We start from the raw sequence: 144,179 nt of genomic DNA on the forward strand, positions 1-144,179 counted from the left end.
AGATAGTGAGGTCCATAAGGGTTACTTCACTAGAATTCTATGTGAGGTCCATAAGGGTTACTTCACTAAAATTCAATGTGACAGATAGTGAGGTCCATAAGGGTTACTTCACTAGAATTCTATGTGAGGTCCATAAGGGTTACTACACTATAATTCAATGTGACAGATAGTGAGGTCCATAAGGATTACTACACTATAATGCAATGTGAGGTCCATAAGGGTTACTACACTAGAATTCTATGTGAGGTCCATAAGGGTTACTACACTAGAATTCAATGTGACAGATAGTGAGGTCCATAAGGGTTACTACACTAGAATGCAATGTGACAGATAGTGAGGTCCATAAGGGTTACTTCACTAGAATTCAATGTGACAGATAGTGAGGTCCATAAGGGTTACTTCACTAGAATTCAATGTGAGGTCCATAAGGGTTACTACACTAGAATTCAATGTGACAGATAGTGAGGTCCATAAGGGTTACTACACTAGAATTCAATGTGAGGTCCATAAGGGTTACTTCACTAGAATTCAATGTGACAGATAGTGAGGTCCATAAGGGTTACTTCACTAGAATTCAATGTGAGGTCCATAAGGGTTACTACACTAGAATTCTATGTGAGGTCCATAAGGGTTACTACACTAGAATTCAATGTGACAGATAGTGAGGTCCATAAGGGTTACTACACTAGAATGCAATGTGACAGATAGTGAGGTCCATAAGGGTTACTACACTAGAATTCAATGTGAGGTCCATAAGGGTTACTTCACTAGAATTCAATGTGACAGATAGTGAGGTCCATAAGGATTACTACACTAGAAATCATTGTGAGGTCCATAAGGGTTACTACACTAGAATTCTATGTGAGGTCCATAAGGGTTACTACACTAGAATTCAATGTGACAGATAGTGAGGTCCATAAGGATTACTACACTAGAATTCAATGTGAGGTCCATAAGGGTTACTTCACTAGAATTCAATGTGAGGTCCATAAGGGTTACTTCACTAGAATTCAATGTGAGGTCCATCAGGGTTACTTCACAAGAATTCAATGTGAGGTCCATAAGGGTTACTTCACTAGAATTCAATGTGACAGATAGTGCGGTCCATAAGGGTTACTTCACTAGAATTCTATGTGAGGTCCATAAGGGTTACTACACTATAATTCAATGTGACAGATAGTGAGGTCCATAAGGATTACTACACTATAATGCAATGTGAGGTCCATATGGGTTACTACACTAGAATTCTATGTGAGGTCCATAAGGGTTACTACACTAGAATTCAATGTGACAGATAGTGAGGTCCATAAGGGTTACTACACTAGAATGCAATGTGACAGATAGTGAGGTCCATAAGGGTTACTACACTAGAATTCAATGTGAGGTCCATAAGGGTTACTTCACTAGAATTCAATGTGACAGATAGTGAGGTCCATAAGGGTTACTTCACTAGAATTCAATGTGAGGTCCATAAGGGTTACTACACTAGAATTCAATGTGACAGATAGTGAGGTCCATAAGGGTTACTACACTAGAATTCAATGTGAGGTCCATAAGGGTTACTTCACTAGAATTCAATGTGACAGATAGTGAGGTCCATAAGGGTTACTTCACTAGAATTCAATGTGAGGTCCATAAGGGTTACTACACTAGAATTCTATGTGAGGTCCATAAGGGTTACTACACTAGAATTCAATGTGACAGATAGTGAGGTCCATAAGGGTTACTACACTAGAATGCAATGTGACAGATAGTGAGGTCCATAAGGGTTACTACACTAGAATTCAATGTGAGGTCCATAAGGGTTACTTCACTAGAATTCAATGTGACAGATAGTGAGGTCCATAAGGGTTACTACACTAGAATGCAATGTGACAGATAGTGAGGTCCATAAGGGTTACTACACTAGAATTCAATGTGAGGTCCATAAGGGTTACTTCACTAGAATTCAATGTGACAGATAGTGAGGTCCATAAGGGTTACTTCACTAGAATTCAATGTGAGGTCCATAAGGGTTACTACACTAGAATTCAATGTGACAGATAGTGAGGTCCATAAGGGTTACTACACTAGAATTCAATGTGAGGTCCATAAGGGTTACTTCACTAGAATTCAATGTGACAGATAATGAGGTCCATAAGGGTTACTTCACTAGAATGCAATGTGACAGATAGTGAGGTCCATAAGGGTTACTACACTAGAATTCAATGTGAGGTCCATAAGGGTTACTTCACTAGAATTCAATGTGACAGATAGTGAGGTCCATAAGGATTACTACACTAGAAATCATTGTGAGGTCCATAAGGGTTACTACACTAGAATTCTATGTGAGGTCCATAAGGGTTACTACACTAGAATTCAATGTGACAGATAGTGAGGTCCATAAGGATTACTACACTAGAATTCAATGTGAGGTCCATAAGGGTTACTTCACTAGAATTCAATGTGAGGTCCATAAGGGTTACTTCACTAGAATTCAATGTGAGGTCCATCAGGGTTACTTCACAAGAATTCAATGTGAGGTCCATAAGGGTTACTTCACTAGAATTCAATGTGACAGATAGTGCGGTCCATAAGGGTTACTTCACTAAAATTCAATGTGAAAGATAGTGAGGTCCATAAGGGTTACTTCACTAGAATTCTATGTGAGGTCCATAAGGGTTACTACACTGTAATTCAATGTGACAGATAGTGAGGTCCATAAGGATTACTACACTATAATGCAATGTGAGGTCCATATGGGTTACTACACTAGAATTCTATGTGAGGTCCATAAGGGTTACTACACTAGAATTCAATGTGACAGATAGTGAGGTCCATAAGGGTTACTACACTAGAATGCAATGTGACAGATAGTGAGGTCCATAAGGGTTACTACACTAGAATTCAATGTGAGGTCCATAAGGGTTACTTCACTAGAATTCAATGTGACAGATAGTGAGGTCCATAAGGGTTACTTCACTAGAATTCAATGTGAGGTCCATAAGGGTTACTACACTAGAATTCAATGTGACAGATAGTGAGGTCCATAAGGGTTACTACACTAGAATTCAATGTGAGGTCCATAAGGGTTACTTCACTAGAATTCAATGTGACAGATAGTGAGGTCCATAAGGGTTACTTCACTAGAATTCAATGTGAGGTCCATAAGGGTTACTACACTAGAATTCTATGTGAGGTCCATAAGGGTTACTACACTAGAATTCAATGTGACAGATAGTGAGGTCCATAAGGGTTACTACACTAGAATGCAATGTGACAGATAGTGAGGTCCATAAGGGTTACTACACTAGAATTCAATGTGAGGTCCATAAGGGTTACTTCACTAGAATTCAATGTGACAGATAGTGAGGTCCATAAGGGTTACTTCACTAGAATTCAATGTGAGGTCCATAAGGGTTACTACACTAGAATTCTATGTGAGGTCCATAAGGGTTACTACACTAGAATTCAATGTGACAGATAGTGAGGTCCATAAGGGTTACTACACTAGAATGCAATGTGACAGATAGTGAGGTCCATAAGGGTTACTACACTAGAATTCAATGTGAGGTCCATAAGGGTTACTTCACTAGAATTCAATGTGACAGATAGTGAGGTCCATAAGGGTTACTTCACTAGAATTCAATGTGAGGTCCATCAGGGTTACTTCACAAGAATTCAATGTGAGGTCCATAAGGGTTACTTCACTAGAATTCAATGTGACAGATAGTGCGGTCCATAAGGGTTACTTCACTAAAATTCAATGTGAAAGATAGTGAGGTCCATAAGGGTTACTTCACTAGAATTCTATGTGAGGTCCATAAGGGTTACTACACTGTAATTCAATGTGACAGATAGTGAGGTCCATAAGGATTACTACACTATAATGCAATGTGAGGTCCATATGGGTTACTACACTAGAATTCTATGTGAGGTCCATAAGGGTTACTACACTAGAATTCAATGTGACAGATAGTGAGGTCCATAAGGGTTACTACACTAGAATGCAATGTGACAGATAGTGAGGTCCATAAGGATTACTACACTATAATGCAATGTGAGGTCCATATGGGTTACTACACTAGAATTCTATGTGAGGTCCATAAGGGTTACTACACTAGAATGCAATGTGACAGATAGTGAGGTCCATAAGGGTTACTACACTAGAATTCAATGTGAGGTCCATAAGGGTTACTTCACTAGAATTCAATGTGACAGATAGTGAGGTCCATAAGGATTACTACACTAGAAATCATTGTGAGGTCCATAAGGGTTACTACACTAGAATTCTATGTGAGGTCCATAAGGGTTACTACACTAGAATTCAATGTGACAGATAGTGAGGTCCATAAGGATTACTACACTAGAATTCAATGTGAGGTCCATAAGGGTTACTTCACTAGAATTCAATGTGAGGTCCATAAGGGTTACTTCACTAGAATTCAATGTGAGGTCCATCAGGGTTACTTCACAAGAATTCAATGTGAGGTCCATAAGGGTTACTTCACTAGAATTCAATGTGACAGATAGTGCGGTCCATAAGGGTTACTTCACTAGAATTCTATGTGAGGTCCATAAGGGTTACTACACTATAATTCAATGTGACAGATAGTGAGGTCCATAAGGATTACTACACTATAATGCAATGTGAGGTCCATATGGGTTACTACACTAGAATTCTATGTGAGGTCCATAAGGGTTACTACACTAGAATTCAATGTGACAGATAGTGAGGTCCATAAGGGTTACTACACTAGAATGCAATGTGACAGATAGTGAGGTCCATAAGGGTTACTACACTAGAATTCAATGTGAGGTCCATAAGGGTTACTTCACTAGAATTCAATGTGACAGATAGTGAGGTCCATAAGGGTTACTTCACTAGAATTCAATGTGAGGTCCATAAGGGTTACTACACTAGAATTCAATGTGACAGATAGTGAGGTCCATAAGGGTTACTACACTAGAATTCAATGTGAGGTCCATAAGGGTTACTTCACTAGAATTCAATGTGACAGATAGTGAGGTCCATAAGGGTTACTTCACTAGAATTCAATGTGAGGTCCATAAGGGTTACTACACTAGAATTCTATGTGAGGTCCATAAGGGTTACTACACTAGAATTCAATGTGACAGATAGTGAGGTCCATAAGGGTTACTACACTAGAATGCAATGTGACAGATAGTGAGGTCCATAAGGGTTACTACACTAGAATTCAATGTGAGGTCCATAAGGGTTACTTCACTAGAATTCAATGTGACAGATAGTGAGGTCCATAAGGGTTACTACACTAGAATGCAATGTGACAGATAGTGAGGTCCATAAGGGTTACTACACTAGAATTCAATGTGAGGTCCATAAGGGTTACTTCACTAGAATTCAATGTGACAGATAGTGAGGTCCATAAGGGTTACTTCACTAGAATTCAATGTGAGGTCCATAAGGGTTACTACACTAGAATTCAATGTGACAGATAGTGAGGTCCATAAGGGTTACTACACTAGAATTCAATGTGAGGTCCATAAGGGTTACTTCACTAGAATTCAATGTGACAGATAATGAGGTCCATAAGGGTTACTTCACTAGAATGCAATGTGACAGATAGTGAGGTCCATAAGGGTTACTACACTAGAATTCAATGTGAGGTCCATAAGGGTTACTTCACTAGAATTCAATGTGACAGATAGTGAGGTCCATAAGGATTACTACACTAGAAATCATTGTGAGGTCCATAAGGGTTACTACACTAGAATTCTATGTGAGGTCCATAAGGGTTACTACACTAGAATTCAATGTGACAGATAGTGAGGTCCATAAGGATTACTACACTAGAATTCAATGTGAGGTCCATAAGGGTTACTTCACTAGAATTCAATGTGAGGTCCATAAGGGTTACTTCACTAGAATTCAATGTGAGGTCCATCAGGGTTACTTCACAAGAATTCAATGTGAGGTCCATAAGGGTTACTTCACTAGAATTCAATGTGACAGATAGTGCGGTCCATAAGGGTTACTTCACTAAAATTCAATGTGAAAGATAGTGAGGTCCATAAGGGTTACTTCACTAGAATTCTATGTGAGGTCCATAAGGGTTACTACACTGTAATTCAATGTGACAGATAGTGAGGTCCATAAGGATTACTACACTATAATGCAATGTGAGGTCCATATGGGTTACTACACTAGAATTCTATGTGAGGTCCATAAGGGTTACTACACTAGAATTCAATGTGACAGATAGTGAGGTCCATAAGGGTTACTACACTAGAATGCAATGTGACAGATAGTGAGGTCCATAAGGGTTACTACACTAGAATTCAATGTGAGGTCCATAAGGGTTACTTCACTAGAATTCAATGTGACAGATAGTGAGGTCCATAAGGGTTACTTCACTAGAATTCAATGTGAGGTCCATAAGGGTTACTACACTAGAATTCAATGTGACAGATAGTGAGGTCCATAAGGGTTACTACACTAGAATTCAATGTGAGGTCCATAAGGGTTACTTCACTAGAATTCAATGTGACAGATAGTGAGGTCCATAAGGGTTACTTCACTAGAATTCAATGTGAGGTCCATAAGGGTTACTACACTAGAATTCTATGTGAGGTCCATAAGGGTTACTACACTAGAATTCAATGTGACAGATAGTGAGGTCCATAAGGGTTACTACACTAGAATGCAATGTGACAGATAGTGAGGTCCATAAGGGTTACTACACTAGAATTCAATGTGAGGTCCATAAGGGTTACTTCACTAGAATTCAATGTGACAGATAGTGAGGTCCATAAGGGTTACTTCACTAGAATTCAATGTGAGGTCCATAAGGGTTACTACACTAGAATTCTATGTGAGGTCCATAAGGGTTACTACACTAGAATTCAATGTGACAGATAGTGAGGTCCATAAGGGTTACTACACTAGAATGCAATGTGACAGATAGTGAGGTCCATAAGGGTTACTACACTAGAATTCAATGTGAGGTCCATAAGGGTTACTTCACTAGAATTCAATGTGACAGATAGTGAGGTCCATAAGGGTTACTTCACTAGAATTCAATGTGAGGTCCATCAGGGTTACTTCACAAGAATTCAATGTGAGGTCCATAAGGGTTACTTCACTAGAATTCAATGTGACAGATAGTGCGGTCCATAAGGGTTACTTCACTAAAATTCAATGTGAAAGATAGTGAGGTCCATAAGGGTTACTTCACTAGAATTCTATGTGAGGTCCATAAGGGTTACTACACTGTAATTCAATGTGACAGATAGTGAGGTCCATAAGGATTACTACACTATAATGCAATGTGAGGTCCATATGGGTTACTACACTAGAATTCTATGTGAGGTCCATAAGGGTTACTACACTAGAATTCAATGTGACAGATAGTGAGGTCCATAAGGGTTACTACACTAGAATGCAATGTGACAGATAGTGAGGTCCATAAGGGTTACTACACTAGAATTCAATGTGAGGTCCATAAGGGTTACTTCACTAGAATTCAATGTGACAGATAGTGAGGTCCATAAGGGTTACTTCACTAGAATTCAATGTGAGGTCCATAAGGGTTACTACACTAGAATTCAATGTGACAGATAGTGAGGTCCATAAGGGTTACTACACTAGAATTCAATGTGAGGTCCATAAGGGTTACTTCACTAGAATTCAATGTGACAGATAGTGAGGTCCATAAGGGTTACTTCACTAGAATTCAATGTGAGGTCCATAAGGGTTACTACACTAGAATTCTATGTGAGGTCCATAAGGGTTACTACACTAGAATTCAATGTGACAGATAGTGAGGTCCATAAGGGTTACTACACTAGAATGCAATGTGACAGATAGTGAGGTCCATAAGGGTTACTACACTAGAATTCAATGTGAGGTCCATAAGGGTTACTTCACTAGAATTCAATGTGACAGATAGTGAGGTCCATAAGGGTTACTTCACTAGAATTCAATGTGAGGTCCATAAGGGTTACTACACTAGAATTCTATGTGAGGTCCATAAGGGTTACTACACTAGAATTCAATGTGACAGATAGTGAGGTCCATAAGGGTTACTACACTAGAATGCAATGTGACAGATAGTGAGGTCCATAAGGGTTACTACACTAGAATTCAATGTGAGGTCCATAAGGGTTACTTCACTAGAATTCAATGTGACAGATAGTGAGGTCCATAAGGGTTACTTCACTAGAATTCAATGTGAGGTCCATAAGGGTTACTACACTATAATTCAATGTGACAGATAGTGAGGTCCATAAGGGTTACTACACTAGAATTCAATGTGAGGTCCATAAGGGTTACTTCACTAGAATTCAATGTGACAGATAATGAGGTCCATAAGGGTTACTTCACTAGAATTCAATGTGAGGTCCATAAGGGTTACTTCACTAGAATTCAATGTGAGGTCCATAAGGGTTACTACACTAGAATTCAATGTGACAGATAGTGAGGTCCATAAGGGTTACTTCAGTAGAATGCAATGTGAGGTCCATAAGGGTTACTTCACTAGAATTCAATGTGACAGATAGTGTGGTCCATAAGGGTTACTTCACTAGAATTCAATGTGACAGATAGTGAGGTCCATAAGGGTTACTACACTAGAATTCAATGTGAGGTCCATAAGGGTTACTTCACTAGAATTCAATGTGACAGATAGTGAGGTCCATAAGGGTTACATTTACATTTACATTTAAGTCATTTAGCAGACGCTCTTATCCAGGTTACTACACTAGAATGCAATGTGAGGTCCATAAGGGTTACTACACTAGAATTCAATGTGAGGTCCATAAGGGTTACTTCACTAGAATTCAATGTGCCAGATAGTGAGGTCCATAAGGGTTACTACACTATACTTCTATGTGAGGTCCATAAGGGTTACTACACTATAATTCTATGTGAGGTCCATAAGGGTTACTTCACTAGAATTCTATGTGAGGTCCATAAGGGTTACTTCACTAGAATTAAATGTGACAGATAGTGAGGTCCATAAGGATTACTACACTATAATTCAATGTGAGGTCCATAAGAGTTACTACACTAGAATTCTATGTGAGGTCCATAAGGGTTACTACACTAGGATTAAATGTGACAGATAGTGAGGTCCATAAGGATTACTACACTAGAATTCAATGTGAGGTCCAGAAGGGTTACTTCACTAGAATTCAATGTGACAGATAGTGAGGTCCATAAGGGTTACTTCACTAGAATTCAATGTGAGGTCCATAAGGGTTACTACACTAGAATTCTATGTGAGGTCCATAAGGGTTACTACACTAGAATTCAATGTGACAGATAGTGAGGTCCATAAGGGTTACTACACTAGAATGCAATGTGACAGATAGTGAGGTCCATAAGGGTTACTACACTAGAATTCAATGTGAGGTCCATAAGGGTTACTTCACTAGAATTCAATGTGACAGATAGTGAGGTCCATAAGGGTTACTTCACTAGAATTCAATGTGAGGTCCATCAGGGTTACTTCACAAGAATTCAATGTGAGGTCCATAAGGGTTACTTCACTAGAATTCAATGTGACAGATAGTGCGGTCCATAAGGGTTACTTCACTAAAATTCAATGTGAAAGATAGTGAGGTCCATAAGGGTTACTTCACTAGAATTCTATGTGAGGTCCATAAGGGTTACTACACTGTAATTCAATGTGACAGATAGTGAGGTCCATAAGGATTACTACACTATAATGCAATGTGAGGTCCATATGGGTTACTACACTAGAATTCTATGTGAGGTCCATAAGGGTTACTACACTAGAATTCAATGTGACAGATAGTGAGGTCCATAAGGGTTACTACACTAGAATGCAATGTGACAGATAGTGAGGTCCATAAGGGTTACTACACTAGAATTCAATGTGAGGTCCATAAGGGTTACTTCACTAGAATTCAATGTGACAGATAGTGAGGTCCATAAGGGTTACTTCACTAGAATTCAATGTGAGGTCCATAAGGGTTACAACACTAGAATTCAATGTGACAGATAGTGAGGTCCATAAGGGTTACTACACTAGAATTCAATGTGAGGTCCATAAGGGTTACTTCACTAGAATTCAATGTGACAGATAGTGAGGTCCATAAGGGTTACTTCACTAGAATTCAATGTGAGGTCCATAAGGGTTACTACACTAGAATTCTATGTGAGGTCCATAAGGGTTACTACACTAGAATTCAATGTGACAGATAGTGAGGTCCATAAGGGTTACTACACTAGAATGCAATGTGACAGATAGTGAGGTCCATAAGGGTTACTACACTAGAATTCAATGTGAGGTCCATAAGGGTTACTTCACTAGAATTCAATGTGACAGATAGTGAGGTCCATAAGGGTTACTTCACTAGAATTCAATGTGAGGTCCATAAGGGTTACTACACTAGAATTCTATGTGAGGTCCATAAGGGTTACTACACTAGAATTCAATGTGACAGATAGTACGGTCCATAAGGGTTACTACACTAGAATGCAATGTGACAGATAGTGAGGTCCATAAGGGTTACTACACTAGAATTCAATGTGAGGTCCATAAGGGTTACTTCACTAGAATTCAATGTGACAGATAGTGAGGTCCATAAGGGTTACTTCACTAGAATTCAATGTGAGGTCCATAAGGGTTACTACACTAGAATTCAATGTGACAGATAGTGAGGTCCATAAGGGTTACTACACTAGAATTCAATGTGAGGTCCATAAGGGTTACTTCACTAGAATTCAATGTGACAGATAATGAGGTCCATAAGGGTTACTTCACTAGAATTCAATGTGAGGTCCATAAGGGTTACTTCACTAGAATTCAATGTGAGGTCCATAAGGGTTACTACACTAGAATTCAATGTGACAGATAGTGAGGTCCATAAGGGTTACTTCAGTAGAATGCAATGTGAGGTCCATAAGGGTTACTTCACTAGAATTCAATGTGACAGATAGTGTGGTCCATAAGGGTTACTTCACTAGAATTCAATGTGACAGATAGTGAGGTCCATAAGGGTTACTACACTAGAATTCAATGTGAGGTCCATAAGGGTTACTTCACTAGAATTCAATGTGACAGATAGTGAGGTCCATAAGGGTTACATTTACATTTACATTTAAGTCATTTAGCAGACGCTCTTATCCAGGTTACTACACTAGAATGCAATGTGAGGTCCATAAGGGTTACTACACTAGAATTCAATGTGAGGTCCATAAGGGTTACTTCACTAGAATTCAATGTGCCAGATAGTGAGGTCCATAAGGGTTACTACACTATACTTCTATGTGAGGTCCATAAGGGTTACTACACTATAATTCTATGTGAGGTCCATAAGGGTTACTTCACTAGAATTCTATGTGAGGTCCATAAGGGTTACTTCACTAGAATTAAATGTGACAGATAGTGAGGTCCATAAGGATTACTACACTATAATTCAATGTGAGGTCCATAAGAGTTACTACACTAGAATTCTATGTGAGGTCCATAAGGGTTACTACACTAGGATTAAATGTGACAGATAGTGAGGTCCATAAGGATTACTACACTAGAATTCAATGTGAGGTCCAGAAGGGTTACTTCACTAGAATTCAATGTGACAGATAGTGAGGTCCATAAGAGTTACTACACTAGAATGCAATGTGACAGATAGTGAGGTCCATAAGTGTTACTACACTAGAATTCAATGTGAGGTCCATAAGGGTTACTTCACTAGAATTCAATGTGACAGATAGTGAGGTCCATAAGGGTTACTTCACTAGAATTCAATGTGACAGATAGTGGGGTCCATAAAGGTTACTACACTAGATTGCAATGTGACAGATAGTGAGGTCCATAAGGGTTACTACACTAGAATTCAATGTGACAGATAGTGAGGTCCATAAGGGTTACTGCACTAGAATGCAATGTGAGGTCCATAAGGGTTACTACACTAGAATTCAATGTGAGGTCCATAAGGGTTACTTCACTAGAATTCAATGTGCCAGATAGTGAGGTCCATAAGGGTTACTACACTAGAATTCAATGTGACAGATAGTGAGGTCCATAAGGATTACTACACTAGAATTCAATGTGAGGTCCATAAGGGTTACTACACTAGAATTCAATGTGAGGTCCATAAGGGTTACTACACTAGAATTCAATGTGAGATCCATAAGGGTTACTTCACTAGAATTCAATGTGACAGATAGTGAGATCCATAAGGGTTACTTCACTAGAATTCAATGTGACAGATAGTGAGGTCCATAAGGGTTACTTCACTAGAATTCAATGTGACAGATAGTGGGGTCCATAAGGGTTACTACACTAGAATGCAATGTGACAGATAGTGAGGTCCATAGGGTTACTACACAAGAATTCAATGTGACAGATAGTGAGGTCCATAAGGGTTACTTCACTAGAATTCAATGTGACAGATAGTGGGGTCCATAAGGGTTACTACACTAGAATGCAATGTGACAGATAGTGAGGTCCATAGGGTTACTACACAAGAATTCAATGTGACAGATAGTGAGGTCCATAAGGGTTACTGCACTAGAATGCAATGTGAGGTCCATAAGGCTTACTACACTAGAATTCAATGTGAGGTCCATAAGGGTTACTTCACTAAAATTCAATGTGCCAGATAGTGAGGTCCATAAGGGTTACTACACTAGAATTCAATGTGACAGATAGTGAGGTCCATAAGGATTACTACACTAGAATTAAATGTGAGGTCCACAAGGGTTACTACACTAGAATTCAATGTGAGGTCCATAAGGGTTACTACACTAGAATTCAATGTGAGGTCCATAAGGGTTACTACACTAGAATTCAATGTGTCAGATAGTGAGGTCCATAAGGGTTACTTCAGTAGAATTCAATGTGAGGTCCATAAGGGTTACTTCACTAGAATTCAATGTGACAGATAGTGAGGTCCATAAGGGTTACTTCACTAGAATTCAATGTGACAGATAGTGGGGTCCATAAAGGTTACTACACTAGAATGCAATGTGACAGATAGTGAGGTCCATAAGGGTTACTACACTAGAATTCAATGTGACAGATAGTGAGGTCCATAAGGGTTACTGCACTAGAATGCAATGTGAGGTCCATAAGGGTTACTACACTAGAATTCAATGTGAGGTCCATAAGGGTTACTTCACTAGAATTCAATGTGCCAGATAGTGAGGTCCATAAGGGTTACTACACTAGAATTCAATGTGACAGATAGTGAGGTCCATAAGGATTACTACACTAGAATTCAATGTGAGGTCCATAAGGGTTACTACACTAGAATTCAATGTGAAGTCCATAAGGGTTACTACACTAGAATTCAATGTGAGGTCCATAAGGGTTACTTCACTAGAATTCAATGTGACAGATAGTGAGGTCCATAAGGGTTACTTCACTAGAATTCAATGTGACAGATAGTGAGGTCCATAAGGGTTACTTCACTAGAATTCAATGTGACAGATAGTGGGGTCCATAAGGGTTACTACACTAGAATGCAATGTGACAGATAGTGAGGTCAATAGGGTTACTACACTAGAATTCAATGTGACAGATAGTGAGGTCCATAAGGGTTACTGCACTAGAATGCAATGTGAGGTCCATAAGGGTTACTTCACTAGAATTCAATGTGACAGATAGTGAGGTCCATAAGGGTTACTTCACTAGAATTCAATGTGACAGATAGTGAGGTCCATAAGGGTTACTTCACTAGAATTCAATGTGACAGATAGTGGGGTCCATAAGGGTTACTACACTAGAATGCAATGTGACAGATAGTGAGGTCAATAGGGTTACTACACTAGAATTCAATGTGACAGATAGTGAGGTCCATAAGGGTTACTGCACTAGAATGCAATGTGAGGTCCATAAGGGTTACTACACTAGAATTCAATGTGAGGTCCATAAGGGTTACTTCACTAGAATTCAATGTGCCAGATAGTGAGGTCCATAAGGGTTACTACACTAGAATTCAATGTGACAGATAGTGAGGTCCATAAGGATTACTACACTAGAATTCAATGTGAGGTCCATAAGGGTTACTACACTAGAATTCAATGTGAGGTCCATAAGGGTTACTACACTAGAATTCAATGTGAGGTCCATACGGGTTACTTCACTAGAATTCAATGTGACAGATAGTGAGGTCCATAAGAGTTACTACACTAGAATGCAATGTGACAGATAGTGATGTCCATAAGGGTTACTACACTAGAATTCAATGTGAGGTCCATAAGGGTTACTTCACTAGAATTCAATGTGACAGATAGTGAGGTCCATAAGGGTTACTTCACTAGAATTCAATGTGACAGATAGTGGGGTCCATAAGGGTTACTACACTAGAATTCAATGTGACAGATAGTGAGGTCCATAAGGGTTACTGCACTAGAATGCAATGTGAGGTCCATAAGGGTTACTACACTAGAATTAAATGTGAGGTCCATAAGGGTTACTTCACTAGAATTCAATGTGCCAGATAGTGAGGTCCATAAGGGTTACTACACTAGAATTCAATGTGACAGATAGTGAGGTCCATAAGGATTACTACACTAGAATTCAATGTGAGGTCCATAAGGGTTACTACACTAGAATTCAATGTGAGGTCCATAAGGGTTACTACACTAGAATACAATGTGAGGTCCATAAGGGTTACTACACTAGAATTCAATGTGACAGATAGTGAGGTCCATAAGGGTTACTTCAGTAGAATGCAATGTGAGGTCCATAAGGGTTACTTCACTAGAATTCAATGTGACAGATAGTGTGGTCCATAAGGGTTACTTCACTAGAATTCAATGTGACAGATAGTGAGGTCCATAAGGGTTACTTCACTAGAATTCAATGTGAGGTCCATAAGGGTTACTTCACTAGAATTCAATGTGACAGATAGTGAGGTCCATAAGGGTTACTTCACTAGAATTCAACGTGAGGTCCATAAGGGTTACTTTGCTAGAATTCAATGTGACAGATAGTGAGGTCCATAAGGGTTACTACACTAGAATGCAATGTGAGGTCCATAAGGGTTACTTCACTAGAATTCAATGTGACAGATAGTGAGGTCCATAAGGGTTACTTCACTAGAATTCAATGTGACAGATAGTGGGGTCCATAAAGGTTACTACACTAGAATGCAATGTGACAGATAGTGAGGTCCATAAGGGTTACTACACTAGAATTCAATGTGACAGATAGTGAGGTCCATAAGGGTTACTGCACTAGAATGCAATGTGAGGTCCATAAGGGTTACTACACTAGAATTCAATGTGAGGTCCATAAGGGTTACTTCACTAGAATTCAATGTGCCAGATAGTGAGGTCCATAAGGGTTACTACACTAGAATTCAATGTGACAGATAGTGAGGTCCATAAGGATTACTACACTAGAATTCAATGTGAGGTCCATAAGGGTTACTACACTAGAATTCAATGTGAAGTCCATAAGGGTTACTACACTAGAATTCAATGTGAGGTCCATAAGGGTTACTTCACTAGAATTCAATGTGACAGATAGTGAGGTCCATAAGGGTTACTTCACTAGAATTCAATGTGACAGATAGTGAGGTCCATAAGGGTTACTTCACTAGAATTCAATGTGAGGTCCATAAGGGTTACTACACTAGAATTCTATGTGAGGTCCATAAGGGTTACTTCACTAGAATTCTATGTGAGGTCCATAAGGGTTACTACACTAGAATTCAATGTGACAGATAGTGAGGTCCATAAGGATTACTACACTAGAAATCATTGTGAGGTCCATAAGGGTTACTACACTAGAATTCTATGTGAGGTCCATAAGGGTTACTACACTAGAATTCAATGTGACAGATAGTGAGGTCCATAAGGATTACTACACTAGAATTCAATGTGAGGTCCATAAGGGTTACTTCACTAGAATTCAATGTGAGGTCCATAAGGGTTACTTCACTAGAATTCAATGTGAGGTCCATCAGGGTTACTTCACAAGAATTCAATGTGAGGTCCATAAGGGTTACTTCACTAGAATTCAATGTGACAGATAGTGCGGTCCATAAGGGTTACTTCACTAAAATTCAATGTGACAGATAGTGAGGTCCATAAGGGTTACTTCACTAGAATTCTATGTGAGGTCCATAAGGGTTACTACACTATAATTCAATGTGACAGATAGTGAGGTCCATAAGGATTACTACACTATAATGCAATGTGAGGTCCATAAGGGTTACTACACTAGAATTCTATGTGAGGTCCATAAGGGTTACTACACTAGAATTCAATGTGACAGATAGTGAGGTCCATAAGGGTTACTACACTAGAATGCAATGTGACAGATAGTGAGGTCCATAAGGGTTACTACACTAGAATTCAATGTGAGGTCCATAAGGGTTACTTCACTAGAATTCAATGTGACAGATAGTGAGGTCCATAAGGGTTACTTCACTAGAATTCAATGTGAGGTCCATAAGGGTTACTACACTAGAATTCAATGTGACAGATAGTGAGGTCCATAAGGGTTACTACACTAGAATTCAATGTGAGGTCCATAAGGGTTACTTCACTAGAATTCAATGTGACAGATAGTGAGGTCCATAAGGGTAACTTCACTAGAATTCAATGTGAGGTCCATAAGGGTTACTACACTAGAATTCAATGTGAGGTCCATAAGGGTTACTTCACTAGAATTCAATGTGCCAGATAGTGAGGTCCATAAGGGTTACTACACTAGAATTCAATGTGACAGATAGTGAGGTCCATAAGGATTACTACACTAGAATTCAATGTGAGGTCCATAAGGGTTACTACACTAGAATTCAATGTGAGGTCCATAAGGGTTACTACACTAGAATTCAATGTGAGGTCCATAAGGGTTACTTCACTAGAATTCAATGTGACAGATAGTGAGGTCCATAAGGGTTACTTCACTAGAATTCAATGTGACAGATAGTGAGGTCCATAAGGGTTACTTCACTAGAATTCAATGTGACAGATAGTGGGGTCCATAAGGGTTACTACACTAGAATGCAATGTGACAGATAGTGAGGTCCATAGGGTTACTACACTAGAATTCAATGTGACAGATAGTGAGGTCCATAAGGGTTACTGCACTAGAATGCAATGTGAGGTCCATAAGGGTTACTACACTAGAATTCAATGTGAGGTCCATAAGGGTTACTTCACTAGAATTCAATGTGCCAGATAGTGAGGTCCATAAGGGTTACTACACTAGAATTCAATGTGACAGATAGTGAGGTCCATAAGGATTACTACACTAGAATTAAATGTGAGGTCCATAAGGGTTACTACACTAGAATTCAATGTGAGGTCCATAAGGGTTACTACACTAGAATTCAATGTGAGGTCCATAAGGGTTACTACACTAGAATTCAATGTGTCAGATAGTGAGGTCCATAAGGGTTACTTCAGTAGAATTCAATGTGAGGTCCATAAGGGTTACTTCACTAGAATTCAATGTGACAGATAGTGAGGTCCATAAGGGTTACTTCACTAGAATTCAATGTGACAGATAGTGGGGTCCATAAAGGTTACTACACTAGAATGCAATGTGACAGATAGTGAGGTCCATAAGGGTTACTACACTAGAATTCAATGTGACAGATAGTGAGGTCCATAAGGGTTACTGCACTAGAATGCAATGTGAGGTCCATAAGGGTTACTACACTAGAATTCAATGTGAGGTCCATAAGGGTTACTTCACTAGAATTCAATGTGCCAGATAGTGAGGTCCATAAGGGTTACTACACTAGAATTCAATGTGACAGATAGTGAGGTCCATAAGGATTACTACACTAGAATTCAATGTGAGGTCCATAAGGGTTACTACACTAGAATTCAATGTGAAGTCCATAAGGGTTACTACACTAGAATTCAATGTGAGGTCCATAAGGGTTACTTCACTAGAATTCAATGTGACAGATAGTGAGGTCCATAAGGGTTACTTCACTAGAATTCAATGTGACAGATAGTGAGGTCCATAAGGGTTACTTCACTAGAATTCAATGTGACAGATAGTGGGGTCCATAAGGGTTACTACACTAGAATGCAATGTGACAGATAGTGAGGTCAATAGGGTTACTACACTAGAATTCAATGTGACAGATAGTGAGGTCCATAAGGGTTACTGCACTAGAATGCAATGTGAGGTCCATAAGGGTTACTACACTAGAATTCAATGTGAGGTCCATAAGGGTTACTTCACTAGAATTCAATGTGCCAGATAGTGAGGTCCATAAGGGTTACTACACTAGAATTCAATGTGACAGATAGTGAGGTCCATAAGGATTACTACACTAGAATTCAATGTGAGGTCCATAAGGGTTACTACACTAGAATTCAATGTGAGGTCCATAAGGGTTACTACACTAGAATTCAATGTGAGGTCCATACGGGTTACTTCACTAGAATTCAATGTGACAGATAGTGAGGTCCATAAGAGTTACTACACTAGAATGCAATGTGACAGATAGTGATGTCCATAAGGGTTACTACACTATAATTCAATGTGAGGTCCATAAGGGTTACTTCACTAGAATTCAATGTGACAGATAGTGAGGTCCATAAGGGTTACTTCACTAGAATTCAATGTGACAGATAGTGGGGTCCATAAGGGTTACTACACTAGAATTCAATGTGACAGATAGTGAGGTCCATAAGGGTTACTGCACTAGAATGCAATGTGAGGTCCATAAGGGTTACTACACTAGAATTAAATGTGAGGTCCATAAGGGTTACTTCACTAGAATTCAATGTGCCAGATAGTGAGGTCCATAAGGGTTACTACACTAGAATTCAATGTGACAGATAGTGAGGTCCATAAGGATTACTACACTAGAATTCAATGTGAGGTCCATAAGGGTTACTACACTAGAATTCAATGTGAGGTCCATAAGGGTTACTACACTAGAATACAATGTGAGGTCCATAAGGGTTACTACACTAGAATTCAATGTGACAGATAGTGAGGTCCATAAGGGTTACTTCAGTAGAATGCAATGTGAGGTCCATAAGGGTTACTTCACTAGAATTCAATGTGACAGATAGTGTGGTCCATAAGGGTTACTTCACTAGAATTCAATGTGACAGATAGTGAGGTCCATAAGGGTTACTTCACTAGAATTCAATGTGAGGTCCATAAGGGTTACTTCACTAGAATTCAATGTGACAGATAGTGAGGTCCATAAGGGTTACTTCACTAGAATTCAACGTGAGGTCCATAAGGGTTACTTTGCTAGAATTCAATGTGACAGATAGTGAGGTCCATAAGGGTTACTACACTAGAATGCAATGTGACAGATAGTGAGGTCCATAAGGGTTACTTCACTAGAATTCAATGTGACAGATAGTGAGGTCCATAAGGGTTACTACACTAGAATGCAATGTGACAGATAGTGAGGTCCATAAGGGTTACTTCACTAGAATTCAATGTGACAGATAGTGAGGTCCATAAGGGTTACTACACTAGAATGCAATGTGAGGTCCATAAGGGTTACTACACTAGAATTCAATGTGAGGTCCATAAGGGTTACTTCACTAGAATTCAATGTGCCAGATAGTGAGGTCCATAAGGGTTACTACACTAGAATTCAATGTGACAGATAGTGAGTTCCATAAGGATTACTACAATAGAATTCAATGTGAGGTCCATAAGGGTTACTACACTAGAATTCAATGTGAGGTCCATAAGGGTTACTACACTAGAATTCAATGTGAGGTCCATACGGGTTACTTCACTAGAATTCAATGTGACAGATAGTGAGGTCCATAAGGGTTACTTCACTAGAATTCAATGTGACAGATAGTGAGGTCCATAAGGGTTACTTCACTAGAATTCAATGTGAGGTCCATAAGGGTTACTACACTAGAATTCTATGTGAGGTCCATAAGGGTTACTTCACTAGAATTCTATGTGAGGTCCATAAGGGTTACTACACTAGAATTCAATGTGACAGATAGTGAGGTCCATAAGGATTACTACACTAGAAATCATTGTGAGGTCCATAAGGGTTACTACACTAGAATTCTATGTGAGGTCCATAAGGGTTACTACACTAGAATTCAATGTGACAGATAGTGAGGTCCATAAGGATTACTACACTAGAATTCAATGTGAGGTCCATAAGGGTTACTTCACTAGAATTCAATGTGAGGTCCATAAGGGTTACTTCACTAGAATTCAATGTGAGGTCCATCAGGGTTACTTCACAAGAATTCAATGTGAGGTCCATAAGGGTTACTTCACTAGAATTCAATGTGACAGATAGTGCGGTCCATAAGGGTTACTTCACTAAAATTCAATGTGACAGATAGTGAGGTCCATAAGAGTTACTTCACTAGAATTCTATGTGAGGTCCATAAGGGTTACTACACTATAATTCAATGTGACAGATAGTGAGGTCCATAAGGATTACTACACTATAATGCAATGTGAGGTCCATAAGGGTTACTACACTAGAATTCTATGTGAGGTCCATAAGGGTTACTACACTAGAATTCAATGTGACAGATAGTGAGGTCAATAAGGGTTACTACACTAGAATGCAATGTGACAGATAGTGAGGTCCATAAGGGTTACTACACTAGAATTCAATGTGAGGTCCATAAGGGTTACTTCACTAGAATTCAATGTGACAGATAGTGAGGTCCATAAGGGTTACTTCACTAGAATTCAATGTGAGGTCCATAAGGGTTACTACACTAGAATTCAATGTGACAGATAGTGAGGTCCATAAGGGTTACTACACTAGAATTAAATGTGAGGTCCATAAGGGTTACTTCACTAGAATTCAATGTGACAGATAGTGAGGTCCATAAGGGTTACTTCACTAGAATTCAATGTGAGGTCCATAAGGGTTACTACACTAGAATTCTATGTGAGGTCCATAAGGGTTACTACACTAGAATTCAATGTGACAGATAGTGAGGTCCATAAGGGTTACTACACTAGAATGCAATGTGACAGATAGTGAGGTCCATAAGGGTTACTACACTAGAATTCAATGTGAGGTCCATAAGGGTTACTTCACTAGAATTCAATGTGACAGATAGTGAGGTCCATAAGGGTTACTACACTAGAATTCAATGTGAGGTCCATAAGGGTTACTTCACTAGAATTCAATGTGACAGATAATGAGGTCCATAAGGGTTACTTCACTAGAATTCAATGTGAGGTCCATAAGGGTTACTACACTAGAATTCAATGTGAGGTCCATAAGGGTTACTACACTAGAATTCAATGTGACAGATAGTGAGGTCCATAAGGGTTACTTCAGTAGAATGCAATGTGAGGTCCATAAGGGTTACTTCACTAGAATTCAATGTGACAGATAGTGTGGTCCATAAGGGTTACTTCACTAGAATTCAATGTGACAGATAGTGAGGTCCATAAGGGTTACTACACTAGAATTCAATGTGAGGTCCATAAGGGTTACTTCACTAGAATTCAATGTGACAGATAGTGAGGTCCATAAGGGTTACATTTACATTTACATTTAAGTCATTTAGCAGACGCTCTTATCCAGGTTACTACACTAGAATGCAATGTGAGGTCCATAAGGGTTACTACACTAGAATTCAATGTGAGGTCCATAAGGGTTACTTCACTAGAATTCAATGTGCCAGATAGTGAGGTCCATAAGGGTTACTACACTATACTTCTATGTGAGGTCCATAAGGGTTCCCACACTATAATTCTATGTGAGGTCCATAAGGGTTACTTCACTAGAATTCTATGTGAGGTCCATAAGGGTTACTTCACTAGAATTAAATGTGACAGATAGTGAGGTCCATAAGGATTACTACACTATAATTCAATGTGAGGTCCATAAGAGTTACTACACTAGAATTCTATGTGAGGTCCATAAGGGTTACTACACTAGGATTAAATGTGACAGATAGTGAGGTCCATAAGGATTACTACACTAGAATTCAATGTGAGGTCCATAAGGGTTACTTCACTAGAATTCAATGTGACAGATAGTGAGGTCCATAAGGCTTACTTCACTAGAATTCAATGTGACAGATAGTGAGGTCCATAAGGGTTACTTCACTAGAATTCAATGTGACAGATAGTGAGGTCCATAAGGGTTACTTCACTAGAATTCAATGTGACAGATAGTGAGGTCCAATAAGGGTCACTACACTAGAATTCTATGTGAGGTCCATAAGGGTTACTTCACTAGAATTCAATGTGAGGTCCATAAGGGTTACTTCACTAGAATTCAATGTGAGGTCCATAAGGGTTACTTCACAAGAATTCAATGTGAGGTCCATAAGGGTTACTTCACTAGAATTAAATGTGACAGATAGTGAGGTCCATAAGGGTTACTTCACTAAAATTCAATGTGACAGATAGTGAGGTCCAATAAGGGTTACTACACTATAATTCTATGTGAGGTCCATAAGGGTTACTACACTATAATTCTATGTGAGGACCATAAGGGTTACTTCACTAGAATTCTATGTGAGGTCCATAAGGGTTACTTCACTAGAATTAAATGTGACAGATAGTGAGGTCCATAAGGATTACTACACTATAATTCAATGTGAGGTCCATAAGAGTTACTACACTAGAATTCTATGTGAGGTCCATAAGGATTACTACACTAGAATTAAATGTGACAGATAGTGAGGTCCATAAGGATTACTACACTAGAATTCAATGTGAGGTCCATAAGGGTTACTTCACTAGAATTCAATATGACAGATAGTGAGGTCCATAAGGGTTACTTCACTAGAATTCAATGTGACAGATAGTGAGGTCCATAAGGGTTACTTCACTAGAATTCAATGTGAGGTCCATAAGGGTTACTTCACTAGAATTCAATGTGAGGTCCATAATGGTTACTTCACTAGAATTCTTAAACATACTATGAAGAGTCAGTGACTGTACCTCAGACCTGCAGCTCAATTTCTTTCTTTCTTTCTCTCTCTCACACACACACACACACACACACACACACACACACACACACACACACACACACACACACACACACACACACACACACACACACACACACTACTGTACTCACATACTGGAGAGGTTTGGGTCACTCTATTTTCATGAATACATAATCTGGATCTAAGTGTTGAACATCCCAAAATATTTTCAGAAAATTAAGCTCAAGCACCAAGGAGATAAGATAGCATGTGTTACATAAATTGCATAGTTTATTTACAAAAAAATATAATTTACAAAAATCAAAAATATGACATACCAGGTATCAAGCCGAAATGGACTTTAATCAATATTACAAACTTAGAGAATCATATTTATGCTCATATATATTATGTTAACTAATTGCAACGAAAAATGGAATTTGGAATTGGCCTAATCAAAACCAAATTAAATCTGTGTGACATGATACCCTTTGGATTTATCATTTTAGAATGTCAGTGTACTAGCTAGTACACAGTGCAGGTTTTAATCATGACCAGAGGGACCGCCTTAGTGCCAAATTATCCTAAGTAGATTTAAAAACAGCATAATTCTGCAGTTCTGGTCAGAACTGGCAAAATGTTTCACAACCTCATCCATGTTGAGGGAGCGTGCCGTCCTTGAATCAACACTGAGAATTCAGAGCTGACTTAACCTGTCATCAACCATTTTCATCTAAAGGTGTGTTTCAATCAGTTTTAAAGTTAAGAAGCTTCTCACTGCTGACTGGTGTAGCAACAGAAATCTTACAATGTTGAAATAGCTCATGGAAGACCTCTTTATAAGGTTCTATAAACACAACAAAGTCAAGGAGAGGAGACGGTCTGTCCCTTCCACTTTTCCATCTGCTGTCAAGAAGCCGCTTGGTTTGATGAACCTCATGTTTGAGCTCCTCTAAATCTGACTCAAAGGTCTGAGCAAAGGCAAACAGAGGCTAATCATTCAAGAATGTTGTACTCTCTGGGTTGAGAGACTGGACCCCTTGTATTATCTTGCAATTATTCTTTGAAAAACGCCTCTGCAGCTCAGCTGTGAGACTGTCAAGCACCTGATAAAAGACAGCTCTTTGGAAGCTCTCACCATCACTTTGGTCACTATCTTTCTGTCCTACATTGCTCATCGTCAATGAGTCATGAAATCTTAAACTTGCTTTAGGCTGTCTTGTACACACTGTTTGTATACTTATTTTGCAGTGCTCTGCAATCTCTTCAACCTCTTCCCATAGTTCTCCATAGTAACCCTTACTTCTGTAGTCCTGTAATGTGTCTGTAGGACACCTACTAGATCCACAGCCCTTGCTAGGTCAAGAGAGCTTGATTGGCGCATGTCAGAAAGACATTTGGCATCACCAAGCACTTTACAAAAGGTAACCAAAAGCCCTATGAAATGTAAATCTGTCTGAGAAAGAAGGCCCCTTGCCTCCACTGATCTATCACCACTATTTTCAAGTGTGATATCCTGTAGCACTCTCAGAACTACTGGAAGCCTGTCCCTCAGATCACGGCATGCCATTTAGCTGCATGCTCACCTTACATCCGTAAGTCTCCGTAGTTCCCTGGGCTGCTGCTGTGGATTCAGCTCTTTCTGAACTGCAAGCCACTTGAGATGAACGTACGAGCCAGATACAAAGTTATAAAGCTTCTGCAGGACAGCAAAAACGTTAACTGCCTCAGGCACTGATTTTACAGCATCGACAAGAACCAAATTCAAACAATGTGCATTACAGTGCACATAAAATGCAAATCTTGCACTGTTTTTAAATCCGTGCAGACACAACAGAATGCTTTCCGCTCATGACGGATGCACCGTCACTGCCTTGCTCCACAAGATTATTTCTGTAGTCCAGACCACGTTTTTCATGGCAATCAATTATAATTTTTCTGAGACCTGCTGCATCTAGAATTTCAGCCGACTGTGGGCTCGTTGTAATAGTACCTCATAACTAAAGACATTTGTTCTTTTTCTTTAAATCTTTGGTTTCATCTGCAATTACGCTGAAAAACTTCACTTTCTTTTATTTATCTTATTATTCCACTCTGTACCATCTCAGCTAAGCCCTCGAGAACTTCGTTCTGGATTTGGTGGCTTGTGTACTTAGCGTTGCCACATGCATTCATTCTTTTCTCTATGAGAGGGTCAGGCTTTGCTATTTTTTTTCTAAGCTTGTCGAAAGAAATACCCCTTGTTGTGAGAGTCAATAGACTCTCGATGACCTCTCTGACCTCTATATTTTGAGTGGCAGTTTAATAGGAGCACATGAGCAATTGTTCTAATGTAAGTACAGTTTTCCTCACCTTTCTTTTTCCGGGCCTCATTTATGAAATCTAACATTGATGAGTTGCTGTCAATAGCCTTTTTATACTGATTCCAAGCATACATAGTATTGATATGATGCTCTGCCTTCGAATGGAGCATAAACCCAGAATCTATAATAATATATTATATATATTTTATATTTCAGGCTAGAATCTATTTCTCTCCACTTCCTGTCTGGCAGATGTGCCCAAAGTAAACTGCCTGTTACTCAGGCCCAGAAGCCAGGATATGCATATAATTGGTACCATTGGATAGAAAACACTTTGCAGTTTGTAGAAATGTTAACATCATCATGGGACTATAACACAATTGATATGGCAGGAGAAAATCCAAAGAAAAACCAACTGGAAAATATATTTTTTGAGAGCACATGCTCTTACAATGGAAAGCTATGGGGCATGTGCAATTCCAGCTCCCAGATTGCAATTCCTATGGCTTTCACTAGATGTCACCAGTCTTTGGTCAAGGTTTCAGGCTTGTTTCTTCCGAAATGAGGAAGAATTTTGAGTTTTGGTACTGGGAGTCAGAGTTGGAAGTCAGTCTGTGCGCACTCGACGAAGAGGACACGTACCTGCTAATTTTACTTTCCTATTGAACATATTTCTTTCCGTATGAAATATCATAGTTGAATTACATTTTAGGATTAAATATATCCGTAATGTCTTTCTTGTTTTAACAAAGTTTAGCGGTAGCTTTTTGGATTCCTTTGTCTGCATGTTGAACGAGTGGATTACTGAAATTGATGGCACCAACTAAACAGACTTTTTGGGATATAAAGAAGGATTTTTTCTAACAAAACTGACATGCATGATGTAGCTGGGACCCTTTGGATGACAAATCAGAGGAAGATTTTCAAAAAGTAAGTGAATATTTAATCGCTGTTTGTGATTTTATGAAGCCTGTGCTGGTTGAAAAATATTTTGATGTGGGGAGCCGTCCTCAAACAATCGCATGGCATGTTTTCGCTGTCAAGCCTATTGTAAATTGGACAATGCTGTTAGATTAACAAGACTTGAAGCTTTTAACCGATATAAGACACTTGCATGTACCTAAATGTTTAATATCCATAATTGTATTTATTTATTTGAATTGCGCTCTCTAACTAGCTATGTATGCAAACTTTTTCAAAATAACACTTTTTCTGAGACTTTTAAAAACTTTCCAAAACAAAAAACTGAGCTCTCCCTCGTTCTGCGTTCAACATGGCTTTATGGTGTAAAACTGAATGTGTTACCCAAAGATAGATTTAACAAGTCATTTTGCATTCGTTTGCACCTCCCTATTGCAGATAACAAGCTTCCATTCCCCTTCTCAGAAGGGGGCTTATGGCTGATTTAAGATGAAATCGTCAACCCTGTTACTTTGTCACCTTTTATAGTGTTTAAAAAAAATGTATTTAACCTCTGGAGATGGGATTTTTTTTTTTGTGAAGTACTCTTTATGACACAATGTTAAAATTAAGTGTAATAAAACAATTTTTTGTCAGAATTACACTACCCAAAAGGCACCTACTTATTTATTGTAGCTAGTGAAATGCATCATGATGTGGTAAGATCTGATGCTGGTACATCATTACTGTACTAGAACTAGGCCCTTTAATTAAAGGCACAATCTGTAGTTTCAACAGCCTGACCCTGCTGCTATACTTGGTAAGGCTAACAGTCCAAACAGCAGACCAAGCATACTGGGATTTCTGTGGGCAGCTTTGGCCCTGTTGTCTAAAGGTGAAGAACACTTCACAGAAAATGGAAGATTTCAAGTCAGGCATAGTGTTTTTTTTTCATCCCCTTCAACAATCAATCAATCAATCAATCACTCAATGAATTAATCACATTTATTTATAAAGCCCTTTTTAGCAGAGTGCTTTACAGAAACCCAGTCTAAAACCTCAAACAGCATGCAATGTAGATGGTGGCAGGAAGAAAGGCAGGAACCTAGGGAGAAACCTAGAGAGGAACCAGGCTCTGTGGGGTGGCCAGTCTTCTTCTGGCTGTGCTGGGTAGAGAGGAACCAGGCTCTGAGGGGTGGCCAGTCCTCTTCTGGCTGTGCTGGGTAGAGAGGAACCAGGCTCTGAGGGGTGGCCAGTCCTCTTCTGGCTGTACTGGGTAGAGAGGAACCAGGCTCTGTGGGGTGGCCAGTTCTCTTCTGGCTGTGCCGGGTGGAGAGGAACCAGGCTCTGTGGGGTGGCCAGTCCTCTTCTGGCTGTACTGGGTAGAGAGGAACCAGGCTCTGAGGGGTGGCCAGTCCTCTTCTGGCTGTGCCGGGTGGAGATTATAAGACTAAATGGCCATTAAGGCCAGATTGTTCTTCAAGAAGTTCAAACGTTCATAGATGACCAGCAGGGGTCAAATAATAATCACAGTGGCTGTAGAGGGTGCGACAGGTCAGTACCTCAGGAGTAAATGTCAGCTGGTTTTTCATAGTCGAGCATTCATATGTCGAGACAGCAGGTGCGGTAGAGAGAGAGTCGAAAACAGCAGATCCAGGAAAAGTTAACACGTTCGGTGAGGGTCAGGGTTCCATAGCCGCAGGCAGAACATCCTCGGATGGGGCCACAGTGTCTCCTGACCCCTCCTGTCTCAGCCTCCAGTATTTATGCTGCATTAGTTTATGTGTCGGGGGGCTAGGGTCAGTTTGTTATATCTGGAGTACTTCTCCTGTCCTATTCGGTGTCCTGTGTGAATCTAAGTGTGCGTTCTCTAATTCTCTCCTTCTTTCTCTCTCTCGGAGGACCTGAGCCCTAGGACCATGCCCCAGGACTACCTGACATGATGACTCCTTGCTGTCCCCAGTCCACCTGGCCATGCTGCTGCTCCAGTTTCAACTGGCCTGGGCCCTAGGACCATGTCCCAGGACTACCTGACATGATGACTCCTTGCTGTCCCCAGTCCACCTGGCCATGCTGCTGCTCCAGTTTCAACTGTTCTGCCTTACTATTATTCAACCATGCTGGTCATTTATGAACATTTGAACATCTTGGCCACGTTCTGTTATAATCTCCACCCGGCACAGCCAGAAGAGGACTGGCCACCCCACATATGCTCTCTCTAATTCTCTCTTTCTTTCTCTCTCTCGGAGGACCTGAGCCCTAGGACCGTGCCCCAGGACTACCTGACATGATGACTCCTTGCTGTCCCCAGTCCACCTGACTGTGCTGCTGCTCCAGTTTCAACTGTTCTGCCTTATTATTATTCGACCATGCTGGTCATTTATGAACATTTGAACATCTTGGTCATGTTCTGTTATAATCTCTACCCGGCACAGCCAGAAGAGGACTGGCCACCCCACATAGCCTGGTTCCTCTCTAGGTTTCTTCCTAGGTTTTGGCCTTTCTAGGGAGTTTTTCCTAGCCACCGTGCTTTTACACCTGCATTGTTTGCTGTTTGGGGTTTTAGGCTGGGTTTCTGTACAGCACTTTGAGATATCAGCTGATGTACGAAGGGCTATATAAATAAATTTGATTTGATTTGATTTGAAACTGGAGCAGCAACACGACCAGGTGGACTGGGAACAGCCAGGAGTCATCAGGCCAGGTAGTCCTGAGGCATGATCCTAGGGCTCAGGTCCTCCAGGGGGAGGGAGAGAGAATTGGAGGGAGCATACTTAAATTCACACAGGACATAAGATAAGACGGGAGAATTACACCAGATAGGCCCGGCACATAGACTATTGCAGCATAAATACTGAAGGCTGAGACAGGGGAGGGGTTGGGGGACACTGCTGCCCCGTCTGACAATACAATACCCCCGGACAGGGCCAAACCAGGGTAGATATAACCCCACCCACGTTTCCAAAGCACAGCCCCCACACCTCTAGAGGGATATCAATAGACCAACAACATACTATCCTGAAACAAGGTATAGCCCACGAAGATCTCCTCCACCACAAGAGTCCAAAGAGGGCTCTTACACAACACAACTAAGAGTCACAATGACACGCAACCAAAACCCAGAAGTAATACCATTAAAACATTGTCCATCTGTTTGAGAATTGAATAGAGAACAACAAATCTGTTTTGTTGAGTGTATCGTGATTGAATTTTATCACCAAGACCAATCCAATTGTTCCAAACTACTGCTGCTGCGTGGATAGCCTTGTAATGTCAATTTCTCTGTTTTGTCTACGAGACAAAACAGTGGAACTTGGCAGATAGAGCATTGTACTGAAATGACTAAACCATGGTGGTTTTAGTGTAGACTCCATGTATTACTTAACTAATGCAGGAGTTATTCAAAAACTGACTTTACAGCCATGAACTCACTGAACTTTTATTCACATTCATGAAGTCAAATATCATACCCACCTCACACCATTACAAATAAAAAGTGAGGTTAGCATGACTTCGGGGTTATTTTTATTTATTTTACTAGGCAAGTCAGTTAAGAACAAATTCTTATTTTCAATGACAGCCTAGGAACAGTGGGTTAACTGCCTGTTCAGGGGCAGAATGACAGATTTGTACCTTGTCAGCTCGGGGGTTTGAACTTGCAACCTTCCGGTTACTAGTCCAACGCTCTAACCACTAGGTTACGCTGCCGCCTCTACACTCTAACCACTAGGCTACGCTGCCGCCTCTACACTCTAACCACTAGGCTACCCTTTGACCCTCTGTAACTTTCTCATTCATCATAATTCACGGCTCATTCAGGGTTACCCATAATCATGGTAGCATCCAGATTAACGTAGAAGTGTTTAGAAACACAGATTCTTAACACAGAAGCGACTCCAAAATAAGACCATACATTGTTAACCATTCATTTCTATTGAGAACAAAATCATCAGAAACCCAACTCAAAACTAACTGCAAATGCATCCAATAATTGTGTATGGTCACTACCTTGATGTTGTCATTGCGTGCTAGGAATATGGGACAAATTACTAAAGAATATTTTGGAGTGTCAATTTTGACTCTTGTTTTTTTTTTTATAAAACAATATTGCCCTTTAAACAAAATCTCTTTCTCTGAGCAATTGGATTCGTATAAAATAATATCACTTCACCATTTTTTTATCATACAATATAGTATTTGAATCATTTAGTGGTGATCTTTATCAAGGGTGTGAATAAATTCAGACCCTAATGTTCTCCACCATATAATAGAGTGTATAATAATGTGTAATAGGGTAGAACATGTGTTTCTATTCCACAATGCAAAGTTAACAGTAGCTTTCAGACACAAGTTGTGGTTGATAGACAGCTTTCCCATGACCAACTGTAGACCTACCGTCCTGTAAGGTTATGAGAAATATAGTCAGGCTTACTACAGTTGTCTGTGGTCAGATACACCAGGAAGTAAAGCCAGACACTCCACGTTGTGCTCCTGTAGCTAGGCTTTGTATTAGGACCTGTGTGGACCAAACAATTGACTAACCCAGATTGTATGAATGTCAATTCCCTATTCACGCCCACATCAAATATATATATTTTTAAAGGCATTCATTAGAGGCATAACGGAGTATTGTGAAAGCTGACTAGTTACTTCTACTGCAATATTGCATAAAGAATCATTCAAATCCAGTATAGAGTATTTTTCCCTCTATGTTCAGCCAGAAGCCCAGCTCTCTTTGGGCATCTGAGGCGACAGGCAGATTATCCCTGTTAACTACAGTACAGCATGTGTGTTGTTCAGCCCTAGATACCTTTACACGTCATTAACGTCAACACCGCCAGGATGGAAAAGTCAGGAAGGAAAGGGATCTCCTAATTCCATTGCCTCATATCTCCCTGCCCTGTGGGCCCACAACACCAACAACCCTACCTGGGTTATAATAGACATGTGGGTGCTTATATTTGTCCTATTGTGTAATGTGTACTGTGTATTTGTGTGTTTGTACTGTACACACTAAATATAAACGGTTTTATATAGTGTCAAATGAGGGTTGTTTCGCTTGGTAGTATAGCAGAACCATATTTGGTGCTATACGGAACCTTTTTATATAATATTCCTTTTATATATATTCTATATAATACAAAAAAAAAGGTTTGGCTATTTTTAAAAGCCTTTTAACATTTACATTTTGGCCATTTAGTAGATTCTCTTTTCCAGAACGACTTACAGTCGGTGTTCCAATTCATCCCAGAGATGTTCGGTGGGGTTGAGGTGAGGGCTCTGTGCAGGCCAGTCAAGTTCTTCCACACCATTCTCGAACAAACCATTTCCGTACGCACCTCACTTTGTGCACGGTGGCAGTGTCATGTTAAAAAAGGAAAGGGCCTTCCCCAAACTATTGCCATAAAGTTGGAAGCACAGAATCGTCTAGAATATGTTGTAGAATATGTTGTAGCGTTAGAATTTCCCTTCTCTGGAACTAAGGAGCTTAGCACAAACCATGAAAAACAGCCCAGACCAGTATTCCTTCTCTACCAAACTTTACAGTTGGCACTATGCATTTGGACAGAGCTGTGTACAAACCAAGCCCCTCCCATATGCTAATGAGCTACCGTCCCTACATTGGAAGTATTACCCTGAGTGAGATGAAATAACCTTTTTTTGAACTGAAAAGAACCATTAAAGGACTCTAAGGTTTTTTTTGGTTAGTATGATTCCACATACAACCATCATCCTTCTTCATTTTTGTGTGCATGTCAAACAAACCTTTTTTACGACACCATTAGAGGGATAGGTTAGTCAACAGATTCTCAAATCTGAAAACCTGCCTATTTAAATTTTTTCTTGCTTCTGACAATTAATGAGGATTTCTGGAGAAACTATTGAGAGGGAAGCAAAAGAGACATTTGAGTCTGATGTGTCATGTCTCTGAGACTGGAAACATGGGCTTCATGGTCAATTCATAGAGAAACAGAGAGAGTGGGCACATGAGGGAGAGTGGGATTCCTCTACTCTTTATGTGGTCAAGTCATGGCGAATACAGGTTGAAAAGCTCTAATTTTGAACCATTGTCAGGAGGGTTGTTCAACTATTTAACAAATATGTTTGGACTCGTTTCACGTCCAGACGGAGAAAGAGGCGGTTGAGTTTCCACCCTTGTTTAATGGACTCTCCTGATTCCCAGGAGAGGTAGTCTAGAACTAGAGATCAGGATCAGTATAGATGGGGAAATATAATCATCAATACAACCCAAAGTAGTCGCTGAACAGCTTGGAAACAATGTATTGCAGAAAGGCTAAATGCTGGGCACGATGAACAGAAGGAGAGAGACACAACAACCTGCTCTGAGCCATGGAGGTTGTTAAGGTTACCAGTATGATAATGCACACAAACAGGCCTACCCAGACAAACACAGGGACACACCTAAGGGGAGGTGTTTATATTTACTTTGTACAGCTACAGGTGGGCCGATTTCATTCTAGTAGGCACGGCTGTTGTTGCACCTGTACCAGTCTCTGCTCTGGTTCTTCCCTACACCACAGGAAGCAGCCTCACACAGAGGCCCGACTCCAGACTACTTTTATAACAGGTATGAAACAACAACGCTCTTTTTCTCTCTTTTTCTCTCTTTGCTTTAAAATACAACTGTTTATTATTTAACTCTTGGGCCTACAATGTCCTCGCCCCGTGGAAATTGTACTAACACAATAAAAAAATCGGTCTTCTCATGAAAACGTCTGTAGCGTCCGAACGATTTGGCGAAGTATTATTGAACGATGAGAAATCTCATGAACACGATGGCGTTCTCCGTTCTGCTCTAGGATGTTCACAAGACTCGTCTGAAGGTTCCCGGGTACCAGTTGAACAAACAAAAAAATGGAAGTATATATGGATAGTTCAGCACCTAAAATAAGGTGATAAATACTTGTCATATATTTTTTATGCAGTGTAAATCGTTTTCCTGGTCTCTAAGATATAGAATAGGCACTTCAGAACAAACTTCCCTTTGAAAATGTTTTGGAGTCTATCTGTTCCATGTAGTGAATCTAGTATTCAATGCATGGTATTGGTAGTGAATCTAGTATTCAATGCATGGTATTGGTAGTGAATCTAGTATTCAATTCTAATAGCAGTAATACCAAATTCAATGTTTCATACCCAAAAAAATGAATATATATTTTTTTGATACTTGAAGGGGTCTTAAAATTCTAACTCAAATAGCTAAATAATCCTTGCTATGACCCTCCTAATACAAGTCCATATTGTATGTTAGTTTAGAACCCCCCCTCCCCAGCTTAGACAGGGCGTAGACTCTAGAGGTTTAAAGGAGAGCCATGCAATTACTAAATACAACTTATTACACGGAAAATGCCTTAGTAGTCGAATGGCAACTCAAGCCAAAGTATTGTGAGTTGCATAATGAAAACCTAACGTTGTGGTCTTGCACAGGGGATATTTAAAGCATTCAGCTTTACTTACGTCAAATCAACATCTATTCCACTTTGGTTCAACATAATTGAATTGAAATGACTTGGAAACAACGTTGATTCAGCAAGTGTCTTCCCATCGAGAGTCAAGCCTTTCCACTGAGATGATGCACAGAATGCTGACAGAGCAGAAAGGACACTGTTTCATCAATATTGATCTTTCAAGCATGGCTCAAGCAAAGACAAGAGTTTCTGGTTATAAAACAGTCAAGCATGCCTTCCTCAAGTGATAAAGGCCAGGATTAAATCTGATCAGTGGTAGATTTGCGTTATAAGGGCTTGACATTTAAAGGTCCTTTTCAATTCTTCTAACATCACTTCTTTCCACTGAGAAAACTAAAAATACACTGAAAGTGTAAATTCTATACATTTTGTTGGTTTAACAACAGCTTGTCTTACTTCTATTTGTGCTTTAATACTTAACTAAGAAACTAAACCTAGAAGCAGTTTAGTGCTGTTGTCAAGGTTTTGTTTTTAGATTTAAAGTGTTGAGACACAACAACTAAGTAAGGATAGAGTTTAAACTGACAACTACGATCTGATGACAACGACAAGACTGATCTAAGGTTTTTAATTACAGACCTACGTGACTGTTTTTACAACATCAAAAAGGAGTTGTTGACAAGAGTGATAGGTTGTTGATCAAAGGTCTGATCTGAATCTTCCATATATGTGAACTTTAAGTTGTATTAAAGGTTAAAGACGCCCTCCAGAAGTTGTTTCACTGTTGAAAACCGATATCCTAAGTATAAATACAGTGAAGTACTAAAGGGTAAAAACAAAATTGTTTTGAGCAAAATATTGTTTTTTTAGACAACTGCAAACAAAGAGTAGGTCATTCATGGAGTTGGTCTGATTGGAATCTGTGATGTCATCCTAGTTTGTTTGTGGTCCGAGAGCATCACGAAGTGAAGAGGGCGTCAGTCGATGACACCTAGACGCTGACAGTGCAGAAAAAGACACTGTTTAAAAAAAAAATTATGTTGTCTATTGATCTTTCAAAAGATGGCACAAGCTATGAATAATACAGTTTTCACATAAACGATAGCAAAGTGACATTTTTCGAGAGGTTCTCGAAGAGATATCAATTCTCGAGAGGCAATACTGTTGTGTAAACTTGCAAAATTATCACAACTTGAAGCATTACCTCGGGAGGTCGCGCACGACACTCGCCCAACAGTTGCAACCCCCCCCCCCCCCCCCCGAGCAAGAAATGAAAACACAATTGTCTCGTTGAACTCCAAGCCGAACTACGTAAGTCAACATTTTTGAGATAGTAGATCACACAAATAGAACATGTTTTTTTTCATTTGTAACATTGTGTGGTGATTTTAGAGGTTGCACCACGGGCCCCAGAGTGTTGTGGGGGAAATTGTTTTCCAGGTTGCCCAGAGATTTTTCTGATCTGGTAGGCTTACCTAACCGGGTATAATTCTTGGTAAGACATAGTGTTAAAAGCAGCTATAAAACATGGTTTTACTATATGTGGGCTATGATGGGACCAGGGGAAGAACTCTTGGCCCTATTGAGAATGAGAACCTAAAAATCCCGTCAAAAAAATCACGGGGTGAATTAGTCTAAACTACGATACTTTGTCTCTCTTTTCAACACTTCTGTGTCAATATTCTTTATTAATACAAATCAAAAGGGGCAAATCCTGGGGCAAAACACCAGCTTGCCACACATTTCCCGGTGGCAACGTGGATAGATGGAAATCGCCACACAATGCTACAAATGAAGAAATATAGCCTACAGTATATGTATGATCTACAACAGGGCTACCCGACCCTCTTCCTGGAGATCTACTGTCCTGTAGCTTTTCAGTCCAACCATCTTCCTGGAGATCTACGGTCCTGTTGGGTTTCAGTCCAACCCTCTTCCTGGAGATCTACTGTCCTGTTGGTTTTCAGTCCAACCCTCTTCCTGGAGATCTACGGTCCTGTTGGTTTTCAGTCCAACCCTCTTCCTGGAGATCTACGGTCCTGTTGGTTTTCAGTCCAACCCTCTTCCTGGAGATCTACGGTCCTGTAGGTCATCAGTCCAACCCTCTTCCTGGAGATCTACCGTCCTGTTGGTTTTCAGTCCAACCCTCTTCCTGGAGATCTACGGTCCTGTTGGTTTTCAGTCCAACCCTCTTCCTGGAGATCTACGGTCCTGTTGGTTTTCAGTCCAACCCTCTTCCTGGAGATCTACAGTCCTGTAGGTTTTCAGTCCAACCCTCTTCCTGGAGATCTACTGTCCTGAAATAGTAAATTTCCAGGAAGAGGGTTGGACTGAAAACCCACAGGACAGTAGATCTCCAGGAAGAGTGTTGTTTAGCCCTGATATAAGGTATATACATTTTATTTTTGGAATGGTGGGAATGTGCTTCCACATAAAACAGCTCAACACGTTGAATTATACCCACGTTTTCAGTTGCAATTTGCTTTAACTACATGATTTGCATGATATTGATCAAAAATAAGCATTTTTTCTTGTAATGTTGTAAGGTAAGCCTACTGTACGGAGCTAGGAGTTTAAGAATTTCACTTTACCCTGAAATTACATCTGCATGTGACTAATAAACTCATCTAATATAATCTGCATATTCCTATTAGCGGGTGAATCATTCATCTTTGATAGGCTAACGTTACTTGATGAAGATATGTTAGCTTTAGCTAGCAGTAACACGGTGTAACACTTTTGTCTGGAACCTAGAATGTATTGAGTGTACAGATGAGAAAATAAACCCTTTAATTGTCTGCTTGTGAATTGTTGCGTAATATAGTAGATCTATAAAGAGTTGCTTGCTTATTGTTAGCTTGTAGCTAGCTTGTTGAATAGTTTGCAATTCCTCCTGGTTGGTGGGTACTGTGACATTTACAGTACTTTTCAGCTGCAAAGCAAGAACGTCAACCAAACCTTCTCTCGGCTTGTGACGTTCCCGTTACTAATGTGAATTGAAAAGTGTATGCACATATTATACAAATTGAAATTGAATCTCGACAGATCTATTCAATGAGAATAAGTGTTTCTGGGTAGAAACTCATTAAAGGTCATCACGATTGCTTTCCTGACGTAATCAAGACATTCAATCCAGTTGTATTAGAGGTTTTGACATTTAAAGAACATTTTCCATAGAGCCGATATATGCAGCTTTAACCGTGAATGTTTTCTTCATGAACACGGACAAATTGCCTTTAAAATGTGCATAGCTGACAAAGCATTGGATTGAATCCCAGCCATATCGATCTCATACTATTAATAAATCCTCAATATTTATTGTAAAAAAATATATATTCTGTTTAATTAACTCTTTACTGCCTAACCATACATGCAAATGGTTTAGTAAGAGTTGTATTTCACATACATACATTATCATCTAGTTAGAATTCACTTCACTTTGTTGCCTTGTTCACAATCAATTGCAGTAAAGCACTACTCAGTAAGGGTCAAATAACCCGATTCAACAAGTCCCTCTACAATAACTGCAATGTTGTTACACAATCTAAACCATTAACCTAACAATAGAATGGTTTAGAATACTTTAGAAAGCTTTAGAATGTTTTAAACTGCTTTACAATGCTTTAGAATGTTTTAAAATGCTTTAGAATGTTTTAGAATGCTTTAGAATTTTTTAAAATGCTTCAGAATGCTTTAGAATGCTTTAGAATGTTTTAGAATGTTTTAAAATGCTTTAGAATGCTTTAGAATGCTTTAGAATGTTTTAGAATGTTTTAAAATGCTTTAGAATGCTTTAAAATGCTTCAGAATGCTTTAGAATGCTTTAGAATATTTTAGAATGTTTTAAAATGCTTTAGAATGCTTTAGAATGTTTGTCCACAGAGGAACTGAAGGTTAAAAGGGGTGACAGAAGGGCCCAGGGCAGTACAGGGGGCTGGACCCACCCGCGTGAACAACGCCGGTTCTATGCCAGTGAATACTGAGTGGGGTGGCAGAATGTTATCTGCTGTTTGTGAACATGTCATAGAGTTGTAAACGAGGGGCCCTGAGCGGTACAACAAATACACCCTGTTTGGTTGGACAAAATACTTTCTCTCCTTTCATCCCTCTAGTCCAGTTGTCTCTGAATAGGTGACACGGAGCTGTGTGGAACAGGAGCTCAACTATCCTGGAACCCAGATCTTGCCATTGGTGTGACAATGACCTTAGGAGTTCGGCAAGAAAGCACAAACAGATCCGAGACCAGGCTAGAGCTTTATGCTATGATTCTCTGTCCTGCTCGCTCCTTATCCGTGTGTTAGAGGGAAGTATACTGTAGGGCATGGCCTGCTTTGCTATGGTTGTGTGCACTTTATTCACGTGTTGAGTCTGACGTGTTGTTTTGTACACTGAAGGTGTAAGCTCCAGCAACAGGCCAGAGGCTACAGTATATTGCAGGTGAACTGTGCTGCCATTGGATGCAAAGGTTTTCAGCACAAACATACAATATGGAAGGGCACCAGCTTCACGGAATGTTACTGCATGCAAGCAAACGGTGTGTGTCCGTGTGTGTGTGTCCGTGTGTGTGTGTGTCCGTGTGTGTGTGTCCGTGTGTGTGTGTCCGTGTGTGTGTGTCCGTGTGTGTGTGTGTGTCCGTGTGTGTGTGTCCGTGTGTGCCCGTGTGTGCCCGTGTGTGCGTGCGTTTGTGTCCGTGTGTTGTGTGTGTGTCTCCGTGTGTGTGTGTGTCCGTGTGTGTGTATGCGTGGGTGTATGCGTGTGTGTATGTGTATGTATGCGTGTGTGTCCGTGAGTGTGAGTGCGCGTGCGTGGATGCGTGAGTGTCTCCCTCCCTAGACAGGTGACCTACAGTAACTAGATGTGCCTGTGTTTACAAGGACATCTGGGTTGCTTCAGCTGTAAATGCATTATCGTAAATGGACAATTATTCAAATAAATGAATGCCTGATTTGATCTAATTTGTAAAACTGCCGTCTTACCAACCCTACTGTGTGTGGTGTCTGACAGCAAAAGCATCTAATTAACATGAAAAGCCAAATGAAAAACGAATTAACACTATTTGAGATACATATCAGACATTCTATACGGTACCCTGTTCTTCCTCTGTGGAAATACCCTGTTATAACTGCATAGAGAACGATGAAAGCTGAATAGAACTCAAAGAGAATGTGTGAATCGTAATCTGACCAAAGTGTAACTTGATTAAAGTAAACTGAAATGAAGACTTTTTACTGTAGGCTACCCATATTTGATTGCTTGTGTTTTTCCACCAGCGTGCTGCAAGACTCATGCCTAGACTCCTAGCTGGTGTTTTTCCACCAGCGTGCTGCAAGACTCATGCCTAGACTTCTAGCTTGTGTTTTTACACCAGCGTGCTGCAAGACTCATGCCTAAACTCCTAGCTGGTGTTTTTCCACCAGCGTGCTGCAAGACTCATGCCTAGACTCCTAGCTGGTGTTTTTCCACCAGCGTGCTGCAAGACTCATGCCTAGACTTCTAGCTTGTGTTTTTCCACCAGCGTGCTGCAAGACTCATGCCTAGACTCCTAGCTTGTGTTTTTCCACCAGCGTGCTGCAAGACTCATGCCTAGACTCCTAGCTGGTGTTTTTACACCAGCGTGCTGCAAGACTAATGCCTAGACTCCTAGCTTTTGTTTTTACACCAGTGTGCTGCAAGACTCATGCCTAGACTTCTAGCTTGTGTTTTTACACCAGTGTGCTGCAAGACTCATGCCTAGACTTCTAGCTTGTGTTTTTACACCAGAGTGCTGCAAGACTCATGCCTAGACTCCTAGCTTGTGTTTTTACACCAGAGTGCTGCAAGACTCATGCCTAGACTCCTAGCTTGTATTATTACACCAGTGTGCTGCAAGACCCATGCCTAGACTCATAGCTTGTGTTTTTACACCAGAGTGCTGCAAGACTCATGCCTAGACTCCTAGCTTGTGTTTTTCCACCAGCGTGCTGCAAGACTCATGCCTAGACTCCTAGCTTGTGTTTTTCCACCAGCGTGCTGCAAGACTCATGCCTAGACTCCTTGCTTGTGTTTTTACACCAGTGTGCTGCAAGACTCATGCCTAGACTCCTAGCTTGTGTTTTTCCACCAGTGTGCTGCAAGACTCATGCCTAGACTTCTAGCTTGTGTTTTTCCACCAGTGTGCTGCAAGACTCATGCCTAGTCTTCTAGCTTGTGTTTTTCCACCAGTGTGCTGCAAGACTCATGCCTAGACTTCTAGCTTGTGTTTTTCCACCAGTGTGCTGCAAGACTCATGCCTAGACTCCTAGCTTGTGTTTTTCCACCAGTGTGCTGCAAGACTCATGCCTAGACTTCTAGCTTGTGTTTTTACACCAGTGTGCTGCAAGACTCATGCCTAGACTCCTAGCTTGTGTTTTTCCACCAGCGTGCTGCAAGACTCATGCCTAGACTCCTAGCTTGTGTTTTTCCAAATACAGCTGTTTTTATAGATTTCGATTAATACAATTTTTTACTTGGTCATCGAAATCTGAGTAAAAACACACAAAAAAAGCACACAACTATTAACATTTGGAGGGAACATAACACTCAGATCCTTGATGCTGTTATGAGATAAACATCCACATGAGACAAGATAGAATTATCCTTATTAAACACATTAAACATGAAAGGGTTTAAGGCTGGCACCTGTAGAAAACATTACCAGAGAGTCAGCCTGTTAACATATTTGAAGGGGGCCATTGTGAGTTTCTTGACAAACTTTCCTTGTTGGAGAAACACTGACCATATTGTCCTGGGGAGGCGAAAGTCTTAATTAAGTTTGACTGAGGCTGAATTCCAAATAAAACCCTTTAACTATATACTGCTGTACCCATAGGGCTCTGGTCTAAAGTAGTGCACTATATAGGAAATAGGGTGCCATATGGGATGTATAAAGGGGTCATGTGATATACTTAGGACTGGTCACCACGTATTGTCGCTAGGGGCTAAGAGCCTCTGGTTTTGGTGCACTGTGTCTACACTACACACCAGTGGTCTGAAGCATTAAGAGCCTTATCGTCATAAAGTAGGTCTTAAATCAAGACGTCAGTTGTGTTCATTAACACAATTAGTATTGTGTGGTTTATTTTCAGTTTGAACATCTTAAAACATGCTTCCTTTTAGGCTAAATTAGCAATAATACAATAATACATACTGTGTTAGTGCTGTAATCCTGAGTTTTATGACCAGTGAAATGTCATTAGAGTGAGGGTTATTCTACTGTATAACATAGACAGATTAATAGTAGGAGGATTTACTTCCACGTGAAAGCAGTTGTGGCAATGTGGAGATGATTCACAGACATACAGTAGGGCTTTCCATTCAATAATATATATATATATATATATATATATATATATATATATATATTTTTTACAATACAAAACGTCCACTTACAAACGACACCATACGGACGAACACAAACATCCACAACGTCAGCCCTGCCCAGACCATCACATTCAACAATATATTATTCTCTGAATAACAACACAAACATCCACAACGTCAGCCCTGCCCAGACCATCACATTCAACAATATATTATTCTCTGAATAACAACACAAACATCCACAACGTCAGCCCTGCCCAGACCATCACATTCAACAATATATTATTCTCTGAATAACAACACAAACATCCACAACGTCAGCCCTGCCCAGACCATCACATTCAACAATATATTATTCTCTGAATAACAACACAAACATCCACAACGTCAGCCCTGTCCAGACCATCACATTCAAGAATATATTATTCTCTGAATAACAACATTATAGAGGTAAAAAGCATAATGTTTTGTTTCCTGTTTTCATTTAAAGATATATTTGCATTTTTGGAGAAGGAGGGGGTTATGGGAACTTAGTAGAACCTTTTTTTTCCTGTGATCTCATACACTGAGTTCTATATTCTGGCAACGCGGGGCAACAACTTTAGCCAACAGGAAGCAGAGTTTGAGACCAGAGAGTCTCGTGAACTCAGTCAGATAACGTCAAACCACACTTGTTTTGGACAGAAGATAGGAGAGGTTTGATTATACTCAGACGGAGAAAAGGAAGATGCTTTCAGGGGTGTGTGTGTGTGTGTGTGTGTGTGTGTGTGTGTGTGTGTGTGTGTGTGTGTGTGTGTGTGTGTGTGTGTGTGTGTGTGTGTGTGTGTGTGTGTGTGTGTGTGTGTGTGTGTGTGTGTGTGAGTGAGTGAGTGTGTGTGTGTGAGTAGGGAGGATGTTCTCTGTGGTTTGGCTGTGATGGATCCTTTCTTTGCCCGTGATCACACGATGAGAGTGTTCCAGTTTCCACATAGATTTTTCCCCTCAGTCTAACCTAGACCAATTCAGTCCTGTGGTACTTCCTCTACTGGCACAACCTTTTCCCCCAACACTTTGGACTCACTCCACCAGATGAAAGTCACTTAAACGGTGGGCCATGCACTGCATTTGCATTCAAAAACCTCATCCATCATGCATTTAGTGTTGCCGGTTTAAGATGAGTACAGAATAATTTGACCAAATTCACTGCAAAGTCAAATTGCTATTGAATTAGTACTCTGAAAATAGCACTATTGAAAACACCTGACTTAAAACATAGCAATCAAATATACAAACAGTCAGTGTGTCACAGAGTGTAAACCACAGTTGTTAATGTGGGTGTTGTATAGTCTTACATGTTTCTCCTTAGATGACCTTGGTAAGACAGAAAATACGAGTTACAGGGCATTAGAAACAAACTGCAGTAGGGAGAAGCCCTATGAGTAGCAGGGCATTAGAAACAAACTGCAGTAGGGAGAAGCCCTATGAGTAGCGGGGCATTAGAAACAAACTGCAGTAGGGAGAAGCCCTATGAGTAGCAGGGCATTAGAAACAAACTGCAGTAGGGAGAAGCCCTATGAGTAGCGGGGCATTAGAAACAAACTGCAGTAGGGAGAAGCCCTATGAGTATCGGGGCATTAGAAACAAACTGCAGTAGGGAGAAGCCCTATGAATAGCGGGGCATTAGAAACAAACTGCAGTAGGGAGAAGCCCTATGAGTAGCAGGGCATTAGAAACAAACTGCAGTAGGGAGAAGCCCTATGAGTAGCGGGGCATTAGAAACAAACTGCAGTAGGGAGAAGCCCTATGAGTATCGGGGCATTAGAAACAAACTGCAGTAGGGAGAAGCCCTATGAATAGCGGGGCATTAGAAACAAACTGCAGTAGGGAGAAGCCCTATTAGTAGCAGGGCATTAGAAACAAACTGCAGTAGGGAGAAGCCCTATGAGTAGCAGGGCATTAGAAGCAAACTACAGTAGAGAGAAGCCCTATGAGTAGCAGGGCATTAGAAACAAACTGCAGTAGGGAGAAGCCCTATGAGTAGCAGGGCATTAGAAACAAACTGCAGTAGGGAGAAGCCCTATGAGTAGCAGGGCATTAGAAACAAACTGTAGTAGGGAAAAAAATACAACTCTGCAAACTCAGGCCACATGATCCTTCAAAGTAGCTGAGAACACCATAGAATATGGATGGGGCCAATAGGGTCTGTTGCCATGGGTTTTTACATCTCTAGGCAACTGCCTCATTATGATAAACTGTATTGATACAGTCCATGGAGCCAGGGGAGAAACAAATGGGAATCGTAGATAGTAAACATTCCCAGGTTGACATCTTAAATTGCATATTGAGAGCAGGTCAAAGTGCACCATGCAGCAAACTAAATGGTATAGAAGACTACATATGGAGGAAAGACAAAAGAACTCTCACGTTTATAAAATGATGTACAACCCCATTGTGGAAAAAAGTATTCAATAAAATGCCTTCTCTCTCTCTCATCTCAAAGTTTTTACTGTCAAAAAAATAAGGTCCTTAGCTTTCTTTTCTCAATCTAGTTAAGATGTTGCATCTGGGTGAGGACATTCAAGACAGGAGCGGTTGGAGATTGGCTGTGTCCCAAATGGAATAGGGTGCCAATCTGTTTGATACATGGCAGACATTGTTGCTAATTACTTCCTCGGCCCGACAATAACCGTAGTAAAAGCTGGTGGAAAACGGGCAAGCTAGTTGTGGCTAGGTGAACCACATTGAAGAGCCTTTTTGGATAAGTTTTAAAAAGATATGGCCGATAAAGTGTCAGTCAAGCTGTACATCATATCCTAATGCATGTTTAAAAACATTGGTCAACGTAAATCAAACTGTAAAAAAAAAATTGGTTAAGTAAAAGAGGTATTACTTTCCACTGTGTGTACGTACACATGCAGGATTTTCCATTTCCTAGTTATTCAGTCCAGCTGAAAAGCACTTCTTCCAAATGGGGGAAACAGACAAAGCAAGGTCAGGGAAAACATGAAAAATAAGCAGTGCCTTCAAAGTGCAATTAATATATAAGTGTCAATTCTTATTGAAACTTTCGTACGTTATTCCTTATCATAAGAGAGTGTGGAAAAATGTGATGTGTGTGTGTGTGTGTGTTTGTTGTGTCTGTGTTGTGTTGTGTTGTGTATTTTTAGCTGTCTGTCTGTGCATGTTGTCTCTCCCTCAAGACACCGTTTTTGGTAATAAACAGAGAGAGACCAAATATCATCTCAACTCAACTGTTCCCTGTCTAAATACAGTTCAATACCAGTGAACCTCAGAGAGAAGTCTCCCAACTCACCATCATGTGGTTTCCAATCGCCGAAACATTCCATCATTATGATGGAACGGCACAACCTCTCCCTATAAGCATTCTCCTCCCTAACACACAAACACCCAACCCAAATCCACTCACTCAAAATTCCAATGACCCACCAATAAACAATGTGGTTGTATCTGGAGGAGTGTGTTGCTGCAAAACTGTTGTCCTTCAAATGCCACAAAAGTCAACTAAATATATGTATTCTGAATGATGGTGAATATGTTTGATTTCAGTGTTCTGGTACATCATTCTCAATTCGGAATCTCGGAATCCAGAACCAAATCACGTGTCGTCCCACCTGATCAAAAGACTACAATTCATAACAGTGACATGTTCTGTGTTATACAGCAGATAACAAAAAAAAACAATAAACATTATTTCCCTGTGTCTCTCTTCTTCCCCAGTTCTTACAGGATGAACAATGACTACACAGAGATTAGTCCCTCTGATCCCTCTGTCGACGCCTACACCACTCCCCTGATCGCCGTGAAGGCCGAGATCGGCTACCAGCACAAGAAGCGTCGTTACGTCCGCAAAGATGGCAACTTCAATGTCCTGTTCCGCCATGTTCCTGAGGAGTGGCTCATGTACGTCACCGACATCTTCACTACGCTGGTGGAGATAAGGTGGAGAGTTATGTTCCTCATCTTCACCCTCTCTTACACCCTCTCCTGGCTCTTCTTCGGCATCCTCTACTGGTTGATCGCCCTGGCTAACGGCGACATCAAGGACCCTACTAATGCCCCTTGTATGTACGAGGTGAGGGACTTCACCGCGGCTTTCCTATTCTCACTGGAGACCCAGACCACAATCGGTTATGGTTTTAGAGGGATGTCAGAGAACTGCATGGTGGCGATCATCGTCGTCACCGTGCAGGATGTCATCAGCTGTTTTATTGATACATTCGTCATCGGTATCGCTGTGGCAGAGATGGCATCGACACGGAAACTGAAGCAAACAGTAGGCTTCAGCAACTGCGCTGTCATCAACTTGCGAAATGGGCGTTTGTGCCTGTCATGGAGAATTGGAGACTTCCGCCAACACCACATGGTAGAGGGGATGGCTCGTGCTCAAATCTTCCGCCCCACCATGCACGCCACTGGAAGGGTGGACATCAACTACAAGGACCTGGAAATCAAACAGAGTGATATCCTTTTAGCCATACCAACCACCATCTTCCACATTATTGAGCCCGGTACTCCACTCTACCGCATGAGCTTGGAGGATCTTCGGAAAGACGACTTTGAGCTGGTGGTGTCCTTCACCTACACAGATGACTCGACGGGCATCCTGCACCAGACTCGCACCTCCTATACACCCGACGAGATTCACTGGGGACATCTGTTCCAAGATATGCTGAATGTAAACCTGAAATACTACAAGGTAGACTACTCAATGTTCCACCACACTGCTAAGGTCCTGATTCCGGAGGTCAGCGCAGAAGAGTACGATCAAATTAAGCTTCGGCGTTCCCCGCGCCACTCCCCGCGCCACTCCCCGCGCCACACTCCGTGCCACTCCCCACGCCACTCCCCGTGCCCCAAGCGCCCAAGCATTAATTGCAATCCCCCGATGGTGACTGTGGAACTGGTAAATGGCACCACAGAAGCTGAGGTACATGCAGCCATGGCTGCTACTATCGCAGCAGTTTGCGAGGACCAAGGACATTTGTGTCTTCCAAGGAACCCCATTCTGACGTAGATGTTCTGCTGACATGGCAATACCAACACAATTTCATTGTAACTGGCCAATGGTCACTCAGAAACATGGCCATTGCAGTCTGCCTTTACTATTGTCCAGGCTCTGTACGCTGAAGTTACTTTTAAATACTGAAAAGACAAAGTTGATTGTTTTCACGGAATCTAAGATGAAACCTCAGATTCTTACACGTACAGTCAATGTGCAGGACAAACAAATAGAAAGACTAGCAACTAAGAGGTATTTTGGTTTCTCGATAGATGAATGTCTCACCTTTAAACCCCACATTGTACGTCTTGTACTTGGAATTCTTGATAGATGAGTGTCTCACCTTTAAGCATCGTAAGTCTTGTGAAAAAGTATTTTCTTATTAAGTCATGTTTTGTGAAAAAGTATTTTCGTATTAAGTCATGTTTTTCATTAGAAGCGAGAAAGATGCTTGTTCCCACTACTTTCTTACCTGTAATTGATTCTGTTGATATCCTGTACATGTATGCCCCTGTGATTTCATTGCGTATGCTGGACTGGGTACCACGGAGCACTGAAGTTTGTTACTAACTCCAAAGCCCTCACTCATCACTGTACTCTCTATATGAGAGTGGGCTGGTCTTCCTTAGCTCTTCGGAGATGAAGTCATTGGTACGTTTTTATTTATATGGCCGTATTGAGACGGCTCCCATTTTACTTGTGTAACTACATTGTCCAGCAGACAAATGAAAACTATCGCCTGCGCTCACATGACTGAGTTTTGTTGATTGTGCCAAAGGCCCCGTACAGAGATAGGTGAAAACACTTTCCAGTTCTCTGCTCCTTCCGCTTGGAACAAGCTTCGAAAGGCCCTAAAATCACAGGAACTCATCCCTTAAAATTAGTTTAAAGCTAGGTTAAATTCTAGAATGGAATATGAGTTTAAAGCTCGGTTAAATTCTAGAATGGAATATGAATTTAAAGATCGGTTAAATTCTAGAATGGAATATAAGTTTAAAGCTCGGTTAAATTCTAGAATGGAATATAAGTTTAAAGCTCGGTTAAATTCTAGAATGGAATATAAGTTTAAAGCTCGGTTAAATTCTAGAATGGAATATGAGTTTAAAGCTTGGTTAAATTCTAGAATGGAATATGAGTTTAAAGCTCGGTTAAATTCTAGAATGGAATATGAGTTTAAAGCTCGGTTAAATTCTAGAATGGAATATTAGTTTAAAGCTTGGTTAAATTCTAGAATGGAATATGAGTTTAAAGCTTGGTTAAATTCTAGAATGGAATATGAGTTTAAAGCTTTAAACGCTAGGATGTAAAATGAAGTAGGGGGCTGTCAATGTTTTGACTGCTAGTTTAACCACACTTTCCCAAAACATCTTGCTGTTCAATGTGTAAATAGATTTTTTTTAACTGTAGTGCTTTGTGTTTTATGTTGTAAATGTGTCTGCAACTTTGTGTGCTGTATAACTTAGTTCTAAAGTTGTATCTGTACCCATTGGATGCAGTGATCACAATATAGTGGCTTTGTCCAGGAAATCCAATGTTCCAACAGCTGGGCCTAAAATAGTATATAAGAGATCATACAAAACATGTTGCTGTGACTTATGTGGATGATGTAAAACAATATTTGTTGGTCTGATGTGATTTATAAGAAACATCCAGATGCTGCACTTGATGCATTCATGAAATTGCTTCTTCCAATTTTTTGATAAACATGAACCTGTAAAGAAACTGACAGAACTGTTATGACTCCATGGATTGATGAGGAACTGAAAAACTGTATGGTTGAGAGAGATGGGGGCAAAAGAAGTGGCTGCACATCTGACTGGCTACACATCTGACAGGCTACACATCTGACTGGCTACACATCTGACTGGCTACACATCTGAATGGCTACACATCTGACTGGCTACACATCTGACTGGCTACACATCTGACTGGCTACACATCTGTCTGGGTACACATCTGACTGGCTACACATCTGACTGGCTACACATCTGGCTGGCTACACATCTGACTGGCTACACATCTGACTGGCTACACATCTGACTGGCTACACATCTGGCTGGCTGAGTTACTGAAAATTGAGAAATGATGTGACTAAACTCAACAAAAAGAAGAAGAAACTGTATTATGAAGCCAAGATCAATGATATAAAGACTGATGGAAATGAACTGATGGGCAGAAAGACAGATGATTTGTACTCCAACAGTGGGCCATCTTACTCACGCATAAAGAAACATGTCATGAAAGGAAAGCAATGCAAGTTTGAATTTTGTAAAGTTAGTGTGGGAGAGGTGGAAAAATGATTGTTATTGATCAATGATTTACCAACGTCCTGGCATTGACAACTTAGACGGAAAGCTACTGAGAATTGTAGGTGACTCTATAGCCACTCCTATCTGTCATGTATTTCATCTGAGCCAAGAGGAAAGTCTTTGTCCTCAGGCCTGGAGGGAAGCCAAAGTCATTCCGCTACTGAAGAGTGGTAAAAGCGACCTTTACTGGCGCTGCCAGCTCTTAGCAAACTGTTGGAAAAAAATTGTGTTTGACCAAGTACAATGCTATTTCTTTGTAAACAAATTAACAAGATACTTTCAGGATGCTTATAGAGAGGGGCACTCGACATGCACTGCACTGACACAAATTACCAATGATTGGTTGAAACAAATTGATAATAAGAAGATTAGATTTCAGTGCAGCCTTTGATATTACTCACTATAACTTGTTGTTGAGAAAACGTATGTGCTCTGGCTTTTCAACCTCTGCCTTATCGTGGGTTCAAAGCTTTCTATCTAATAGAACTCAGAGAGTTTCCTTTAATGGAAGCTTCTCTAACGTCAAACATTCAAAGTGTGTTGTACTGCAGGGCAGCTCTCTAGGCCCTCTACTCTTTTCTATTTTTGTCAGTGACCTGCCACTGGCATTAAAATAAGCATATGTGTCCATGTATGCTGATGATTCAACCATATACACATCAGCAACCATAGCTAATTAAGTCACTAAAACCCTTAACGAAGAGTTGCAGTCTGTTTTGGAATGGGTGGCCAGTAATAAACTGGTCCTGAACATCTCTTAAACTAAGAGCATTTTATTTGGTACAAATCGTTCCATAAGTTCTAGACCTCAGCTGAATCTGGTAATGAATAGTGTGGCTGTTGAAGAAGTGGAGGAGACTAAATTACTTGGCGTTACCTTAGATTGTAAAATAAAACATATAGACATATAGATTCAATGGTTGAGGAGATGGGGAGAGGTCTGTCCATAATAAAAATATGCTCTGCTTTTTTGACACCACATTCCAAAAAGCAAGTCCTGCAGGTTCTAGTTTTGTCTTATCTTGATTATTGTCCAGTTATGTGGTGGAGGGCTGCCGCTGACCCAGAACAGAGTGGCACATCTGTCTCTTTATTGTAATCAGAGGGATAATATAAATACTATACATGCCCATCTCTCTTGGCTAAGAGTTGAGGAGAGACTGACTGCATAATTTCTTCCTTTTATAACAAACATTAATGTGTTCAAAATGTATTTCTATAGTCAACTTACACAGCTCTGACACACACACTTACTCCACCAGACATGTCACCAGGGGTCTTTTCACAGTCCCCAAATCCAAGAAAGCGCACAGTATTATATAAAGCCTTAATTGCACGAGACTCCCTTCCATCTCATATTGATCAAATAAACAGCAAAAAAACAGATAAAGCGATACCTCACGGCACAACGCCTCTCCCCGATTGGATCTTCATAGTTTGTGTGTCTGTATTGATATGTAGGCTACGTGCACCGTTTTCAAATTGATGTAGTTCTGTTCTAGAGCTGTTCTTGTCTATTATTGTTCTGTAATTATGTCATGTTTCATGTTCTGTGTTGGACCCCCTAACTTACCAATCTAAAAACAACTTTTTTTAAAATTTTACTAGGCAAGTCAGTTAAGAACAAATTCTTATTTTCAATGACGGCCTAGGAACAGTGGGTTAACTGCCTGTTCAGGGGCAGAACGACAGATTTGTACCTTGTCAGCTCGGGGATTTGACCTTGCAACCTTTCGGTTACTAGTCCAACGCTCTAACCACTAGGCTACCCTGCCGCCACTAAATCAATGGGGGGGGCCCATTGAGATGGTTAGACTAATTTACCAATCTAAAAACAACAAAATCAATGGGGGCCCATTGAGATGGTTAGACTAACTTACCAATCTAAAAACAACAAAATCAATGGGGGCCCATTGAGATGGTTAGACTAATTTACCAATCTAAAAACAACAAAATCAATGGGGGCCCATTGAGATGGTTAGACTAATTTACCAATCTAAAAACAACAAAATCAATGGGGGCCCATTGAGATGGTTAGACTAATTTACCAATCTAAAAACAAATTTGCTGACATGGGCTAATTGAGTGACTGACAATCTGCTAATGCACAACCCCACAATAAATATTTTACAATATTGACATTTATCTGAGGGCCTACAAAAGGTGGGCTGTGGGCCGCCAGTAGCCCATCCCTGCTCAGGCACATTTACAGACTGATTTATAGCCAACTTTATCAAATGCTCCTATATCATGACTATCAATGATGTCAAGAAGAGTGTATTACTTCCGTTTGGCATGTCTCTGATTGTAATGACATGACAACTATGTCTGAGCTTCTATACAATTTCAAAACTCTAGAATGCTATTTGGAGAACAGTGAAAACAAGTCAAAATGACCCCAGACATTATCACCTTGGCTGCTGTAGCTTCATTCACCTCAGTCCATCTACAAACACATAGCCTATTAGCTATTAGCCGCTACACATGAACTCATATTAACTTTAAAACTATAATAAAAAAAATTGTAAGCAAATATGTTTGTTTTACATAACTGATTTTGTTGTTGCGGTTTTACAGCTAATTTCCTGCCATTCTACACGTTTTTCCATCTTCATATGATATCTGAGTGAGTAACTAACAAATTCAATGGGGGCCCCCTGGAGGTCAGGGCCCCTGGACATGTGTCCTGTGTGCCTGGTCGGTAATTCGGCCATGATTACTACAAGTTTAGATAGCTGCCTAGACTAACTAGACTAATTTACCGTTCCACCAGGATGCTGGCCCATGTTGACTCCAATGTTCCCCACAGTTGTGTCAAGTTGACTGAATGTCCTTTGGGTGGTAGACCCTTCTTGATACACACGGGAAACTGTTGAGCGTGAAAAACCCAGCAGGTTTGCAGTTCATGACTCAAACCGGTGCACCTGGCACCTGCTACCATACCCCGTTCGAAGGCATTTCAATATTTTGTCTCGTCCATTCACCCTCTGAATGGGACACATACACAATCCATGTCTCAGTAGTCTCAAGGTTTAAACATCCTTCTTTAACATGTCTCTCCTCCTTCACCTACAACGATTGAAGTGGATATAATAAGTGACATCATTATGGTATCATAGCTTTCACCTGGATTCACCTGGTCAGTCTGTCATGGAAAGAACAGGTGTTCCTAATGTTTCGTCAACTCAGTGTAAATTATTTTGGACCATTTTGTCTATGGTAAAATGCAAATGTATTGAGTAGGAAAAAGTGGCACGTATTTGGATATACAGTTGAAGTCGGAAGTTTACATACACCTTCGCCAAATACAATTAAACTCAGTTTTTCACAATTCCTGACATTTAATCCTAGTAAAAATTCCCTGTTTTAGGTCAGTTAGGATCACCACTTTATTTTAAGAATGTAACATGTCAGAATAATAGTGGAGAGAATGATTTATTTCAGCTTCTATTTCTTTCCTCACATGCCCAGTGGGTCAGAAGTTTACATACACTCAATTATTATTTGGTAGCATTGCCTTAAAATTGTTTAACTTGGGTCAGGCGTTTCGGTAGCCTTCAACAAGCTTCCCACAATAAGTTGGGTGAATTTTGGCCCATTCCTCCTGACAGAGCTGGTGTAACTGAGTCAGGTTTGCTCACACACACTTTTTCAGTTCTGCCCACAAATTTTATATAGGGTTGAGGTCAGGGCTCTGTGATGGCCACTCAAATACAGTTGAAGTTGGAAGTTTACATACACTTAGGTTGGAGTCATTAAAACTAGTTTTTCATCCAATCCACAAATTTCTTGTTAACAAACTATACTTTTGGCAAGTCGGTTAGGATATCTACTTTGTGCATGACACAAGTAATTGTTCCAACAATTGTTTACAGACAGATTATTTCACTTATAATTCACTGTTTTAATGACTCCAACCTGAGTGTATGTCAACTTCCGACTTCAACTGAATATACATGTGTGTGTGTGTGTGTGTGTGTGTGTGTGTGTGTGTGTGTGTGTGTGTGTGTGTGTGTGTGCGCGTCAGACAATGCTGATATATCATGACTATCAATGATGTCAAGAAGTTTGTATTTCTTCCGTTTGTCTGTCATGTCTCTTGATGTAATGATATGACAACTGTGTTCTGAGTTTTGGGCAACCCTTCCCCCTGTGTTTGTTCTATGCTGGCTGAAGACCCACAGTAGCTAGCTAGGTACTAGCTAACACCAGACACAGATGATACCCTTTCCCCTGTGTTTGTTCTATGCTGGCTGAAGACCTACAGTAGCTAGCCAGGTACTAGCTAACACCAGACACAGATGATACCCTTCCCCCTGTGTTTGTTCTATGCTGGCTGAAGACCTACAGTAGCTAGCCAGGTACTAGCTAACACCAGACACAGATGATACCCTTCCCCCTGTGTTTGTTCTATGCTGGCTGAAGACCTACAGTAGCTAGCCAGGTACTAGCTAACACCAGACACAGATGATACCCTTCCCCTGTGTTTGTTCTATGCTGGCTGAAGACCTACAGTAGCTAGCCAGGTACTAGCTAACACCAGACACAGATGATACCCTTCCCCCTGTGTTTGTTCTATGCTGGCTGAAGACCTACAGTAGCTAGCCAGGTACTAGCTAACACCAGACACAGATGATACCCTTCCCCCTGTGTTTGTTCTATGCTGGCTGAAGACCTACAGTAGCTAGCCAGGTACTAGCTAACACCGGACACAGATGATACCCTTCCCCCTGTGTTTGTTCTATGCTGGCTGAAGACCTACAGTAGCTAGCCAGGTACTAGCTAACACCGGACACAGATGATACCCTTCCCCCTGTGTTTGTTCTATGCTGGTTGAAGACCTACAGTAGCTAGCCAGGTACTAGCTAACACCGGACACAGATGATACCCTTCCCCCTGTGTTTGTTCTATGCTGGCTGAAGACCTACAGTAGCTAGCCAGGTACTAGCTAACACCAGACACAGATGATACCCTTCCCCCTGTGTTTGTTCTATGCTGGCTGAAGACCTACAGTAGCTAGCCAGGTACTAGCTAACACCAGACACAGATGATACCCTTCCCCCTGTGTTTGTTCTATGCTGGCTGAAGACCTACAGTAGCTAGCCAGGTACTAGCTAACACCAGACACAGATGATACCCTTCCCCCTGTGTTTGTTCTATGCTGGTTGAAGACCTACAGTAGCTAGCCAGGTACTAGCTAACACCAGACACAGATGATACCCTTCCCCCTGTGTTTGTTCTATGCTGGCTGAAGACCTACAGTAGCTAGCCAGGTACTAGCTAACACCAGACACAGATGATACCCTTCCCCCTGTGTTTGTTCTATGCTGGCTGAAGACCTACAGTAGCTAGCCAGGTACTAGCTAACACCAGACACAGATGATACCCTTCCCCCTGTGTTTGTTCTATGCTGGCTGAAGACCTACAGTAGCTAGCCAGGTACTAGCTAACACCAGACACAGATGATACCCTTCCCCTGTGTTTGTTCTATGCTGGCTGAAGACCTACAGTAGCTAGCCAGGTACTAGCTAACACCAGACACAGATGATACCCTTCCCCCTGTGTTTGTTCTATGCTGGTTGAAGACCTACAGTAGCTAGCCAGGTACTAGCTAACACCAGACACAGATGATACCCTTCCCCCTGTGTTTGTTCTATGCTGGCTGAAGACCTACAGTAGCTAGCCAGGTACTAGCTAACACCAGACACAGATGATACCCTTCCCCCTGTGTTTGTTCTATGCTGGCTGAAGACCTACAGTAGCTAGCCAGGTACTAGCTAACACCAGACACAGATGATACCCTTCCCCCTGTGTTTGCTCTATGCTGGCTGAAGACCTACAGTAGCTAGCCAGGTACTAGCTAACACCAGACACAGATGAAAGTGGAAACCTATAAGTATCTTTGCCTTAGATGAATAGTGGAGCCCTCTAATTGTGTTTGTTGACATGCTGCAGTCCCATTTTGGCACCGGTAGACTAGTTAACTAGCTCTGTAAACAATGCCGCTCTGCAAACATGCTTTCTGTCATGTTGATAACAAGGCTGTAGTTATTTAAATTAGGTAAGAGAATAAGATTTACTCCCATTGGTGCATTAAAAGGAGAGGCTTTTTGTGATGTCACAAAATGCTGGTGTTAATCGTGTCTCCTGAATCTAAGTGGTTGATATAAGGGGAGGGGACCAGTGACTTTATGATTACACCTTATCAATGTTGAAGCAACCGTCATTTTTCACACTTTAGTCATACTACTTTGATCTGGTTTCATCCAAATATTATCAAATTTCATGGAAAACTTGATTTTGACTGTACGGGATTTTTTTTTTTAAAACATGCTGCATGTTGTAGCATACATTGATCAATTAAACATCCCTATTCCCTACTTTTATCATTTGTACTAGATGTAGATATACCGCTGATAGTGGTGGTGGTGTTTTGTTGTTGGCAGTTTCATCATTGACAAATCAATCATCAAGGCACAGTTTTTTTTATCAAGCTGAATTTCGCCTATCGGCTAGGATAAAATGCATAGAAATGGAACGAATAGAACAGACATCCCTATTCAAGACATTGATTCGTTCACTCCATTCATTATATTTCTATGCATTTAATTCTAACCGATAGACGAAATATTTTCAAAAACTGGGCTCAGATTCTTGAATATGCATTATGTAGTGACATTCGTGAGTCATGTTACGTTGTTACTTTCCACATTTTGTTACGTTACAGCCTTATTCTAAAATGGGTTAAATGAAAAAAAATGTCCTCATCTATCTACAGACAATACCCAATAATTACAAAGCAAAATCGGGTTTTTAGGCGTTTTTTAAAAAGTACTTACATTTTTTTTTTTTTTTTTTACAGAAATACTTTATTTACGTAAGAATTCAGACCCTTTTGCTATGAGACTCGAAATTGAGCTCAGGTGCATCCTGTTTCCATCGATCATCCTTGAGATGTTGTTACTTAATATGTTACTAGGAACATCAGCATTAAACCAGTCTGTTACTCAGTCTTTAGTTGCAGTAGGTAACCTGTAATTGGCTGTGTAAACTTATATTTAGGGACACATTGTGATCATTGTGGTGTACACGCCTGTTGGTCTGGCGTTCGTCTTCAGACTGGATACACGCCGCAGTCCAATACCTGGCATTTACACCAGCTCCGTGTCATTGGTGGCAGAACAGCACTATGGCATCTGGTGTGTCTGGTCTATGTCTGTAAGAACAAAGGCACTGAATGACAAGAGAACTTTGACGGACAGAAAGCTGAGCACACTGACTCTGCACATGCCTTTCAGTTGCTTTCATTTTACAGGGATGTTTAATGCAATAATCAGTATAATGTTTTCTTCAGTGCAGAATAATCTCTATCAAAAAAACTATAATGTTGTCCAAGACATAAAACATGTACTTGATACGATTGTTGTTGTCTCACCTAGCTATCTTAAGATTCATGCACTCACTGTAAGTGGCTCTAGACATGTTGCTCACTCATACTTCCTCCCCACAGCATCAGAGGAGAGCTCATGTGGGAGCCAACCATGTTCCAATGTCAGTCTCGTGCTCTCCACCTTGTGGCCCGGAGTGGCATAACCGTCTGTCTGACTCCTGTAGTTGTAAACTGACCGTCTGTCTGACTCCTGTAGTTGTAAACTGACAGTCTGTCTGACTCCTGTAGTTGTTAACTGACAGTCTGTCTGACTCCTGTAGTTGTTAACTGACAGTCTGTCTGACTCCTGTAGTTGTTAACTGACAGTCTGTCTGACTCCTGTAGTTGTTAACTGACAGTCTGTCTGACTCCTGTAGTTGTTAACTGACTGTCTGTCTGACTCCTGTAGTTGTTAACTGACTGTCTGTCTGACTCCTGTAGTTGTTAACTGACAGTCTGTCTGACTCCTGTAGTTGTTAACTGACCGTCTGTCTGACTCCTGTAGTTGTTAACTGACAGTCTGTCTGACTCCTGTAGTTGTTAACTGACAGTCTGTCTGACTCCTGTAGTTGTTAACTGACAGTCTGTCTGACTCCTGTAGTTATTAACTGACAGTCTGTCTGACTCCTGTAGTTGTTAACTGACAGTCTGTCTGACTCCTGTAGTTGTTAACTGACAGTCTGTCTGACTCCTGTAGTTGTTAACTGACAGTCTGTCTGACTCCTGTAGTTGTTAACTGACAGTCTGTCTGACTCCTGTAGTTGTTAACTGACAGTCTGTCTGACTCCTGTAGTTGTAAACTGACTGTCTGTCTGACTCCTGTAGTTGTTAACTGACCGTCTGACTCCTGTAGTTGTTAACTGACCGTCTGTCTGACTCCTGTAGTTGTTAACTGACCGTCTGTCTGACTCCTGTAGTTGTTAACTGACCGTCTGTCTGACTCCTGTAGTTGTTAACTGACCGTCTGTCTGACTCCTGTAGTTGTTAACTGACAGTCTGTCTGACTCCTGTAGTTGTTAACTGACAGTCTGTCTGACTCCTGTAGTTGTTAACTGACAGTCTGTCTGACTCCTGTAGTTATTAACTGACAGTCTGTCTGACTCCTGTAGTTGTTAACTGACAGTCTGTCTGACTCCTGTAGTTGTTAACTGACAGTCTGTCTGACTCCTGTAGTTGTTAACTGACAGTCTGTCTGACTCCTGTAGTTGTTAACTGACAGTCTGTCTGACTCCTGTAGTTGTTAACTGACAGTCTGTCTGACTCCTGTAGTTGTAAACTGACTGTCTGTCTGACTCCTGTAGTTGTTAACTGACCGTCTGACTCCTGTAGTTGTTAACTGACCGTCTGTCTGACTCCTGTAGTTGTTAACTGACCGTCTGTCTGACTCCTGTAGTTGTTAACTGACCGTCTGTCTGACTCCTGTAGTTGTTAACTGACCGTCTGTCTGACTCCTGTAGTTGTTAACTGACTGTCTGTCTGACTCCTGTAGTTGTAAACTGACCGTCTGTCTGACTCCTGTAGTTGTTAACTGGGCATGAAAAGCAAACATACAACTCAGAACTCACGTTCAGACAGTTAAATATAGGACCTGCTATTATTAGAGCGTAGGCCAGCATCGCTGTGGAACCCTTTCGACACCTTGTAGAGTCAATGCCCTGAAGAAATTGAGGCTGTTCTGAGGTCAAAAAATTAGGAAGATGTTCCTAATGTTTTGTACAGTCAGTGTATATTTTATTGAGAGCACACATGTAGGGCCAGGGGCACACTGTCCGTCCGTCCGTCCGTCAGTCAGTCAGTCAGTCAGTCAGTCAGTCAGTCAGTCAGTCAGTCAGTCAGTCAGTCAGTCAGTCAGTCAGTCAGTCAGTCAGTCAGTCAGTCAGTCAGTCAGTCAGTCAGTCAGTCAGTCAGTCAGTCAGTCAGTCAGTCAGTCAGTCAGTCAGTCAGTCAGTCAGTCAGTCAGTCAGTCAGTCAGTCAGTCAGTCAGTCAGTCAGTCAGTCAGTCAGTCAGTCAGTCAGTCAGTCAGTCAGTCAGTCAGTCAGTCAGTCAGTCAGTCAGTCAGTCAGTCAGTCAGTCAGTCAGTCAGTCAGTCAGTCAGTCAGTCAGTCAGTCAGTCAGTCAGTCAGTCAGTCAGTCAGTCAGTCAGTCAGTCAGTCAGTCAGTCAGTCAGTCAGTCAGTCAGTCAGTCAGTCAGTCAGTCAGTCCGTCCGTCCGTCCGTCCGTCCGTCCGTCCGTCTGTTTTACCTCCACTGTGCGTCAGCAGCAGCTGAGCTGTCTTTTCTGCTAAGCCTAGCATCACTGGGAGCAGAAGACCCAGATCCAAGCTGCCTGTGCTGAGCCCAGCAACGTTCTAGTTGTGAACGAATACAAATAAATATTAGACAAAGAAGAAAATCACTGAATACATGTCAATACTTATATTAACTTATAACAGCCTAACTGCTTAATAATGCAAATGTATGTCTGTAATGTGTCCCCCCCCCCCCTGCCCACTTAGCTAAGTGTTTATTAGGCTATATATACAATCAAAACATTAAGCAACTGGAAGACTCTCTCTCTCTCTCTCCATCTCTATGTTTTCTTCTTTTGAATTCGATTTTAAACCTCCTTCTGTGTTTATCATAGAACGATGGGAGTAGTTTCTGTCGATGCGGATAGATTTCCATCGCTGTGCTTCGTTTGACAGTATCCATATGCGTGTCCTTCTGCCAAGAAGTGACTGGCACTCCGATGAGCAAATGACATTTTAGGCGGGACTTTCCGTCCTCCAATGGCATGTTATATGTAATGTAATCCGACACCAGCGTTCACTACATTTCATCCACTCAGAACCTTGCCTTTCTGGCTGAAGAGATTGAGATTCAGAAGCGAACAAACACTGATAAAGAAATGTAAATACACAGACTTTTAACAGGATTATTTAGCAATTATTATGCATGAATTCAGTGCTATACATAATCATGTCTAATGTGATGCTAATCCATTTTCAAGCAACTCAGTTAAGAACAAATTCTTATTTAAAATGACGGCCTACACCGGCCAAACCCAGACAACACTGGGTTAATCGTGTGCCATCCTATGGGACTCCCAATGACAGCCAGATGTGAACACAGCCTGGATTTGAACCAGGGACTGCAGTGACACCTCTTACACTGAGATGCAGTACCTTCTCTTACACTGAGATGCAGTGCCTTCTCTTACACTGAGATGCAGTGCCTTCTCTTACACTGAGATGCAGTGCCTTCTCTTACACTGAGATGCAGTGCCTTCTCTTACACTGAGATGCAGTGCCTTCTCTTACACTGAGATGCAGTGCCTTCTCTTACACTGAGATGCAGTGCCTTCTCTTACACTGAGATGCAGTGCCTTCTCTTACACTCAGATGCAGTGCCTTCTCTTACACTCAGATGCAGTGCCTTCTCTTACACTGAGATGCAGTGCCTTCTCTTACACTCAGATGCAGTGCCTTCTCTTACACTCAGATGCAGTGCCTTAGACAGCTGCGCCGCTCTGTAGCCCATAAATGTTAGTGTCTATCATATGTGTTCCCAGAAGCCCCCATTCCCTAATTAAGTGTAAATTCACCTACTATTTCACACGCTATACAGCCAAAATATGAACAGGCAGCATTAGGCAGAAATTGGAGACATTGCCCTGTGAAGGGTGCTGTCTTTCTGATGGAACGTTAAACGGGTGACCTGACTCTCTGTGGTCACTAAAGATACCATGGCACTTATTGTAAGAGTAAGGGTGTTAACCCCGGTGTCCCCGATAAACTCCCAATCTGGCCCTCATACCATCGTGGCCATTTAATCATTCCCAGCTTCCAATTGGCTCATTCATCCCCCTCCTCTCCCCTGTAACTATTCCCCAGGTCGTTGCTGTAAATGAGAACGTGTTCTCAGCCAACTTACCTGGTAAAATAGAGGGATAAATAAATCAAATGAAGTAAAAATGGGCTATACCTGTGTCAATGTGTGTCTTTCTCTGTTTTTCTGTCTGTGCATTGTTTTGTCACAACATTTGGACCAGCAAGAGACAGAACCGTTAGAAAAATAAGTTGTTAATTTCAAATGTCGGACTTAAGAGCCTTTTTTTGATGTTGGTCTCTCTAACCTTTTCTGGGAGTTTTTTTTTACGATCAATGATCTTTGCTGACTGATGACAGAGAGTCAGAGTGGGTCTCTGCTGATGCACGTTCGACTTTGAATGTGAATTCATGACCAGCTCAGCCAATCAGAAAACCAGGCCGGCTCATCTTGGTAGGGGAGCTGGCCATTGGCCACTGATCACGTAAATGCTCATTATATTTTATTATGACAAAAGAGAAATTGCGCAAAAATCATTAAAAAAATCTTAACAGGCCCAAAAGCCATCGCCCGTATCCCTAAAAAAAGTGTTTTATATATTTTTTTGTTGTACAATTTGAACAGCCAACCCAACTAAAAGATGGTCCAGACCCTTTGGCATTTGCCAGAATTGACAGATGGCCAGTCCGTCCCTTGTGTTGGATAATATTTTCAGGTGAGATGGAGTGGTGCATCATTTTGGGGACTTTTGAAGCCATTTCAATCATTTTTAACAACTCTTTACTCTGGGACAGTAACGGTAGCCTGTTGCCTGAACAGTGAAGCAAATTTAGGAGTTTTATCAAATCTAATAAAAATGTATTTGTCACATGCGCTGAATACAACAAATGTGGACTTTACCGTGAAAAACGTACTTACGAGCCCCTTTCTAACAATGCTGAGTTAAAACGTACTTACGAGCCCCTTTCTAACAATGCTGAGTTAAAACGTACTTACGAGCCCCTTTCTAACAATGCTGAGTTAAAACGTACTTACGAGCCCCTTTCTAACAATGCTGAGTTAAAACGTACTTACGAGCCCCTTTCTAACAATGCTGAGTTAAAACGTACTTACGAGCCCCTTTCTAACAATGCTGAGTTAAAACGTACTTACGAGCCCCTTTCTAACAATGCTGAGTTAAAACGTACTTACGAGCCCCTTTCTAACAATGCTGAGTTAAAACGTAGGGAACATTTACAAATAAGAATAGAAAAAAGTAAAACAATAGGTAACATTAGCGAGGCTGTATACAAGGAGTACAGGTATCGAGTTAATGTGCAAGGGTACGAGGTAGTGTGCAAGGGTACGAAGTAATATGCAATGGTGGAAAAAGTACCCAATTGTCAATGCTTGAGTAAAAGTAAAGATACCGTCATAGAAAATGACTCAAATAAAAGTGAAAGTCACCCAGAAAAATACTACTTGAGAAAAAGATAAATAAAGAGAAAAATACTATAAAACATTTTTTTTAATTCAGACAGGGGCACACCACAACACCACGACACCACGACACCACCACACCACCACAACAACACCACCACAACACCACAACACCACCACGACACCACAACACCACCACAACAACACCACCACGACACCACAACACCACCACAACACCACCACGACAACACCACCACAACAACAACCCCACAACACCACAACACCACCACAACATCACAACACCACCACGACACCACGACACCACAATACCACCACGACACCACCACACCACCACGACACCACGACACCACGACACCACCACGACACCACGACACCACCACGACACCACTCTTACAAATGAAGCATTTGTGTTTAGTGAGTCCTCCAGATCAGAGGCAGTACAGATGACCAGGGATGGTCTCTTGATAAGTGAGTGTTTAGTGAGTCCTCCAGATCAGAGGCAGTACAGATGACCAGGGATGGTCTCTTGATAAGTGAGTGAATTGGAACACTTTCCTGTCCTGCTAAGCATTGAAAATGTAACGAGTACTTTTGGGTGTCAGGAAAAATGAATGCAGTAAAAAGTACATTATTTTATTTAGGAATGTAAGGATGTAAAAGCAGTCAAAAATATACAGTTGAAGTTGGAATTTTACATACACCTGAGCCAAATACATTTAATCTCAGTTTTTCACGACGCCTGACATTTAATCCTGATAAAAATGATCTGTCTTAGGTCAGTTAGGATCACCACTTTATTCTAAGAATGTGAAATGTCTGAATAATAGTAGAGAGGATGATTTATTTCAGCTTTTATTGCTTTCACCACATTCCCAGTGGGTCAGAAGTTTACATACACTCAATTATTATTTGGTAGCATTGCCTTTAAGTTGCTTAACTTGGGTCAAAAGTTTTGGGTAGCCTTCCACAAGTTTCCCACAATAAGTTGGGTGAATTTTGGCCCTTTCCTCCTGACAGAGCTGGTGTAACTGAGTCAGGTTTATAGGCCTCCTTGCTCACACACGCTTTTTCAGTTCTGTCCACTAATTTTCTATAGGATTGAGGTCAGGGCTTTGTGATGGCCACTCCAATACCTGGACTTCGTTGTCCTTAAGCCATGTTGACACAACTTTGGAAGTATGCTTGGGGTCCTTAACCATTTGGAAGACCCATTTGCGACCAAGCTTTAACTTCCTGACTGATGTCTTGAGATGTTGCTTCAATATATGCACGTATTTTCCCACCTCATTATGCCATCTATTTTGTGAAGTGCACCAGTCCCTCCTGCAGCAAAGCACCCCCACAACATGATGCTGCCACCCACGTGCTTCACGATTGGGGTGGTGTTCTTCGGCTTGCAAGACTCCCCCTTTTTCCTCCAAATATAACGATGGTCATTATGGCCAAACAATTCTATTTTTGTTTCATCAGACCAGAGGACATTTCTCCAAAAAGTACGATCTTTGTCCCCATGTGTAGTTGCAAACCGTAGTCTGGTAAATTCATTTCAGTTTTGGAGCAGTGGCTTCTTTCTTGCTGAGCGCCCTTTCAGGTTATGTCAATATAGGACTTGTTTTACTGTGGATATAGATACTTTTGTACCTGTTTCCTCCAGCATCTTCACAAGGTCCTTTGCTGTTGTTCTGGGATTGATTTGGACATTTCGCACCAAAGTACGTTCATCTCTAGGAGCGGTATGGCGGCTGCGTGGTCCCATGGTGTTTATACTTACGTACTATTGTTTGTACAGATGAATGTGGTACCTTCAGGTATTTGGAAATTGCTCCCAAGGATGAACCAGAATCTAATTTTGTTCCTGAGGTCTTGGCTGATTTCTTTTGAATTTCCCATGATGTCAAGCAAAGAGGAACTGAGTTTGAAGGTAGGCCTTGAAATACATCTACAGGTACACCTCCAATTGACTCAAATTTAGTCAATTACCCTATCAGAAGCTTCTAAAGCGTGACATCATTTTTCTGGAATTTTCAAAGATTTTAAAAGGCACAGTCAACTTAGTGTATGTAAACTTCTGACCCACTTCACTTTTTTGATACAGTGAATTATAAGTGAAATAATCTGTCTGTAAACAATTGTTGGAACAATTACTTGTGTCATGCACAAAGTAGATGTCCTAACAGACTTGCCAAAAGTATAGTTTGTTAACAATACATTTGTGGAGTGGTTGAAAAACAAGTTTTAATGACTCCAACCTAAGTGTATGTAAACTTCCGACTTCAACTGTAAATTGTAAAGTAAAGCTTAAGTAGTACAAAAAAAACTTAAGACGTTATTTAAAGTTTTTACGGGACGGTTGAGCTAACGTAGGCTAATGCGATTGGCATGAGGTTGTAGTAAGTAACAAGAAAGTAACAAGAAAGTTTCCCAGGACATGGACATCTGATATTGGCAGAAAGCTTAAATTCTTGTTAATCTAACTGCCCTGTCCAATTTAGAGTAGCTATTACAGTGAAAGAATACCATGCTATTGTTTGAGGAGAGTGCACAATTTTGAACATAAACGTTATTTATATACAAATTAGACACATTTGGGCCGTCTTGATACAAAATTTTTAACAGAAATCCAATGTTTCATTGGATTAGTCTAAAACTTTGCACATACACTTCCTCCATCTAGTGGGCAAAATGTATATTGCACCTGGGCTGGAATAATAAATGATGGCCTTTCTCTTGAATTTCAAAGATGGTGGTACAAAAGAACTGTTGTTTTTGTCTTTGTATTATGTCTTACCAGATCTATTGTGTTAAATTATCCTACATTCCTTTCACATTTCCACAAACTTCAAAGTGTTTTCTTTCAAATGGTACCAAGAATATACATATCCTTGCTTCAGGGCCTGAGCTAGACCCAGTTAGTTTTGAGTTTGTAATTTTAGGCAAAACATTTTTTTTTAAAGAGGCAGATCCTTAAGAGGTTTTTAAGAACTTTACACCACTGGTAATATGTACATGTAGGTAGGGATGAAAGTAACCAGCAATCATGATAGATAATAAACAGAGTAGCAGCAGCATATGTGAAGAGTGTGTGTGTGTGTGTGAGTTTAGACTGTTTAGCAGGGGTAGAAGCTGTTCAGCAGCCTTTTGGCAGTCTATGGCTTGGGTGGTTGCGGTCTTTGACAATTTTTAGGGCCTTCTTCTGACACCCACTGGTTTCGAGGTCCTGGATGGCAGAGAGCTTGGCCCCAGCGATGTACTGGGCTGTCCTCACCACCGTCTGTAGCGCCTTGCTGTTGAATGCCAAGCAGTTGTCATACCAAGTGGTGATGCAGCCAATTAAGATGCTCTCAACGGTGCAGCTGTGGAATATTTTGAGGATCTCAGTGCCCATGCCAAATTTTTTCAGCCTCCTGATGGAGAGGTGTTGTCGTGCCTTCTTCACGACTGTGTTGGTGTGTGTGGTCCGTGTTAATTCCTTAGGGATGTGAAAGCTCTACTCTCTCCACATCAGTGGATGGACTCTCAGACCCTCCGTTTCCTGTAGTCCACAGTCAGCTCCTTTGTCTTGCTGACGTTGAGGGAGAGGTTGTTGTCCTTGCACCATACTGCCAGGTCAATGACCTTCTCCCTACAGCCTATCTCATCATCGTTGGTGATCAGGTCTACCACCGTCGTATCATCAGCAAACTTGATGGTGTTGGAGTTGTGCAAGGCTGTGCAGTCGTGGGTGAAGAGGGAGTACAGGAAGGGACTGAGCATGCACCCCTGAGGGGGCTCCCGTGTTGAGGTTCAGCATTGTGGATGTGTTGTTACCTACACTCACCAGCTGGGGGCAGCCCGTCAGGATGTCCAGAATCCAGTTTCAGAGAGACGTGTTCAGTCCCAAGGTCCTGAGCTTATTGTTGAACTTGAAGAGCACTAAGGTGTTGAACACTGAGCTGTAGTCAATGAACAGCATTCTCACATACACTGTAAAAAATGTTCTGTAATTTTTTAAGTAAATTACTGGCAGCACAGTAGCCAGTAGGTTACTGTAAATTTACAGCAAATTATGGGCACCCCAGAAGCCAGTAAATTACTGTACATTTAGAGGACCTTTACTTTAACACAAATGTACAGCATATTACTGGAATACCCGACTGCAGCAAAATGTTGCATTTCTAGAATTTACAGTGGATTACCGGAAGCACAGTGGTTATAAGGCCTCCCGAGTGGCGTAACAGTCTAATACACTGCATCTCAGTGCAAGAGGCATCACATCTCAGTGCAAGACGCATCACATCTCAGTGCAAGAGGCATCACATCTCAGTGCAAGAGGCATCACATCTCAGTGCAAGAGGCATCACATCTCAGTGCAAGAGGCATCACATCTCAGTGCAAGACGCATCACATCTCAGTGCAAGACGCATCACATCTCAGTGCAAGAGGCATCACATCTCAGTGCAAGACGCATCACATCTCAGTGCAAGACGCATCACATCTCAGTGCAAGAGGCATCACATCTCAGTGCAAGAGGCATCACATCTCAGTGCAAGAGGCATCACATCTCAGTGCAAGAGGCATCACATCTCAGTGCAAGACGCATCACATCTCAGTGCAAGACGCATCACATCTCAGTGCAAGAGGCATCACATCTCAGTGCAAGACGCATCACATCTCAGTGCAAGAGGCATCGCATCTCAGTGCAAGAGGCATCGCATCTCAGTGCAAGAGGCATCGCATCTCAGTGCAAGAGGCATCGCATCTCAGTGCAAGAGGCATCGCATCTCAGTGCAAGAGGCATCGCATCTCAGTGCAAGAGGCATCACATCTCAGTGCAAGAGGCATCACATCTCAGTGCAAGAGGCATCACATTTCAGTGCAAGAGGAATCACATCTCAGTGCAAGAGGCATCACATCTCAGTGCAAGAGGCATCACATCTCAGTGCAAGAGGCATCACATCTCAGTGCAAGAGGCATCACATCTCAGTGCAAGAGGCATCACATCTCAGTGCAAGAGGCATCACATCTCAGTGCAAGAGGCATCGCATCACATCTCAGTGCAAGAGGCATCACATCTCAGTGCAAGAGGCATCACATCTCAGTGCAAGAGGCATCACATCTCAGTGCAAGACGCATCACATCTCAGTGCAAGAGGCATCACCTCTCAGTGCAAGAGGCATCACCTCTCAGTGCAAGACGCATCACATCTCAGTGCAAGACGCATCACATCTCATTGCAAGAGGCATCACATCTCAGTGCAAGAGGCATCACATCTCAGTGCAAGAGGCATCACATCTCAGTGCAAGAGGCATCACATCTCAGTGCAAGAGGCATCACATCTCAGTGCAAGTCGCATCACATCTCAGTGCAAGTCGCATCACATCTCATTGCAAGAGGCATCACATCTCAGTGCAAGAGGCATCACATCTCAGTGCAAGACGCATCACATCTCAGTGCAAGACGCATCACATCTCAGTGCAAGACGCATCACATCTCAGTGCAAGACGCATCACATCTCAGTGCAAGAGGAATCACATCTCAGTGCAAGAGGAATCACATCTCAGTGCAAGAGGCATCACATCTCAGTGCAAGAGGCATCACATCTCAGTGCAAGAGGCATCACATCTCAGTGCAAGAGGCATCACTACAACCCCTGGTTTGAATCCAGGTTGTATTACATCTGGCTGTGATTGGGAGTCCCATAGGGTGGGACACAATTGGCGAAGCATCGTCTGGATTTGGCCGGGGAAGGCCGTCATTGTAAAATAGGAATTTGTTCTTACTGACTTGCCTAGTTAAATAATAAAATATGATTTAGAGTGCAGCTAGCTAGTGCCAACAACAGGCAGTATTTCTGTGTTATATTTAAGTATTTCAAAATGTTCAATACCTACTTAGTAATTTTGTATTTCACTGTTCCGATATACAATTAATGTAGCCTATTTTGTCACAGTTTAATTAGAATAAATGTATTTTATATTTTCTAATACAAATATATACTTGCAAGTAGCCCGCTTAACTACAAAATTCTCAGTAACGGTAAAATAATATTTTGACTTGCTATGACTGTGGTATATTCTTGTTTACGTTGGCGTCACTGACTGTACTGTATGTCGCTTTGGAGTAAGTGTCTGCTAAATTACCAAAATGTAAATGTAAAAAATGAACACTTACAAAGCACACTGTTTGGTATGATCCTAATTATCTCTGTCCCCAAAACAACACCAAATGTGATCAAAATACAAACGGTTTGAGGGTGGAGCTCATTAGAATAATACCCAGCAGTGTGCTTTGCAAATTTACATTTTTACACTTTGGTCATTTACCAGACGCTCTTGTCCAGAGTGACTTAGAGTCATTCATCTACAGTAAGGTTGATAAAAACCACAGTCAAAGCAAGTCAAATGTTTCTGTAACCACGTCTGGAAATGTTTACATTGTTTTTCAACATATCTTGTAACAAGATATTAGTAGAATATATCAATGCATATATCTATAATTTACAGTAACTTGTCACCAGTTACTGGAAAATGCAGAGCAATTTATTTTTATTTATCCGTTATTTTACCAGGTAAGTTGACTGAGAATTTGCAGCAACGACCTGGGGAATAGTTACAGGGGAGAGGAGGGGGATGAACGAGCCAATCGTAAACTGGGGATTATTAGGTGACCGTGATGGTTTGAGGGCCAGATCGGGAATTTAACCAGGACACCGGGGTTAACACCCCTACTCTTACGATATGTGCCATGGATCTTTAATGAGCTCAGAGAGTCAGGACACCCGTTTTAACGTCCCATCCGAAAGACTGCACCCTTCACAGGGCAGTGTCCCCAATCACTGACCTGGGGAATTGGGATATTCTTTAGACCAGAGGAAAGAGTGCCTCCTACTGGCCCTCCAACACCACTTCCAGCAGCATCTGGTCTCCCATCCAGGAACTGACCAGGACCAACCCTGCTTCGCTTCAGAAGCAAGCCAGCAGTGGTATGCAATGACCTGGTACAATCAGGCTACATTTCTTACTACTGTAAGAAAGTAAAAGCTACTGTGATAATGTATTTTTTTTTATAGTATTTCACTGTAATTACATGGGATTTACCGCAAGCAGGTTAGCTGCAAGGTATTTGCATAGTACAGCATCTTCATGAATATTCAGTATTTTATATCACCATTTAGAGGCCTAAACAAAGGCTTCCAAGCTGACTGTGATTACAAGACAAAATGACATGGCTTAATATTCAACCATTAAAGGTTTAATTAAGACCCACTGTCACTCTGCGCTATCACCGATATATATATATATATATTCAACTGTTGAAGTATTACCATCTTGAGATCTTGTGTGGAGCCCCAGATTGAGGGAGATTATCAGTGGTCTTGTATGTCTTCCATTTCCTAATAATTGCTCCCACAGTTGATTTCACAGTCTCATCAACGTGTGCAAGTGTAGCTACTTACAAGGGACGCCTCATTATGTGTTAAATGAGCCAGCATCCACAAAAGGTTACGGCACTGTAGGGATGGAACTGAATTACAGTTAATTACTGGCAGCATATAGCTAGCAATTTACTGTAGATTTACACAACAGGGTTTTTAGATTCCCAAACTACAGTACGGTACTGTGTTCTGTCGGGTGGTAATGAATTACAGTAAAGACCGTAGAAGACAAATATACAGTATGGTACTGTATTATGTGGGGTACAGCACTCTCACAAATGCAATACATCATGCCTTGAAATATGTTAATGAGCCAGAGATTATTTCCCTCATTTTCTCACAACGCACAGTGTGCTGCTGTAAATATACAGCAAAACAGGTAATACAGTACTTTACTGTTATTTTTCAGCAGTGTAGCGGAACGCCGTTGAGACACCATAATGCATTGTACAGTACAACACTGTAATATAAAGTTGCAGTAGCTGACTGTAAACCATCTTGCTGTAAATGTACAGCCGTGGCCAAAAGTTTTGAGAATGACACAAATATTAATTTTCACAACGTCTGCTGCCTCAGTTTGTATGATGGCAATTTGCATATACTCCAGAATGTTATGAAGAGTGATCAGATTATTTGAAATTAATTGCAAATTCCCTCTTTGCCATGAAAAATGAACTGAATCCACAAAAAAACATGTCCACTGCATTTCAGCTCTGCCACAAAAGGACCAGCTGACATCATTCTCTCATTAACACAGGTGTGAGTGTTGACGAGGACAAGGCTGGAGATCACTATGTCATGCTGATTGAGTTCGAATAACAGACTGGAAGCTTCAAAAGGAGGGTGGTGCATGGAATCATTGTTCTTCCTCTGTCAACTATGGTTACCTGCAAGGAAACACGTGCCGTCACCATTGCTTTGCACAAAAAGAGCTTCACAGGCAAAGATATTGCTGCCAGTAAGATTGCACCTAAATCAACCATTTATCGGATCATCAAGAACTTCAAGGAGAGCAGTTCAATTGTTGTGAAGAAGGCTTCAGGGCACCCAAGAAAGTAGAGCAAGCGCTAGGACTATTTCCTAAAGTTGATTCAGCTGCGGGATTGGGGCACCACCAGTACAGAGCTTGCTCAGGAATGGCAGCAGGCAGGTGTGAGTTTATTTACACGCACAGTGAGGCAAATACTTTTGGAGGATGGCCTGGTGTCAAGAAGGGCAGCAAAAAAGCCTCTTCTCTCCATGAAAAACATCAGGGACAGACTGATATTCTGCAAACGGTACAGGGATTGGACTGCTGAGGACTGAGGTAAAGTAATTTTCTCTGATGAATCCCCTTTCCGATTGTTTGGGGCATTGAGAAAAAAGCTTGTCCAGAGAAGACAAGGTGAGCGCTACCATCAGTCCTGTGTCATGCCAACAGTAAAGCATCCTGAGACCATTCATGTGTGGGGTTGCTTCTCAGCCAAGGGAGTGGGCTCACTCACAATTTTTCCTAAGAACACAGCCATGAATAAAGAATGGTACATCCTCCGAGAGCAACTTCTCCAAACCATCCAGGAACAGTTTGGTGACGAACAATGCCTTTTCCAGCATGATGGAGCAACTTGCCATAATGCAAAAGTGAGTAGATCAGGGAACAAAACATCAAAATGTTGGGTCCATGGCCAGGAAACTCCCCAGACCTTAATCCCATTGAGAACTTGTGGTCAATCCTCAAGAGGCGGGTGGACAAACTAAAACCCACAAATTCTGACAAACTCCAAGCATTGATTATACAAGAATGAGCTGCCATCAGTCAGGTTGTGGCCCAGAAGTTAATTGACAGCATGCCAGGGCGGATTGCAGAGGTCTTGAAAAAGAAGGGTCAACACTGCAAATATTGACTCTTTGCATCAACTTCATGTAATTGTCAATTAAAGCCTTTGACACTTATGCAATGCTTGTAATTATATTTCAGTATTCCATAGTAACATCTGCCAAAAATATCTAGACACTGAAGCAGCAAACTTTGTGAAAATTAATATTTGTGTCATTCTCAAACCTTTTGGTCACAACTGTACAGCAATTTGTTGCAGTGTAGGTGTTCCTCTTATCCAGATGGGAGAGGAAAGTGTGGAGTGCAATAGAGATAGTGGTGTCTGTGGAACTGTTGGAGAAGTATACGAACCGGAGTGGGTCCAGGGTGTCTGGAATGATGGCGTCAATGCGAGCCATGACCAGCCTTTCAAAGCGTTTCATAGCTACGTATATAAGCGATACGGTGGTAGTGATGTACACAGGTTACCTGGGCGTTCATGGGCACAGGGACTATGGTGGTCTGCTTGAAACATGTTGGTATTACAGACTGGGTCGGGGAGAGGTTGAAATATATAACTTGTCCCCTTTGTAGACTAGAAAAATATACCCTAAAGGGGAAATTATGTTCCTGTGTTCTGCCTAAAATGAGATGACCCCCCCCCCCGCCCCAGGCAACCCAAAAACGAACAATCGATTTGTAATAGGAATAAGCACCGCTAAAAACAACCCATTTGGTGTTACGCATATCCCTCCTATCCAAACCCCTGACATGTGTCTCCCAAAACATTACTTGCGGTTTGTAGCCTATGCATTTTCACTCACACGGTTTCATACGTCAGTGTAAATGTATCAGCCTACTTCAACGCGTTCTTCCTCTCCGTCATACTATTGGCTGGGTAGGGTCCAGAAGGAGGGGCATGCCGGTATACGCTATTTAAATTACTTTGAGCACTATTCGCTAAGCACACTATTAAGACCAGTCATTTCATTGACATGAGGCAGTTTCAGTTCTCGCTGTCATCATAACAAGAAGGCAACATTAAATCCAAAACAGAAACAAACGCTTTGAAAAGTGTTTACCAGCGGACTTATCTTCTGGAATATAATGTCAACTAACTTTTGATTTTGTCCCGGTCTATAAATGTGCAACAGGTAAGGTTTAACAACCTCTTTGTAGCAATTCGTATCAAACGTATGGGGAAGTCGACGATGCTGCATAACATAGACTACTGTTTATTTGATATATTTGAGCATATTGGGTTAGTTGCACTTGGACAGTCGCTCCTTTGAATGGATGCGCTGCGCTGTAGTCACCCCGCCGACTTTCAGACAAAGTCATACCCACTGTGGCTAGAAGCTTGCAGAGCAGGACTTTTTATTGTTTATTAATGCATATCATTTCATCAACCTGTTTAAATCGATAATAATACATTTTAAGTGCAAAAACATGCCATGTTTATGCGTCGGCTGATTCATACAGTTATGATGTAATACACTGCTCACAAACAGGCAGAAACATCCCAAAAGTTACAATTTGTCATGCAATCAGTGTTAATCGTATATCTGTTTCCATGTAAACGTACATTCATGTACATTCATGTACAATTATAACGGTATGGATGGAATGTTTGAACGATGTATGAGAGATTGCATCACTCAGTCGGTTCACGTTTTTTAGCCCGCACCTGTTCGCGTTTCTCGTTGGCATGTCGAGTGCTGCTTGGAGTCTGGAGCCACATACTGTATTCTATATTAAAGGTCCAATGCAACCGTTTAACAAACAAAAAAAATCTCAATATCAAATCATTACTGGGTAACAATTACTTACTGCAATTGTTTTCAATTGAAATGATAAAAAAAATAAACAAAAAATAGCGTCTTAGCAAAGACCAATTTCTCAAGCAGTAATTTAGCTAAGACTGTCTGGGAGTAGTCTGAGTGGGGAGGGGGAAACTGAAAACTAGCTGTTATTTGCAGAAAGTTTTGGAACTCTCTTTCTTATTGGTCTATTAACTAATTTATCAGGCAGGCCAAAACTCCATTCCACCGAAACAGACAGAAATGTATTTTCAAACAGCTCTTACACTAAAAGAGCATTATCATCATTTTCACAAATTCACAGTATTATTCCAGCCTCATAGTGTGAAAATAGATGTATATATGAAACAGGAAAATCACGTTTTTTTTGACTCCACTGGGCCTTTAAAATGGTAGTCCTAGATGAGACAGCTTTTTGTGTACTGCAACAAGACCATCCTCAAGGTGACCGTAAATGACTGTGCGCTGGCAGCGGGTCAGGGAGTTACCATACATTCTGTAAGTTATGTTTCTGCAGGACACTTCAACCACGACATTGTTTCCACAGTGTGAATATTGGCACCGTATATACACCTCTCAGATTAGGCCAGTCCAGCAGTACTAATTCAATCAGAGATCAGAGGGATTCCATTTTCCACAGAACATAATTATCCCACTGATCAAAAAGGGGGATATAACCGAACAGTAAACAGTCATGTTTTTCCATTCTGTTATCATGGTGTCATAGCAACAGATGGGAAAATAGCATCTATTGATGTCACTAAAAGACAATACAAAATTCAACATGTCTGTAATAATTTTCCATTAAGTGTCCTCTCAACCCCCAAAAGCAAACATAGCTGTATCAATTTCTATTCACGTCACTCTGTCAGAAAACAGACTAGTACAAGTTGGAAAGATACTTATTTAGTTGACGGGTAAAAGCTCATATTAATCATGTACTGTGTAAACTGCACAGTCATCCTAACTGGCGTTGATTGAGGAGAGGTTGAGATGTAGACTGACGTTGCATGTCTAATTAGTAATTACTGTCAACAATCCAGAATTCCCCAAATTCCCAAAATTAGTTCCCATGTTTGATGAGAGAGTTCCTCCTGACTACTCACCACCAACATGCTATTTGAGATACAAGTTAATAAGAGAGAGAGAGAGTTAAGGAAACATTCAGGGAGCTGATACTGCAGATACCACTCTATAAACAATTTTTACAAACATGAAGGGAAATATCTGAAGGCAGTCTACATACTAGAGAACATTTGTAAATTGACTTAACAGAGACTGTAGTCTACTCATATCTTTTCACGGTTCACGAGTCAAAATCATTATATTTAGTGATTTCAGTTTTGCAATGGAGCAAGAAGAAAAGCTATATCTTATCCTTTTAATATTAAACGACAATAAGAAAAGCTATTTCTTCAACTTTACGTGTTAAAGAACACAAATAAATTCCCTATATTTTCCTCACGCACTCACATACCTTTTCATCACTGACTCTCATATCACAAAATCTCCCAAAAGTATTTTTTAAATAATCTAAACACATTTTTTTGGCATATAACCCCACCCCACCCCTAAAAAACATAACAGAAGAGTTCACAGTGTTCGTTGCAACCATGGTTGGTTGCTAAGACAGCGAGGTCTAGAACATGTATAACACTTCAGACACAGGCAGGCAGGGCTCTCTCTAATGAGTGGTGTTTCTGTAGTGCCAGAGACAGAATCCTCACAGGACAGCCATTATGCTGCTGAGAGAATATGAAGTCCCAGAGGACTCTGTGAGTCAACAAGCTATGCTGATGTACTCAAGTACACCCAGAGAGAGAGAGAGAGAGACAGAGAGAGACAGAGACAGAGACAGAGAGAGACAGACAGAGAGAGACAGAGAGAGAGATACAGAGAGAGATACAGAGACAGAGAGAGAGAGAGCGATTTCCCCCAGTAAAAAAATATGTATGTTTCATATTCATTTCTGCACATTCTACTATCCTCAACAAGCATATAAACGCAACATGTAAAGCGTTGGTCCCATGTTTCATGAGCTGAAATGAAGGAAAAAGGAAACCGCACACTGTTCTTGATAGTATCACTGATCTTGATAGTATCACTGATCTTGATAGTATCACTGCTCTTGATAGTATCACTGATCTTGATAGTATCACTGATCTTGGTAGTATCACTGATCTTGATAGTATCACTGCTCTTGATAGTATCACTGCTCTTGATAGTATCACTGCTCTTGGTAGTATCACTGATCTTGATAGTATCACTGCTCTTGATAGTATCACTGATCTTGATAGTATCACTGCTCTTGATAGTATCACTGATCTTGATAGTATCACTGCTCTTGATAGTATCACTGATCTTGATAGTATCACTGCTCTTGATAGTATCACTGCTCTTGATAGTATCACTGCTCTTGGTAGTATCACTGATCTTGATAGTATCACTGCTCTTGATAGTATCACTGATCTTGGTAGTATCACTGATCTTGATAGTATCACTGCTCTTGATATTATCACTGCTCTTGATAGTATCACTGCTCTTGGTAGTATCACTGATCTTGATAGTATCACTGCTCTTGATAGTATCACTGATCTTGATAGTATCACTGATCTTGATAGTATCACTGCTCTTGGTAGTATCACTGATATTTAATAAGCTTATGTATCGGCCTCACGGCCTTCTTCAGAGCTTTTGTGAATTTTTTAAAATGTGCACCCTTATGTAGACCTAGCCCCGCCCACATCCGCTCCACACATCGAATGGGGTTGGAGGAGAAGGAAAAACATAAGTGCTACCAAATATAACAATATGCATATCATAAATATTCAAATAAAGTGTGTAAATAAGACGTATTAAACACGTCTGAAAAACCACAATGAGGACATAGGAAGTTTTATTTGATCCTTTAGGAAATAATGTCTGGAGGGTGAAAATCCCCAAACATTCTCTTTTATTCAGAGTATTATTGATATCACCTCCCTTGTCTGATATCTTAACTTTCTCTATGCCACAAAATCTCAAGGTAGAAATGTCAGGCTTTAGGTCATTAAAATGTACTGCGACTGGATAATCCCTGTCGTTTCTCCTGATTTAACTTTTATGTTCACTAATTCTCTGTTTGAGAGAACGAGAGGTTCATGAGCTGAAATAAAATATCTCAGGATGGTTCCATATGCACCAAAAGCTTATTTCTCTGTTTACATCCTTGTTAGTGAGTATTTCTCCTTTGTCAAGATAATCTATCCACCTGACAGGTGTGGCATATCAAGAAGCTGATTAAACAGCATGATCTTTACACAGGTGCACCTTGTGCCAGGGACAATAACAAGGCCACTTTAAAATGTGCAGTTTTGTCACACAACACACTGCCACAGATGTCTCAAGTTTTGAGGGAGCGTGGAATTGGCATGCTGACTGCAGGAATGTCACCCGGAACTGTTGCCAGGGAATTGAATGTTCATTTCTCTATCATAAGCCGCCTCCAATGTCATTTTCGAGAATTTGGCAGTACGTCCAACCGACCTCACAACCGCCGACCACATGTAACTACACCAGCCCAGGACCTCCACATCCGGCTTCTTTACCTGCGGGATCATCTGAGACCAGCCACCCAGACAGCTGATGAAACTGAGGAGTATTTCTGTCTGTAATAAAGCACTTTTGTTGGCAAAAACTCATTCTGATTTGAGCCAGGCCCACCCATGGTTGCGGCCCTGCCCAGTCGTGTGAAATCCATAGATTACGGCATATTTAATTAATTTAAATTCACTGATTTCCTTATATAAATTGTAACTCAGTTCAGTGTAATATACGTGCAGTATGTTTCCATGCATGTAGGTCTAGTGTCCTAAGTCAAGTTATCACTAATCGGAAAGTCTCCACAAATATGAATATAAATGAAGTCACACAGAAAATGGAATAATATTTCTGTACAATTGACAACCCCTTAAAGTACCTCATTACAACCTGAAAACACCAATCTTGAGCCTTAGAAAGTTTCCAGAACCTCAATAAGTGACATTCGAGAAAAGAGCCCGTTCGGTCGTTTGGCCAAATTATGTGGTACTGTAGTTTACATTCAAGCAACAAAACATTTTCCAAGGTTGTGATTAGCAAGGTATGTGAAAATGGGTATTAAGAACGCACCAGTGGGTAATGAGGCAGTAGGATTGGTTCACGCACCGTGTAATTTGTCAAACAGGCTGGTGTGACAGACAGTAAGACTGTCTTCACAGAATGGAAGTGACGGGTCTACTTGTAAAGGAGTTTTAAACTGAAGACAATCGTTCATTTGCTGCTTTAACAAGACTGTTACTTCCTCTTCCATGTTGCAAGTAATGTGCTGTCTGTCATTGTTCTCCAGAAATAAGAAATTACAATGGTTGAACGTGCGTCTGAGCTCGATCAGTTATCATTTCTCTTCTTTTTTGTTTAGAAACAGTAGCGGTCCGGCTGGGGGGGGGGTCCAAAGAAGTCATGAGTGCACTTGATCCCGTAGAGGCCCCGCAACCCACAATCCAACGGGAAATGATCGTGTCGACACTCTGTGGGCACCAAAAAACAAGTATGCTTTGTGACTGACCATCAGTGGGACATCGCTCACATTGCACCCTGACCTCTCTGGAGAAGCCAGGATAGGGGTTAAATATGACTGTTGTCATAACCGAATGAAATATTGTTGGCATGAGGAGACGTGCTTGTTCTTGCCCTTGGATATACAGTATTTGATTGTTTTCTCAGGCTTCACACACGCCAGAGAAATCGATTGGATATTGAAGTAATCTTCATGACAGTTGGTGGTATTTCATGTATCATGACACATCAGCAAGTCTAAAACCTTTCTCTCTCTCTCTTTTTCCCTCAGCATACGTCATTGGTGAGGTCCGGCTGCCTGATGAGAGAGCACTACTCAACCCCAAGGACCTCTCCCTGGTTGCAGTCAAGCTAGAGGCAGTCGAAGACCGAGAGAGAGGCTTTGTCTCCTCCTCCCTCCTTTCCTTCGTCCGCCTCACTTCACCACCCCATTTTCTGCTTGAGTTGGTCCCGTTAGTGTTTCAAAACTGTTTCTCCAACGCTTTTTCAAGAAACTCAGACTGTTTTCCAAAGCAGAAGCAGCGCCACAGCCCTCCCACCAGAACGAGGTGATGGGAAGTGTGCGAGCCAACCGCTACAGCATAGTGTCAACCGAGGAGCACGGTATGAAGTTGGCCACCGTGGCAGTGCCCAACGGGTATGGGAATGGCAAGGGCAAGGTGCACACGCGGCACCAGCCCCAGAGCCGCTTCGTCAAGAAGGACGGTCACTGCAATGTGCAGTTCATCAATGTGTCCGAGAAAGGACAGCGTTACCTCGCTGACATCTTCACGACATGCGTGGACATCCGCTGGCGGTGGATGTTTGTCATCTTCTGCCTTGCCTTCCTCCTGTCGTGGCTGTTCTTCGGCTGCGTCTTTTGGCTGGTCGCCATCTTCCACGGGGACTTGGAGAACGGCTCTCAGAAGTGCGTCTCCAACGTGAGCAGTTTCACTGCAGCCTTCCTGTTTTCCATCGAGACCCAGACCACCATCGGCTACGGCTACCGCTACGTCACCGACGAGTGTCCTGTGGCGGTCTTCATGGTGGTCTTCCAGAGCATTGTGGGCTGCATTATCGACGCCTTCATCATCGGCGCCGTCATGGCCAAGATGGCCAAGCCCAAGAAGAGGAACGAGACGCTGGTGTTCAGCCACAACGCTACAGTGGCCATGAGGGACAACAAGCTGTGTCTGATGTGGCGCGTGGGCAACCTGAGGAAAAGCCACCTGGTGGAGGCCCACGTGCGTGCCCACCTCCTCAAGTCGCGCACCACTGCAGAAGGGGAGTTCATCCCTCTGGACCAGATGGACATTGATGTGGGCTTCGACAGCGGAGTCGACCGTATCTTCCTGGTGTCGCCCATCACCATCGTCCACGAGATCGACGAGGACAGCCCATTCTATAACATGAGCAAGCAAGAGCTGGAGACGTCTGAGTTCGAGATCGTGGTGATCCTGGAAGGGATGGTGGAGGCCACGGCCATGACCACCCAGTGCCGCAGCTCCTACCTGGCCAGCGAGATCCTGTGGGGCCACCGCTTCGAGCCGGTGCTCTTCGAGGAGAAGAGCTACTACAAGGTGGACTACTCTCGTTTTCATAAGACTTACGAGGTTCCCAGTACCCCGCTGTGCAGTGCCAGAGACCTGGCCGAGAAAAAATACATCCTGTCCAGCTCCAACTCCTTCTGTTACGAGAACGAGGTGGCGCTGACTAACAAAGAGGAGATGGACGAGGGGAACGGGGGTAGCGTGGGCCCAGATGTAACCCAGACAGACAATATGTCAGACTCAGAGCATCACCAGGCCACTGTGCCACTAGAGTCCAGGCCCCTGAGACGAGAATCTGAAATATGACTGTGCAGAGACTGCAGATCACCTCACAGAGAAGAAGATTCTGATTATAGAATCCCATCTAGTTGTTATAAATGGCACATTGAGCTGAGCTGGGCCTAGTGTAAAGGACATTGAGCTGAGCTGGACATTGGGTAAAGGACATTGAGCTGAGCTGGACATTGGGTAAAGGACATTGAGCTGACCTGGGCCTTGGGTGAAGGACAGGTTCATGCCGACGGTACTGCTGTGGGAAGGGGATAGCTGGGGACTTGTAACTTTTTTTAAACAATGTAATTGCATATTACAGCAAGCACAGCACTATGAAATACGTGCAGATAGGAAGGAAAACTTTCTTGAAAAAGGTTCCCACAAGAAAATGAAATGTATGTATCACTTTAGCATCTATGTATAGAAATGAATGTGCATCTGTATAACATATTGGAATGGGTGTTAGCTACGATGACTTGAAAATAGCAGGCATGTCTCTCTGTTTATCTGTCCAGCAAATCATGAACAAGATGAGAACAACGGTTGTATTTCTATTGTCTGCCTTGTAGTATATAAAACAAATGCTGCTATAATCAAATTCTCTACTTTCTCGTTTCAGAGAAACTCGAAGGGGAAAACTTGCAAAGATGCCTACCCATAGAGTAACAGAGAGATTTAGAAAGTTCTGCTCTGTGAAAACCAAATATTATTTTTATTTAGCTAATTTGCACTTTGAATTGATCCTGGGCACCCAGCTCCAAAGTACTCTAAAGTTTCGGAATGTTAATCCAAACAATTAAAGATGCAGTACAGCTTTGCAACGAAACCTTTTGCAGTGAATGCAAACTGTTTTAGCCTTTGAATAGACCGTCGTGTTGCAGTCAACTGGTGATCTTTGGTGAATTACATCCAAGGAAATGTAGCTCAATGTAGAGAGACATTCCTACTATCGGAGAAAACATACTATGCAGCCATTGTAAAGTAGTGCAATAAAAACTGGATCCAATGATCAATTAGAGAAATGTTTCTGAACTATTAGCCTTCATCCATACTGTACGTATCCAAAGCAGATATATGGTCATGTTGTATGTGCTGTTGGTAATGAGCCGGTCTCTTAACAGACGCACAACATAACGTACATGAAAGGGTCGTGCAATGCTGGTCAAATCAATAGAAACTTGCCTGTTTTGTTCGAAGGAAATTAGCAGGGTGGTATTAGTATTCGAAAGTGAAGCAGAACTGAACAAACAACACCGACAAGACAAGGGAGGAGGGAAAATTAGCATACGAATGTTCTTTTAAAAAAAGTGCTGCTACGTTGTTGCATTTTGTAGGGTTTGATAACAGAAGACGCCAATTATTATTATTATTATTATTATTATTATTATTATTATTATAATTATGTGTCTCATCCATTTGTTATAAGTGGTAGAATTAGAGTATATTTGAAGTATTTTTTTTTTTTTAAATCAAGACAAAATATTTATTTTCTAACCCGTGTATACAGTGTAGATGTTGCTAGAACTTAATTAATCAATATCACCGTGGTAACCGTCATGATAAACACAGTTATATGGCCCTTATGATGCCCGGGCTTCTGTAAGGTTTTTCCATCGTTTTCATATTCAAAGCTAAACATACAAGCCAGGTTCTAGGCCCTAGATGAGACCAGTAGCATGTTGTTAAGGCGAGATGTTCAGAACATAACAGTGTTACAATACTTCTCTTTTTTAAAATTTTAAGTAAAACAACAAAACATCCATTTTTTTTCATAGTACTTTACAATCGTCCACTATTCTGCCATCACAAAAATAGCACATCTTCACTTATAGGCTCTTTAAATAAGGAGGGAATAAAAGACAGTACATATACCCCTCTGTCATACCCTATCTTTGCTGTTCATGCATTCATATTTATATCCAGAGTAGGTCTATGGATTGCCATGCCTTGTTAGCAAATATCATTTTATTTTTCATTATAAGTTCTTTGTTGTTTTAACTAAGGAATCTTGGATTGGACAACATGGTTTAATAAGCCAACAGTACTGTATCCCAGGCATGTTAATAAGGGTTATTGAAAGCCTGTAGAGTTTGCATTATGACAAATCTTTCTCCTATTTCTTTATTTTGAATCAACGGTTAAAGGCCGTTAGGCTACAATGACCCGTTTCTTGTACATAGAACCCCGCCCTCCCTGTTCCAGTCATTTTCTATCAGAGTCTTCCAGTTGTACTGCAGAACAACGGAATGTACAGAGTTTTATATTATTCATAATATTATTGTTATTATTATTGTACAAGCGATTTATTATATTGTTCTTTTTTTCAATAAAACCTCAATGATCAATTGCAGTTCTGTTCATACCAGCCATGAATAGGCTGGTATTTGGGATGCAGATATGGAAAAATCCAGAATTCGCCAAAGCCCAGTGGGTCAGCTCTGGTAGAGTATGGTTTGAAGGGACTCTGTAGGGGTGAGTGGGGTAAGTTGAGCCATTTTTTACATTCAGCATCACTCCGTCAAGGGAAATATAGTATTGTTTCATTGTGTATCCATGGATATAATCAGAAAATGGTCTCTTGGTATGCGATAAGTTGAGCTGCCTACACATTTCTATACTGAATGAAATATTACCACTATCTTAATATAACCATGTATATCTTTATTTCCTAAACATAATTAAACACAATTCTTAATCATTTTAAGCATATTTTAACACCTAACAAGAACTTTTGACTCTTTAAAACACTTTAGCATGGGCCAGGCCCTGTTGTAACCTCATATCCCAGTGATAATGCCTTGCACTTCAATTACCTTAACTTCCCTTTGGCTCAACCATTGGCTCAATTTACCCCATGGCAATTGGCTCAACTTACCCCAAGACAAACATGTTGACTATATTAGCCAATAGCTAAAAGATGCATTTTCATGCAAGTTTTAGGACCTCATATTGAAGCGTATAGAGATCACAACTGACATGTAGAACAATCTTAAAATTATCTACTTTGGTTTAGTTACAAGCATCATGAGACTTGCTTGGCACAAGAAACATGAGCAATTTACATAAGACTGGAGGAAATTTTAGATTTTTGGTTCCAAACGCCGTGTCTTTGTGAAACACAGAGTAGGTTAACGGAAGATCTCCGCGTGTGTGGTTCCAACCGTGAAGCATGGAGGAGGAGGTGGGGGTGCTTTGCTGGTGACACTGTCTGTAATTTATTTAGAATTCAATACACACTTAACCAGCATGGCTACCACAGCATTCTGCAGTGACACACCATCCCATCTGGTTTGCACTTAGTGGAACTATCATTTGTTTTTCAACAGGACAATGACCCAAAACACACCTCCAGGCGGTGTAAGGGCTATTTCACCAAATAGAGTGATTGAGCGTGGCATTAGGTGACCTGGCCTCTACAATCACCCGACCTCAACCCAATTGAGATGGTTTGGGATGAGTTGGACCGCAGAGCGAAGGAAAAGCAGCCAACAATTGCTCAGCATATTTGGGAACTCCTTCAAGACTGTTGGAAAAGCATTCCAGGTGAAGCTGGTTGAGAGAATTCCAAGAGGTTGGAAAGCTGTCATCAAGCCAAAAGGTGGCTACTTTGAAGAATCTAAAATCTAAAACACTTTTTTGGTGACTACATTAATACATATGTGTTATTTCATAGTTTTGATGTCTTCACTATTATTCTACATTGTAGAAAATAGTAAAAATTAAAGAAAAACCCTTGAATTAGTAGGTGTTCAAATTTTCACTGGTACTGTACATATTTGCAACTCTGTGGGGAGTGGGGGAGCAGGTCTGCCTATTCAGCAGTGTGGGGGTAGAAGCTATTGGTTAGTTTTTACTTGATGCTCCTATACTGCCTGCGTCAAGTGTCGACCCGTCGTTCAGGGCCGCTGGAGCAGAGCCCCACCACATATCAGTTTGCAAACAATGTTTAAAAACAACTATCATTGAGTTAATAAAGCCGCATACAAATATTCTATTTTTTTTGCTTTTTTGAGTAAGGCAGCTCCAAAATTCAGATGTTTCAGCCTAGCTCAGTCAATCAATTAATCAATCAAATGTATTTATAAAGTCATTTTTACATCAGCCGATGTCACAAAGTGCTATACAGAAACCCACCCTAAAACCCCAAACAGCAAGAATCGCAGATGTAGAAGCATGGTGGCTAGGAAAAAAAAGAAAGGCAGGAACCTAGGAAGAAACCTAGAGAGGAACCTGGCTCTGAGGGGTGGCCAGTCCTCTTCTGGCTGTGACGATGGGAGATTATAACAGTACATGGCCAAGATGTTCAAACATTCATAGATGACCAGCAGGGTCAAACAATAATAATCACAGTGGTTGTAGAGGGTGCAACAGATCAGCACCTCAGGATAAAATGTCAGTTGGCTTTTCATAGCCGATCATGCAGAGTTAGAGACAGCAGGTGCGGTAGAGAGATAGTGAAAAACAGCAGGTCCGGGATAAGATAGCATGTCCGGTGAAAAGGTCAGGGTTCCATAGCCGCAGGCAGAACAGTTGAAACTGGAGCAGCAGCACGGCCAGGTGGACTGGGGACAGCAAGGAGTCATCAGGCCAGGTAGTCCTGAGGCATGGTCCTAGGCTCAGGTTCTCCAAGAAAAGAGAGAAAGAGAGAGAATTAGAGGGAGCATACTTAAATTCACACAGGACACCGGATAAAGACAGGAGAAATACTCCAGAAATAACAGACTGGCCCTAGCCCCCCGACACATAAACTACTGCAGCATAAATGCTGGTGGCTGAGACAAGACGGGTCGGGAGACACTGTGGCCTCGTCCGACAATACCCCCGGACAGGGCCAACCAGGCAGGGTATAACCCCACCCATTTTGCCAAAGCACAGACCCCACACCACTAGAGGGATATCTTCAACCACCAACTTACTACCCTGAGACAAGGCCACGTATAGCCCACGAAGATCTCCCCCACGGCATAAACCCGAGGCAGGCACCAACCCGGACAGGAAGATCACGTCAGTGACTCAACCCACTCAAGTGATGCTTTCCTCCTAGGGACGGCATGGAAGAAAGCCAGTAAGCCAGTGACTCAGCCCCCGTAATAGGGTTAGAGGCAGAGAATCCCAGTGGAGAGAGGGGAACCGGCCAGGCAGAGACAGCAAGGGTGGTTTGTCGCTCCAGTGCCTTTCCGTTCACCTTCACACCCCTGGGCCAGACTACACTTACTCATAGGACCTACTGAGGAGATGAGTCTTCAAGAAATACTTGAAGGTCGAGACCAAGTCTGAGTCTCTCACATGGATAGGCAGACCATTCCATAAAAATTGAGCTCTATAGGAGAAAGCCCTGCCTCCAGCTTAGAAATTCTAGGAACAATAATGAGGCCTGCGTCTTGTGACCGTAGCGTATGTGTACTGTAGGTATGTATGGCAGGACCAAATCAGAAAGATAGGTGGGAGCAAGCCCATGTAATGTTTGTAGGTTAGCAGTAAAACCTTGAAAACAGCCCTTGCCTTGACAGGAAGCCAGAGGCTAGCACTGGAGTAATATTCTAGTCAAGATTCTAGCAGCCGTGTTTAGCACTAACTGAAATGTATTTAGTGTTTTATCCGGGTATCCGGAAAGTAGAACATTGCAGTAGTTGTAACGGTTTTCTTGAGTTGAATGAGAGGCGGACCAAAACGCAGCGTGGTTATTATTCATGGTTCTTTAATCAAGAAACTATACATGAATAGACTATATTAGTGGCAATATTAGTAGATGGAAAAAAGCAGTCCTTGAAAAAGTCTTGATATGTTCGTCAAAAGAGAGATCAGGGTCCAGAGTAACACCGAGGTCCTTCACAGTTTTGTTTGAGACGACTGTTCAGCCATCAAGATGAATTGTCAGATCCAACAGAAGATTTATTTGTTTCTTGGGACCTACAACTGGCATCTCTATTTTGTCAGAGTTTAAAAGTAAAACATTTGCCGTCTTCCACTTCCTTATGCCTGAAACACAGGCTTCCAGGAAGGGAGGGACATTTTGGGGCTTCACCATGTTTCATCGAAAGCTACAGCTGTGTATTGTCAGCATAGCAGTGAAAATTAACATTATGTTTCAGAATGACATCACCAAGAGGTTAAATATACAGTGAAAACAATAGTGGTCATAAAACAAAACCTTGAGGAACACCAAAATGAACAGTTGATTTGAGTTGAGTTGAGTTGATCTAAACCACGCCAGAACTTGTCCGTGTAGACAAATTTGGGTTTCCAATCTCTCCAAAAGAATGCGGTGATCGATGGTATCAAAAGCAGCACTGAGGTCTAGGAGCACGAGGAGAGATGCAGAGCCTTGGTCTGACGCCATTAAAAAAAGGTAATTTACCACCTTCACGAGTGCAGTCTCAGTGCTATGATGGGGTCTAAAACCAAACTGAAGCATTTCATATACATTGTTTGTCTTCAGGAAGGCAATGAGTTGCTGCGCAAAATGTTTGAGATGAATGGGAGATTCGATATAGGCTGATAGTTTTTAATATTTTCTGAGCTAAGTTTTTGCTTTTTCAAGAGAGGCTTTATGACTGCCACTTTTAGTGAGCTTGGTACACATCCGGTGGATAGGAGGCCGTTTATTATGTTCAACATAGAATGGCCAAGCACAGGAAGCAGCTCTTTCAATAGTTTAGTTGGAATATGGTCCAGTATGCAGCTTGAAAGTTTAGAGGCCATGACTATTTTCATCAATGTGTCAAGAGATAAAATATTTTTTTTAAATTGAGTGTCTCCCTTGATCCTTAGTCCTTGCAGTGTTATGAGCGTCTCTCTGTATCCTAGGTCCTGGCAGAGTTGTGCAGACTCAGGACAACTGAGCTTTGGAGAAATACGCAGATTTAAAGAGGAGACCATAATTTGCTTTCTAATGATCATGATCTTTTCGTCGAAGAAGTTCATGAATTTATCACTGCTGAAGTAAAAGCCATTCTCTCTTGGGGAATGCTGCTTTTAAGTTAGCTTTATTCTCCTGAATTAAGTTGGAAAAATAGGATGATTGAGCAGCAGTGAGGGCTCTTTGATACTGCACGGTACTGTCTTTCCAAGCTAGTCGGAAGACTTCCAGTTTGGTGTGACGCCATTTCCGTTCCAATTTTCTGGAAGCTTGTATTTTCTGTATACCAGGGAGCTAGTTTCTTATGAAAAATATGTTTAGTTAATAAGGGTGCGACTGCAACTAGGGTATTACGCAAGGTTAAATGGAGTTTCTCAGTTAAGTGGGTATGTCACGACTTCCGCCGAAGTAAGGTCCTCTCCTTGTTCAGGTGGCGCTCGGCGTCGCTGGGCTTCTATCAATCCACTTTTCATTTTCCATATGTTTTGTCTTGTTTTTCCTCACACCTGGTTTTAATTCCCTCAATTACTTGTTGTATATTTAACCCTCTGTTCCCCCCATGTCTTTGTGTGGGATTGTTTATTGTAGTGCTTGTGCACGTTCCCCGTGAGCGTACGATGGGTTATTTTTGTGCCTATTTATCTTGTTGTTCTGAATTTATAGCACAGCTTTTGATGATCCTTGGTTGGGGTCTGAGCACATTATTTATTGCCAATCCGAACATAACAAAATGGTGGTCCAATGGTCCAGTATTATGAGGAAAAACATTAAGATCCACAATATTAGGTCCAAACTAGGTCCAGAGCATGACTATGTCAGTGAGTAGGTCTGGAGACATGTTGGGCGATGATGGCTCTGAAAGCTTTTTGGAGTGGGTCTGTGGACTTTTCCATCTTTTCCACATCCCAGAAGGCCTGTAAACAGTATCTAAAAAAAAGTGATTGAGTAGCCTGCATAGATTTCATGACTAGAAGCTCAAAAGATGAAAACACAGTAATTGTTTGGGGGGTAAATTGAAATTTGCTATCGTAAATGTTAGCAACAAATCCGCTTTTGTGGGATACACGGGGTTATGGTCACTAGCGTAACCAGGAGGAGAGGCCTCAGTTAACATAGCACATTCCTCATGTTTAAGCCATGTTTCCGTCAGGCCAATCACATCAAGATTATGATCAGTGATTAGTTAATTGACTATAACTGTATTGGAAGTGGGGGATCTTACATTAACTAGACCTATTATGAGAGTTGAGATTTCACCGTCTCTTTCAATAATGACAGGAATGGGGGAGGTCTTTATTCCAGTGAGATTGCTAAGGCGAACAACGCCATGTTTAGTTCTGCCCAACCTAGATCGAGGCACAGACACGGTCTCAATGGTAATAGCTGGCTAACAGCCTGCTGCCTGGCCTGCACCCTATTTCATTGTGGAGCAGCCAACGAAAAATACAGAGCATAGGGGTTGGTAATATTCTCTAGTTGCACCGTGATTGGCTCAGTGTTCTGTCACTCATAGGGACACTATGTGATGAGCTAGAATATTCAAGCCCCTTGTGTGCTCAGGTAGATGTACATTAGAAGTGCCCATCAAGAAGGCCTAAGGTCATTGGCCACAGATAAAATGCCGTAGCATTGATTGGAATGATCATGTGAACTTTCAAAATCTTAGCTAGTGGGTTGGACAAGCCGTCACGATCATGAATTACACATTACACAACGAGTTGGAAATCACAACTTCAACAATGAGTGGTTTGGAAGGAATCAGTGGCTAACTGCTAGCGTTGAAAAGCAAAAACTTGGAAATGGGAAATCAAAGACCCCAGTGAATTCAAAACAACTGTAAACTCTGAAAATTCCAATCTCTGACTGGGAAAATCCAACTCGGAATTTCCAAGTCTGGAACTCTGGCCTCTTTCTGGAGCTCCAACCTGAAGATCATTGGCATCATTTCACTTTGTTTTTTTTTCAGAGCTTCTAGTAGTCTTGAAAGCACCATAAATCCAGAGAATGACAGACTTTGATGACAAAGTTTGAAGACAAAATTTGCCCACAAGAAGGACGGCCGTGCCATCTTCCTGTTAAAGTGAGCACAGCACAAGGTCCAAAATTGTCTTGTAAGCTTTGCAAGTTGGGACTTCAGGTCATCCCTAACAGTTGGGACTTTAGGTAGGCCCTAAGAGTTTGGACTTTAGGTAGGCCCTAACAGTTGGGACTTTAGGTCGGCCCTAACAGTTGGGACTTTAGGTAGGCCCTAAGAGTTTGGACTTTAGGTAGGCCCTAACAGTTGGGACTTTAGGTCGGCCCTAAGAGTTTGGACTTTAGGTAGGCCCTAACAGTTGGGACTTTAGGTCGGCCCTAACAGTTTGGACTTTAGGTAGGCCCTAACAGTTGGGACTTTAGGTCGGCCCTAACAGTTTGGACTTTAGGTAGGCCCTAACAGTTTGGACTTTAGGTCGGCCCTAAGAGTTTGGACTTTAGGTAGGCCCTAACAGTTGGGACTTTAGGTCGACCCTAACAGTTTGGACTTTAGGTAGGCCCTAACAGTTTGGACTTTAGGTAGGCCCTAACAGTTGGGACTTTAGGTCGGCCCTAAGAGTTTGGACTTTAGGTAGGCCCTAACAGTTGGGACTTTAGGTCGGCCCTAACAGTTTGGACTTTAGGTCGGCCCTAAGAGTTTGGACTTTAGGTAGGCCCTAACAGTTGGGACTTTAGGTCGGCCCTAAGAGTTTGGACTTTAGGTAGGCCCTAAGAGTTTGGACTTTAGGTAGGCCCTAACAGTTGGGACTTTAGGTCGGCCCTAACAGTTGGTACTTTAGGTAGGCCCTAACAGTTTGGACTTTAGGTAGGCCCTAACAGTTGGGACTTTAGGTAGGCCCTAACAGTTTGGACTTTAGGTAGGCCCTAACAGTTTGGACTTTAGGTAGGCCCTAACAGTTGGGACTTTAGGAAGAGCCCTAACAGTTTGAACTTTAGGTAGGCCCTAACAGTTGGGACTTTAGGTAGGCCCTAACAGTTTGGACTTTAGGTAGGCCCTAACACTTGGGACTTTAGGTAGGCCCTAACAGTTTGGACTTTAGGTAGGCCCTAACAATTGGGACTTTAGGTAGGCCCTAACAGTTTGGACTTTAGGTAGGCCCTAACAGTTGGGACTTTAGGTAGGCCCTAACAGTTTGGACTTTAGGTAGGCCCTAACAGTTGGGACTTTAGGTCGGCCCTAACAGTTTGGACTTTAGGTAGGCCCTAACAGTTGGGACTTTAGGTAGGCCCTAACAGTTGGGACTTTAGGTAGGCCTAACAGTTTGGACTTTAGGTAGGCCCTAACAGTTTGGACTTTAGGTAGGCCCTAACAGTTGGGACTTTAGGTAGGCCCTAACAGTTGGGACTTTAGGTAGGCCCTAACAGTTGGGACTTTAGGTAGGCCCTAACAGTTGGGACTTTAGGTAGGCCCTAACAGTTGGGACTTTAGGTAGGCCCTAACAGTTTGGACTTTAGGTAGGCCCTAACAGTTGGGACTTTAGGTAGGCCCTAACAGTTGGGACTTTAGGTAGGCCCTAACAGTTGGGACTTTAGGTAGGCCCTAACAGTTTGGACTTTAGGTAGGCCCTAACAGTTTGGACTTTAGGTAGGCCCTAACAGTTTGGACTTTAGGTAGGCCCTAACAGTTTGGACTTTAGGTAGGCCCTAACAGTTGGGACTTTAGGTAGGCCCTAACAGCTGGGACTTTAGGTAGGCCCTAACAGTTTGGACTTTAGGTAGGCCCTAACAGTTGGGACTTTATGTAGGCCCTAACAGTTTGTGGGCACCGTTTGTCACCATTATAGTGCAATCAATGTATTGTTTGCTGTCGTGTTGTGCAATGGCTTCGCTGGCATGCAACGAAAAAAAAACAAATTTTGTTTGCCCCACCAGGATTTACATGCTAATATCGCCTGAGTGATGGGAGCGGGGAGAACAGGCCGTGGCTCGGGTGGCTGAGGTCCTTGATGATCTTCTTGGCTTTCCTGCGACACCTGGTGTTGTAGGTGTGCTGAAGGGCAGGCGGTGTGCACCTAAGCTGAGCTCACAAACCTCTGTAGAGCCTTGCGGTCATCAGCATCGGAGTTGTCGTACAAATGCTTTCAATGGTGCTCCTGTAGAACACTGTGATTGCCCTCTGGGAAAGGCCAAATTTCTTCAGACTAATGAGGTTGAAGAGTCGCTGTCGTGCAGGGAGAGGTTGTTTACCTGGTACCACACCATCAGAGAGCTTACCTCCTCTCTGTAGGCTGTCTCATTGCTGTTGGTAATCAGGCCGACTATTGTCGTGTCGTCAGCAAACTTGATGATGAAGTTGGAACTGTGTGAGACCATGCAGTCGTGGGTATACAGGAAGTGCAGGAGGGGAGGGGCCCTCGTGTTGAGGATCAGTATGGAGGAGGTAATATTATCTACTCCCTGACGAAGGCCATGCAGCCGAAACGCGTAGTTTAAAATAAAACTTTGTTTCTATTGAACATGCCATACTAATAAAGGCATTTTAATCAATTATATGAAGAGTGCCTTGGTCCTCCTTTCTTTTTGATGACCAATTTACCCCTTTTACCAAAGAGCACCTTCTATCTACCAAAATGTACTATTGTGTACCTTAGTAGCGCTTCCCTCCCTCCTCGTTCTACTAGTGTGCATAGTCACTTTACCCCTACCTATATGTACATATCACCTCAATTTACCTCGAATAACCTGTATCCCGCACATTGAGTCAGTACTGGTATCCCTGTACATACAGTATCCTCGTTATTGTTATTTTATTGTGTTACTTTTTTCTTTCTTTAGTATATTTTATTTTATATAATTTATTTATATCAAATATTTTCCTGCTGACTTAAAACAAATCTGCATTGTTGGTTAAGGGCTTGTAAGTAAGTCTACCTACACCTGTTGTATTCAGCGCATGTGATATGGCCCGTCAGGAAGTTCGATACCCAGTTGCACAGGGAGGTGTTCAGGGCCAGAGCCGTGAGCTTTGTGGTATGCTCAGAGGGTAATATGGTTTTGAAGGAGAGCTGCAGTTGATGAACAGCATCCTCACATATGCATTCTTTTTGTCCAGGTGGTTAAGGGCAGTGTGCAGTGCGATTGCATCGTCTGCGGATCTGTCAGGGCGGTAGGCAAATTGGAGAGGGTTGAGTATGTCAGGGAGGGAGGATTTGATGTGTTCTTTGACTAGCCTCTCAAAGCATGTTGTCTCTCTGGTTTCCAAACTACAGCTACTGTAACTGTAAGACAATTAGAATTGATTGTTATATTTCAAGTATGACCAGAGGTCAGACTTTGGGCTACTTCTCAATCCTCCACAGTATCAAGTGTTTTTCTTGCTGATTTCTCTCTACATTTACATTGAGTGCAAAATTGAGTTTTGGTCTCCAAAGGATATTCAACAATTTAATAATTTTACGTTTCAAACACAGTCAGTTTCTTTCAATGGTCTCTTCAAAACAGACCATTTTATACTTTCAGGGAAATACGCATTGATACATCTCCAGGTTAAGTTTCCATAGCAACATTTTAGTGTTCTACGTTGTAGCATACACAATCATATACACACATGAAACAATCAGCTCACCCAGGTTGGGGTGCCCAAGGAGGAGGAGAGTAGATCTCAGTGTAAACTTTACCAGTGCTATTACGCACAATACATAAAGGGAATAAACAGGCATTCTATTTCCCAGATGAAATAGTCTCACAGTGATCAAAAAACAGCAACAATAATATTTGTTACAGATTAAAATGATTCAGAATTTGAGAAAAAATTAACCCTAATTCTCACGTGAGCCTATCAGTGCATCTGTATCCTTGGATTAGAGGGGTGCAGGGAGCACTATTATAATGAGCTCAGACTGACACGCCTATTGATACACCTACTGCCCCAACACATGTAAAGTGTTGGTCCCATGCTTCACATACCACTGTGTTTTTCTTGTTGACTATCCAGGCAATCAACATGAAGCTGATTCTTGGTTTATGGATGGAGAGTAAAAATGGAGATAGACAAATGGATCAAATTCAACATTCACTCCAATCTGTATGGGAATGGTAAACAATTTATGTATATCTTATGAGCACATACTGGCAATGTTTGGATGTAGCTTTCCTATCTTCCAATCTGGGTCTGCTAGCTAAATATATTAGCTAAGATAGCTTGATGTGAGTGGTAGTTAGCTAGGTAGCTTAGCTAATGTCAATGCAAGCTGTACGAACACTTGGCCCCTAAGCCCTTTATCAAGTGGACACTTGCTGATTTGTTCAATAGTGATCCCTTGAGTCTGCAAGCATTTTGGCCAAAATTGTTTTGAGACGATGGGCACTCAACGTCCCAACAATATTCCAAAATGTTCAATCCTTTCACAAGCATTGTCTCCCATGACCTGTCTCGTAGCACGAGTCACTATGAAACACGGGCACTCAGGCAGACACAGACACACACTCCGATAGACAGTGAGAATGTTGTAAAAACAAAATGACAACTAGCTTGCAAAGTGCCATTATAGTTGACAAAGAGTAAACAGATCTTTCCTTTGTAGAACAGAACGTATAAGTCAGACAGATAAGATGTGGTTTGTTCTGTATTCATCCCATGTATTAACTGATAGGCTACTATAGCTAAAGATACTAAAGATACTCTTTGATAAAGCCGTTGCTAATGGGATCAATGCAGGATAAATCACTGTTTGAAGAGGTTTACGAGGATAAGGCACATCTGTTCTAATTCATGTTGATAGCTTTGCTATTGTCTCTTGGATTGTTTCGAAGAACGTATTTCCCCAACTACTTACAAATTATGTTTGCAATGTAAATAGTAAAGCTATGTAACTTCTTATCAACAGGTGTAAGTTGTAAGGTGCGTTTGTAGGTAAGGTGTAAGGTGTAAGTTGTAAGGTGCGTTTGTAGGTAAGGTGTAAGGTGCGTTTGTACGTAAGGTGTAATGTGTAAGTTGTAAGGTGCGTTTGTAGGTAAGGTGTAATGTGTAAGTTGTAAGGTGCGTTTGTAGGTAAGGTGTAAGGTGTAAGTTGTAAGGTGCGTTTGTAGGTAAGGTGTAAGGTGTAAGTTGTAAGGTGCGTTTGTAGGTAAGGTGTAATGTGTAAGTTGTAAGGTGTAAGGTGCGTTTGTAGGTAAGGTGTAAGGTGTAAGTTGTAAGGTGCGTTTGTAGGTAAGGTGTAAGGTGTAAGTTGTAAGGTGCGTTTGTAGGTAAGGTGTAAGGTGTAAGTTGTAAGGTGCGTTTGTAGGTAAGGTGTAAGGTGTAAGTTGTAAGGTGCGTTTGTAGGTAATGTGTAAGGTGTAAGTTGTAAGGTGTAAGGTGCGTTTGTAGGTAAGGTGTAAGTTGTAAGTTGTAAGGTGCGTTTGTAGGTAAGGTGTAAGGTGTAAGTTGTAAGGTGCGTTTGTAGGTAAGGTGTAAGGTGTAAGTTGTAAGGTGCGTTTGTAGGTAAGGTGTAATGTGTAAGTTGTAAGGTGTAAGGTGCGTTTGTAGGTAAGGTGTAAGGTGTAAGTTGTAAGGTGCGTTTGTAGGTAAGGTGTAATGTGTAAGTTGTAAGGTGCGTTTGTAGGTAAGGTGTAAGGTGTAAGTTGTAAGGTGCGTTTGTAGGTAAGGTGTAAGGTGTAAGTTGTAAGGTGCGTTTGTAGGTAAGGTGTAAGGTGTAAGTTGTAAGGTGTAAGGTGCGTTTGTAGGTAAGGTGTAAGTTGTAAGTTGTAAGGTGCGTTTGTAGGTAAGGTGTAAGGTGTAAGTTGTAAGGTGCGTTTGTAGGTAAGGTGTAAGGTGCGTTTGTAGGTAAGGTGTAATGTGTAAGTTGTAAGGTGCGTTTGTAGGTAAGGTGTAATGTGTAAGTTGTAAGGTGCGTTTGTAGGTAAGGTGTAAGGTGTAAGTTGTAAGGTGCGTTTGTAGGTAAGGTGTAATGTGTAAGTTGTAAGGTGTAAGGTGCGTTTGTAGGTAAGGTGTAAGGTGTAAGTTGTAAGTTGTAAGGTGCATTTGTAGGTAAGGTGTAAGGTGTAAGTTGTAAGGTGCGTTTGTAGGTAAGGTGTAAGGTGTAAGTTGTAAGGTGCGTTTGTAGGTAAGGTGTAATGTGTAAGGTGCGTTTGTAGGTAAGGTGTAAGGTGTAAGTTGTAAGGTGCATTTGTAGGTAAGGTGTAAGGTGTAAGATGTAAATTGTAAGGTGCGTTTGTAGGTAAGGTGTAAGTTGTAAGTTGTAAGGTGCGTTTGTAGGTAAGGTGTAAGGTGTAAGTTGTAAGGTGCGTTTGTAGGTAAGGTGTAAGTTGTAAGGTGCGTTTGCTGTAAAATTATATGTAATGTATAAGGTGCGTTTGTGCGTTTGTAGGTAAGGTGTAATGTGTAAGTTGTAAGTGCGTTTGTAGGTAGGTGTGTAAGTTGTAAGGTGCGTTTTGTAGGTTTTAAGGTGTTGTAAGTTGTAAGTGTTTAAGGTGTAAGGTGTAAGTTGTAAGGTGCGTTTGTAGGTAAGGTGTAAGGTGTAAGTGCGTTTGTAAGTAAGGTGTAAGTTTGTAGGTAAGGTGTAAGGTGTAAGTTGTAAAATTGTAAGTTGTAGGTGCGTTTGTAGGTAAATGCGTGTGTAAGTTGTAAGGTGCGTTTGTAGGTAAGGTGTAAGTTGTGCGTTTGTAAAAATTGTAAGGTGTAAGTTTTGTAAGGTAAGGTTTGTAGTAAGGTGTAAGTTGTAAGGTGCGTTTGTAGGTAAGGTGTAAGGTGTAAGTTGTAAGGTGCGTTTGTGGTAAGGTGTAAGGTGTAAGTAAGTTGTGGTGCGTTTGTAGGTAAGGTGTAAGGTGTAAGTGCATTTGTAGGTAAAATTAGTGTAGGTGTAGGTGTAAGTTTTGTAGGTAAGGTGTAAGGTGTAGGTGCGTTTTGGTGTAAGTAGGTGTAAGTTGTAAGGTGCGTTTGTAGGTAGGTGTAAGGTGCGTTTGTAGGTCAAGTGTAAGTTGTTTGTAGGTAAGGTGTAGTTTGTAGGTAAGGTGTAAGGTGTAAGGTGCGTTTGTAGGTAAGGTGTAAGGTGTAAGTTGGAGTGTAAGTGTAAAGGTGCGTTTGTAGGTAAGGTGTAAGTTGTAAGGTAGGTTTGTAAGTAAGTGCGTTTGTAGGTGTAAGGTAAGGTGTAATGTTGTAAAAGTAAGGTGTAAGGTGTAAGGTGCGTTTGTAGGTAAGGTGTGCGTTTGTAAGTAAGTGTAAGTTGTAAGGTGCGTTTGTAGGTAAGGTGTAAGGTGTAAGTGTATGTTGTAGTAAGTGTTTGTAGTGTAAGGTGTAAGTTGCGTTTGTGTAAAATTATAGTGTAAGGTGTAAGGTGTAAGGTGCGTTTGTAGGTAAGGTGTAGGTGTAAGTTGTAAGGTGCGTTTGTAGGTAAGTGTAAGGTGTAAGATGTAAAATTGTAGTAAGTACAGGTAAGGTGCGTTTGTAGGTAAGGTGTAAGTTTGTGTAAGGTGTAAGGTGTAAGTAAGGTGCGTTTGTAGGTAAGGTGTAAGGTGTTTGTAGGTAAGAGTGCGTTTGTAAGGTGCGTTTGTAGGTAAGTGTAAGGTGCGTTTGTAGGTAAGGTGTAAGGTGTAAGGTGTAAGAGTGCGTTTGTAGGTAGGTGTAAAGGTGTAAGTTGTAAGGTAAGAATGCGTTTGTAGGTGTAAGGTTAGGTAGTGTAAGTGTAAGTGTAGGTGCGTTTGTAGGTGTAAGGTGTAAGGTGTAAGTTATGAAGGTAAGTGCGTTTGCGTTTGGTGTAAGTGTAGGTTGTAAAGGTGCGTTTGTAGGTAAGGTGTAAGTGTAAGGTGTAAGGTGTAAGTTGTAAGTGCGTTTGTAGGTAAGGTGTAAGGTGTAAGGTTGTAAGAATGTGTTTGTAGGTAAGGTGTAAGGTGTAAGTTGTAAGGTGCGTTTGTAGGTAAGGTGTAAGGTGTAAGGTGCATTTGTAAAGGTGTAAGGTGTAAGTTGTAAAGTGCGTTTGTAGGTAAGGTGTAAGGTGCGTTTGTAAGGTGTAAGGTGTAAGGTGCGTTTGTAAAATGTAAGGTGTAAGGTGTAAGTGTAAGGTGCGTTTGTAGGTAAGGTGTAAGGTGTAAGGTGTAAGGTGTAAAAATTAGTGTTAGTGCGTTTGTAGGTAAGGTGTAAGGTGTAAGTTGTAAGGCGTTTGTAAGTAAGTGTAAAGGTAAAGGTGTGTAAGGTGTAAGTTTGTAAGGTAAAATTAGTTTGTAGGTGCGTTTGTAGGTGCGTTTGTAGGTAAGTGTAAGGTGTAAGGTGTAAGTGCGTTTGTAGGTAAGGTTGTAAGGTGCGTTTGTGTAAAATTATTAGGTGTAAGGTGCGTTTGTAGTGCGTTTAAAAAAGTGTAAGGTGCGTTTGTAGGTAAGGTGTAAGGTGTAAGTTGTAAGGTGCGTTTGTAGGTAAGGTGTAAGGTGTAAGGTGTAAGGTGCGTTTGTAGGTAAGGTGTAAGGTGTAAGTTAAGGTGTAAGTGCGTTTGTAGGTAAGGTGTAAGTAGGTAAGGTGTAAGTGTAAGAGTTGTAAGGTGCGTTTGTAGGTAAGGTGTAAGGTGCGTTTTGTAGGTAAGGTGCATTTGTAAAGGTGTAAGGTGTAAGGTGCATTTGTAGGTGTAAGGTGTAAGATGTAAGGTGCGTTTGTAGGTAAAGGTGTGTGTGTAAGGTGTAAGTTGTAAGGTGCGTTTGTAGGTAAAAATGTAAGGTGCGTTTGTAAGTAAGGTGTAAGGTGTAAGGTGTAAGGTGCGTTTGTAGGTAAGGTGTAAGGGTGTAAGTTGTAGTTTGTAGGTAAAGTTGTAAGGTGCATTTGTAGGTAGGTAAGGTGTGTTTTGTAAGGTGTAAGGTGTAAGTTGTAAGGTGCGTTTAGGTAAGGTGTAAGGTGTAAGGTTGCGTTTGTAGGTAAGTGTAAGGTCGTTTGGTGTAAGGTGTAAGTGTAAGGTGCGTTTGTAGGTAAGGTGTAAGGTGCGTTTGTAGGTAAGGTGTAAGGTGTAAGTTGTAAAAAGTGCGTTTGTAGGTAAGGTGTAAGGTGCGTTTGTAGGTAAGGTGTAAGGTGTAAGTTGTAAGGTGCGTTTGTATAAGGTGTAAGAGTGCGTTTGTAGGTAAGGTGTAAGGTGTAAGTTGTAAGTGCGTTTGTAGGTAAGGTGTAAGGTGTAAGATTGTAAGTTTGTAGGTGCGTTGTAAGGTGTAAGTTGTAAGTTGCATTTGTAGGTAAGGTGTAAAGGTGTAAGGTGTAAGGTGCGTTTGTAGGTAAGGTGTAAGGTGTAAGGTGTAAGTTGTAAGTTTGTAGGTAAGGTGTAAGGTGCGTTTGTAGGTAAGGTGTAGGTGTAAGTTGTAAGGTGCGTTTGTAGGTAAGGTGTAAATGTGTAAGGTGGTGCGTTTGTAGGTAAATGTAGGTGTAAGGTGTAAGTGTAAGTTGTAAGGTGCGTTTGTAGGTAAGGTGTAAGGTGTAAGGTGTAAGTTGTAAGAGTGTAAGTTGTAAAAAAGGTGCGTTTGTAGGTAAGGTGTAAGGTGTAAGTTGTAAGGTGCGTTTGTAGGTAAGGTGTAAGGTGTAAGTTGTAAGGTGCGTTTGTAGGTAAGGTGTAATGTGTAAGATGTAAGTTGTAAGGTGCGTTTGTAGGTAAGGTGTAAGGTGCGTTTGTAGGTAAGGTGTAAGTTGCGTTTGTAGGTAAGGTGTAAGATGTAAGTTGTAAGGTGCGTTTGTAGTTAAGGTGTAAGTTGCATTTGTAGGTAAGGTGTAAGGTGTAAGGTGCGTTTGTAGGTAAGGTGTAAGGTGTAAGTTGTAAGGTGCGTTTGTAGGTAAGGTGTAAGGTGTAAGTTGTAAGGTGCGTTTGTAGGTAAGGTGTAAGGTGTAAGTTGTAAGTTGTAAGGTGCGTTTGTAGTTAAGGTGTAAGTTGCATTTGTAGGTAAGGTGTAAGGTGTAAGTTGTAAGGTGCGTTTGTAGGTAAGGTGTAAGGTGTAAGTTGTAAGGTGCGTTTGTAGGTGAGGTGTAATGTGTAAGATGTAAGTTGTAAGGTGCGTTTGTAGGTAAGGTGTAAGGTGCGTTTGTAGGTAAGGTGTAAGTTGCGTTTGTAGGTAAGGTGTAAGATGTAAGTTGTAAGGTGCGTTTGTAGGTAAGGTGTAAGTTGTAAGGTGCGTTTGTAGGTAAGGTGTAAGGTGTAAGGTGTAAGGTGTGTTTGTAAGTAAGGTGTAAGGTGTAAGGTGCGTTTGTAGGTAAGGTGTAAGGTGCGTTTGTAGGTAAGGTGTAAGGTGTAAGTTGTAAGGTGCGTTTGTAGGTAAGGTGTAAGGTGTAAGATGTAAGTTGTAAGGTGCGTTTGTAGTTAAGGTGTAAGTTGCATTTGTAGGTAAGGTGTAAGGTGTAATTTGTAAGGTGCGTTTGTAGGTAAGGTGTAAGGTGTAAGGTGCGTTTGTAGGTAAGGTGTAAGGTGTAAGTTGTAAGGTGCGTATGTAGGTAAGGTGTAATGTGTAAGGTGTAAGGTGTAAGGTGTAAGGTGCGTTTGTAGGTAAGGTGTAAGGTGTAAGTTGTAAGGTGCGTTTGTAGGTAAGGTGTAAGGTGTAAGGTGTAAGTTGTAAGGTGCATTTGTAGGTAAGGTGTAAGGTGTAAGGTGCATTTGTAGGTAAGGTGTAAGGTGTAAGTTGTAAGGTGCGATTGTAGGTAAGGTGTAAGGTGTAAGTTGCGTTTGTAGGTAAGGTGTAAGGTGCGTTTGTAGGTAAGGTGTAAGGTGTAAGGTGCGTTTGTAGGTAAGGTGTAAGGTGCGTTTGTAGGTAAGGTGTAAGGTGTAAGTTGTAAGGTGCGTTTGTAGGTAAGTTGTAAGGTGCGTTTGTAGGTAAGGTGTAAGGTGTAAGTTGTAAGGTGCGTTTGTAGGTAAGGTGTAAGGTGCGTTTGTAGGTAAGGTGTAAGGTGTAAGTTGTAAGGCGCGATTGTAGGTAAGGTGTAAGGTGTAAGGTGTAAGTTGTAAGGTGCGTTTGTAGTTAAGGTGTAAGTTGCATTTGTAGGTAAGGTGTAAGGTGTAAGGTGTAAAGTGTAAGGTGCGTTTGTAGGTAAGGTGTAAGGTGTAAGGTGTAAGTTGTAAGGTGCATTTGTAGGTAAGGTGTAAGGTGTAAGGTGCATTTGTAGGTAAGGTGTAAGGTGTAAGTTGTAAAGTGCGTTTGTAGGTAAGGTGTAATGTGTAAGGTGTAAGGTGTAAGGTGTAAGGTGCGTTTGTAGGTAAGGTGTAAGGTGTAAGGTGTAAGTTGTAAGGTGCGTTTGTAGGTAAGGTGTAAGGTGTAAGGTGTAAGTTGTAAGGTGCATTTGTAGGTAAGGTGTAAGGTGTAAGGTGCATTTGTAGGTAAGGTGTAAGGTGTAAGTTGTAAGGTGCGATTGTAGGTAAGGTGTAAGGTGTAAGTTGCGTTTGTAGGTAAGGTGTAAAGGAGTGCGTTTGTAGGTAAGGTGTAAGGTGTAAGGTGCGTTTGTAGGTAAGGTGTAAGGTGCGTTTGTAGGTAAGGTGTAAGGTGTAAGTTGTAAGGTGCGTTTGTAGGTAAGGTGTAAGGTGTAAGTTGTAAGGTGCGTTTGTAGGTAAGGTGTAAGGTGCGTTTGTAGGTAAGGTGTAAGGTGTAAGTTGTAAGGTGCGTTTGTAGGTAAGGTGTAAGGTGTAAGGTGTAAGTTGTAAGGTGCGTTTGTAGTTAAGGTGTAAGTTGCATTTGTAGGTAAGGTGTAAGGTGTAAGGTGTAAAGTGTAAGGTGCGTTTGTAGGTAAGGTGTAAGGTGTAAGGTGTAAGTTGTAAGGTGCATTTGTAGGTAAGGTGTAAGGTGTAAGGTGCATTTGTAGTAAGGTGTAAAATTGTAAGTTGTAAAAGTACGTTTGTAGGTAAGGTGTAAGGTGTAAGGTGTAAGTGTAAGGTGTAAGGTGCGTTTGTAGGTAAGGTGTAAGGTGTAAGTTGTAAGTTGTAAGGTGCGTTTGTAGGTAAGGTGTAAGGTGTAAGTTGTAAGGTGCATTTGTAGGTAAGGTGTAAGGTGTAAGGTGCGTTTGTAGGTAAGGTGTAAGGTGTAAGTTGTAAGGTGCGTTTGTAGGTAAGGTGTAAGGTGTAAGTTGTAAGGTGCGTTTGTAGGTAAGGTGTAAGGTGTAAGTTGTAAGGTGCGTTTGTAGGTAAAGGTGTAAGTAAGTGCGTTTGTAGGTAAGGTGTAAGAGTGTAAGTTGTAAGGTGCGTTTGTAGGTAAGTGTAAGTTGTTTGTAGGTAGGTGTAAGGTGTAAGTTGCGTTTGTAGGTAAGGTGTAAGGTGTAAGTTGTAAGGTGCGTTTGTAGGTAGGTGTAAGTTAAGTTGTAAGTGTAAGTGTAAGTTGTAAGGTGCGTTTGTAGGTAAGGTGTAAGTTGCATTTGTGGTAAGGTGTAAGGTGTAAGTTGTAAGGTGCGTTTGTAGGTAAGGTGTAAGGTGTAAGTTGTAAGGTGCGTTTGTAGGTAAGGTGTAAGTTGTGTAAGTTGTAAGGTGCGTTTGTAGTAAGGTGTAGGTGCGTTTGTAGGTGTGTAAGTTGTAAGTTTGTAGGTGCGTTTGTAGGTAAGGTGTAAGGTGTAAGGTGTAAGTTGTAAGGTGCATTTGTAGGTAAGGTGTAAGGTGTAAGGTGCGTTTGTAGGTAGGTGTAAGGTGTAAGTTGTAAGTTGTAGGTAGGTGTAATGTTAGGTGTAAGAGTGTAAGTTGTAAGGTGCGTTTGTAGGTAAGGTGTAAGTTGTAAGGTGCGTTTGTAGGTAAGGTGTAAGGTGTAAGGTGTAATTGTAAGGTGCGTTTGTAGGTAAGGTGTAAGGTGTAAGGTGCGTTTGTAGGTAAGGTGTAAGGTGTAAGTTGTAAGGTGCGTTTGTAGGTAAGGTGTAATGTGTAAGGTGTAAGGTGTAAGTGTAAGGTGCGTTTGTAGGTAAGGTGTAAGGTGTAAAGTTGTAAGGTGCGTTTGTAGTAAGGTGTAAAAAGGTGTAAGTTGTAAGGTGCATTTGTAGGTAAGGTGTAAGGTGTAAGGTGCATTTGTAGGTAAGGTGTAAGGTGTAAGTTGTAAGGTGCGTTTGTAGGTAAGGTGTAAAATGTGTTGCGTTTGTGTAAGTGTAAGGTGCGTTTGTAGGTAAGGTGTAAGGTGTAAGGTGCGTTTGTAGGTAAGGTGTAAGTGCGTTTGTAGGTAAGGTGTAAGGTGTAAGTTGTAAAGGTGCGTTTGTAGGTAAGTTGTAAGGTGCGTTTGTAGGTAAGGTGTAAGGTGTAAGGTTGTAAGGTGCGTTTGTAGGTAAGGTGTAAGTAGGTAAGGTGTAAGTAAGTGTAAGGTGCGTTTGTAGGTAAGGTGTAAGGTGTAAGATGTAAGTTGTAAGGTGCGTTTGTAGTTAAGGTGTAAGTTGCATTTGTAGGTAAGGTGTAAGGTGTAAGTGTAAAGTGTAAGGTGCGTTTGTAGGTAAGGTGTAAGGTGTAAGGTGTAAGTTGTAAGGTGCATTTGTAGGTAAGGTGTAAGGTGTAAGGTGCATTTGTAGGTAAGGTGTAAGGTGTAAGTTGTAAAGTGCGTTTGTAGGTAAGGTGTAATGTGTAAGGTGTAAGGTGTAAGGTGTAAGGTGCGTTTGTAGGTAAGGTGTAAGGTGTAAGGTGTAAGTTGTAAGGTGCGTTTGTAGGTAAGGTGTAAGGTGTAAGGTGTAAGTTGTAAGGTGCATTTGTAGGTAAGGTGTAAGGTGTAAGGTGCATTTGTAGGTAAGGTGTAAGGTGTAAGTTGTAAGGTGCGATTGTAGGTAAGGTGTAAGGTGTAAGTTGCGTTTGTAGGTAAGGTGTAAGGTGCGTTTGTAGGTAAGGTGTAAGGTGTAAGGTGCGTTTGTAGGTAAGGTGTAAGGTGCGTTTGTAGGTAAGGTGTAAGGTGTAAGTTGTAAGGTGCGTTTGTAGGTAAGTTGTAAGGTGCGTTTGTAGGTAAGGTGTAAGGTGTAAGTTGTAAGGTGCGTTTGTAGGTAAGGTGTAAGGTGCGTTTGTAGGTAAGGTGTAAGGTGTAAGTTGTAAGGTGCGTTTGTAGGTAAGGTGTAAGGTGTAAGGTGTAAGTTGTAAGGTGCGTTTGTAGTTAAGGTGTAAGTTGCATTTGTAGGTAAGGTGTAAGGTGTAAGGTGTAAAGTGTAAGGTGCGTTTGTAGGTAAGGTGTAAGGTGTAAGGTGTAAGTTGTAGGTGCATTTGTAGGTAAGGTGTGGTGTAAGGTGCATTTGTAGGTAAGGTGTAAGGTGTAAGTTGTAAAGTGCGTTTGTAGGTAAATGTAATGTGTGTGTAAAGGTGTAAGGTGTAAGGTGCGTTTGTAGGTAAGGTGTAAGGTGTAAGGTGTAAGTTGTAAGGTGCGTTTGTAGGTAAGGTGTAAGGTGTAAGGTGTAAGTTGTAAGGTGCATTTGTAGGTAAGGTGTAAGGTGTAAGGTGCGTTTGTAGGTAAGGTGTAAGGTGTAAGGTGTAAGGTGCGTTTGTAGGTAAGGTGTAAGGTGTAAGTTGTAAGGTGCGTTTGTAGGTAAGGTGTAATGTGTAAGATGTAAGTTGTAAGGTGCGTTTGTAGGTAAGGTGTAAGGTGCGTTTGTAAGGTGTAAGTTGTAAGGTGTAAGGTGCGTTTGTAGGTAAGGTGTAAGGTGTAAGTTGCGTTTGTAGGTAAGGTGTAAGAGGTGCGTTTGTGGTAAGTGTAAGTGTAAGGTGCGTTTGTAGGTAAGGTGTAAGGTGCGTTTGTAGGTAAGGTGTAAGGTGTAAGTTGTAAGGTGCGTTTGTAGGTAAGTTGTAAGGTGCGTTTGTAGGTAAGGTGTAAGGTGTAAGTTGTAAGGTGCGTTTGTAGGTAAGGTGTAAGGTGCGTTTGTAGGTAAGGTGTAAGGTGTAAGTTGTAAGGTGCGATTGTAGGTAAGGTGTAAGGTGTAAGATGTAAGTTGTAAGGTGCGTTTGTAGTTAAGGTGTAAGTTGCATTTGTAGGTAAGGTGTAAGGTGTAAGGTGTAAAGTGTAAGGTGCGTTTGTAGGTAAGGTGTAAGGTGTAAGGTGTAAGTTGTAAGGTGCATTTGTAGGTAAGGTGTAAGGTGTAAGGTGCATTTGTAGGTAAGGTGTAAGGTGTAAGTTGTAAAGTGCGTTTGTAGGTAAGGTGTAATGTGTAAGGTGTAAGGTGTAAGGTGCGTTTGTAGGTAAGGTGTAAGGTGTAAGGTGTAAGTTGTAAGGTGCGTTTGTAGGTAAGGTGTAAGGTGTAAGGTGTAAGTTGTAAGGTGCGTTTGTAGGTAAGGTGTAAGGTGCATTTGTAGGTAAGGTGTAAGTTGTTGTAAGGTGCGTTTGTAGGTAAGGTGTAAGGTGTAAGGTGTAAGGTGTAAGGTGCGTTTGTAGGTAAGGTGTAAGGTGTAAGTTGTAAGGTGCGTTTGTATTGTAGGTGTAAGGTGTAAGTTGTAAGGTGCGTTTGTAGGTAGGTGTAAGGTGTAAGGTGCATTTGTAGGTAAAATGTAAGGTGTAAGTTGTAAGGTGCGATTGTAGGTAGGTGTAAGGTGTAGGTGCGTTTGTAGGTAAGGTGTAAGGTGCGTTTGTAGGTAAGGTGTAAGTGTAAGGTGCGTTTGTAGGTAAGTGTAAGGTGCGTTTGTAGGTAAGGTGTAAGGTGTAAGTTGTAAGGTGCGTTTGTAGGTTGTAATTTGTAGGTAGGTGTAAGGTGTAAGTTGTAAGGTGCGTTTGTGGTAAGGTGTAAGGTGCGTTTGTAGGTAAGGTGTAAGGTGTAAGTTGTAAGGTGCGATTGTAGGTAAGGTGTAAGGTGTAAGATGTGTAAGGTGCGTTTGTAAAGGTGTAAGTTGCATTTGTAGGTAGGTGTAGGTGTAGGTGTAAAGTGTAAGGTGCGTTTGTAGGTAAGGTGTAAGGTGTAAGGTGTAAGTTGTAAGGTGCATTTGTAGGTAAGGTGTAAGGTGTAAGGTGCATTTGTAGGTAAGGTGTAAGGTGTAAGTTGTAAAGTGCGTTTGTAGGTAAGGTGTAATGTGTAAGGTGTAAGGTGTAAGGTGTAAGGTGCGTTTGTAGGTAAGGTGTAAGGTGTAAGGTGTAAGTTGTAAGGTGCGTTTGTAGGTAAGGTGTAAGGTGTAAGGTGTAAGTTGTAAGGTGCATTTGTAGGTAAGGTGTAAGGTGTAAGGTGCGTTTGTAGGTAAGGTGTAAGGTGTAAGTTGTAAGGTGCGTTTGTAGGTAAGGTGTAAGGTGTAAGTTGTAAGGTGCGTTTGTAGGTAAGGTGTAAGGTTAAGTTGTAAGAATGCGTTTGTAGGTAAGGTGTAAGTAAGGTAAGGTGTAAGATGTAAGTTGTAAGGTGCGTTTGTAGTTAAGGTGTAAGTTGCATTTGTAGTAAGGTGTAAGGTGTAAGATGTTTGTAGTTGTAAGGTGTAAGGTGTAAGGTGCGTTTGTAGGTAAGGTGTAAGGTGTAAGTTGTAAGCGCATTTGTAGGTAAAATGTAAGATTGTAAGTTGTAAGGTGCGTTTGTAGTTAAGGTGTAAGTTGCATTTGTAGGTAAGGTGTAAGGTGTAAGTTGTAAGGTGCGTTTGTAGGTAAGGTGTAAGGTGTAAGTTGTAAGGTGCGTTTGTAGGTAAGGTGTAATGTGTAAGATGTAAGTTGTAAGGTGCGTTTGTAGGTAAGGTGTAAGGTGCGTTTGTAGGTAAGGTGTAAGATGTAAGTTGTAAGGTGCGTTTGTAGGTAAGGTGTAAGTTGTAAGGTGCGTTTGTAGGTAAGGTGTAAGGTGTAAGGTGTGTTTGTAGGTAAGGTGTAAGGTGTAAGGTGCGTTTGTAGGTAAGGTGTAAGGTGCGTTTGTAGGTAAGGTGTAAGGTGTAAGTTGTAAGGTGCGTTTGTAGGTAAGGTGTAAGGTGTAAGATGTAAGTTGTAAGGTTTTGTAGTTAAAAGTTGCATTTGTAGGTAAGGTGTAAAATGTAATTTGTAGGTGCGTTTGTAGGTAAGGTGTAAGGTGTAAGGTGCGTTTGTAGGGTGTAAGTGTAAGTTGTAAGTTGTAAGGTGCGTTTGTAGGTAAGGTGTAATGTGTGTGTAAGTTGGTGTAAGGTGCGTTTGTAGGTAAGGTGTAAGGTGTAAGTTGTAAGGTGCGTTTGTAGGTAAGGTGTAAGGTGTAAGGTGTAAGTTGTAAAATGCATTTGTAGGTAAAATGTAAGGTGTAAAATGCATTTGTAGGTAAGGTGTAAGTAAGTGTAAGGTGCGTTTGTGGTAGGTGTAAGGTGTAAGTTGCGTTTGTAGGTAAGGTGTAAGGTTTGTAAAGGTGTAAGGTGTAAGGTGCGTTTGTAGGTAAGGTGTAAGGTGCGTTTGTAGGTAAGGTGTAAGGTGTAAGTGTAAGGTGCGTTTGTAGGTAAGTTGTAAGGTGCGTTTGTAGGTAAGGTGTAAGGTGTAAGTTGTAAGGTGCGTTTGTAGGTAAGGTGTAAGGTGCGTTTGTAGGTAAGGTGTAAGGTGTAAGTTGTAAGGTGCGTTTGTAGGTAAGGTGTAAGGTGTAAGGTGTAAGTTGTAAGGTGCGTTTGTAGGTAAGGTGTAAGTGCATTTGTAGGTAGGTGTAAGGTGTAGGTGTAAAAGTGTAAGGTGCGTTTGTAGGTAAGGTGTAAGGTGTAAGGTGTAAGTTGTAAGTGCATTTGTAGGTAAGGTGTAAGGTTAAGGTGCATTTGTAGGTAAGGTGTAAGGTGTAAGTGTAAGTTGTAAGGTGCGTTTGTAGGTAAGGTGTAATGTGTAAAGGTGTAAGGTGCGTTTGTAGGTAAGGTGTAAGGTGTAAGTTGTAAGGTGCGTTTGTAGGTAGGTGTAAGGTGTAAGGTGTAAGTTGTAAGGTGCATTTGTAGGTAAGGTGTAAGGTGTAAGGTGCATTTGTAGGTAAGGTGTAAGGTGTAAGTTGTAAGGTGCGTTTGTAGGTAAGGTGTAATGTGTAAGGTGCGTTTGTAGGTAAAGGTGTAAAAGGTGTAAGGTGCGTTTTGTAAGTAAGGTGTAAGGTGTAAGGTGTAAGGTGTAAGGTGCGTTTGTAGGTAAGGTGTAAGGTGTAAGGTGTAAGGTGCGTTTGTAGTGTAAGTGTAAGTTAGTGTAAGTAATGCGTTTGTAGGTAAGGTGTAAGGTGTAAGGTGCGTTTGTAGGTAAGGTGTAAGGTGTAAGTTGTAAGGTGCGTTTGTAGGTAGGTGTAAGGTGTAAGGTGTAAGTTGTAAGGTGCGTTTGTAGGTAAGGTGTAAGGTGTAAGGTGCGTTTGTGTAAGTTGTAAGGTGCGTTTGTAGGTAAGGTGTAAGTTGTAAGGTGTAAGTTGTAAGGTGCATTTGTAGGTAAGGTGTAAGGTGCGTTTGGTGTAAGGTGCATTTGTAGGTGTAAGGTGTAAGGTGCGTTTGTAGGTAAGGTGTAAGGTGTAAGTTGTGTTTGTAGGTAAGGTGTAAAATGTAAGGTGCAAGTTGTAAGGTGCGTTTGTAAGGTGTAAGCGTTTGTAGGTAAGTAAGGTGTAAGGTGTAAGTGTAAGGTGCGTTTGTAGGTAGGTGTAAGGTGTAAGGTGTAAGTTGTAAGGTGCATTTGTAGGTAAGGTGTAAGGTGTAGGTGCATTTGTAGGTAAGGTGTAAGGTGTAAGTTGTAGGTGCGTTTGTAGGTAAGGTGTAATGGTGCGTTTGTAAGGTGTAAGGTGTAAGGTGCGTTTGTAGGTAAGTGTAAGGTGTAAGGTGTAAAGTTGTAAGGTGCGTTTGTAGGTAAGGTGTAAGGTGTAAGGTGTAAGTTGTAAGGTGCGTTTGTAGGTAAGGTGTAAGGTGTAAGTTGCATTTGTAGGTTGTAAGTGTAAGTTGTAAGGTGCGTTTGTAGGTAAGGTGTAAGTGTGTTGCAAAGTGCGTTTGTAGGTAAGGTGTAAGATGTAAGTTGTAAGGTGCGTTTGTAGGTAAGGTGTAAGGTGCGTTTGTAGGTAAAGTGTAAGTTGCGTTTGTAGTAAAGATGTAAGTGTAAGGTGCGTTTGTAGTTAAGGTGTAAGTTGCATTTGTAGGTAAGGTGTAAGTGTAAAATGCGTTTAAGGTGTAGGTAAGGTGTAAGGTGTAAGTTGTAAGGTGCGTTTGTAGGTAAGGTGTAAGGTGTAAGTTGTAAGGTGCATTTGTAGGTAAGGTGTAAGTGTAAGTTTGTTGTAAGGTGCGTTTGTAGTTAAGGTGTAAGTTGCATTTGTGGGTGTAAGTGTAAAGCGTTTGTAGTAAGGTGTAAGTTGTAAGGTGCGTTTGTAGGTAAGGTGTAAGGTGTTAAGGTGCGTTTGTAGGTAAGGTGTAAGGTGCGTTTGTAAGTTGTAAGGTGCGTTTGTAGGTAAGGTGTAAGATGTAAGTTGTTGTAAAATGCGTTTGTAGGTAAGGTGTAAGTTGTAAGGTGCGTTTGTAGGTAAGGTGTAAGGTGTAAGTTGTAAAGGTGCGTTTGTAGGTGTAAGGTGTAAGGATGGTGTAAGTTGTGTAGGTGCGTTTGTAGGTAAGGTGTAAGGTGTAAGTTGTAAGGTGCATTTGTAGGTAAGGTGTAAGGTGTAAGATGTAAGTTGTAAGGTGCGTTTGTAGTTAAGGTGTAAGTTGCATTTGTAGGTAGGTGTAAGGTGTAAGTTGTAGGTGGTTTGTAAGGTGTAGGTGTAAGGTGCGTTTGTAGGTAGGTGTAAGTGTAAGTTGTAAGGTGCGTTTGTAGGTAAGGTGTAATGTGTAAAATGTAAGGTGTAAGGTGTAAGGTGCGTTTGTAGGTGTAAGGTGTAAGTTGTAAGGTGCGTTTGTAGGTAGGTGTAAGGTGTAAGGTGTAAGTTGTAAGGTGCATTTGTAGGTAAGGTGTAAGGTGTAAGGTGCATTTGTAGGTAAGGTGTAAGGTGTAAGTTGTAAGGTGCGTTTGTAGGTAAGGTGTAAGGTGTAATTTGCGTTTGTAGGTAAGGTGTAAGGTGCGTTTGTAGGTAGGTGTAAGGTGTAAGGTGCGTTTGTAGGTAAGGTGTAAGTGCGTTTGTAGGTAAGGTGTAAGTGTAAGTTGTTTAAAAGCGTTTGTAGGTAAGTTGTAAGGTGCGTTTGTAGGTAAGGTGTAAGGTGTAAGTTGTAGGTGCGTTTGTAAGGTGTAAGGTGCGTTTGTAGGTAAGGTGTAAGTTGTAAGGTGCGTTTGTAGGTAAGGTGTAAGGTGTAAGTTGTGTAATTTGTAGGTGCGTTTTGTAAGTTGTAAGGTGTAAGTTAAAAAGTGCGTTTGTAGGTAAGGTGTAAGTGTAAAGGTGTAAGTTGTAAGGTGCGTTTGTAGGTAGGTGTAAGGTGTAAGTGTAAGGTGCGTTTGTAGGTAAGGTGTAAGGTGTGCGTTTGTAGGTAAAGGTGTAAGGTGTAGGTAGGTGTAAGGTGTAAGGTGCATTTGTAGGTAAGGTGTAAGGTGTAAGTTGTAAGTTTGTAGGTAAGGTGTAAGGTGTAAGTTGTTTGTAAGGTGCGTTTGTAGGTAAGGTGTAAGAGTGTAAGGTGCGTTTGTAGGTAAGGTGTAAGGTGTAGGTGTAAGGTGTAAGGTGCGTTTGTAGGTAAGTGTAAGGTGCGTTTGTAGGTAAGGTGTAAGGTGTAAGTGTAAGTTGTAAGGTGCGTTTGTAGGTAAGGTGTAAGGTGTAAGTTGTAGGTAAGGTGTAAGGTGTAAGGTGTAAAAGTTGTAAGGTGCGTTTGTAGGTAAGGTGTAAGGTGTAAGGTGTAAGTTAGTGCGTTTGTAGGTAAGGTGGTGTAAGGTGCATTTGTAGGTAGGTGTAGTGTAAGTTGTAAGTGCGTTTGTAGGTAAGGTGTAAGTGTTGTAAGGTGTTTGTTTGTAAAAATGTAAGGTGTAAGGTGTAAGTTGTAAGGTGCGTTTGTAGGTAAGTTGTAAGGTGCGTTTGTAAAGGTGTAAGTGTAAGTTGTAAGGTGCGTTTGTAGGTAAGGTGTAAGGTGTGTGTTTAAGGTGTAAAAATTGTAAGGTGTAAGGTTGTTTGTAGGTGTAAGGTGTAAGGTAAGGTGTAAGGTGTAAGGTGTAAGGTGCGTTTGTAGGTAAGGTGTATAGTGTAAGGTGTAAGTTGTGTAGGTGCATTTGTAGGTAAGGTGTAAGGTGTAAGGTGCATTTGTAGGTAAGGTGTAAGGTGTAAGGTGCGTTTGTAGGTAAGGTGTAAGGTGTAAGGTGCGTTTAGTAAGGTGTAAGGTGTAAGGTGTAAGTTGTAAGGTGCGTTTGTAGGTAAGGTGTAAGGTGTAAGGTGTAAGTTGTAAGGTGCATTTGTAGGTAAGGTGTAAGGTGTAAGGTGCGTTTGTAGGTAAGGTGTAAGGTGTAAGTTGTAAGGTGCGTTTGTAGGTAAGGTGTAAGGTGTAAGTTGTAAGGTGCGTTTGTAGGTAAGGTGTAATGTGTAAGATGTAAGTTGTAAGGTGCGTTTGTAGGTAAGGTGTAAGGTGCGTTTGTAGGTAAGGTGTAAGTTGCGTTTGTAGGTAAGGTGTAAGATGTAAGTTGTAAGGTGCGTTTGTAGTTAAGGTGTAAGTTGCATTTGTAGGTAAGGTGTAAGGTGTAAGGTGCGTTTGTAGGTAAGGTGTAAGGTGTAAGTTGTAAGGTGCGTTTGTAGGTAAGGTGTAAGGTGTAAGTTGTAAGGTGCATTTGTAGGTAAGGTGTAAGGTGTAAGTTGTAAGTTGTAAGGTGCGTTTGTAGTTAAGGTGTAAGTTGCATTTGTAGGTAAGGTGTAAGGTGTAAGTTGTAAGGTGCGTTTGTAGGTAAGGTGTAAGGTGTAAGTTGTAAGGTGCGTTTGTAGGTGAGGTGTAATGTGTAAGATGTAAGTTGTAAGGTGCGTTTGTAGGTAGGTGTAAGGTGCGTTTGTAGGTAAGGTGTAAGTTGCGTTTGTAGGTAAGGTGTAGATGTAAGTTGTAAGGTGCGTTTGTAATTAGGTGTAAGTTGTAAGGTGCGTTTGTAGGTAAAGGTGTAGGTGTAAGGTGTAAGGTGTGTTTGTAGTAGGTGTAGGTGTAAGTTTGTAAAGGTGCGTTTGTAGGTAAGGTGTAAGGTGTAAGTTGTAAGGTGCGTTTGTAGGTAAGGTGTAAGGTGTAAGTTGTAAGTTGTAAGGTGCGTTTGTAGTTAAGGTGTAAGTTGCATTTGTAGGTAAGGTGTAAGGTGTAAGTTGTAAGGTGCGTTTGTAGGTAAGGTGTAAGGTGTAAGGTGCGTTTGTAGGTAAGGTGTAAGGTGTAAGTTGTAAGGTGCGTATGTAGGTAAGGTGTAATGGTAAGGTGTAAGAGTGCGTTTGTAGGTAAGGTGTAAGGTGTAAGTTGTAAGGTGCGTTTGTAGGTAAGGTGTAAGGTGTAAAATGTAAGTTGTAAGGTGCATTTGTAGGTAGGTGTAAGTGTGTGAGTAAGGTGTAAGGTGTAAGTTGTAAGGTGCGTTTGTAGGTAAGGTGTAAGGTGTAAGTTGCGTTTGTAGGTAAGGTGTAGGTGCGTTTGTAGGTAGGTGTAAGGTGTAAGTGCGTTTGTAGGTAAGGTGTAAGGTGCGTTTGTAGTGTGTAGGTGTAAGTTGTAAAGGTGCGTTTGTAGGTAAGGTGTAAGTTGCGTTTGTAGGTAAGGTGTAAGGTGTAAGTTGTAAGGTGCGTTTGTAAGTAAGTGTAAGGTGCGTTTGTAGGTAAGGTGTAAGGTGTAAGTTGTAAGGTGCGTATGTAGGTGTAAGGTGTAAGTTGTAAGGTGCGTTTGTAGTTAAGGTGTAAGGTGCATTTGTAGGTAAGGTGTAAGGTGTAAGTTGTAAGGTGCGTTTGTAGGTAAGGTGTAAGGTGTAAGGTGTAAGTTGTAAGGTGCATTTGTAGGTAAGGTGTAAGGTGTAAGGTGCATTTGTAGGTAAGGTGTAAGGTGTAAGTTGTAAAGTGCGTTTGTAGGTAAGGTGTAAGGTGGTGTAAGTGTAAGGTGTAAGTGCGTTTGTAGGTAAGGTGTAAGTGTAAGGTGTAAGTTGTAAAGGTGCGTTTGTAGGTAAGGTGTAAGGTGTAAGGTGTAAGTTGTAAGCGTTTGCATTTGTAGGTGTAAGGTGTAAGTTGTAAGGTGCATTTGTAGGTAAGGTGTAAGGTGTAAGTTGTAAGTTTGTAGGTAAGGTGTAAGGTGTTTGTAAAGGTGTAAGGTGCGTTTGTAGGTAAGGTGTAAGGTGTAAGTTTTGTAGGTAAGGTGTAAAAAGTGCGTTTGTAGGTAAGGTGTAAGGTGTAAGTTGTAAGGTGCGTTTGTAGGTAAGGTGTAAGGTGGTTTGTAGGTAAGGTGTAGGTGTAAGTTGTAAGGTGCGTATGTAGGTAAGGTGTAAGGTGCGTTTGTAGGTAAGGTGTAAGGTGTAAGTTGTAAAATTACGTTTGTAGGTAAGGTGTAAGGTGTAAGTTGTAAGTTGTAGGTGCGTTTGTAGTTAAGGTGTAAGGCATTTGTAAAGGTGTAAAGTTGTAGGTGCGTTTGTAGGTAAGGTGTAAGGTGTGTGCAAGGTGCGTTTGTAGGTAAGGTGTAAGTGTAAGGTGCGTTTGTAGGTAAGGTGTGGTGTAAGTTGTAAGGTGCGTTTGTAGGTAAGGTGTAATGTGTAAGGTGTAAGGTGTAAGGTGTAAGGTGCGTTTGTAGGTAAGGTGTAAGGTGTAAGGTGTAAGTTGTAAGGTGCGTTTGTAGGTAAGGTGTAAGGTGTAAGGTGTAAGTTGTAAGGTGCATTTGTAGGTAAGGTGTAGGTGTAAAGTGCGTTTGTAGGTAAGGTGTAAGGTGTAAGTTGTAAGGTGCGTTTGTAGGTAAGGTGTAAGGTGTAAGTTGTAAGGTGCGTTTGTAGGTAAGGTGTAATGTTTGTAAGATGTAAGTGTAAAATTTGTAGGTAAGGTGTAAGGTGCGTTTGTAGGTAAGGTGTAAGGTGTAGCATTTTGTAGGTAAGTGTAGGTGTAAGTTGTAAGGTGCGTTTGTAGGTAAGGTTAAGGTGTAAGTTGTAAGGTGCATTTGTAGGTAAGGTGTAAAGTGTGCAAGTTGTAGGTGCGTTTGTAAGGTGTAGTTGTAAGTGTAAAGGTGTAAGTTGTTGTAAGGTGCGTTTGTAGGTAAGGTGTAAGGTGTAAGTTGTAAGGTGCGTTTGTAGGTGAGGTGTAATGTGTAAGATGTAAGTTGTAAGGTGCGTTTGTAGGTAAGGTGTAAGGTGCGTTTGTAGGTAAGGTGTAAGTTGCGTTTGTAGGTAAGGTGTAAGATGTAAGTTGTAAGGTGCGTTTGTAGGTAAGGTGTAAGGTGTAAGGTGCGTTTGTAGGTAAGGTGTAAGGTGTAAGGTGTAAGGTGCGTTTGTAGGTAAGGTGTAAGGTGTAAGGTGCGTTTGTAGGTAAGGTGTAAGGTGCGTTTGTAGGTAAGGTGTAAGGTGTAAGATGTAAGTTGTAAGGTGCGTTTGTAGTTAAGGTGTAAGTTGCATTTGTAGGTAAGGTGTAAGGTGTAAGGTGCGTTTGTAGGTAAGGTGTAAGGTGTAAGTTGTAAGGTGCGTTTGTAGGTAAGGTGTAATGTGCGTTGTAAGGTGCGTTAAGGTGTAAGGTGCGTTTGTAGGTAAGGTGTAAGTGCGTTTTTGGTAAAATTATAAATGTAAGTTGTAAGGTGTAAGTTGTGCGTTTGTAGGTAAGGTGTAAGGTGCGTTTAAGTGGGTGTAGGTGGTAAAAGTTGTAAAGTGCGTTTGTAGGTAAGTTGTAAGGTGCGTTTGTAGGTAAGGTGTAAGGTGTAGTAAGTTGTAAGGTGCGTTTGTAGTAAGGTGTAAGGTGCGTTTGTAGGTAAGGTGTAAGGTGTAAGTTGTAAGGTGCGTTTGTAGGTAAGGTGTAAAGTGCAAAGGTGCGTTTGTAGGTAGGTGTAAGATGCGTTTGTAGTAAAGGTGTAAAATGTAAGGTGTAAGGTGCTGTAAGGTGTAAGGTTGCATTTGTAGGTAAAATTTGTAAGGTGCGTTTGTAGGTAAGGTGTAGGTGTAATTTGTAAAGGTGTGTTTGTAGTAAGGTGTAAGTTGTAAGGTGCGTTTGTAAGTAAGTGTAAGGTGTAAAGGTGTAAGGTGCGTTTGTAGGTAAGGTGTAAGGTGCGTTTGTGTAGGTGGTGTAAAGGTAAGGTGTAAGTTGTAGAGGTGCGTTTGTAGGTAAGGTGTAAGGTGTAAGATGTAGGTAAGTGTAGGTGCATTTGTAGGTAAGGTGTAGGTGTAAGTTGCATTTGTAGGTAAGGTGTAAGGTGTAAGTTGTAGGTGCGTTTGTAAGGTAAGGTGTAAGGTGTAAGGTGCGTTTGTAGGTAAGGTGTAAGGTGTAAGTTGGTAAGGTGCGTTTGTAGGTAAAGGTGTAATGTGTAGGTGTAAGGTGTAAGGTGTAAAGGTGCGTTTGTAGGTAAGGTGTAAGGTGTAAGTTGTAAGTTGTAAGGTGCGTTTGTAGGTAAGGTGTAAGGTGTAAGGTGTAAGTTGTAAAGTGCATTTGTAGGTAAGGTGTAAGGTGTAAGGTGCATTTGTAGGTAGGTGTAAGGTGTAAGTTGTAAGGTGCGATTGTAGGTAAGGTGTAAGGTGTAAGTTGCGTTTGTAGGTAAGGTGTAAGGTGCGTTTGTAGGTAAGGTGTAAGGTGTAAGGTGCGTTTGTAGGTAAAGGTGTGTAAGGTGCGTTTGTAGGTAAGGTGTAAAGGTGTAAGGTGTAAGTTGTAAAGGTGCGTTTGTAGGTAAGTTGTAAGGTGCGTTTGTAGGTAAGGTGTAAGGTGTAAGTTGTAAGGTGCGTTTGTAGGTAAGGTGTAAGTTGTGCGTTTGTAGGTAAGGTGTAAGGTGTAAGTTGTAAGGTGCGTTTGTGGTAGGTGTAAGGTGTAAGGTGTAAGTTATGTTTGTAGGTGTTTGTAGTTAAGGTGTAAGTTGCATTTGTAGGTAAGGTGTAAGGTGTAAGGTGTAAGTTGTAAGGTGCGTTTGTAGGTAAGGTGTAAGGTGTAAGGTGTAAGTTGTAAGGTGCATTTGTAGGTAAGGTGTAAGGTGTAAGGTGCATTTGTAGGTAGGTGTAAGGTGTAAGTTGTAAGTGCGTTTGTAGGTAAGGTGTAATGTGTAGGGTGTAAGGTGTAAGGTGCGTTTGTAGGTAGGTAAGGTGTAAGGTGTAAGGTGTAAGTTGTAAGGTGCGTTTGTAGGTAAGGTGTAAGGTGTAAGGTGTAAGTTGTAAGGTGCATTTGTAGGTAAGGTGTAAGGTGTAAGGTGCGTTTGTAGGTAAGGTGTAAGGTGTAAGTTGTAGGTGTGAATGCGTTTGTAGGTAAGGTGTAAGGTGTAAGTTGTAGTGTAAGTTGTAAGGTGCGTTTGTAGGTAAGGTGTAATGTGTAAGATGTAGGTAGTTGTAAGGTGCGTTTGTAGGTAAGGTGTAAGGTGCGTTTGTAGGTAAGGTGTAAGTTGCGTTTGTAGGTAAGGTGTAAGATGTAAGTTGTAAGGTGCGTTTGTGAGGTAAGGTGTAAGGTGCGTTTGTAGGTAGGTGTAAAGTGTAAAAAGGTGTAAGGTGCATTTGTAGAGGTAAGGTGTAAAGGTGTAAGTTGTAAGGTGCGTTTGTAGGTAAGGTGTAAGGTGTAAGTTGTAGGTTGCGTTTTAGGTTAAGGTGTAGGTGTAGTTGTAAGTTGTAATTTGGTGCGTTTGTAGTTAAGGTGTAAGTTAGCATTTGTAGGTAAAGGTGTAAGGTGTAAGTGTGTAAGGTGCGTTGTAGGTAAGGTGTAATGTGTAGGTGTAAGTTGCGTTTGTAGGTAGGTGTAAGGTGTAATTATAAGGTAAGGAGGTGTAAGTTGTAAGGTGCGTTTGTAGGTAAGGTGTAAAATTGTTTGTAAAGTGTAAGTTTTGTAGGTAGGTGGTGTAAGGTGTAAAGGTGTAAGGTGCGTTTTGGTAAGGTTGTAAGTTGTGTAGTTTTGTAGGTAAAGGTGTAAGGTGTAAGTTGTAAGTGCGTTTGCGTGTAAGGTGTAAGGTGTAAGTGTGTAAGTTGTAAGGTGCGTTTGTAGGTAAGGTGTAAGGTGTAAGGTGTAAGTTGTAAGGTGCATTTGTAGTTAAGTGTAAGGTGTAAAAGGTGTAAGGTGCATTTGTAAGGTGCGGTGTAAGGTGTAAGGTGTAAGGTGCGTTTGTAGGTAAGGTGTAAGGTGTTTGTAAGTTGTGTAAGGTGCGTTTGTAGGTGAGGTGTAATGTGTAAGTGTATGTAAAATTGTAAGGTGCGTTTGTAGGTAAGGTGTAAGGTGTAAGTTGTAAGGTGCGTTTGTAGGTAAGGTGTAAGTGTAAGTTGCATTTGTGTAAGGTGTAAGGTGTAAGGTGTTTGTAGGTATGTAAGGTGTAAGTTGTAAGGTGCGTTTGTAGGTAAAGGTGTAAGTTGTAAGGTGCGTTTGTAGGTAAGGTGTAAGAGTGTTTGTAGGTAGTGTAATGTGTAAGGTAGTAGGTGTAAGGTGTAAGGTGCGTTTGTAGGTAAGGTGTAAGGTGTAGGGTGTATTGCGTTGTAAAGTGCGTTTGTAGGTAAGGTTTGTAAGGTGTAAGTGTTGTAGGTACGTTTGTAGGTAAGGTGTAAGGTGTAAGGTGCATTTGTAGGTAAAATGTAAGGTGTAAGTTGTAAGGTGCGTTTGTAGGTAGGTGTAAAATGTAAGTGCATTTGTAGGTAAAAAAGTGCGTTTGTAGGTAAGGTGTAATGTGTAAGATTTGTAAGTTGTAAGGTGCGTTTGTGGTAAGGTGTAAGGTAAGGTGTAAAGGTGCGTTTGTAGGTAAGGTGTAAGTTGTAGGTGCGTTTGTAGGTAAAGGTGTAAGATGTAAGTTGTAAGGTGCGTTTGTAGGTAAGGTGTAAGTTGTAAGTTGTGCGTTTGTAGGTAAGGTGTAAGGTGTAGTTGTAAAGGTGTGTTTGTAGGTAAGGTGTAAGGTGTAAGATTTGTAAGTTTGTAGGTAGGTGTAAGGTGTAAGTTGCATTTGTAAGGTTGTAAGGTGCGTTTGTAGGTAAGGTGTAAAAGTGTAAGTGCGTTTGTAGGTAAGGTGTAATGTGTAAGGTGTAAGGTGTAAGGTGCGTTTGTAAAAGGTGTAAGGTGCGTTTGTAGGTAAAATGTAAGGTGTAAGGTGTAAGTTGTAAGGTGCGTTTGTAGGTAAGGTGTAAGGTGCGTTTGTAGGTAAGGTGTAAGGTGCGTTTTGTAAGTAAGCGGTAAGGTGTAAGGTGTAAGGTGCGTTTGTAGGTAAGTAAGGTGTAAGGTGTAAGTTGTAAGGTGCGTTTGTAGGTAAGGTGTAAGGTGTAAGGTGCGTTTGTAGGTAAGGTGTAAGGTGCGTTTGTAAGGTGTGTAAGTTGTAGTGCATTTGTAGGTAAGGTGTAAGGTGTAAGTTGTAAGGTGCATTTGTAGGTAAGGTGTAAGGTAGTGTAAGTTGTAAGTTGTAGGTGCGTTTGTAGTTAAGTGTAAGGTGCATTTGTAGGTAAAGGTGTAAAGGTTAAAATAAGTTGTAAGGTGCGTTTGTAGGTAAGTTGGTGGTGTAAGGTGTAGGTGCGTTTGTAGGTAGGTGTAATGTGTAAGATGTAAGTTGTAAAATGCGTTTTGTAGGTAAGGTGTAATTGTGTAAGTTTGTAAAGGTGTAAAATAAAGGTGTAAGGTGCGTTTGTATGTAAGGTGTAAGGTGTAAGGTGTAAAAGGTGTAAGGTGCGTTTGTAGGTAAAGGTGTAAGGTGTAAGGTGTAAGTTGCGTAAGGTGCATTTGTAGTTGTAAGGTTTGTAGTAAGGTGTAAGGTGCATTTGTAGGTAAGGTGTAAGGTGTAAGGTGTAAGGTGCGTTTGTAGGTAAGTGTAAGGTGTAAGTTGTAAGGTGCGTTTGTAGGTAGGTGTAATGTGTAAGGTGTAAGTTGTAAGGTGCGTTTGTAGGTAAGGTGTAAAGTGCGTTTGTAGGTAAGGTGTAAGGTGTAAGTTGTAGGTGCGTTTGTAGGTAAGTTGTAAGGTGCGTTTGTAGGTAAGGTGTAAGGTGTAAGTTGTAAGGTGCGTTTGTAGGTAAGGTGTAGGTAAGTTGCGTTTGTAGGTGTAAGGTGTTTGTAGGTAAAGGTGTAAGTTGTAAGGTGCGTTTGTAGGTAAGGTGTAAGGTGTAAGGTGTAGTTTGTAAAGGTAGGTTTGTAGGTAAGGTGTAAAAGTGCGTTTGTAGGTAAGGTGTAAGGTGTAAAATTGTAAGGTGTAAGTGCGTTTGTAGGTAAGGTGTAAGGTGTAAGTTGTGTAAGGTGCATTTGTAGGTAAGGTGTAGGTGTAGTTAAGAGTGCGTTTGTAGGTAAGGTGTAAAATTGTAAAGGTGTAAGGTGTAAGGTGCGTTTGTAGGTAAGGTGTAAGGTGGTAAGTTGTAAGTTGCGTTTGTAGGTAAGGTGTAAGGTGTAAAAGTTGTAAGGTGCGTTTGTAGGTAAGGTGTAAAATTGTAAGTTGTGCGTTTGTAGGTAAGGTGTAAGTGTAAGTTGTAAGTGTAAGAGTGCGTTTGTAGGTAAGGTGTAAGTTTGTAGTGTAAGTTGTAATGCGTTTGTAGGTAAGGTGTAAGGTGTAAGTTGTAAGATGCGTTTGTAGGTAAGGTGTAAATTTGTAGGTAAGGTGTAAGTGCGTTTGTAGGTAAGGTAAGAGTGTAAGTTGTAAGGTGCGTTTGTAGTAAGGTGTAAGTGCATTTGTAAAATGTAAGGTGTAAGTTTGTAGGTAAGGTGTAAGGTGTAAGTTGTAGGTGCGTTTGTAGGTAAGGTGTAAGGTTAAGTTGTAAGGTGCGTTTGTAGGTAAGGTGTAAGGTGTAAGTTGTAAGTTGTAAGAATGCGTTTGTAAAATTAAAGGTGTAAGTTGCGTTTGTAGGTAAAATTGTAAGGTGTAAGTTGTAAGGTGCGTTTGTAGGTAAAAGTGTAAGATGCGTTTGTAGGTGTAAAATTGTTTGTAGGTAAGGTGTAAGTGCGTTTGTAGGTAAGGTGTAAGAATGTGTAAGTGTTGTAGTGCGTTTGTAGGTAAGGTGTAAGGTGTAAGGTGCGTTTGTAGTAAGGTGTAAGGTGTAAGTTGTAAGGTGCGTTTGTAGGTAAAGGTGCGTTTGTAGCGTTTGTAGGTGTAAGGTGTAAGGTGTAATTTGTAGTGCGTTTGTAGGTAAGGTGTAAGCGTTTGTAGGTAAGGTGTAAGGTGCGTTTGTAGGTAAAGGTGTAAGTTGTAAGTGCGTTTAGTAGGTAGTGTAAGTTGCGTTTTGTAGGTAAGGTGTAAGTTGTAAGGTCGTTTGTAGGTAAGGTGTAGGGTGTAAGGTGCGTTTGTAGGTAAGGTGTAAGGTGTAAGTTGTAAGGTAAAATTTGTATAAGTTGTAGGTGCGTTTGTAGTTAAGGTGTAAGTGCGTTTGTAGGTAAGGTAAGGTGTAAGGTGTAATGTGTAAGGTGCGTTTGTAGAGTAGGTGTAAAGTGTAAGGTGTAAGTTGTAAGGTGCGTTTGTAGTTGTAGGTGTAAGTTTGTAAGTGCGTTTGTAAGGTGTAAGGTGTAGGTGTAAGTTGTAAGGTGCATTTGTAGGTAAGGTGTAGGTGTAAGTTGTAAGGTGCGTTTGTAGGTAAGGTGTAAGGTGTAAGTTGTAAGGTGCGTTTGTAGGTAAGGTGTAGGTGTAATGCGTTTGTAGGTAAAAAAAGGTGTAAGTTTAAGGTGTAAGGTAAGTGCGTTTGTAGGTAAGGTGTAAGTTGTAAGGTGCGTTTGTAGGTAAGGTGTAAGGTGTTTGTAAGAGTAGGTGTAAGTGTAAGTAAGGTGCGTTTGTAGGTAAGGTGTAGGTGTAAGGTGTAAGTTGTAAGGTGCGTTTGTAGGTAAGGTGTAAGGTTGTAGGTGCGTTTGTAGGTAAGGTGTAAGGTGTAAGTAAGTTGTAAGGTGCGTTTGTAGGTAAGGTGTAAGTGCGTTTGTAAGTAAGGTGTAAGGTGTAAGTTGTAGGTAGGTGTAATGTGTAAGATGTAAGGTTGTAAGGTGCGTTTGTAAGGTAAAATTGCGTTTGTAGGTAAGGTGTAAGGTGTAAGTTTGTAGGTAAGGTGTAAAGTGTAAGTTGTAAGGTGCGTTTGTAGGTAAGGTGTAAGATGTAAGAAGGTGTAAAGTTGTAAGGTGCGTTTGTAGGTTAGGTGTAAGGTGTAAGTGCATTTGTAGGTAAGGTGTAAGGTGTAAGTTGTAAGGTGCGTTTGTAGGTAAGGTGTAATAAAGGTGTAAGGTGTAAGGTGTAAGGTGCGTTTGTAGGTAAGGTGTAAGGTGTAAGTGTAAGTTGTAAGGTGCGTTTGTAGGTAAAGTGTAAGTGTTTGTAAGGTAAGGTGTAAGTAAGGTGCGTTTGTAGGTAAGGTGTAAGGTGTAAGTTGTAAAGATGCGTTTGTAGGTAAGGTGTAAGGTGTAAGTGCGTTTGTAGGTAAGGTGTAAGTTGTAATGCGTTTGTAGGTAAGGTGTAAAATTTGTAGGTAAGGTGTATGTAAGTTGTAGGTAAGTTTGTAAGGTGCGTTTGTAGGTAAAATGTAAGCCAGTAAGGTGTAAGTAAAATGCGTTTTGTTGTAGGTAATGTTAAGTGTAAGGTGCGTTTGTAGGTAAAAGGTGTAAGTTAAGGTGCGTTTGTAGGTAAGGTGTAAAGGTGTAAGGTGTAAGTTGTAAGGTGCGTTTGTAGGTAAGGTGTAAGGTGTTTGTAAAGGTGTAAGTTGTAAGGTGCGTTTGTAGGTAAGGTGTAAGGTGCATTTTTGTAGGTAAGTAAGGTGTAAGTTTTTGTGTAAGGTGTAAGGTGCGTTTGTAGGTAAAGGTGTAAAAATGTAATGTGTAGGTGCGTTTGTAAGTGTAAGTTGTAAGGTGTGTAAGGTGTAAGTGTAAGATTGTAAGGTGCGTTTGTAGGTAAGGTGTAAAGGTGCGTTTGTAAGGTAAAATTATAAGGTGTAAGTTGTAAGGTGCGTTTGTAGGTAAGGTGTAAGGTGTAAGTGTAAGGTGCATTTGTAGGTAAGGTGTAAGGTGTAAGGTGTAAGTGTAAGGTGCGTTTGTTAAGGTGTAAGGTGTAAAATGTAAGTTGTAAGGTGCGTTTGTAGGTAAGGTGTAAGTGTAAAATTAGTAAAGTAAAGCGTTTGTAAGTGTAAGGTGTAAGGTGCGTTTTAGATGTAAGTTGTAAGGTGCGTTTGTAGGTAAGGTGTAAGGTGTTTGTGTAAGGGTGCGTTTGTAGGTAAGGTGTAATGTAAGTTTGTAGGTAAGGTGTAAGGTGTAAGTTGTAAGGTGCGTTTGTAGGTAAGGTGTAAGGTGTTTGTAGGTTTGTAAGGTGCGTTTGTGTAAGGTGTAAGGTGCGTTTGTAGGTAAGGTGTAAGGTGTAAGTTGTAAGGTGCGTTTGTAGGTGTAAGGTGTAAGGTGTAGTTGTAGGTAAGGTTGTAAGGTGTAAGTTTTTGTAGGTAAGGTGTAAGGTGTAAGGTGTTGTAAGGTGCGTTTGTAGGTAAGGTGTAAGATGTAAGTTGTAGGTGCGTTTGTAGGTAAGGTGTATGTGTAAGATGTAAGTTGTAGGTGCGTTTGTAGGTAAGGTGTAAGGTGCATTTGTAGGTAAGATGTAAGTTGTAAGGTGCGTTTGTAGGTAAGGTGTAAAATTTTAAGTTGTAAGAGTGCATTTGTAGGTGTAAGGTGTAAGTTGCATTTGTAGGTAAGTAAATGTGTAAGGTGTAAGTTGTAAGGTGCGTTTGTAAGGTGTAAGCAGTGTAATGTAGGTGCGTTTGTAGGTAAGGTGTAAGGTGTAAGTTGTAAGGTGCGTTTGTAGGTAAGGTGTAAAATGTATGTAAGTTGTAAGGTGCGTTTGTAGGTAAGGTGTAAGGTGTAAGTTGTAGGTGCATTTGTAGGTAAGGTGTAAGGTGTTTGTAGGTAGGTGTAAGTGTAAGTTGTAAGAGTGCGTTTGTAGGTAGTGTAAGGTGTAAGTTGTAAGGTGCATTTGTAGGTAAGGTGTAAGGTGTTGTAAGGTGCGTTTGTAGGTAAGGTGTAAGGTGTAAGGTGCGTTTGTAGGTAAGGTGTAAGGTGTAAGTTGTAAAGGTGCGTTTGTAGGTAAGGTGTAAGATGTAAAATGTAGTTGTAAGGTGCGTTTGTAGGTAAGGTGTAAGTTGCATTTGTGTAAGGTGTAAGTTGTAAGGTGCGTTTGTAGGTAAGGTGTAAGGTGTATGCGTGTAGGTGTAAGGTGTAAGGTGCGTTTGTAGGTAAGGTGTAAGGTGTAAGTTGTAAGGTGCGTTTGTAGGTAAGGTGTAAGGTGTAAGGTGTAAGGTGCGTTTGTAGGTAAGGTGTAAGGTGTAAGGTGCGTTTGTAGGTAAGGTGTAAGGTGTAAGTTGTAAGGTGCGTTTGTAGGTAAGGTGTAAGGTGTAAGGTGCATTTGTAGGTAAGGTGTAAGTGTACATTTGTAAGGTGCGTTTGTAGGTAAGGTGTAAGGTGTAAGTTGTAAGGTGCGTTTGTAGGTGTAAGGTGTAAGTTGTAGGTGCGTTTGTAGTTAAGGTGTAAGTGTGGTAAGGTGTAAGGTGTAAGGTGCGTTTGTAGGTAAGGTGTAAGGTGTAAGTTGTAAGTTGCGTTTGTAGGTAAGGTGTAAGGTGTAAGTTGTAAGGTGCGTTTGTAGGTAAGGTGTAAGTTGTAAGGTGTAAGTTGTAAGGTGCGTTTGTAGGTAAGGTGTAAGGTGTAAAGTTTGTAGGTGTAAGGTGCGTTTGTAGGTAAGGTGTAAGGTTTGTAAGATGTACGTTTGTAGGTAAAAAGTGTAAAATTGTTGTAAGGTGCATTTGTAGGTAAGTGTAAGAGTGTAAGGTGTTTAAGGTGCGTTTGTAAGGTAAGTTTGTGTAAGGTGTAAGGTGTAAGGTGCGTTTGTAGGTAAGGTGTAAGGTGTAAGTTGTAAGGTGCGTTTGTAGGTAAGGTGTAAGGTGTAAGGTGTAAGTTGTAAGGTGCGTTTGTAGGTAAGGTGTAAGGTGTAAGTAAAGGTGTAAGTGCGTTTGTAGGTAAGGTGTAAGATGTAAGTTGTAAGGTGCGTTTGTAGGTAAGGTGTAAGGTGTAAGGTGTAAGGTAAGGTGTTTTGTAGGTGTAAGTGTGCGCGTTTGTAGGTAAGGTGTAAGTTGTAAGGTGCGTTTGTAGGTAAGGTGTAAGGTGTAAGGTGCGTTTGTAGGTAAGGTGTAGGTGTAAGGTGTAGGTAAGTGTAAAGGTGCGTTTGTAGGTAAGGTGTAAGGTGTAAGTTGTAAGGTGCGTTTGTAGGTAAGGTGTAAGGTGTAAAGTTGTAGGTGCGTTTGTAGGTAAGGTGTAAGTGTAAGGTGCGTTTGTAGGTAAGGTGTAAGATGTAAGTTGTAAGGTGCGTTTGTAGGTAAGGTGTAATGTGTAAGTGTAAGTGTAAAGTGCGTTTGTAGGTAAGGTGTAAGTTGTAAGGTTTGTAAGGTGCGTTTGTAGGTGTAAGATGTAAGTTGTAAGGTGCGTTTGTAGTTAAGGTGTAAGTTGCATTTGTAGGTAAGGTGTAAGGTGTAAGGTGCGTTTGTAGGTAAGGTGTAAGGTGTAAGTTGTAAGGTGCGTTTGTAGGTAAGGTGTGTAAGGTGTAAGTTGTAAGTAGGTAAGGTGTAAGGTGCGTTTTGTAGGTAAGGTGTAGATGTAGTTGTAAGGTGTTTGTAGGTAAGGTGTAAGTTGCGTTTGTTTGTAAGGTGTAAGTGTAAGGTCGTTTGTAGGTAAAGGTGTAAGGTGTAAGTTGTAAGCGTTTGTAGGTAAGGTGTAGGTGTAAGGTGTAGGTGTGTAAGTTGTAAGGTGCGTTTGTAGGTAAGGTGTAAGGTGTAAGTTGTAAGGTGCGTTTGTAGGTAAGGTGTAAGGTGTAAGTTGTAAGGTGCGTTTGTAGGTAAGGTGTAAGGTGTAAGTTGTAAGGTGCGTTTGTAGGTAAGGTGTAAGGTGCGTTTGTAGGTAAGGTGTAAGGTGTAAGTTGTAAGGTGCGTTTGTAGGTAAGGTGTAAGGTGTAAGTTGTAAGGTGCGTTTGTAGGTAAGGTGTAAGTGTAAGTTTTAAGGTGTTTGTAGTTGTAAGGTGCGTTTGTAGTTAAGGTGTAAGTTGCATTTGTAGGTAAGGTGTAAGGTGTAAGTTGTAAGGTGCGTTTGTAGGTAAGGTGTAAGGTGTAAGGTGCGTTTGTAGGTGTAAGGTGTAATGTAGGTGCGTTGTAGTTAAGGTGTAAGGTGCGTTTGTAGGTAAGGTGTAAGGTGTAAGGTGTAAGTTGTAAGGTGCATTTGTAGGTAAGGTGTAAGGTGTAAGGTGCGTTTGTAGGTAAGGTGTTTGTAGGTAGGTGTAAGGTGTAAGGTGCGTTTGTAGGTAAGTGTAAGTGTAAGGTGTAAGGTGCGTTTGTAGGTAAGGTGTAATGTGTAAGGTAATGTAAGTGTAAGGTGCGTTTGTAGGTAAGGTGTAATGTGCGTTTGTAGGTAAGGTGTAAGTTGCGTTTGTAGGTAAGGTGTAAGATTTGTAAGTTGTAAGGTGCGTTTGTAGTTAAGGTGTAAGTTGCATTTGTAGGTAAGGTGTAAGGTGTAAGGTGCGTTTGTAGGTAAGGTGTAAGGTGTAAGTTGTAAGGTGCGTTTGTAGGTAAGGTGTAAGGTGTAAGTTGTAAGGTGCGTTTGTAGGTAAGGTGTAAGGTGTAGGTGTAAGTTGTAAGGTGCGTTTGTAGGTAAGTAAGTGTAAGGTGCGTTTGTAGGTAAGGTGTAAGGTGTAAGGTGCGTTTGTAGGTAAGGTGTAAGGTGTAAGTTGTAAGGTGCGTTTGTAGGTAAGGTGTAAGGTGTAAGTTGTAAGGTGCGTTTGTAGGTAAGGTGTAAGATGTAAGTTTTAAGGTGCGTTTGTAGTTAAGGTGTAAGATGTAAGTTGTAAGGTGCGTTTGTAGGTAAGGTGTAAGGTGTAAGATGTAAGTTGTAAGGTGCGTTTGTAGTTAAGGTGTAAGTTGCATTTTTAGGTAAGGTGTAGGTGTAAGGTGTATGGTGTAAGTTGTAAGGTGCGTTTGTAGGTAAGGTGTAAGGTGTAAGGTGCGTTTGTAGGTAAGGTGTAATGTGTAAGGTGTAAGGTGTAAGGTGCGTTTGTAGGTAAGGTGTAAGGTGTAACGTGTAAGTTGTAAGGTGCATTTGTAGGTAAGGTGTAAGGTGTAAGTTGTAAGGTGCGTTTGTAGGTAAGGTGTAAGGTGTAACGTGTAAGTTGTAAGGTGCATTTGTAGGTAAGGTGTAATGTGTAAGGTGTAAGGTGTAAGGTGTAAGGTTGGTTTGTAGGTAAGGTGTAAGTTGTAAGGTGCGTTTGTAGGTAAGGTGTAAGTTGTAAGTTGTAAGGTGCGTTTGTAGGTAGGTGTAAGTTGTAAAGGTGCGTTTGTAGTAAGGTGTAAGGTGTAAGTTGTAGGTGCGTTTGTAGGTAAGGTGTAAGGTGTAAGCGTTTTTGTAGGTAAGGTGTAAGGTGTAAGTTGTAAGGTGCGTTTGTAGGTAAGGTGTAAGATGTAAGTTTTAAGGTGCGTTTGTAGTTAAGGTGTAAGTTGCATTTTTAGGTAAGATGTAAGGTGTAAGTTGTAGTGCGTTTGTAGGTAAGTTAAGGTGTAAGTTGTAAGGTGCGTTTGGTAGGTAAGGTGTATGGTGTAAGGTGCGTTTGTAGGTAAGGTGTAAGGTGTAAGTAAGTTTGTAGGTGCGTTTGTGTAAGGTGTAAGTTGTAAGGTGCGTTTGTAGGTAAGGTGTAATGTGTAAGGTGTAAGGTGTAAGGTGCGTTTGTAGGTAAGGTGTAAGGTGTAAGTTGTAAGGTGCGTTTGTAGGTAAGGTGTAATGTGTAAGGTGTAAGGTGTAAGGTGTAAGGTTGGTTTGTAGGTAAGGTGTAAGTTGTAAGGTGCGTTTGTAGGTAAGGTGTAAGGTGTAAGTTGTAAGGTGCGTTTGTAGGTAAGGTGTAAGGTGTAAGGTGTAAGGTGCGTTTGTAGGTAAGGTGCGTTTGTAGGTAAGGTGTAAGGTGTAAGTTGTAAGGTGCGTTTGTAGGTAAGGTGTAAGATGTAAGTTTTAAGGTGCGTTTGTAGTTAAGGTGTAAGGTGCGTTTGTAGGTAAGGTGTAAGATGTAAGGTGTAAGGTGCGTTTGTAGGTAAGGTGTAAGATGTAAGGTGTAAGGTGCATTTGTAGGCAATAGTCTATACCTATTATGAGTGGCTATTAAATGTACAGGTTACCACAGGTTACCAAAAGGTGCAACAAGTTCCCTGACATCTCCAATTACTTCATAAACATTTGTTTAGAAATTATATCTCTCAAGTCAGTTTCTCTGTAAAGTGCCGTCTTGGAGCTGATCATAAGACTGTTGGATATAAAACAGCAGAATTAAATAAGCTTTGACTTCAATTAGTTTGTGACTACCTACAAATGAATCATATTTAGCCTACATCCCACCAATATACATTTCTGTATTTTAATATCAAGGAAAACACAAGATCAAAAAGATCTGTCTCGTAGGTTAATAAGGATTGGACCCTGTTTTTCCATTTTCGCCTAAAATGACATACCAAAATACCAAAATGTAACTACCTGAAGCAAGGATTTGCATTTTATTGAAACCATTTGAAAGGAAACACTTTGAAGTTTGTGGAAATGTGATCCTGTGGAGGTTTTAAGCATTACGAAACTTCTATTCAATGGAATAAACCTCATGTAGCAAATAAGCCATTCATTTTTTGTTGTTGATCAAATTCGACACTCTTATTGACTTCCAAAACTCCTTTCTTGGTGGGCGAAACAACGTTTTTCCATACAGGATATTTTTTTTTATTTTACCTTTATTTTACTAGGCAAGTCAGTTAAGAACAAATTCTTATTTTCAATGACGGCCTAGGAACAGTGGTTTAACTGCCTGTTCAGGGGCAGAACGACAGATTTGTACCTTGTCAGCTCGGGGGTTTGAACTTGCAACCTTTCGGTTACTAGTCCAATGCTAGGCTACCCTGCCGCCCATATGAAGGTTTGTGTCGTAAATATAACCTTAGCTCATTGACAAATAAATGAGCTTGATAGGTGGCTAATAATCTCTACTAATCTATGTTAGCTACCTACGTGATGATCCACCTTTGCTGCTGAGACTGTCAGTGGCAACTCAAGTGATGGGACTGCATCGGGTTTCAGTATCATGGGACTGCATCGGGTTTCAGTATCATGGGACTGCATCAGGCTTCAGTAATCATGGGACTGCATCGTGCTTCAGTATCATGGGACTGCATCGGGCTTCAGTATCATGGGACTGCATCGGGTTTCAGTATCATGGGACTGCATCGGGCTTCAGTATCATGGGACTGCATCGGGTTTCAGTATCATGGGACTGCATCGGGTTTCAGTATCATGGGACTGCATCGGGCTTCAGTACCAAGGGACTGCATCGGGTTTCAGTATCATGGGACTGCATCGGGCTTCAGTACCAAGGGACTGCATCGGGTTTCAGTATCAAGGGACTGCATCGGGCTTCAGTATCAAGGGACTGCATCGGGCTTCAGTATCAAGGGACTGCATCGGGTTTCAGTACCAAGGGACTGCATCGGGTTTCAGTATCATGGGACTGCATCGGGCTTCAGTATCAAGGGACTGCATCGGGCTTCAGTATCATGGGACTGCATCGGATTTCAGTATCATGGGACTGCATCGGGTTTCAGTATCATGGGACTACATCGGGTTTCAATATCATGGGACTGCATCGGGCTTCAGTATCAAGGGACTGCATCGGGTTTCAGTATCATGGGACTGCATCAGGCTTCAGTACCAAGGGACTGCATCGGGTTTCAGTATTATGGGACTGCATCGGTCTTCAGTATCAAGGGACTGCATCGGGCTTCAGTATCATGGGACTGCATCGGATTTCAGTATCATGGGACTGCATCGGGTTTCAGTATCATGGGACTGCATCGGGTTTCAGTATCATGGGACTGCATCGGGCTTCAGTATCATGGGACTGCATCAGGCTTCAGTATCATGGGACTGCATCGGGCTTCAGTATCATGGGACTGCATCGGGCTTCAGTATCATGGGACTGCATCGGGTTTCAGTATCATGGGACTGCATCGGGCTTCAGTATCATGGGACTGCATCGGGCTTCAGTATCATGGGACTGCATCGGGTTTCAGTATCATGGGACTGCATCGGGCTTCAGTATCATGGGACTGCATCGGGCTTCAGTATCATGGGACTGCATCGGGTTTCAGTATCATGGGACTACATCGGGCTTCAATATCATGGGACTGCATCAGGTTTCAGTATCATGGGACTGCATCGGGTTTCAGTATCATGGGACTGCATCGGGCTTCAGTATCATGGGACTGCATCGGGTTTCAGTATCATGGGACTGCATCGGGTTTCAGTATCATGGGACTGCATCGGGCTTCAGTATCATGGGACTGCATCGGGTTTCAGTATCATGGGACTGCATCGGGCTTCAGTATCAAGGGACTGCATCGGGCTTCAGTATCATGGGACTGCATCGGGCTTCAGTATCAGAAGCTTGGCATACCCCATCTTTTTTTTGCAGCAGCAGCAGGTTCTCAACGCACTCACCTGAAAGAAAATGTGCTCTGCAAATGGGAACTCTTTGTGATCAACTTGGTTGCATTCTGAGCTTGGGAAAGAAGTATAATTAATTTATCCTTTAACACTTACTTTTTGGGGGGAAGATGAACAACTGTAAATTGCTTTTATAACCGAAGACACAGTAACTACGAGTCATTTGCTTACCAGGTAGCTAACTAGCTACACTATATATACAAAAGTATGTGGACACCTCTTCAAATTAGTAGATTTGGCAATTTCAGCCACAGCCATTGCTGACAGGTGTATAAAATCGAGCAGACAGCCATGCAATCTCCATAGAGAAGAATTGGCAGTAAAATGTCCTTAATGAAGAGCTCAGCGACTTTCAATGTGGGAGCTTCATAGAATGCCACTTTATCAACAAGTGAGTTCGTCAAATTTCAGCCCTGCTAGAGCTGCCCCGGTCAACTATAAGTGCTGTTATTGTGAAGTGGAAACGTTTAGGAGCAACAACGGCTCAGCCCCGAAGTTGGTAGGCCACACAAGCTCACAGAACAGGACAGCCGAGTGCTGAAGCGCATAGCGCGTAAAAATCGTCTGTCCTCGGTTGCAACACTCACTACTGAGTTCCTAACTCCCTCTGGAAGCAACGTCAGCACAAGAACTGTTCATCAGGGGAGCTTCATGAAATGAGTTTCCATGGCCGAGCAGCTGCACACAAGCCTAAGATCACCATGAGCAATGCCAAGCGTTGGCTGGAGTGGTGTAAAGTGGAAAAACGTTATCTGTAGTGATGAATCACGCTTCACTATCTAGCAGTCTGACTGACAAATCTGGGATTTGTGCATGCCAGAAGAGCACTACCTGCCCGAATGCATAGTGCCAACTCTAAAGATTATTGGAGGAGGAATAATGGTCTGGGGCTGTTTTTCATGGTTCTAGCTAGGCCCCTTATTTCCAGTGAAGGGAAATCTTAAACCTACATCATACAATGTTAGACAATTCTGTGCTCCCAACTTTGTGGCAACAGTTTAGGGAAGGCCCTTTCCTGTTTCACCATGACAATGCCCCCATGCACAAAGCGAGGTCTATACAGAAATGGTTTGTTCGGTGTGGAAGAACTTGACTGGCCTGCACAGAGCCCTAACCTCAACCCCATCAATCATACAACTCAACCGACATCTGCGTTCAAATGTGAATTAAATTCAATAGACGGTAAATTGCAGTTGTCACTGCACAATCTTTTTTAAGACTCTCTGGATTTGTGCTGTCGCTCTCATCCTCCAAACACCAACTTTCCAAAACAATCTGTTGACAGGAGGAAGCGTTCTGCTTTAAAAATAATAATAATTGGCACAACCTTGATTAGCCAACCAGATGCACCTGGCGGGCGATACAGGGGGATGGAAGGCACTGGTCACACTTGAAATACAAAACTAAAGACCCAACAAACCAATATAGCATTAGTGACAGACATTATCATTAGTGACAGACATTGTCATTAGTGACAGACATTATGGTTAATCAGGGAGTCTATAGTTGTGCTTTAATCACAGGTCTGCTCTGAGGAAAAAAATTATGGGGAAAGAAATGTTGTTTTGACAAATTTTTTAACAGTGTCTCGTTTAACTCCCCTGTCATCACAATGATAAAACCCAGTTTTGGAAGAAAGGAAATGGAAATAAATGACAATAACACCCCTCTGTCGAGCCACGTGTCTTTAAGAGAAGAGGGGGATAATGGAGAGAAAAAAATGGACTAAACTGAGTTCCATGGAAAATTCCTACGTCTACGGTTCGGGAAGATTGACACTAATGTCAACTTCTGGAGTCTGGACTCTGGAGTCAGTGCTGTGGATGCGTGTGTTTGATCTATTCTGGCAGCTGAGTGATCTGATTCACTTCCTATTTTAAACTGGCAGAGAAAGAGAGAGAGAATTAGTCACATAACTCCAGTTACATTTTTAAGGATCGACTCATTTTCAAGGATGACTCAAAAGATTGCATTAAGAATAATGTATCGATATAACTCGCAAAATGCAACGTACGTTGACATAAAACGGGAATTATTGGGAGTAGTCTGAAATCACACTTTATACAAAATCACACACCTTCATTTGATACAAACTTCTCCACTACCTTTGTATGCATGTTTTACAATAATGTCAATGGTGAGGAGTGTAACTGAAGACTGTCAAGACCAGAGGAGAGGCCCTGCTCAAATGTAGTGCACTTTATAGCCAATAGGTTACCATTTGGGACGGAGACGCTATGTACCGCCGAGGGAGGAGGGAAATAAAAGTTGACACGGAGGGGAGGGACGTTGGTGGGAAAGTAAAGAGTCAACCCCGGTCACACCATTTAATAATCCATTTATTTATTGAATTATTCATTTAAAAGTAGTGACCAGGAAAGGCACATTGAGGCTACTTCCTGTTTGAAAGGAAAGAATAGTCCCACATTGTTAAGTGCCTTGAAGGGTAGCAGTAGTAGGGTAGTGGTTCTGGATATTGTAGGTGAGTTACTGTTCCTCTTTTGTACCATTCAACCCCCCACCCTCCACTCCCCTCCGTCTCCAACCTCCACCCTTCATCTCCGAACCTCCCCTGTTTATTAAAACAATGCAGTTGTATATGAGTAGAACAAACATCTCAATAGGAAGTGTTGGACTAACTCTCATTATGCAAACCCATGCGAGACAGGAGACCAGGTATCAGCGGCAGTTTATAATCGTTCATCTAATTGTATTACTTCTTTATCCCTTTATCAAGCTCCTGGATACTTGTGTTGTTCAGTGACCCTGAATCTAAGGACAAGAATGTAGAACGATAAAATGGTGGCAACAACACAACACAATCCACCTCCCTTTCCAAACTATGACCGGAACACCCTTTCTTGTATCTGAACCTGTATGGGAACTTCACTTTCAGACAGACCCAGCTCTCCTACAGACTTGTGATCTCCTGTGTTTTGTCTGCTGCTCGACTAAAAGTCTTCCTGCTTCACATGGACCCCTGTTTTGAAAGACAAAACCAGCCTCAGAGGAGCAGGGCTTTGCTGGCTTCCATTTTGCTTTGGAGACGGCAGGTTCAAACTGAAACACTTTTTTTGGCAGATATATTTTTTAAAAGGCAGTATCATTGTTTGATGTCATTAGAACCAGATTACAAAAGACCAAACAAATGGATGTAATATGTAACACAGCAGGCTGCTGAGAGGGGAGGACGGATCATAATAACGGCTGTAACGGAGCAAATGGAATGGCATCAAACGCAAAGCAACAATGTGTTTGATACCGGTCCACTTAACTCGCTCCAGCCATTACCACAGGCCCATCCTCCCCAATTAAGGTGCCACCAACCTCCTGTGGTTTAATGATGGATGAAGGTAGAGGAGGGCTTAGGAAATACCTGCCCAGTTGAAAAATAACTTTCCCTCCGAGTATGTGGATACCTCAGGGTCCACCGAAGAAGAGGTAAATATTTACCTCAGTATGATAGACACAAGATGAGTTGTGCGACTGGCCTCTCTCAGTCGCACAACTATAAGCGGTGGACGAGTTTGCCTCTCCCTTTGCATCTAAATCAAATCAAATCAAATCAAATTGTATTTGTCACATACACATGGTTAGCAGATGTTAGTGCGAGTGTTGCGAAATGCTTGTGCTTCTAGTTCCGACAATGCAGTAATAACCAACAAGTAATCTAGCTAACAATTCCAAAACTACTACCTTATAGACACAAGTGTAAGGGGATAAAGAATATGTACATAAGATATATGAATGATATATGAAGATATATGAATGAGTGATGGTACAGAGCGGCATAGGCAAGATACAGTAGATGGTATTGAGTGCAGTATATACATATGAGATGAGTATGTAAACAAAGTGGCATAGTTAAAGTGGCTAGTGATACATGTATTACATAAGGATGCAGTAGATGATATAGAGTACAGTATATACGTATACATATGAGATGAATAATGTAGGGTATGTAAACATTATATTAGGTAGCATTGTTTAAAGTGGCTAGTGATATATTTTACATCATTTCCCATCAATTCCCATTATTAAAGTGGCTGGAGTTGAGTCAGTGTGTTGGCAGCAGCCACTCAATGTTAGTGGTGGCTGTTTAACAGTCTGATGGCATTGAGATAGAAGCTGTTTTTCAGTCTCGCGGTCCCAGCTTTGATGCACCTGTACTGACCTCGCCTTCTGGATGATAGCGAGGTGAACAGGCAGTGGCTCGGGTGGTTGTTGTCCTTGATGATCTTTATGGCCTTCCTGTGACATCGGGTGGTGTAGGTGTCCTGGAGGGCAGGTAGTTTGCCCCCGGTGATGCGTTGTGCAGACCTCACTACCCTCTGGAGAGCCTTACGGTTGTGGGCGGAGCAGTTGCCGTACCAGGCAGTGATACAGCCCGACAGGATGCTCTCGATTGTGCATCTGTAGAAGTTTGTGAGTGCTTTTGGTGACAAGCCAAATTTCTTCAGCCTCCTGAGGTTGAAGAGGCGCTGTGCCTTCTTCACGATGCTGTCTGTGTGGGTGGACCAATTCAGTTTGTCTGTGATGTGTACACCGAGGAACTTAAAACTTACTACCCTCTCCACTACTGTTCCATCGATGTGGATAGGGGGGTGTTCCCTCTGCTGTTTCCTGAAGTCCAAAATCATGTCATTAGTTTTGTTGAGTGTGAGGTTATTTTCCTGACACCACACTCCGAGGGCACTCACCTCCTCCCTGTAGACCGTCTCGTCGTTGTTGGTAATCAAGCCTACCACTGTTGTGTCGTCCGCAAACTTGATGATTGAGTTGGAGGCGTGCGTGGCCACGCAGTCGTGGGTGAACAGGGAGTACAGGAGAGGGCTCAGAACGCACCCTTGTGGGGCCCCAGTGTTGAGGATCAGCGGGGTGGAGATGTTGTTGCCTACCCTCACCACCTGGGGGCGGCCCGTCAGGGAAGTCCAGTACCCAGTTGCACAGGGCGGGGTCGAGACCCAGGGTCTCGAGCTTGATGACAAGCTTGGAGGGCACTATGGTGTTAAATGCCGAGCTGTAGTCGATGAACAGCATTCTCAAATAGGTATTCCTCTTGTCCAGATGGGTTAGGGCAGTGTGCAGTGTGGTTGAGATTGCATCGTCTGTGGACCTATTTGGGCGGTAAGCAAATTGGAGTGGGTCTAGGGTGTCAGGTAGGGAGGAGGTGATATGGTCCTTGACTAGTCTCTCAAAGCACTTCATGATGATGGAAGTGAGTGCTACGGGGCGGTAGTCATTTAGCTCAGCTATCTTAGCTTTCTTGGGAACAGGAACAATGGTGGCCCTCTTGAAGCATGTGGGAACAACAGACTGGGATAGGGATTGATTGAATATGTCCGTAAACACACCAGCCAGCTGGTCTGCGCATGCTCTGAGGGCGCGGCTGGGGATGCCGTCTGGGGCTGCAGCCTTGCGAGGGTTGACACGTTTAAATGTTTTCCTCACGCCGGCTGCAGTGAAGGAGAGTCCGCATGTTTTAGTTGCGGGCCGTGTCAGTGGCACTGTATTGTCCTCAAAGCGGGCAAAACAGTTATTTAGTCTGCCTGGGAGCAAGACATCCTGGTCCGTGACGGTGCTGGTTTTCTTTTTGTAATCCGTGATTGACTGTAGACCCTGCCACATACCTCTTGTGTCTGAGCCGTTGAATTGAGATTCTACTTTGTCTCTATACTGACGCTTAGCTTGTTTGATTGCCTTGCGGAGGGAATAGTTACACTGTTTGTATTCGGTCATGTTTCCAGTCACCTTGCCCTGATTAAAAGCAGTGGTTCGCGCTTTCAGTTTCACGCGAATGCTGCCATCAATCCACGGTTTCTGGTTTGGGAATGTTTTAATCATTGCTATGGGAACGACATCTTCAACGCAAGTTCTAATGAACTCGCACACCGAATTAGCGTATTCGTCAATGTTGTCGTCTGACGCAATACGGAACATATCCCAGTCCACGTGATGGAAGCAGTCTTGGAGTGTGGAATCAGATTGGTCGGACCATCGTTGAACAGACCTCAGCGCGGGAGCTTCTTGTTTTAGTTTCTGTCTGTAGGCAGGGATCAACAAAATGGAGTCGTGGTCAGCTTTTCCGAAAGGAGGGCGGGGCAGGGCCTTATATGCGTCGCGGAAGTTGGAATAGCAATGATCCAAGGTTTTTCCAGCCCTGGTTGCGCAATCGATATGCTGATAAAATGTAGGGAGTCTTGATTTCAGATTAGCCTTGTTAAAATCCCCAGCTACAATGAATGCAGCCTCCGGATATATGGATTCCAGTTTACAAAGAGTCAAATAAAGTTCGTTCAGAGCCATCGATGTGTCTGCTTGGGGGGGAATGTATACGGCTGTGATTATAATTATAAGATAATTCCATCTACAACTGTTATAGATGTGTTCATAAACATTTGTATATTTAATTAATCTTGATGCACAAATGTTTGAAATATGCCTGTTCATATAAGTGTTCGATAAGATACTGTTTTGTTATGCTAGCTAACTGAGCCATTCAGACGACTTAACAAAGTGATAGAGGATTTTTTAAAGGATTGAATGGGACTGTCCATGGACTTCAAAAACATTGCTAACTCTAGCTCCTCTAACCCGACTTTGAAGCTTTGCCAGCTTTGCCAGCTTGGTCTCTCTTTCACCGTCAGAGACAAGTCCCTCTGTCACAAGACAGCACGCAAAACCTTGCTCTTGTGCTAAAACAAACCTCTCTTGTTCTCGTCAGAGAGCAGCAGTCAGAAACAGCAGTTCTGCTTTTGATCTTCAGTGATCCCTCCTTGTCATCTTCAGTGATCCCTCCTTGTCATCTTCAGTGATTCTTCCTTGTCATCTTCAGGGATTATTCCTTGTCATCTTCATTGATCCCTCCTTATCATCTTCTGGAGCATTTGGCTTCCAGTGTGAGTGGATGGGTAGCAATATTCGACAGCCAGAGGGCTAGGCCAAGACTGAATGCATAGGTAGCAGTATTTGGCAATCAAATATAGGAGGCTTAGGTAAAGTGGATGCCTGCTTTGTTTCCTTTCTGGCTTGTGCATGCTATGAAAAGGAACGCCAGGAAAGAAATGGAAACATTTAGGGACAACTATTTCAAAGTGAAACTCAGCTTGTGTCCCAGAAACTGTTAAGGCACTAAACCATTTATCAATCTGTCAATCTCTGATAACATGAGGTTTGATTGGCAATGTTGTTGATATGGAGCAACAAGTTATGGAGCAACAAGTTATGGAGCAACGAGTTATGGAGCAACAAGTACAGAAGCAACAAGTTTTGGAGCAACAAGGTATGGAGCAACAAGTTATGGAGAAACAAGGTATGGAGCAACAAGTTATGGAGCAAAAAGTTATGGAGCAACAAGTTATGGAGCAACGAGTTATGGAGCAACAAGTTATGGAGCAATGAGTTATGGAGCAACACGTTATGGAGCAACAACTTATGGAGCAACAAGGTCTGGAGCAACAAGGTATGGAGCAACAAGTTATGGAGCAACAAGTTATGGAGCAACAAGGTCTGGAGCAACAAGTTATGGAGCAACAAGTTATGGAGCAACGAGTTATGGAGCAACAAGTTATGGAGCAACAAGTTATGGAGCAACAAGTTATGGAACAACAAGTCACGAAACAACAAGTTATGGAGCAACAAATTCACGAAACAACAAGTTATGGAGCAACAAGTTATGGACCAACAAGTTATGGAGCAACAAGTTACGGAGCAACAAGTTATGGAGCAACAAGTTATGGAGCAACAAGTATAGAAGAAACAAGTTATGGATCAATGAGTTATGGAGCAACAAGTTATGAAGCAACAAGTTTTGGAGCAACAAGTTATGGAGCAACAAGTCATGGAGCAACAAGTTATGGAGCAACAAGTTATGGAGCAACAAGGTATGGAGCAACAAGTTATGGAGCAAAAAGTTATGGAGCAACAAGAACAGAAGCAACAAGTTTTGGAGCAACAAGTTATGGAACAACGAGTTATGGAGCAACAAGAACAGAAGCAACAAGTTATGGAGCAACAAGTTATGGAGCAACAAGTTATGGAGCAACGAGTTATGGAGCAACAAGTTATGGAGCAATGAGTTATGGAGCAACACGTTATGGAGCAACAACTTATGGAGCAACAAGGTCTGGAGCAACAAGTTATGGAGCAACAACTTATGGAGCAACAAGTTATGGAGCAACAAGGTATGGAGCAACAACTTATGGAGCAACAAGTTATAGAGCAACAAGGTCTGGAGCAACAACTTATGGAGCAACAAGTTATGGAGCAACAAGTTATGGAGCAACAAGTTATGGAGCAACGAGTTATGGAGCAACAAGTTATGGAGCAACAAGTTATGGAGCAACAAGTTATGGAGCAACAAGGTCTGGAGCAACAAGTTATGGAGCAACAAGTTATGGAGCAACGAGTTATGGAGCAACAAGTTATGGAGCAACAAGTTATGGAGCAACAAGTTATGGAGCAACAAGTTATGGAACAACAAGTCACGAAACAACAAGTTATGGAGCAACAAATTCACGAAACAACAAGTTATGGAGCAACAAGTTATGGACCAACAAGTTATGGAGCAACAAGTTACGGAGCAACAAGTTATGGAGCAACAAGTTATGGAGCAACAAGTATAGAAGAAACAAGTTATGGATCAATGAGTTATGGAGCAACAAGTTATGAAGCAACAAGTTTTGGAGCAACAAGTTATGGAGCAACAAGTCATGGAGCAACAAGTTATGGAGCAACAAGTTATGGAGCAACAAGGTATGGAGCAACAAGTTATGGAGCAAAAAGTTATGGAGCAACAAGAACAGAAGCAACAAGTTTTGGAGCAACAAGTTATGGAACAACGAGTTATGGAGCAACAAGAACAGAAGCAACAAGTTATGGAGCAACAAGTTATGGAGCAACAAGTTATGGAGCAACGAGTTATGGAGCAACAAGTTATGGAGCAATGAGTTATGGAGCAACACGTTATGGAGCAACAACTTATGGAGCAACAAGGTCTGGAGCAACAAGTTATGGAGCAACAACTTATGGAGCAACAAGTTATGGAGCAACAAGGTATGGAGCAACAACTTATGGAGCAACAAGTTATAGAGCAACAAGGTCTGGAGCAACAACTTATGGAGCAACAAGTTATGGAGCAACAAGTTATGGAGCAACAAGTTATGGAGCAACGAGTTATGGAGCAACAAGTTATGGAGCAACAAGTTATGGAGCAACAAGTTATGGAGCAACAAGTCACGAAACAACAAGTTATGGAGCATCAAATTCATGAAACAACAAGTTATGGAGCAACAAGTTATGGAGCAACAAGTTATAGAGCAACAAGGTCTGGAGCAACGAGTTATGGAGCAACAAGTTATGGAGCAACAACTTATGGAGCAACAAGTTATGGAGCAACAAGGTATGGAGCAACAACTTATGGAGCAACAAGTTATAGAGCAACAAGGTCTGGAGCAACAACTTATGGAGCAACGAGTTATGGAGCAACAAGTTATGGAGCAACAAGTTATGGAGCAACAACTTATGGAGCAACGAGTTATGGAGCAACAACTTATGGAGCAACAAGTTATAGAGCAACAAGGTCTGGAGCAACAACTTATGGAGCAACGAGTTATGAAACAACAAGTTATGGAGCAACAAGTTATGGATCAACAAGTGAAGGAGCAACAGGTTATGGATCAATGAGTTATGAAACAACAAGTTATGGAGCAACAAGTTATGGAGCAACAAGTTATGGAGCAACAAGTTATGGAGCAACAAGGTCTGGAGCAACAACTTATGGAGCAACAAGTTATGGAGCAACAAGTTATGGATCAATGAGTTATGGAGCAACAAGTTATGGAGCAACAAGTTATGGAGCAACAAGTTATGGAGCAACAAGTTATGGAGCAACAAGGTCTGGAGCAACAACTTATGGAGCAACAAGTTATAGAGCAACAAGGTCTGGAGCAACAACTTATGGAGCAACGAGTTATGGAGCAACGAGTTATGGAGCAACAAGTTATGGAGCAACAAGTTATGGAGCAACAACTTATGGAGCAACGAGTTATGGAGCAACAACTTATGGAGCAACAAGTTATAGAGCAACAAGGTCTGGAGCAACAACTTATGGAGCAACGAGTTATGAAACAACAAGTTATGGAGCAACAAGTTATGGATCAACAAGTGAAGGAGCAACAGGTTATGGATCAATGAGTTATGAAACAACAAGTTATGGAGCAACAAGTTATGGAGCAACAAGTTATGGAGCAACAAGTTATGGATCAATGAGTTATGGAGCAACAAGTTATGGAGCAACAAGTTATGGATCAATGAGTTATGGAGCAACAAGTTATGGAGCAACAAGTTATGGAGCAACAAGTTATGGAGCAACAAGTTATGGAGCAACAAGGTCTGGAGCAACAACTTATGGAGCAACAAGTTATAGAGCAACAAGTTCTATTTTCTTCTTCTTCGTTGAGGTTTTATGGCGGTATGCACATTATTTAGTGCATTATTGCCACAACAAATTATGGATTAAGTTATGACATGTATAGCTCCAGAGTTAGGATCATGTATAATGCATTCATTTCAAAGAGGAACATTGTACCTGGTGAGAAATTATCCAATATCTATTGTACTGTACAAGCTAACTTCACTTCAAAAGTGTTAAAATGACCATGAATTTTACACAATATTGCTTTGTAATTTTCACGTAAAAGTGTTGGTCAGGATACCTGTAGTTTTCTATTTCTATAACTGGGCTAAATCAGTTAATTAATTAATAAACAATGGGGATACAATTATCTCACACTCTTTATAATTCATAATTCTCCCTCTTCCAATTGAGTTAGTTACCCTCTAGTGACTGAATGAACTGTCATGTGCTGTGGAGCAGACCAGCTGGATCCGTTCCTTATAACCAGAGGACTTGTTTCCATTTCCTGCATCTGCTGTTTGGCAGCAGCCCCAGGCAACAGACAGACACACAGAGACTCAAATCTTATAGCACGACATCACGTGCCCGCTGTGTAAAGAAATTGAAATGCCAAGTATGTCTTGGTGATAACTCTACCCAGACCTGAATGAGAAAATGAGCCATTACCCTGGTGACAATCTTGTTTAATATCTTAGAGGATCTTGTCAGATGTTGATACTCTTGTCCTACAATATATATAAGGTACCATCATCTAGGAAAAGGTATTAGAGAGCACTTGATGAAATAAGGTAAACTTCCAGAATAATGTTTCTTGCATCTGAACAGTCAATCAACTACGCCATCATCATCTACACGTCAAGGGAAGGTATTTCAAGCATGGTGCTATTTCTAATGGTATCTCTTTGTCTCATGTCCTATCCTCTCCTCTGTCTGTCAAAAATCAGCCTGGATTAAAGAAAGGAAAAAGCTCCGCTCAACCTGGCGCATGCAGACGGTCAGGCACAAACTTAATCAGACAGTGGTGATGGGCCAGGGATAGGGGTTAAGGAAGGGTCAGGGATAGGGGTTAAGGAAGGGTCAGGGATAGGGGTTAAGGAATGGTCAGGGGTAGGGGTTAGGGAATGGTCAGGGTCAGGGGTAGGGGTTAGGGAATGGTCAGGGGTAGGGGTAGGGGTTAGGGAATGGTCAGGGGTAGGGGTAGGGGTTAGGGAATGGTCAGGGGTAGGGGTAGGGGTTAGGGAATGGTCAGGGGTAGGGGTAGGGGTTAGGGAATGGTCAGGGGTAGGGGTAGGGGTTAAGGAATGGTCAGGGTCAGGGGTAGGGGTTAAGGAAGGGTCAGGGATAGGGGTTAAGGAATGGTCAGGGGTAGGGGTAGGGGTTAAGGAATGGTCAGGGTCAGGGGTAGGGGTTAGGGAATGGTCAGGGGTAGGGGTAGGGGTTAGGGAATGGTCAGGGGTAGGGGTAGGGGTTAGGGAATGGTCAGGGTAGGGGTAGGGGTTAAGGAATGGTCAGGGGTAGGGGTAGGGGATAGGGAATGGTCAGGGATAGGGGTTAGGAATGGCCAGGGATAGGGGTAGGGGTTAGGAATTGCCAGGGATAGGGGGGTTAAGGAATGGCCAGGGATAGGGATAGGGGTTAAGGAATGGCCAGGGATAGGGATAGGGGTTAAGGAATGGCCAGGGATAGGGATAGGGGTTAAGGAATGGCCAGGGGTAGGGGTTAAGGAATGGCCAGGGATAGGGATAGGGGTTAAGGAATGGTCAGGGATAGGGGTTAAGGAATGGTCAGGGATAGGGGAGGGGTTAAGGAATGGTCAGGGATAGGGGTTAAGGAATGGTCAGGGATAGGGGTTAAGGAATGATCAGGGATAGGGGTTAATGAATGGCCAGGGATAGGGGTTAAGGAATGATCAGGGATAGGGGTTAATGAATGGCCAGGGATAGGGGTTAAGGAATGGCCAGGGATAGGGGTTAAGGAATGGCCAGGGATAGGGGTTAAGGAATGGCCAGGGATAGGGGTTAAGGAATGGCCAGGAATAGGGGTTAAGGAATGGTCAGGGATAGGGGTTAAGGAATGGCCAGGGATAGGGGTTAAGGAAGGGATAGGGGTTAAGGGTCAGGGATAGGGATAGGGATAGTGATAGGGGTTAAGGAATGGTCAGTTATAGGGGTTAAGGAATGGCCAGGGATAGGGGTTAAGGAATGGCCAGGGGTAGGGGTTAAGGAATGGTCAGGGATAGGGGTTAAGGAATGGTCAGGGATAGGGGTTAAGGAATGGTCAGGGATAGGGGATAAGGAATGGTCAGGGATAGGGGTTAAGGAATGGTCAGGGATAGGGGTTAAGGAATGGCCAGGGGTAGGGGTTAAGGAATGGCCAGGGATAGGGGTTAAGGAATGGTCAGGGATAAGGGTTAAGGAATGGTCAGGGATAGGGGTTAAGGAATGGTCAGGGATAGGGGTTAAGGAATGGCCAGGGGTAGGGGTTAAGGAATGGTCAGGGATAGGGGTTAAGGAATGGTCAGGGATAGGGGTTAAGGAATGGTCAGGGATAGGGGTTAAGGAATGGCCAGGGGTAGGGGTTAAGGAATGGCCAGGGATAGGGGTTAAGGAATGGTCAGGGATAGGGGTTAAGGAATGGCCAGGGGTAGGGGTTAAGGAATGGCCAGAGATAGGGGTTAAGGATGGGTCAGGGGTAGGGGTTAAGGAATGGCCAGAGATAGGGGTTAAGGATGGGTCAGGGGTAGGGGTTAAGGAATGAGGGAGAACACCAGCTTCTAAAAGGCTGAGGGAGAACACCAGCTTCTAAAAGGCTGAGGGAGAACACCAGCTTCTAAAAGGCTGAGGGAGGACACCAGCTTCTAAAAGGCTGAGGGAGGACACCCGCTTCTAAAAGGCTGAGGGAGGACACCAGCTTCTAAAAGGCTGAGGGAGGACACCAGCTTCTAAAAGGCTGAGGGAGAACACCAGCTTCTAAAAGGCTGAGGGAGGACACCACCTTCTAAAAGGCTGAGGGAGAACACCAGCTTCTAAAAGGCTGAGGGAGGACACCAGCTTCTAAAAGGCTGAGGGAGGACACCCGCTTCTAAAAGGCTGAGGGAGGACACCAGCTTCTAAAAGGCTGAGGAGAACACCAGCTTCTAAAAGGCTGAGGAGAACACCAGCTTCTAAAAGGCTGAGGAGGACACCAGCTTCTAAAAGGCTGAGGGAGAACACCAGCTTCTAAAAGGCTGAGGGAGGACACCAGCTTCTAAAAGGCTGAGGGAGGACACCAGCTTCTAAAAGGCTGAGGGAGGACACCAGCTTCTAAAAGGCTGAGGGAGGACACCAGCTTCTAAAAGGCTGAGGGAGAACACCAGCTTCTAAAAGGCTGAGGGAGGACACCAGCTTCTAAAAGGCTGAGGGAGGACACCAGCTTCTAAAAGGCTGAGAGAGAACACCAGCTTCTAAAAGGCTGAGGGAGAACACCAGCTTCTAAAAGGCTGAGGGAGGACACCAGCTTCTAAAAGGCTGAGGGAGGACACCAGCTTCTAAAAGGCTGAGGGAGAACACCAGCTTCTAAAAGGCTGAGGGAGAAGAGCAGCTCAATAGAAACTAAAAGGGTTTTGATGCCGTATTTATAGTAAAGGCCATTTGAGTGCAACTTTTTAAAAAGCTTCTGAATCCTGTCTAACGGGGGAAATTAAGCATTATACTGAAAACGACAATTTCACTCAAAAAGACAGAGAGAGGTTGGCCTTTTTCCTGGCTTTGGTCAATAAGAGAAAAATGACTCTGATTGATGACAGGGTATGGGCTATTTTGGAATCAATTTCTTTCTACTGGTGCTGTTACAGAACACACATACTGTACATGCACAATGGTACTACTTCTGACCAGGGCCCACCGTGCACTACTTCTGACCAGGGCCCACCGTGCACTACTTCTGCCCAGGGCCCACCGAGCACTACTTCTGACCAGGGCCCACCATACACTACTTCTGACCAGGGCCCACCGTGGACTTCATAGGATATACGAGTGTCAATCGGAATACACACCAGATTCACAGTGGAGGGGAAACGACTCACCAGAAGAAAAACGTGGTGACAGACACCTTTCTCTGTGTCTGTTTGAAGGCACAATCTGGGATATCTCCCACAGTTCAATGACCCTTTCCAAATGAATGATATACAAGCTGAAACACAAACTCAGTATTGTGGCGTTAAAGTGTACTCTGAGTTCCTGCCTTGGTCTTAATAATATACCCAGATAAAGCTAGAATCCAGTCTAAAGTTGAACCATAGACCACCAACCTTCCATTACACCACCGCGAGCTACAATAGACTAAACAAGCTTTAAACCCTTCTCTCGTCTAGTTAATTCAATACTTGTGTCCCAAATAGTACCCTACTCCCTTATTAATAGTGTGCTAATTTTGACCAGGTCCCATAGGGCTCTAGTCCAAAGTAGTGCACTATATCCAAAGTAGTGCACTATATCCAAAGTAGTGCACTATATCCAAAGTAGTGCGCTATATCCAAAGTAGTGCACTATATCCAAAGTAGTGCACTATATCCAAAGTAGTGCATTATATCCAAAGTAGTGCACTATATCCAAAGTAGTGCACTATATCCAAAGTAGTGCACTATAAAGGGAATAGAGTGCCATTTGGGACATAAACCAACATGTTCAAAGGCAGATGCATGCCTGAATTCCTGAAACGTACATTCAAATTGCCTTGATAAAATAACACACGCAGTATTATCAGCAACGTGCGCAATAAGATACCTGTTGAAGGAAAGCAACATGGTTTACTCTAATCATAATCATGTTGATTCTACTCAAATGTTACCCTAATTAGCATAATATACCTTATGTAAATGTGTGAAAGGGTTTTACAATGAATGTAGCACTGTAATGACAAAGTAATTAAGTGGTTTTAAATGTGAAGTACCAACATCTGCATGACAATGCATAAGGAGGGTGTCAAGTCTGTGGTTTGGGCATGCGCCTAGCTGCCTCCTGGGCTCAATCAGACATGGGTTCAACTATAATTTGTTTTTCTTTTTTGTAGACTTTATCAGCGCTTGATTGAACTTGCCTGACGCGGTGGAATCATTGGAATAATCCCAAAAGTGCAAACCTCACCCATCTGGCTCTCCAGGCAGGCTCAATGAAATGCTGAAAAGAGTTTGAAAGGAAACAAATGCTTGTTTGAACGCAGGTCTGGCCTGGGTACAGGCTGCCTGGGTACAGGCTGCCTGGGTACAGGCTGCGTTGCCTCTGCTCACTGACAACCGTAAACAATAACACTTAATTAGGAAGCAGTCACATCGTCATCATCATTGCATGACTAGATCCTTTGGTTAATTCAATCTTATCTCACTCATTCTTTTCTTAGAATCATGACACAGCCACTATGAGTGGTCGGTATGGAAATCAAATGTAGCATTTTCACTTTTGTGGGGGGGGGTTCTATAAAACTGTGAAACTAGAAAGGAGCAAGATATTAATTACAACAACGAAAGAGAAAACAACGTAGTGGGTGAGTGCTTCACACTCAGGTAGCTTAGTAGGTGATTTGATACTAGAGTACAGAGTAAAAAGCCTACATAACGTTGTTCTAGTCTAGCGACAATCGTTTTCTAGTCTGAGAGGGCTATCTAGACCTAGTGAAGGTACGGTGTCCGTTGGACAGATAAATCACATTATGCGATATCGAAGGCTCAACGAGCCTGCTGAGTAAGCTGGTCATTACACAATAGTACCTGGCACCAATGCAACGGCAGTGGTGTCCCGTGTTTGTCATTATGGCATGTTGAAGGTAATGGATGTTGACTTCATGTCAGTGACACCATTCCCCATCAAATTCACACAATCTATTAACAGGCTCCATTTGGGGGGAGTCTAAATGAAACGGACAATGATCTTTTAGGATGTCAAATGAAGGAATGATACATGCCACATAAAATCAGAGTTAGTCTTTTCAATTTGGCCATAATGACAAAGACAAAGCATGTATGTAAGTATTTTTGTAAATTAAAAAAATTATAATATATATATATATATATATATATATATATATATATATATATATATATATATATATAAATATCTTAATTACATACGTATTCACACCCCTGAATAAATCCTTTGTAGAAAAACCCTTGGCAGCTATAAGAGCTGTGAGTCTTTCTGGGTAAGTCTCTCTAAGAGCTGTGAGTCTTTCTGGGTAAGTCTCTCTAAGAGCTGTGAGTCTTTCTGGGTAAGTCTCTCTAAGAGCTGTGAGTCTTTCTCGGTAAGTCTCTCTAAGAGCTGTGAGTCTTTCTGGGTAAGTCTCTCTAAGAGCTGTGAGTCTTTCTGGGTAAGTCGCTCTAAGAGCTGTGAGTCTTTCTGGGTAAGTCTCTCTAAGAGCTGTGAGTCTTTCTGGGTAAGTCTCTCTAAGAGCTGTGAGTCTTTCTGGGTAAGTCTCTCTAAGAGCTGTGAGTCTTTCTGGGTAAGTCTCTCTAAGAGCTGTGAGTCTTTCTCGGTAAGTCTCTCTAAGAGCTGTGAGTCTTTCTGGGTAAGTCTCTCTAAGAGCTGTGAGTCTTTCTGGGTAAGTCTCTCTAAGAGCTGTGAGTCTTTCTGGGTAAGTCTCTCTAAGAGCTGTGAGTCTTTCTGGGTAAGTCTCTCTAAGAGCTGTGAGTCTTTCTGGGTAAGTCTCTCTAAGAGCTGTGAGTCTTTATGGGTAAGTCTCTCTAAGAGCTGTGAGTCTTTCTGGGTAAGTCTCTCTAAGAGCTGTGAGTCTTTCTGGGTAAAGTCTCTCTAAGAGCTGTGAGTCTTTCTGGGTAAGTCTCTCTAAGAGCTGTGAGTCTTTCTGGGTAAGTCTCTTAAAGCTTTGCACACCTGGATTTGTACAGTATTTGCCCATGATTTATTTAATAATTCTTCAAGCTCTGTCAAATTGATTGTTGATCATTGCTAGACAGTAATTTTCAAGTCTTGCCATAGATTTTCAAGCCGATTTAAGTCAAAACTAAAACTAGGCCGATCAGGAACATTCTATGTCATCTTGATAAACAACTCCAGTGAATATTTGGCCTTGTGTTTTAGGTTATTGTCCTGCTGAAAGGTGAATTAATCTCTCAGTGTCTGTTTGAAAGCAGATTAAACCAGGTTTTCCTCTAGGAAAATCTAGATCTAGGATCCCCTAGTCCTTGCCAATGACAAGCATACCAATAACATGATGTAGCCACCAACATGCTTGAAAATATGAAAAGTGGTACTCAGCGATATGTTATGTTGGATTTGCCTCAGACATAACACTTTGTATTTAGGCCATAAAGTACATTTGTAAGCCACATTTCTTGCAGTATTACGTATGTGCCTTGTTGCAAACAGGATGCATGTTTTGGAGTAGTGCCTTGTTACTTCCGGGTTGGAGCGAGCGGTCGCATTCACACTTCGGTCCGCAGGTAGTATACA

The 144,179-nt window shown here is 41.6% G+C and overlaps 2 protein-coding genes across 2 annotated transcripts; both read left to right on the forward strand.

Moving 5' to 3' along the window:
* The first annotated feature begins 32,528 nt into the window (after positions 1-32,528).
* LOC115120527 (inward rectifier potassium channel 16-like) lies at positions 32,529-50,594 on the forward strand. The gene is made up of 2 exons (XM_029649480.2): positions 32,529-32,623; positions 44,520-50,594. Exon 2 carries the CDS (start codon positions 44,530-44,532, stop codon positions 45,814-45,816), a length of 1,287 nt encoding a protein of 428 aa, XP_029505340.1. The 5' UTR covers positions 32,529-32,623; positions 44,520-44,529; the 3' UTR covers positions 45,817-50,594.
* A 20,383-nt stretch (positions 50,595-70,977) lies between these two features.
* LOC115120526 (inward rectifier potassium channel 2-like) lies at positions 70,978-80,558 on the forward strand. Its single transcript, XM_029649478.2, has 2 exons — positions 70,978-71,149; positions 76,683-80,558. The coding sequence occupies exon 2, from the start codon at positions 76,963-76,965 to the stop codon at positions 78,244-78,246; it is 1,284 nt and encodes a 427-aa protein (XP_029505338.1). The 5' UTR covers positions 70,978-71,149; positions 76,683-76,962; the 3' UTR covers positions 78,247-80,558.
* The last annotated feature ends 63,621 nt before the right edge of the window (positions 80,559-144,179 follow it).

The sequence above is a fragment of the Oncorhynchus nerka genome, linkage group LG16 (assembly GCF_034236695.1).
Source record: "Oncorhynchus nerka isolate Pitt River linkage group LG16, Oner_Uvic_2.0, whole genome shotgun sequence".
Taxonomy (NCBI): domain Eukaryota; kingdom Metazoa; phylum Chordata; class Actinopteri; order Salmoniformes; family Salmonidae; genus Oncorhynchus; species Oncorhynchus nerka.

Coding starts and splice junctions, on each gene's coding strand:
- LOC115120526 (XM_029649478.2), top strand. CDS start 76,963: ATGGGAAGTGTGCGAGCCAACCGCTACAGCATAGTGTCAACCGAGGAG.
- LOC115120527 (XM_029649480.2), top strand. CDS start 44,530: ATGAACAATGACTACACAGAGATTAGTCCCTCTGATCCCTCTGTCGAC.